The 121896-nt window shown below is 29.3% G+C and overlaps 4 protein-coding genes, 7 long non-coding RNA genes and 1 pseudogene across 24 annotated transcripts; 6 read left to right on the top strand and 6 right to left on the bottom strand.

Annotated features, from left to right (window-relative positions):
* Nucleotides 1-2034: 2034 nt before the first annotated feature.
* Nucleotides 2035-6222, bottom strand: LOC124432437. Of its 3 annotated transcripts, none has more exons than XR_006944255.1 (6): nt 5981-6221; nt 5648-5851; nt 4504-5396; nt 4305-4386; nt 3660-4088; nt 2035-2270 (listed from the first exon to the last, which is right to left on the bottom strand). It is a non-coding gene; the product is annotated as an uncharacterized LOC124432437 (long non-coding RNA). The 3 variants fall into 3 exon arrangements; XR_006944256.1 differs by lacking the exon at nt 2035-2270 and having other exon boundaries at nt 3665-4088; nt 4504-4651; nt 5312-5396; nt 5981-6218; XR_006944254.1 differs by lacking the exon at nt 2035-2270 and having other exon boundaries at nt 3665-4088; nt 5981-6222.
* Nucleotides 6223-6651: 429 nt separating this feature from the next.
* On the bottom strand, nt 6652-11763 carry LOC124432428 (fatty acyl-CoA reductase wat-like). The gene is made up of 9 exons (XM_046981396.1): nt 11636-11763; nt 9852-10183; nt 9372-9620; nt 9134-9279; nt 8914-9023; nt 8648-8843; nt 8307-8546; nt 7956-8213; nt 6652-7869 (listed from the first exon to the last, which is right to left on the bottom strand). Exons 1-9 carry the CDS (start codon nt 11652-11654, stop codon nt 7764-7766), a joined length of 1656 nt encoding a protein of 551 aa, XP_046837352.1. The 5' UTR covers nt 11655-11763; the 3' UTR covers nt 6652-7763.
* Nucleotides 11764-18507: 6744 nt separating this feature from the next.
* Nucleotides 18508-22074, bottom strand: LOC124432503. Of its 3 annotated transcripts, XR_006944280.1 has the most exons (3): nt 21720-22074; nt 20529-21478; nt 18508-19060 (listed from the first exon to the last, which is right to left on the bottom strand). It is a non-coding gene; the product is annotated as an uncharacterized LOC124432503 (long non-coding RNA). The 3 variants fall into 3 exon arrangements; XR_006944279.1 differs by having other exon boundaries at nt 18971-21478; nt 21604-22074; XR_006944278.1 differs by having other exon boundaries at nt 18971-21478.
* A 486-nt stretch (nt 22075-22560) lies between these two features.
* Nucleotides 22561-24461, top strand: LOC124432386. Of its 4 annotated transcripts, none has more exons than XR_006944237.1 (4): nt 22561-22720; nt 23107-23243; nt 23693-24027; nt 24094-24461. It is a non-coding gene; the product is annotated as an uncharacterized LOC124432386 (long non-coding RNA). The 4 variants fall into 4 exon arrangements; XR_006944238.1 differs by having other exon boundaries at nt 23101-23243; XR_006944239.1 differs by lacking the exon at nt 22561-22720 and adding an exon at nt 22786-22944.
* Nucleotides 24462-28919: 4458 nt separating this feature from the next.
* Nucleotides 28920-60294, top strand: LOC124432449 (fatty acyl-CoA reductase wat-like). Its single transcript, XM_046981431.1, has 11 exons — nt 28920-29027; nt 30490-30635; nt 55527-55660; nt 56851-57182; nt 57414-57662; nt 57756-57901; nt 58012-58121; nt 58192-58387; nt 58489-58728; nt 58822-59079; nt 59166-60294. The coding sequence occupies exons 3-11, from the start codon at nt 55642-55644 to the stop codon at nt 59269-59271; spliced, it is 1656 nt and encodes a 551-aa protein (XP_046837387.1). The 5' UTR covers nt 28920-29027; nt 30490-30635; nt 55527-55641; the 3' UTR covers nt 59272-60294.
* LOC124432450 lies at nt 42009-43909 on the bottom strand. Of its 4 annotated transcripts, none has more exons than XR_006944264.1 (4): nt 43750-43909; nt 43227-43369; nt 42443-42777; nt 42009-42376 (listed from the first exon to the last, which is right to left on the bottom strand). It is a non-coding gene; the product is annotated as an uncharacterized LOC124432450 (long non-coding RNA). The 4 variants fall into 4 exon arrangements; XR_006944263.1 differs by having other exon boundaries at nt 43227-43363; XR_006944265.1 differs by lacking the exon at nt 43750-43909 and adding an exon at nt 43526-43684 and having other exon boundaries at nt 43227-43363.
* On the top strand, nt 44396-47962 carry LOC124432451. Of its 2 annotated transcripts, XR_006944268.1 has the most exons (3): nt 44396-44750; nt 44992-45941; nt 47410-47962. It is a non-coding gene; the product is annotated as an uncharacterized LOC124432451 (long non-coding RNA). The 2 variants fall into 2 exon arrangements; XR_006944267.1 differs by having other exon boundaries at nt 44992-47499.
* Nucleotides 60295-64580: 4286 nt separating the features above from the next.
* On the top strand, nt 64581-65609 carry LOC124432357 (histone-lysine N-methyltransferase SETMAR-like). The gene has a single exon (XM_046981270.1). It carries the CDS (start codon nt 64581-64583, stop codon nt 65607-65609), a length of 1029 nt encoding a protein of 342 aa, XP_046837226.1.
* Nucleotides 65610-66010: 401 nt separating this feature from the next.
* Nucleotides 66011-70694, top strand: LOC124432460. 3 transcript variants are annotated; one of them, XR_006944271.1, is made up of 7 exons: nt 66011-66181; nt 66570-66676; nt 66739-66784; nt 66855-67618; nt 67697-67819; nt 68160-68425; nt 68564-70694. It is a non-coding gene; the product is annotated as an uncharacterized LOC124432460 (long non-coding RNA). The 3 variants fall into 3 exon arrangements; XR_006944270.1 differs by having other exon boundaries at nt 66564-66676; XR_006944272.1 differs by lacking the exon at nt 66011-66181 and adding an exon at nt 66212-66405.
* A 3351-nt stretch (nt 70695-74045) lies between these two features.
* LOC124432522 lies at nt 74046-89180 on the top strand. The gene is made up of 8 exons (XR_006944284.1): nt 74046-74153; nt 74659-74811; nt 75512-75593; nt 76195-76522; nt 76719-76836; nt 76931-77081; nt 77209-77353; nt 88868-89180. It is a non-coding gene; the product is annotated as an uncharacterized LOC124432522 (long non-coding RNA).
* Nucleotides 89181-94719: 5539 nt separating this feature from the next.
* On the bottom strand, nt 94720-98106 carry LOC124432356 (histone-lysine N-methyltransferase SETMAR-like). The gene is given in 3 exon segments (XM_046981269.1): nt 94720-94780; nt 96533-96640; nt 97434-98106. Coding segments are annotated over 3 exon segments (630 nt in total). The 5' UTR covers nt 97895-98106.
* A 156-nt stretch (nt 98107-98262) lies between these two features.
* Nucleotides 98263-99978, bottom strand: LOC124432355 (annotated as a pseudogene).
* Between the last annotated feature and the right edge of the window lie 21918 nt (nt 99979-121896).

Genomic DNA, 121896 nt, shown 5'->3' with positions numbered 1-121896 from the left:
TTCTATAATATTTACTTACTTTTTACAGAATTATTTTTCATATTGCAGAAATAAATAGACGTGTTTACAGTAAAGTTATGAACATTCGGAGTAGAGATTTTTTTCTATTCCTTAGGACAGTAGTAGGTATTGATTGAACAAAGCTCACTTTTGCATTGAAATATAAAAACAACCAAAAGCATTTAACCTTATTCTCCCACAACGTTTTATTGATCAATTCTTGATTGTCTTCGAAACTCTTGCTTTTTGTCCTTATATTCGAATATAAATCATATCCTGAATAATTCCATTTGATCATCGACAAAACGATGTAAAAAAAATTCCTCCATTATCTGCTTGCATTTCTTTTCAGCTAAGTAATTATGATCGTTCAAACTGACATATGGTAATCATAAAACAAGATAGAATGCAAATATAATGATGTAATGATAAATAAAAACATAATATAAGCGATATAGATCCGTATTTGTTTTGCATATTAAATTATGATAATTTTTTTTTGTATTCTCGCATTAAAAGTCCATTTATTCATCGTGTACATATCGTGGACAAAGTATTAGATCATATGAAATTTTTCAAGTTTAAAATTTTTAAATCTTCAATTGGTTTTTCTGTCTACCTTTTTGTTAATGTTAACATTAAAATTAATATTAAGACGGCATATGTTCTCTATTTAGTTATCTAATAATTTGCCTTGATGGAAGTGTTGTAAAAAATTACAGTGAAATACACTTTCGAATTTATGAAGAATGATCAAAAGAATGGTTTAGAAAAAGTGTTCCAAATTGCTGGAACACTGCTTCTCGTATATTAAAACATTTATGACCAAATGTGTAAAGCGAGACGAATAGTTGTCTAATTTCCAAAAGTCTATACTTGAATACCTCAATGTTCTGTTATTACAATATGTATGAATATAGGAAATATTGTTTCTTGATATTATTTTTACAAACATTATTTGTTTAAAATTTAAACAAGAAATATCAAATATAATTGAACAAAGTAAAACTGAAAATATTAAATTTAGAAAGAATTACTTAAAATGATTAAATATATTTCTTGAAAACGAATATAACGAATTTACGGTATTAACTCACGATTTTAACCGCTTTTATTTTCCATGCTGATAAAGAAGCAACCAGAATTCTGAAAATTTATGCCTATTTCTAAAGTAGTAGACAATTTTGTAGATGTAATACTTATCGAGAGCAGCTGAAATTATAGATTTTAGATTGATACTAAAAAAAAAATTTCAAACGGATTCTTTATCTGTAAGAGATACTAGTCACTATTAAAATCACTAAATAATGGAATTACTGTCACTATTAAAATCACTAAAATAAAAAATCGGCGAAACGTAAATCGAAAAAAATCAATAGAACGCTCCATAGAAAATTCAATATCGATTTTAATAGAATTTTTCTACAGTTTGCTGATGTTTGAATTAAGAATTTACAAGAAGAAAGAAAACTGAGTCTAATCATTTCAAAAGGAGTAAATAATAGATTTTAAATAAAGTAGAATATTTTCTTGAATCGAACGGTGATACAACTTTTTTTTTCTTTCCTTTTTATATTTCCTTATCTTGATCTAAATATATTATTGCAGGTTGTTATTTTTATAAATGTGATCTTATAATAGATGTATTTTTATTATTCCGGGTTATTCAATATTATTTCTTATGAATTTATATTTTTTTGTGAATGAATTGTAATATTATGAAACGATTAGATTGAAGTTTATGTTAATTATATTTGAAAACACAAATAATATATTTTTTCAGACGATCAATTGTTAAGCTTTTTTAATATGTAAAACTGAAATGTTACAAATGCGTATGTGATAATTTTGCAAACGGTTTAGTATTAATGTTAAAAGATTATTGCCATTCGAATACATTAATAATTCTTTAGTAACTACTAAGAGTGTTATTTACAATTAATAGAATGTTCAGCAATTTCCTGACTTTTATGAAGATTCCATTCGTCAAGTTCAATATAATCAGGTAGGTTTGAAAATAATAAGTACGAAGAGTTTCAAAGTTTAACCCTTTTATATATTTAATATGTGTATATAAAAATTTTTTCACTTTATCGATACAAAATCTTCATTGTTGCTTCGTATCCAAAATATTCATTGTTTTTTAAATATAAGTTATGATTCCTATATTGTAATAATATTAATACAAATAATATTGCGATTTTTTTCTACATAAAGCCAGTACAAATATTACACATTGCCCCTGAAAGTAGGCTTCTCCCAGTACAGTTCTGAAATTAGGATTTTAAACTCTATTATAATAAGTTGAAGGTATATAATAAGAGATGAAACGATAAATTATTAAATTTAAAAGATTTGAAGGTGTTCTTTTTTGTTAGGGGAATCAGTATAGTAACTGATAATCCAGAATAAGATGAATTTAACAAAATTTTAATTTATGTATGCTATTATTGATATTTAATTAATATTTAATTAATTAATTTAATTAATTAATTAATTAATATTTAATTAAATTTTTCTTTATAAAATTAATTCAAGGCAAAATATATAATATTGTTAAGATTTTAGAGAAATTACATTTATATCAATTAATTGGATTAGAAAGTTTCATTTTTATATGAAATCAAATTTGACGGTAAAATTAAATAAATTAATTGAATTAAATAAAAATTAAAATATGTGCAAATTATCTGTCAATTCTAATAAAATATTCTATCTAAGAAATTTTAAATAATTACTATTGCAGGTAGGTATCACAAAATGTTTTCTATTCAACATCGAGCTAACAATCATTAAATTAATTTTTTAAATTAAATAAACAGTTTTTATCTAATGCATTTAAGAATCCATTAATAAATAAAAAAAAGCACGAAAAGGAGAAAGAAATAATTGCAAAAGAAGTTTCCTCGCTAAAAGCACTGTTTCAGCTAGACACGAAGATTCATCCAAACAAGATGGATAGAAATTCGCGTCTCGAACACATCGAAAATTTTGCTTTGACCAATACACTCTCGCCCAATCTCGAAAAGATCAGCCAAAAAGTTTCCTATCCTACAATCGAGAAATATGGCGAAGAAAGACTTATAACAGCTACTAAGTTACGGCACTTTCTGCCGAAGGGTCCAGGGACTTTATTCAGAGCAAGTTGAGAGTTACTGACGAACACTACTAGTGGCTCACGAGAAAATTTGAATACTGTTTTCCATCGAAGTATATTACATAGGAATAGCAGACGATCTGAGTACTTGTGAGAAATGTAACAGTGACTCTCAATTTCTACCTAACTTTGCATTTTATTCGAACAATCATATAATATAAATTTTATTCTAATACAGAATGATTTATAATTTTAATATATTTCATTACTTATGACTGACTTTATAATTTATATATATTTTGTAAAATTTTACATAACTATTTACAAACGACAAAACCTCTATTTTTTCTATATTGAGATACAAAATTAGAAATATATCAAAGAACTTAATCAACAAGTTTACCAGAAAATAAAGTAATATATTAAAAATCATTGAGATACTTTTGAAATGACTTATATCGAAATATATATGCACAGAAAAAGTACAATTCGAATGTAATTAGTACGAAATACTATAAAATAAAAGAAATTACTTGTGAATTTGAAATAAAAAATTATTTACCCTTGTTTTCTGACAATCCAAACATTCTCATAGTTTATTTCTCTTCCTACATATTTGTAAGAAATAGTGTAGATCAATCGTTAGCAATTAATATAGTCTAAGGAGTAAAAATAGATTAAATATGACACAAATATGTACATATTAATAGATTTACAGGGTTATGAATCGATTGGAATGATTCATTTCAGACATTCTCTAATTAAGAGTGTTGACAATTGAATTAAAACTGACTGCCTTTTCCTTCTTCTTCATCTTCAGCGATAAAACACTATTCCTTTAAAAGAAGCAATTGCACAGTGGAAACACAGAGGGAAAGTGTGAGATATATCAAGATGCGACAATATCACATCAGCACCATGAATTTATCGTAATTTGGATGAGCGTGTCAGCAGAAGTGCATGTGCATATAACTGAAGATGTTTACTAAGCCTACAACGGAAATATTATCATATAAAATTGTATTTAATAGTTTTAAGTATATTAATATTTTAAAGTCTTTTAATGAGTCTGATATTAGTGCTTTTAATACCGACAGTGCTATTCCATTAAATTTGAAAGTAATGATATATGCATTTATATATAAAACGCATAATTAGATAATTTCAAAGTCGCTATTTTCTTCCTTATAGACATTTCACTACTCACGTTTCTCTTCTTGTTTATTTTCTTCCTTTGTTGCATAATTCTAGGTTCCTTCCATTACTACTAATTTCAATTCTCCCACAAACTACAATTATAAATTTATTAAATGTATAAGGAAATATAAATGTTGGTAATATAAAAATAAAAAGAACCATATATATGGATGACATACTTTGTAGTAGAACTAATTACGATACTTTACCTGCAGCTTATATGTCTTTTCTTGTTGCAGTTTTGTTTTACAATAGAATTTCGTAATTTCTTCCTTACACGTTTATTTCTTTGTCACAGAAGTTATCTCCTTTGTCAATTCTTCCAAAAGTAGATGATTCTATAATCGTGGACGTTTCCTGTATTAAAAGAGACTTTACATTAAAAAGTATTTCATTTAATTTTCCCATTTATATAGTAACCATTATATCAGTGGCTCATTTGAATATTGTATCTCTCTGAACATAATAAATGTGTATATATAGAATAGAGATTCTAATTAATATTAACTGGGATGATAACAAATTAAGTGCCTTAATTATTTCTATAGCTATAGTTTTTCTTAATCATTTCATTAGTCAAGTAAAAGGCAAAATATTACTCTTTTTATATAGTTCCTCGTTATCTGAGTAAACAATATGACTTTTAACTTATTTCGAGATCTATGCGATGAGAATTTAATTTTTGACAATTTTATTCAGTAGTTTTATGAATTTTATGAATGAATATCTATTTGTAATCGCTCGATTATAATCTAAGTTAAAATCTTGAAAGTATCAATTAGATTAGCATAACCATAATTCTCCAATGTTGCATATCTATCGAATTATATAGTTTGGTCTATATTATGAAAATTCAATATGTCTTCGTATGTCAAACAAATGTGCATCTGTCGTTTCATCCTTATCTTCTAAATATATACAGTATTTTCATCATTTAATTTCATGTCCATTCTTTCTTCTTTGTCTTGGCTAACTAAAGTATTGATTTCAACATCACGTTTTCATTATCGTCATTACCATCTTCGTTTTCTTTTTCACTGTTTTTAGAGATAAGCTTATTTTCATTTGTAGATAATTCCGAGTTTTCCTGGATGATTTGTTGCTGAAATTGAATATTTCTTTTTAATTGGTATAAATAAAATTATGCAGTGATACGAGTATTAGTTATATATGAGTATACACTAGATTTTGATTTACGAATTCATTTTATTATTGAAATAAGGTTATAATGTCTGCTTTAGAAAGAAATAAAATCTATATAATCTATCAAATCTTCAGACATAAACTTTTTAAAGCGAGTAAATTAATTTTACTTTCTTGCAATTTCTTCTAAAAAGAAATTGTAATACTTACTCTCATTTAATTTTTAACTATATATATTTTAGGAACGTTCGATGATATAGTGTTCCTTATAGAACGATTATTTAAGAATAATAATTTTTCTCATTTATATTGTAGAACTACAATAGTCATATGTTAATTTCAGGAGATTCCATTTTTGTATCGTTTCATGAAAATACATTTCCACTTCCTCGTCTTTTTCTTCCCTCCTGCAAGCTACTCAAAGAAAATACTTGTGTCATGTACTTTTTCAAAAGAACGATTTAAATTATAACAGTAGGGAATATTATTAAATAACATGTAATTTTGTCAAAAATTATTGTATTATTACTAATATAATAAAACCTGAAATGTATCTTTCCATTTATGACGTGTTGATCTGTTCTTCGTTTTAATATAATATTTCAAAACTGCAATTAATGATTCTAATTTTAATAATATTTTACGTCATCAACTTTACAAATTAATTGATAATAAAGATTTTCTTTACAGTCAGAATTTATATTAAGCTGAACGTAGATCATTGTTAAAGAATTTTTATTTTGGTTAGTAAAAGAGTGGAAGAATCAAAACAATAACTTAGGCGACACCTTGCGGTAGTAATGTGTAAGCTTATTATGGTGTCGTTTGAGTATTTTGTTTTTGCTGGACTCTCAAATCATAAGTTTTCTCGTAAAATAGCATCCTTATTTATCGACACTATGGTATCAGCCATATTTAAAAATAGAATCGATGAACGATATACTAGGCTCGATAATGATGCCGGGAGCGTGCCTGGAGAAAGATTACCAGAAATACAGTAGATTTTGTGAAAAATAAAACAGTTTTTGGAAAATGATTTTGTATGAAATACTTGTTAAATATAAGGTATAGTGCTACAATTAACTATCTTTTCAAATTCTCTATAGCATCTTATTATTTATGTTTATAAACTTTAAAACGTCTTATTTCTGTTCGTGTTTTACTGAATTCTTTATAAACTCAAATATTACATAGTTCATTCTTATTATATATTTGCATTTACATATTCGTATCAAAATGCAATGCAACAATATCGCATTAATTAATTTCATATTATTCTAACAATTTTTTAATCCATTTCTGTTGATGCACATATACCTTTCGTTGATACTATTTAACCCGCATTTTCTAGAATAATTTTTGTTTCTATTTGGTCTCTATTTTTCTATTAATCTTGTTCATACAACTTTCTATAATAATGTAACTACTAAATCAACATGAACTCCAGGATAAAGAAGATTGTTCCCTATTTCATAAAGAAATATTATAGATTTTCTCCAAATCAATTCAAACCACCATTTATCCTTACATCTGTTAGAAATCCATTCCGACTTTTTTCAATTTATTTTTATTAATAAATACTCTTATTTATTTGGTATAAGAACGTTTTATTTTGATCGTATCAGCCCTTTTTTAGTCGACAAATAATTGTAAATATGATATCAGGAGATAATATTTTTATTATATTGATATACATTTATATATTTCTATCTTTCAATATTTACCTATAGATTTTTTTAAATTATATGAGGTATTCAGCTAAACATCACGATCGAAAAACACTTTTCATAAATGTGTTAATATGTGAGAAATATGGGATAGGACTATAATCCATATATATTTTACTTATTGCAGAAATATTTCCCATTTTGCATAATTAAAATTGACACACTTTCATCACAAAAAAGTCCGAAGTAATGAATTTACCAGCAAAAACGGAATCAATAAATATTTCGGCAACAAAACTCAACAGTTATGATTCCGAAATACGTATTTGTCGAATGAACTTTGAATTATTGTCTTATTCATTTTACTTTCATTTTTACTAGGAAAGAGAAAATGCAAAAAAAGTGATATATGGTTTCAATGAAGTTTAGGAATGAAACTTGTAGCTAAGTGTTCGGCCATAATAAAAATTAAATATAAAAAAATAAGCATATATTATGTGCAATAAATGGCGTAGTATATAAGGAAAAAGTTCTAGCCCACAAATCTGTCCGAGATTTCAAGAATAAAAACCGTTAAATTTTGATTTATTTTCATTCAAGAAATTATTGATAGGCGATAGCCTAAATTATGATTACTTTTGACCTTCATTCATTTGCTTTTACGGAGATCCAAATGTTACAAGTAGCCTGGACATCATAGTCCATGTGATGATAAATAGGACACAGGCGATAAGAAGTTTCAATCCTTGATGCATCAGATAAAACCTTGAAAATTTGAAAAATCAATATTATTTGAAAGTGATTGTTAATAATAGAGGGACAACGAAGTAAAAATGCAATAAAAAAGATACCTTCGCCTTTTTATACGAGCTTGTGGGAGTGTTTCAATAGGATCCTTTAAGATATATTTTCTTACACCTGTGAAGTATGTTTCAAAATAAGTATTCCAAACGAGATCCTTCATATCACAATAGAATAATTCACGATCTTCGAGCGTTAACTTCTTCAACAATTCGTTCCATCTTTCATTCGTAAATTTTTTTTCGTTAATACAAAAATAACTAACTATATCTGTCATTTCGTGAATTTTATTATACATTCTGAGTAACCTTGAAAGAAAAGGATTATCGTCAGATGAAATTTTTCGCTTTTTTTATCGTTCTAATATGATCTCTCCAGAAAATAAGATAAGAGAAATTTACCTTGGGTTTTTACCCGTGCACAAAGAGAGTGTATCGATTATAAGAGCTGGTAGTAAATGTAAAAAATATACGTAGAAAAGATACATCGATCGATATTTTGTTATGTCAAAGATGGGACACCAAATTGCCTTTTCAGACGGTACCAATTCTCCATATGTAAGTATCTTTTCCAAAAAGCTTCCGAAAGTGAATGAATTGTCCTTTGATACGTAATTGTAAATGGGAATATCTTCGTTGGATCTAAAAAGATTATTTATTCATACGGACGAATTAATTCAATATTTTCTAATATCATTATTTAATTTGATCCTAAAAATATTGTTTCGTGTATTTGTCGTTACTTTCGATTATTTGCAATATCCCATGCGCTAGCGATTATTCCATTAGCGGTCAAATCTCCAGGTACTATCTCCATATTTATCGATCCATCGCAATGGTGAATTCGCATTAATCCCATAAAAACATTTGTTGTGATTCCTGTTGGTCCGTACACGTTGTCGATCCACCCTTGAATAGGTTCTCGATAAGTGGATATCACTAGGAATATTAAAATGATTAACATACACCATTTATTGTTTTATTCTATAAGGATTAAACTACTACCAACCCATTCCTGGCCGAAATATTCCAATCGGTATAGTGTCAGCATGCTTTCTTATAAGATTCTCTGCGACTGTTTTCGTATAAACATAAGTATTTGGCCATATTCCGAGTAATCTACAATTAAAGAATTGTGTGAGTGTAATTAAGTGCACTATCTATTCATTTTATATTTTTTATAAATAAATATGAAACTAAGCAATCGATATTCCGAGATATAAACGTACTGTGGGGTAATATTGTCGAGCAATTTTTCATTTATACAGTTCACCAAATTTATCAACTCGTCAGGATCTATCGGTGGGTCATAAAATTTCTCCTCAAGTGGAATATGAAAACAATTGGAATAAGCCGTTGATACGTGCACAACACTCTGAAATTTTAAGCATAACAAAGATTTGTTAAAGTCAGATTTTGAAAGACCATGATTGTTATTAATACGTATACAGAGGACAAAGGTGGCACCTTCAGTTTTGACATTTCTTTGGACAAATTTATTATATCTTTTACACTTCGAACGTTGATTTCTGTCGCCAATTTTATTTTCTCTTTGAACTTAACGGTTGCGGCGACATGAAAAATAATTGAGACCTCGCGTATTAATGTAGCTCTATCGACCATTGATATATCGAGATTCGGTAAGGTACAATCGCCCTTGATTGGGACAATACGATTCTGGAATGTTGGTTGTTTCTCTCTCAAAGTGGAAAATAACTGGAAAGTTAACAGAGTTGTAAATATTTTCTCTCTCACGTTGGTTATCATAAATGACAGGAAAACGACTTTTTGCGACCTTTTCTACGTTATGATAGACCAATACTTTGTTTCTCAAATTTCTTTATTTTATATTCCAATTATATTATTTAATAGAAAGAGATAATTTCAAAGTTGAATCAATGGTGAAATAATAATTTACTAATCCATGTAACAGATATAATAACTCACAGAATTTTCGATTAGTTCTTTCATGCGTTGATGCACACTTTTTCCTTTTTTTGCACGTATCAATAGGTAAATGCAAGTGATACCGGGACATTCTCTTAACAATTTCTCGATCAATAACTTCCCTATGAATCCTGTTCCACCAGTTATAAAAATACTTTGATCATTGTAAAATTTTTGAATGGGTGTAAGTTCGTAATCATCCTCAATGGGTTGAATATATGCAGGAACATATTTAGTTTCCGTAGCATCTCTCAAAGAACTTTCCGATAGGGCTATTTCTTGTTCACCTCTTTCTGGCAGTACGTCTATCATATTTGTTTTTCTAAATCGATCTGTAAACATAAACATAAACGTAAATGTAGAAGTCTTCTCTGTTTCTCTATCGTATTTATTTATTTTAATCGTCTAAACGATAATGCAAGTAAATTCAAGTGTCCGTTGAAAATATTATTATCGAACGTTTGATTATCATTAACACAATCTTTATTCCGATGGGTTTGCTATTTCTATCTTAATGTCGATTATTAAAAGGAATTCATTGCATCTATATATATCTATAATTTAAAATAGACAATTTCGTTATCATAGAAAATGATTGATAATTGATGTCTTCAATCCGAAAGGGAAAAATATCATGTAACATGTAAGAAGGAAACATATACGTATATTAATATTAATTGCTTCATGATATTGGTTTTTATCTACTATAAGAATGAGAATGACCTCGTATGAACAAGTATGAAATACTTTCAATTCGTTCAACCTGCCTCATAATAATATGTAATAAGTGAACATCATAAAACAAGTTATACAAGAAAAATTAATTGAGTCTTCGACTGCGATCATTTCTCTCTACTAATCTACCTATAATTTTTCGAGTACTACGTAAACAGAGCAATGTGTGATATTCCTCGTTAATAAAATGATACGATATTCTTTCAACTAGACAAATTTTTTATCTTCCTTCGTTTCAGAAAGGAAAAAATATTTATTACGATTCTTGGAGAAATCTTTTCAATATTTGATAAAATATAAGTGCAAAAAAGTTAAAAGTTGGTCTATGTAAAACTAAAGGGGACCATATAAAAACCGACAAAAAAGAATGTCAGGAAATTTACTGTAGATAATTACATTACATATTCCGTCTCAACAATGTTTATATCAGATAAAAATATTTTTGATTGGTCCACTAACAAAAGAATAATCAAAGCTGATTTTTTAATCTTCCTTCGTTTCAGAAAGGAAAAAATATTTATTACGATTCTTGGAGAAATCTTTTCAATATTTGATAAAATATAAGTGCAAAAAAGTTAAAAGTTGGTCTATGTAAAACTAAAGGGGACCATATAAAAACCGACAAAAAAGAATGTCAGGAAATTTGCTGTAGATAATTACATTACATATTCCGTCTCAACAATGTTTATGTCAGATAAAAATATTTTTGATCGGTCCACTAACAAAAGAATAATCAAAGCTGATCACATTCCGTGTTTACACTTCTGAATATTTCGAAAATTAAAAAAAAATTTTGGCGTTCTATTTATCGTATTAATTATGGTGGTTGCAGCTATTTTTTCTAGATTTTGTTGAATTATAATATTAATCGAATACTTTAATTTCTTATATTTCCGTAATTTCGTGTAACTCACAAACCATTTTATGCTTTTAAATATTTTCATGTAAATATTTACTTGAATTATCGTAAAAGAATATTACTAAATTTTTATAACACACCTTATGATTCCGATTCTTTTTAAGTGTATACTTCTATAAAATTTACTTACTTTCAGAATTATTTTCCATATTGCAGAATTAAAATAAATGGGCTTGCAGTTAGGTTATAAACATCCGGAGTAGAGATTTCTTTCTATTCCTTAGGACAGTAGTAGATATTGATTGAACGAAGCTGACTTTTGCACTGAAATATAAAAACAACCAAAAGTATTTAACCTTTTTCTCCTGCCACGTTTTATTGATCAATTCTTGATCTTCTGCAACAATCTTGCTTTTTTTTCTTATATTCAAACATAATTCGTATCCTGGAAAGCACGTGTGGTTTAAAAAAAGCTATTAACACATACATGTTATAGTTTGTTTTAATGCTTCATGTGTCCAATAAAGCCTTAAAAATTCGGAAAGAGGGCATTATTTTAAATTTTAATGAGAAATGAATAATGAAATGAAAAGGCCAGAAAAAAGTGTCTTTGATATTTTATATATGTTGTAGGAGCGTTTCAATGGCATATTTAAGACATGTATATTCTTATCGTTAGGAGGTATGATTAATAGTATGTACTTAAACATTACGAACGAGACTTAAACGAAAATTAATATTATCAGTCTTAGTTTAGAAATGGATGAAACATTCATGCGAAGGAGAAAAGAATGGACAATTTAATGTGTATTTAATGTGTAAGATAGAATAACAGAAAGAATTTCTACATTCTAATTTACATATCGCTTTCTAGATAAGTTTGGAAATGATACAAGAAATAATGTAAATGTTGGTAAAAACAGTCAGATAGATTTTCATAATCTAAAGAGACAACAAGTTGTCTCTTTTTTGTGGGATTTTTTTTATTTTTTACACGTGATCTCAAAATGTCAAATGTGACTCTATAGATGGTATTTGTATTGTATTTAATGTTAGTTGCACTATTAAATAATATAATAAAATATGAAATATGGGAAGAATACAATATAACGAAAATAAAGAGTCATTCCTATCGTACTTGCCATTATTCGTTTATCCCTCCTAATTTATAGAAACAGAGTACGAGTAACAACGTATACGACTTTTCAAACGTCTCTTCAAGCTAATACGATATGTTATCGAAATAATTTTCTTTTCAAACGTTGGATTCTAACAAATTGCAAAATCAAAATATTTTCCACTGAGTACTTTAACGGAATCGAAATATTTTCGGAAATTATTAAATTACAACTGAAATAATAAGAGAAAGAAAAGATAGTGAATCGAACTATAATATAATTAATCAGAATAAAGAAAATTCAGGATGCAAGCGGTTTACAGTTCCGACATTTTCGATATGTATACGCAAAAACTATACAAACATTATTTCCAACATATTTATCACGCATGGATTTAAATGTGTTTGTGACAATTAATTCTTAAAGATATTACTAAATTATAGTATTAATCGAAGTCTGTACTTAAATTATTTTAGCCCAACTCCATGTAATTTATAAAATTTAACTTTTCATAAAATAATGTTACTAAATTTTCATAATGCAACGAACGTATAATTACGAATGGAGAAAGAAGAATACAACAAAGTTATATTTATTATTTTATATAAGATTGTAGAAGCGTTTCAATGCGATCGTTTAAGATACATATGCTCAGGAGATACGATAAATAGAGATTACAAACGAGATCATACATATCACATAAAAACAATTCCCGATCATTGCTCGTTAACTTTCTGAAATGATTGATATTCATTGCTATGACCTTCCAACATAATTATTTATCATGCTATACTTTCTTTTTTATTCATTACGAAGTGAGAAAAATGCTTTTCAATTACCGATTAACCGGATTTTAAATTATTTGTAAAATAAATCGACACGAACCCCCGTAGTGAGACGAGTGAAGGAGATTTGTGTACTTGAATCGTTTCGTTTGTCAAAATCTATTTGTAATAGATACAGATACATTTCATTTTATACTTATTTATAAAGGAACAAAATTGATATGTAATAATTTATTTAATTTAAATACATTTATACACAAAACAATTAAAAGATGAGTAAGTATATTTAACTCTAGTGCAAGCTGATACCCTAATCACACGTTTTGTATTACTTTGTTTATTTATCGACGTTCAGCATAAAAATCTCTGGTAACAGTTATTTATAAACAACACTGTATTAGAGAATAATTGTCCTTGTCAAAAATGTGGACAGTTTAGTCGAGAAAAATAGATATGTGAATTTTCCGGTTTTACGCACGCCTGGAATTACCTATTGTTAATTTCTTCCATATTTATATATAAATTGTCGTGTACGTATCATAAAAAATCTTGAATCCTATTAAATTCGTCAAGGTTTTAGCTTTGATCGAATGTAGAATATTGTCTCCGGATTTAATAATATACTCTCTTCCGCATTTGCTTGCTTTTATTTTCTTCTTTGATCTTTATATTAAAAATATAAATATTCTGTATTAAATTATTGCATTAATATTTAAAAAATTTTTTTGTTACCAAATTATCATTGTAATAATTGCGATTTATAAATTTAATTGTTTAAATTGTAATATATTAATTTAAATTCTTCATATATATTTAAATTTTGATTATACAAAAATATTTAATACTTCAAAAATTATGAAAAATTTGTTAGTATTTTAATTACCACAGGCCATTTCAATTATCGGTTTAGCATTATCTCATCACAATTAGAGTGCGATATTTTGCAGCTAGTTTTTTTTTATTTTGTTAAATTATGATAATATCTAAATAAATGAAAAAATATTTCGCATAACTGCGTGTAACTCAAAAAGATATTTTATACTTTTTTCAATGTAAACTTGGAATTTGTTGAATAATCATAGCGTATTATGACTAAATCTTTATAACATATTTTATGATTATGAATTTTTAATGCAAATTTACATAAACTTAACTTAGTTTTAGAAGTACATTCCGTTTTGAACAATTAAAATTGACGCACATTCATCGAAGTTATAAACGTTTTTCTCTTGTGCTCATGCAATTTTTAGATGCTACACGAAAGAAGAGCATTCTTGCACTGAATTATAAAGTCTAGTAGAAGTTGGTATCCCATTCCCTCTACCTTTCAAAACTTTAATTATCATTGTACACAAAAAATAACGAACGAAAAGTCTACATTTGAAAATTAAATTTTGACGTATTGGTTAAAAGTTTGGAATTTGTCTAAAATCGATAAGAATGTTAAAAATCAAAGTACTCGAAGAAAAATAAAGTGAAGTTAAGAAAATTTCCTATTTCATCATTTCGCTATAAATTCATATTTTATCGTTTCTGTCCACCATTACTCTATTAAATAAACATGTTACGTTAAGGAAATCAAATTTTACAAATTCTCATTTATGTGAACCTGACGCATTTATTACATCTACGTTAATCTTGAGCATGTTATGACTTAATGATATGTCGCTAATGAATATTTGCTCAAAAAAAGGAACGACGTTATGCATTATTTAGTCTTTGCTGTATCTTGCATGTTTTTTTTTTCTTCTATTTTTTATTTATCGTCGTTAAATTCAATCACAAGGCATAGTATAGTATGAATAATAATCAGGTTCGATAAATTTCAAATCGACTCAAGTAGATATTACCAATAAATATTTAGAAAAGAACAATGACGGATGATCTGCAGAAACTAAAGCTTATGTAATATATCTAATTTAGAATGACAGCCTAACGGTATAGGTAATTTGTAATGAAAAACTGTAATTTATTTCTGTCTCCTTATCATATCGTTTCATCAAGATCTATCAAATACGATAAATAAATGATTTGTACATAGAGGAAAGCGTCAATAATTATTTAATTATTTTATTTCCCTTTGCTTTCTTTCACAAATATACTTCTGTTACGATGATCCGAACATTACAAGTAGTTTAGAAACAATAGTCCATCAGATGAGAGAAGGACACGAACGATAGTATGTCTCATTGCTTGATGCATAAAAGGAAATCTTGAAAATTTAAAAACTGTCAACAATATACGGTCAATGAAGTAAAAATCCAAGATAAAAAGTACCTGCGCCATTTTATAAGTGCTTACCGTTGATCTCAATGGAATAGTAGAAAATATATTTTCTTACAGCTAGAAAATGTGTTGGAAAATTAGTATCCCAAATCTTTCATAGAAATAAAGATCCTTCATAACAGAAAAGAATAATTCACGAACTTTAGATATTTATTTGTAGCGACATTAAAAAGAATAGAGATTTTGTGTATAATTGTAGCTTTATGAAATTATCGAGATTCAGCAAGCTACAATCGTACTTGATTACGATTAGGCGATTTTTGAATGCTGATTGTTTCTTTCTCAAAAAAAAGAAAAGAAAAAAAAGAGGAAAATAACTAAAAAGTTGACAGAGTTGTAAATATTTTCCCTCTCACGTTCGTTATCATAAATAACAGGAAAACGATTCTTTGCGACTTTTTACACATTAAATATATGTTAGACCAATACTAATTATGTACTAAAAACTATTTCTAAGTGTAACAATTAATTCAGAACAACACCAAAAAACTATGAAATCACGGTCACTTATTTCTTATTAGTAAATTAGATTTGTTGATTTCTATTTTTGACATTTATGAAAATATTTCAATGTGTCTTATCTTCAATATAACTTGATTTCTAAATAAAAAATTATTCGTCTTCTACTGGTTATTTGTAAAAATAATAATAGAAGTAAAAAATCTATATGCTTTTTTAACTCTTTCTTAAAGGTAATAATAAAGAGTGATATGTTTCTTAAAGAATTCTCTTTCCTCGAACCGAATTTCTAGGCGTTACAAAATTCCAACGCCTTTCACCGAATATTTTGATACGATCAAACTATTTCCTTTAATTTTAATATTATAGACAATGACAACAATAAGAAGAATCGGAAATTCGTGGTCTGATGAATCGATGGCAAGAACAATCGAAACATTGAAAAAAATGAAAATTATATGAAAGAAAGATGCTAATACATTTAAATTCGTTAATTTGTGTTAATCTAATAAAAAATACCGAGGAAAATAAATATATATGTGATGTTTACAAACAAAACTAATGAAGTTTGGAAATTTAACTTTATTATATTCAATTTTCTAACTATTTTTATGTTTCAAAATATACCTCTGCTTAAATAAATCATTCTACTACATAACCAAAAAACAAGAAAAAAAACATAAATGAATTAGTCAGTCTTAATATGTAAGAATTAGAATCTCCGCATATTGACAACTTTTTCTAAGATATCTTTCTTGATGTTTCCTCCTAAATTCAAAATTGCTTTCCATCGTAATTTTTTACACGAATTTTCTTCTGCTGGTTTTTAGATAAATTATTAGAGAATCCTTTGTAGTTAACAACTTAATATTAACATTAACATCGAGAAAATTATTAAAAAGAAACTCGTTAATAATATCCCAAATTCTTTCAACTAGAATATTCTTTTAATTTTCTTTCGGTTCAGATGGGAAAAAACTATTTATTAGAATAACTCCAGAATAAACCGGATGCCTTAATTAATTGGATTTTGTCTCGTACCTTCGTATAATTCATTAAACTTTTTAACTATTTAAAATTTTCACATAATTCTTTGTTTAAATTTTCGTAAAAGAATTTTATTAAATTTTTATAACGTATCTTATAATAATTTTTTTTAAATGTATACCAATATAAATTTTACATATCTTCAGAATTATTTTCCGTATTGCGAGAATTAAAACAGACCGATATAGCTGTCATTAAAATGATGAACGTTTGAAGTAAAATTCTTTCCTTATTTATATATTAGTTACAAAAATTGATCGAACGAAGCTCACTTTCGTACTGAAACATAAAATCAATCAAAAGCAATTAATCTTTTTCCTCGGCACATTTCAATATTCAATTCTTTCATTTCTTCGACAACTTTACATTTTTGCGCATATTGACAGGTGATAAGAGGTTTCAATGCTTAATGCATCCTATAAAACCTTGAAAATTCGAAAAATAAGTATCATTTAAAAGTGTCTGTCAATGATAAATGAACAAAGAAGGAAGAAGATTGGGAAAAAAAGATATGTTTGTCATTTTTATACATGTTTGTAGAAACGTTTCAATGGCATCCTTTATGACATGTATTATATTCTTATCATTATAAGATACGTTTGATAGGAAGTACTTAAGTATTACGAATGAAATTGTTTATAGCGCGTATGAATATCTTATGACTTACAATCGTTAACTTCCTTGTCAGCTTGTTTTTCATTTTTTATTCGTTTTATTTACTATTTTTTACCTATTATTTATATAATTTCATTCAACTACAGAAAAGTTACCGCATAGGTCCGACATTTTGTGAATTTTTTTGTGAATTGTCAATAAGCACGAAAGAAAAGGAACAAAAGAGATCGAATGTCAATAATGGCGAATAAAAATTGATTCTCATTTAATTTGTTAAATAAAATATAGAGAAAACATGAAGGATTATGACATGCGTACAGTGTACCGTTTTGCATCGGTTTCTCTACCGTTCAATTCATTTGGTCCTCAAACTTTTTGATATTTTTACGATAGTGCTTATCACATAGGTGAAATCAAATAGATTATAAGTTAGTAGGATCGAATCTAACTGGATAGTTTCGATTGTTCCACAAACATTTCAATAATAAAAAATAATATTTTTAAATCGAACTACCAGAAACCGTGAGAACTTATCGATTATAATAAATGTTAATAAAAATAGAAAGTAAGCGCAGAAAAAAGTTTAATTGGCCGACATTTCGTCGTCCTAATGCTACAATATCAAATAGGTTTTTTCTTTCTCGGCATTAATATTTTTCAATTTGTCTTATGATGAAATGTAATTGCAAATGGAAATATTTTCATTGGATCTAAAGGATAAACTAATTCGAGTAAGCACGTAATGATTTAAATTTTTCTATAAATCTTTATTTGAGAGCAAAATTTGACGCTATCTTCGATTATTAATGCATCATGAATGCATTGTTAGGCATATCTGGAAGAATTATGTTCACTTATCGATTCATTATCGGTTCATTGCAATGACAAGTTCGTATTATTTCGTAACAAGGAGCATATATTATTTTATTCTACGAAGATTACGTTATATTAAAACAAGCACCAAAATTAATATTCCAGTTCGTATGAAGGTCCGCTGCCTCCTATTTTTACGACATTTTCATTAACTGATTTTGTATTCGATAATATTATCGCAAGTATTCTAAAATGTATTTTTAATTAAAAACTATTTTTTGTTTTAATAAATTTTTAATCAATATATTTGTAAAGTTGGTATAAACGTGCAAACGATAAACGTGTTGCGGTATAATCTCGAATAATTCGTCGAGCTATTTCTCGTTCATATAATTCATCAAATCTATCAACTTGTCAGCATCCATTGGTGCATCCATCATGAAAATTCTCATCGATCGGATTGTTGAGATTGATTGATGGCTGAGATTGAAGCTGTGAATAGATAAACAAAATTCTGAAATATTAAGAACATTTGGTAGGTTCAAATATTTTATTGAAAAACTATGATTGTCATTGATACATGCAAAGTATCCAAATGAATCTGTTAGAAAGTAATAATCTCTTTTACTTTTAATGATAAAAGAAAATGTCGAATAAATGAATCGTTTGATTCGAAGGGCATACATTGCGGTTTGAGTATGTATTTTCCTCAAGATCGTTCTTTCAAAAATTTTATAATGTTCGAAGTTTTTTTTTGCATATGTAGCACATATTACCGCCACCGCAACATAATAGCTAAGGTAGATCGAACGAGTTATGATACTATGACCTATGGATGAATTTGAGTGAAAACAAAGTTACATAATTTGAACAATTTATCCGAGTAATGAAATTACAATGATACAAATATTAATGTTAAGAATTTATAACGAAAGTAAAAAATTATTTATCGATTAGTTTTCGTTCGATATGTTACGAAAATAGATTGATAACATCTAGGATCATTCGATGAAGGAATCTTCGTTGATATTCCTGTAGAACAGTTAGAGCAGTTCCGTTAATAAAATCGTAAATAAAATATTTATTGGCATATTAATGATTTAAAAACTTACACGGTATATTGATATAGCATGATACATTATGATTACTGATTTTAACAGAATTAATTTCTATTAATCTCTAATTAATTATATTAACTTCTTCAACGATCTCAAGTAATAAACATAACATTTGTAAAGAGATTAGATAATTACCGTCAATCTATTAATATGATATAAATTATATAAAACGAAAATTAGTTCTTTGTTGTTTCCTGTTATTGTTTTATGTTTATAAAGAAGCACTTTGGAGACTATATTTACGTGACATTTTTCTTTTATTTGAATTCGTAGAATAAACTGATAGCGTCATGTGGAAAAAAGTGAGGACAATATATACAAGAACATATTGTTTTTGTTTATTTCTGTTCGTTTCGTTCTCTGAAATTAAATGAACCGATCACTTTCTAATAACGAAATCTTCTATTATACAGTATTCATACAGTAATTGATAATCGTAATAACCATCATAAATATCTTTCTATAATTGCAATTAATCGTTACTATGTGGTCATATGAATATAAAAATAAAAAAGCAAAGAAATCTGACTGGAAAGTACATAAAAGATAATCCGATTTTCGATATTGATCCTTTTAAAAGTAAATGGAAATTTAACGCGTTAGTGGACGAATAAAAATCGTAGGAAAGTACAGATAAAGAAAGGATCAAAATCAATGCGTATAATGAAAACGTTTTTAGAATTGCTCGAAATTCCCTGGACAATTCGACAATTGTCTCTTTCACATAATCAAATAGCAATTGATTTAAAGACTCCTAGTAATCAATCATCATAATTTTTCTGGATTTCTTATCTAGCATTTGTCTGAACAGCAATATGGACATAAGTTTTCGATTCAAATACCTTTATATGTCAGATTCTGGGTTTCTCTTTTGCCCAGGCATCGTGCGATGTCATTTTCTCAGGATCATCGTATTACATTTCGTTAAGCGAGTAAACTGCAATGTATACCGGTTCCGGATATAATATCCTGGGCAGATTTTATTGTTCCGTTTGTGGCCACTAATCACTATCATTCCGTTTTGTAAAATTTAGACAAAATTTTCTTCGAAACTAACTAAGAAACCTTTCGATTACCAATTGAAAATACCAATTGAATATAAGATTTTGTTTAATTTCGTACTAAGAGTTATATTATTTACTCGTACATTGTCCCATATTTATTATTAATGAACTTTTTAATTCTAATTATCGAAAAACAGCAAATTTGTGTGATAGCACGAATTCTTATCAAAAGATAATTCGTCTTAATTCAAAAAATCATTTAAGGCTGTGCAAAAATTTAGCAAGACCCAATATTATCGGTAACTCAAGCATCTACATTATCTGTCTGTTGTATCTAGGATATAATTTTGCCGACACTTTTTGTACGTTCCTTCGTTAATTGATACCGTCAGTGATAACGAAAACGTTAATCGATTCATCATCTATCAGTACATACTCATTTTTTCTTATTATTTCCCAAAATTGTTTGATTATTCGCACATAAAGAATTTATTTTTACCTGTTCGTACAATAACTTTCTTCTTTGCCTTCCATTTTCAATTTTTTTTTTCTTCCGTCATTTCACTTGTCGTTGTCGCTGACAAGGTACTTGCCTCTTTCATTTCTTACACCCTCTGATTCTTTTATAAATTTATCTTGGAATTTTTTGATCATTTGATCACCTACTAGAATGCTATCACCTGTTATTTGTATCGTTGGCAAATTGTTTTCAAAATCATAACAAGTTCTGCAAGTTCAATAACTTTCTTCCTCAGATCTCTCTCGTTCGATGCGACCTCTCTTTCACCCTTGACACGTGAAACATAACAGAATGAAACTTCTTCATTAGCGTTAACTTATTTGAGTTTATTTTCATTTCATAAATAAAATAATTATTTTTTTATTTTTCCGTAATTCACATACATTTAAGTACCTAATCAAATATTCCAGTATGTGCGTTAGTCGAATGAAGACAAAATAAGACACACGATATGCACGTTATTTTTTATCCATTCTCTTCTCGTTTGATTTTCCGGATCGTCAGCTTACCTTTGAATTTCAACCATCAGATCTTCAATTCCATATACAGAAATAGTTTTTTGTTGAAATTTCCAAAATGGAAAATCATTCCTGTTAAATTGATCCCGTTCTTCGCGAGATATCATCTTTGACTATTTTGTAAATGATTCCAGCACGTGTCGTTTCTTTCTGCCGATTTAACTCGCGATATTAATGAGTATTCTGTTATTTATGTGACAAAAATATTGATCCAATAATCTGTTACGAATATTGAAGAAGGAAATAATAACTTTATATACATCGGTTAAAAAAATAAATCATATAATTAAACGGATAAGAAAACAATATTTATAAGGACACAGAAATACGTGGTTGAATATACTCGTATGATTACTCACGCCTAATACCATTTACATTCACAGATGTCACTCGCATACGGCACGTTAATAAAGAGATATTCAAATAATAGCCAAGTTTTTAATGTACTCGTTCCAGGTTTGTTAGCACAAATTTTTGTTTTATCGATAACTAGTGGTCACGATAATTGGTTTCAATGACCACTAATGGCTTAATGTGTGATTTCTAATTACTGAAAGGCTTACAAGAGGCCCAATTAGAATTCCGAAATCATATAGTCACAATCAAGGGTGGTTGTATCTCATCGATTTTCGGTATCTTAATAATATAATTTAAACTAGAAAAAGAAATTGACGAAAGCTATCAATTGTTCGAGGTTTGTAGAATGCAATAAACTTGTCAAAGTGAACGCGTAAATTGAAGGTGCCATCTTTATCCTTTATATGAATCGAACATCCCGCGAAAACTAGAATAATACAAGAGCGCCACTATAGTAAGAGTACGAATTACTACCGCAATGTCGCTTAAGTCAGTTGTTTTATTTTTTCTGCTAATCAAAGTAGAAAGGCTTAAATAGAATGAAGAAAATAATCTAAAAGGCATCAATGTATTATCACATTATTATAAATGTTTTAAAGACTCAAACAAATATTAATAATCATAAATTTATCCAGGTTTATATTTTTTTAACCTCTTAAGTTTCATATCTATTGATCATTATAAAATCTATGCATAAACTATAATATACATTAATTAATAAGTAAAGTAGACTGTGTTACAAAATATAAATTGAATTTAGAATCACTAAATACAATTTTTAAATAGTTTTTCAAAATGAAGATCAAGTCAACACGTCATAAAGACAGAGATACATTTCAAATATTATTCAAAAATAAATGTGATTTTTCATAATATTATGTTATTTAATATTGTTTTCTATTTTTTAATTATATTTTTAATTATAATATTTTTTAATTTTATATTTTATATTATAATTCAAATGATTTTCTAAAAGAGTCAACAGAATAGATATTAACGTCTTTTATTGTATAAGTTACAGAAGTCAGGACAATGATGAAATCAAAACCTATTTTCATGAAATGAAAAATGGCTTCAAGAATGAAATCTCCTGAATCTAAGAGAAAATTATTGGAATTTAAAAAGACATGTAAAAGAATTTGTTATATCATTTGCTTGGTAAGAAATGTTATGTCATTGATTCATTTTTAGAATATTTAGCCAAGCGAGATGTTCTATTTCTACAGCTAATATTGGATTAAGTATTTTAAATGACATACTTAATATATTTATTATAATTATATTTCCATAACAATTTTATGTTTTTGATAAATAGCGACAAATCTATGAAACGATTTTTTAAAGTTATTTTTATCAATTCTTACAAGCTATAATGGGTATTATGATTAAAACATATAAAAGAAATAAAATACGCATTCATGATTTGCCAACTAATTCAAATATCTGTGGCGACATTAATTCTAAAATGTAAAATCTCTTTTAGATTTGCTTTCATCACTTTTACTCGATCCAATTATTTTATATTAATAGTATTGGTACAGAAAGTTTTGTCTTCATTGTCAAAATTAATTAAGAGTTACTGCGACACTTTCTACGTCTATTGACAGGGTCACCATAAATGCGGTAAAGTGGTACGACAATAAGGCCGTTCATTTGATGAGCAACGTTTTGCGAAGTTGAACCAATAGACATAGTGAAAAGGTGGGACAAAAGGATAAACAGAATTATTGATATACAATGACCAAATATAGTGAAAACATACAACTAACACATGGGTGGACTAGATTTGGTTGATTCGTTGATAGCGTTGTATCGAATTTAAGAATATATAAGAATAAAAATTCGATCAAAGAAGTGGTACCACCGCATTATGTTTCACCTCTTAGATTTGACGATGGTCAATGCTTGGCTCTTATATAAGCGAGATTCCTCATCGCATTCTGTAAGTACCGGCCGTCAGTATAGTTTATTGAAATTTAAAACTGACATTGCATCTTGTTTATGTCAGGAACACAAAGGAACCTAATAGAAAAGGTGGCGTCCTACTTCAAATGATGTATATAAACAATTGCAAAATAAAAGAAAAAGAGACCAAATACAACGCTACCTGTAGAAGACGTGCGAAAAGATGAAGTGGCACATTGGCCAATTTTTTCAGATAACAGGGGACATAATGTAGGATGTAAGCCCGGATGTAAAGAGTTCCGAAAATTAAATGTTCCAAATGTAATATTCATTTATGTTTAACGCCAAGTACAAACTGTTTTGTTGAATTCCACGCTTAAATTTTCAAACACAAAAGTGCGAATATTATAGACGGTTGTGACCTGAAAGTCACATAGTGAATATACTGCAATAAAATTGTTTAAACAGAAACTTTTTTTTCCATTTGCATATATAGGTTTATAATTGCTGATTTTTCCCTCCCCCAATTTTTTTTGGATTTAAAACCAAAATTCGTCCCATAGAGGGTTAATTCACTGAAATTTTTTTACTTTATATCGAGTTAATAGAATTGACTTTTTTTTTAATATATATTGTTCTGATTTGTTTTTCGACTCGCAATTATTTTTATAACCGATTGCTTATAATAAATTCCTTATCTTAATGTAATTATATCGTTTCAATTCGTCATTTTTATAAATATTTGACAATTGTATATACGTTTTTATATTATAGTATTTTAGATAATCTTTTTTTCTATGTCATTTGATCATATAGATATTTTACATTATTAGTATTTTAGACTTATAATAAATTGTTCGATATATTAATTTTTATATTCAAGTCAAAGTATTGGAATCGAATAAATGATTAATGATAAACGATAAATAATAATGGAAATTGTGTATCTTCGTAGATATGTGCCAGATAATTTCATTTGAATTAGTTTATTGCTAATCATAAATAAACATCTTTTCTTTATTCTTTATTTTTCACGTAAAATTGCCATTATTCTCTCAATTTAATTTTAAGTAAAATATATGGTTTTTACAGCTTGGTTTGTAGCTATAATAAATATGATTAAAGTATTGGTAGAAAATGAAATAGTTTACAACGATCAAACCAGAATGTACTAATTATATAAGAACGACGTTAGTAAATTACTTTTATTTTACGATAATTTATTTTTCAAGTTAATAGATTCTTACGGTTTTTGATTTAATATTTTATAAGATTAGTTAATTACTATAATCATTTTTTTTATATAAAATTATTCATAGTTAAGAATTATAATATTTACATGATTAGTTTGAAAAAGTAATAACAAATCGAAATTATTTAATTTTCTTTAAAATTTTCAGTTACTTAATATTCTTAATAAGGAAACTATATATTATGTTTTATATATTAATTTATAGCAAATAATGTGTTTTACGTAGCAAGTGTTCTTCGTACATTATTACACGTAATTATTTGTCGTAATAGATTAATAATATTCTTTTTAGTTTTACTATTATAGGATTAAAGTTTTTATTAATATTCTTAAGTAATTTTAAAACAAATCTGATCTCAGGAAAAGACTGTGTCAAGTTTGTATCAGCATTGTACAATATGAAAGTTGATTAATCCCTGATATACTTACATATGAGACTTGACACGACATCAACGCGTGTCCAAGCAACATCATAGTGTTTTATGGCAAACTATTGTAAAGGCTCGATGTTAAACTCAGAATTTTAATTTAAAAGTAAATAAAAATAAACTTTTTAATTCCTCTTAATAATATTTCGACACTTTTATGTATTCGTATCAAATGTTAGAACATTTAATACTTGAAATAGCAATTATTATATCTATTTTTTAATATTTCTAATATATATGTATAATTTTAATACATAAATAATTAATATCGACTGTTTAACATGATTGTGCGTTATTTAAAAGTATATGTATATATATATATATATATATATATATATATATATATATATATATATATATATATATATATACTTTATACATATATGTTAATAATTATTATTTTATACAATATATAATATTCTGCTTATTCAATATTATTCATTATTATCTGATATCCTTCTTTTGAAAAGTTCTAATACTGCAAAACAATTAGATTGAAAATTATGTTAATTATCATTGAAGACGTAAATAATATATTGTCTTAGTACATCAATGGTCACCCTGTTTTAGTAAGTAAAATTGAAATGTTATACTAACTCATGCGATAATTTTGTCAGATTCTTAATATAAATGTTAAATGACTATCCTCAGATTTTAACGAACGTTCAATTTGTTAAGTTCAATATAATAACATAGGTTCGAAACGAATAAGTACAAAGAATTCTGAAAATTATCTCTTCACAATATCACGTAATTTTTAAATTTCATTTTTATATATCTACTTTTTAACAAATTTGATTTTAGCTTTATATCCAAAATTGTTATTGTGTCTTAAATATACATTATGATTGGTATTATGTAATTATATTAACATAAATAAGATTAAGATTTTTTTTATTTAATTTTTATATAAGTGCGCCTGAAAGAAGGCTTCACTTTGTACTTTTGTAATACTTGTACTTTCGAGAGGGATCGTCCAGTAAAAAATGTTGTTTTATAAGGCAGTAACCATATTATAGCAACATAAGAATGTTTCTTATTCAACTTCGAGCTAATAATTACATTAATTTAAAAAATTAATTTCAAAATTTTTATGATGCATTGTAGAATTTATTTATAAGATATAAAAAGGCAAAAAAGAATGCAACAAATAATGCCAAAAGAAAAAGAAAGATTAAACTTTCAATCTTACTGATAGTTCTATTGAGTTAGATAATATCACTCTAAACAAGATTGATAATTCGTCTCGAACATATTATCTAGCTTTACTTTGACTAATACACATTCGCTCAATCTCGGAAGATCAACTAAAACTTCCCCATCTTGGATTGAGAAAAATGGGGGACAGAAAGTTTTATTTTTATGACTAAAGTAACGTCACTCTTTTGCCAAAAGTCCAGGTATTTTTCTCAGAGCAAGTTCAGGATTACTGACTAACTTTCACAAATGATCGAATAATCTCTCTATTTTATGAACGTTTTATATAGGTTTATAAATATAACAAAAATATATATCTATTTGAATTTATTATTATTATTTATTATCTGTATTTCTTATTTTACGCATAAAAGTTTTGAAAAGTTTTGAAAAAACTTAATTTTATATATCTTTTACTAAATTAACGAGTCTTTTTGCATTTAGTTACAATTCTATTTATTTCCTATTAATTACTTCTTATACATTTAGAGATCGATATGATGGTAGTACCGATAAAAGTCGACGAAGTAATAAGAAATGGCTGCTGCAAAAATCGTCTCGAGTATTAGTACATCAATCGAATAAGTACTAATTGATACGCAATACCGACTTCTTTCAATTTATTTATATCCGTAAATACTTTTTTTTAATTCACATAAGAACTTTTTATTTTGATCATGTCAGCCCTTCTTTAAACGCCAAATAATTATAAGTATGATATTAGCAATATAATCAATAATTTTTGTTATATTCGTGCACCATAAAATAGATGGATCTTTCAGTACTTAGTTATAGACTTCGGAAAATTATATTAAAATTATACAGCTAAGTATCTCACGGACAAGCACCACTTATAAATGTGTTAGTATGTGACAAGTATGGGATGCTACTTTGAAAGAATTCTTTTAATTTTTAACAATAAGTAAGGTGGCGCACATTCGGTCGGTATGCAAAAGTTCAAATTATTTTTCGCAACAGCTATTTCTTTCATACGCATTTATCAAAACTCCCATCATTTCTGCTCTTCCAAATCGATCTGCAAACGTATAGATGAACATAAACCTGAAGATATTCAAAACTTCTTATCTCATTAATTTGAATGATTCATTTTGATTGTTCATTTTTCTATTTTTTAGAATGGATTTTTCCATTCACCTCACATTAGTGTGATTGATGATTGATTAATGATTCTATTAGAAAAAACAATTTAAAAAAAAAATATTATAATCGAATATTATTTACGCATGTTACAATGTTATGACGTTATTTTTCTTCGTATAATCGAGCGACCACAAGATCGTTATTAACTCCGATTGGATAAAAAGTAATCAGTTCTTACATTTATGCTTCTATAATATTGTAAAATTATAAATAATGAGAAAATCGTTTGGTCTGTGAGCGTTTGTAATGTAATGTGTGATCGTAACTAAAAGGTCGTATATTTCGGATTAAAAGAATTTACCTAAAAGTATAAAGTCACTTCCTTAGATTAAATTTGCATACGTAAATAATACATAGCAACAGTTTCCTTAAGAACTATAGCCTTAATAATGTTTACTAATGTTTATTTCATGATTTCGTCAACTAGGAAAAATGCTTATCTTAGCATATATTACCATTTTTTAAAGTTCGTTCCTTTTTTATTAAATAACTCGGTATACATATATATATATATATATATATATATATATATATATATATATATGTATGTACGTATGGTCGTTATATAAATATGAATGTTTTAAAAATAATAGGTAATGGAAAATACATTATGTTAAATATGACTTGTGAAATGACTTGTAAATGACTTCCGTTGCTCTGAACCCTATTTTAAAAAGAAATATGACTTTCAAAACTACATTTATGAAAGTTAAAATTATTTATAAAATAAATTGTAAGTAAAAGAATAAAAAGCACAATTGTTGAAATCTTATGAACGGAGCTTAACCCATTGAAATCAAATTATAAATTTAAATCTATACGTTATTGTGTCAAGTTTAGATAGATTAAATAGTGGATATAAAAGGTATCTATTTTCTGCAATAAAATTCAGTGAAACGGTAAGCTTCATTCGAGTAACGTTAATAGATGACTGATCTTGATAACTTCGTAAATAACATAATAAATTCTTATTCTGCGTAATGGAAAATACTTCTGAAAGTAAGTAAAATTTATATGTTCATTAAAAATATCATAATTTTTATTTTACATCAATAGAAAATTTTACAATGTAGAAGTGAAACAATACGATTGTCACATGAAAATCAAATTGTCTCTCGTCAAATATTTCTTACTATAATTACAAGCCTTCTTCTTATTAATAAATATAATAAATATGAAATCATACTATATAATAATAAGGCTTAAAATAATTACAAATTAAATGGTACTGGTACCATTTGATACAATATAAATCCAAATTATGGAATAGAATTTGAAATAGCATCAATTATGAATAAAATGAAATGTAAATGAAATATAAATCACTTTTCCATTATTTCTACATTGCACGAAATTAGTAAGTCTGTACTTGAGACGAATATCCAAGATTGAAAATTATTAAAATGTTTGCTAACAAGTATATTGTCGGTGACTGTGTATATAGATATAAACCCCATTAGTATATGTAGTTGTTGAACAAATCTCTTTTATATTTTATTGTTTGTAAAATTCAAATACGAATAATAAAACCGCTTGCTTGACAAAGAATTTACAAATGTTATATACTCATATATATGGGCATGTAAATAGGCAATGGAAAAAAATGCTTCGCGTTCAGATGTATAGCTTTTGAACGTTTCATACGAAATTAATAGATCGATAAGTATTATTTATAAGTATACGCTAATTTAGACAAAAGGTAATTTTTTCAAAAAAAAAGAAAAAAATGCTAAGAAAAATAATTTATTACAGTTATAAAATTGTGAGCACAAATTCATGTCGAGTGTATATTTCTAAAGTAATAGTCGTCGTCGCAGCTTGATAACTGAGATCAAGGGGTGACCAACAATTTATAATACTGTGACCCTGTCGAGTCGTTGGCAAAAAAATTATTATAAAATTTGGACAGTTAGAAGACACTTGCACGCCTGGATAGTATCAAATGTAAATTAACATGACGGACATGGTCGGACGCATTATTTCAATCAATAAATGTTAAGAGAAATTTGTTTTTAATGGATAGCATTTCTAGTATTTGTTCAAGCAAATCATTCCTGATTAATATTTCCATCATACTTATTTCATTATTTACATCAATTGATTCACTTCTATCATTTTCTTTTTACTCAAAATCGTGTCAAGGTCCCAATATTATAATTCCTTCGATTCATCCTGACCTTATCTGTCACATTTCGAATACATATGAAAGTATGTATCCCTACTTAACAGATTTTCTGTGACATCAAAAACTTGAAAAAATGATTCTGACAAACAATTGATTAATGTATGTTCCTTTCAACCAAAGAATTACATTCTCCGTTATTTCTTCAAATCAGTAAAATTAGCAATGATATCGTTTCGTAACATGGTTATTGAGACACCCTACACATTTTATTAATCATATGGATCTTTAATTGAATGATCTGACTCTAATGAATGTTTGTTATCTTTTATGTTATAGAGTTTCGTCCATGTATCAACGGCTTATGCCAATTGTCTTGAAAATCTGATCGAGGAGAAATTTTATGATCCACCGTTGAATGACGACGAATTCATCGATTTGATGGAATCTATGGATGAGAAATTGCTCGATGATATTACACCGCAGTAAGTCTATCACCGAATTTTGATTTCACGATTGTTTTCTCCTATTATATTTCCATACAATCGTGATAGGCATTTGTCAAGCGAAATGATTAGCTGTACACGTATACAATCTTGAAAAATCTGAGTTATTTTAGGTCCTTTAGCAGATTTCTTGAATCTAACTTTCTTTTTTTTTATCGATCCTATAGTCATTGTTCTCTATTCATGTTTCTCAGATTATTTATAATTTAAAAATAATAGAAAATAGTTTGACAGCATAAAAAAATTTGGTAAGCGATGCCCCAATTTTTAATGCGTTAAGATAGGACCCTCATTCTCTCGAGAGAGAATCAATGTCAAAACATGTCGATGTTTACAATTATCTTTAAGACACTTATACGAACTCATCTTTACGATGAATCGCTAAATGTAATCTTAGTACCCGGAGATCCGACGACTAATTGCCTGTGACGTAGCGAATAATCGAAGGTAGCGTCAATTAATCACGTTTAATCGAAACATTTTCGATCAAACCAAATGACGTTTAGAAATAAATTAAATTGCCACGTATTGTAGTCTTTCAGATCTATCGAAGAAATTCCAATTTATAATTATATATTTACGGATAATCCAATCACTTTTACAGAATCATCCAATCTTTATTAAGGAATTCAGAAAAATGTCGACGAAGAACATACTATTATTATACCGACTAATGAAGCAATTTGATACAGCAGCTTTTGAAAATATAACAAAATATCGACCAATTTATTTTATCTACACGTATTTTCTACAAATAGTACCAGTTTTTATAATCGATACGATCTGTTTAATTACGAGTAAGCTGCCAAGATATATTTGTCTTATCATTTTTTATAGAAAAAATGATTTATCAGACTAAAATAAAAAAAATGGCCTGCCTTATACTTTCTTGTTCAAGGCTGATTAATTTCAATATTAGGCTAATAGTTTCTAATAGTTCTTATCATTGCAGTTTGATTCTACAAAATTATAGATAAATATATACAAATTATAAACAAATATACATAAATATTCTAAATATATATAGACATATATACATAAGTATAGACAAATAATAGATAAATATTCTTTCTCTGAATATGATTTTAGTAATGCTCAGATTACCAAGAAGCTTAATAGAGTCAACTTTACAAAAATGCTTTTACAGATTTAAAAATTCTATGTTCGGATATAGAATTAGCATTGTTTCACATTTTTCGACATTTCTTCGAAAACAAAACTGATCTTACCCTAATTCAGTCTTTTTATTAGACAGTTTTACTATTTTATTATTTTTTATTAGACAGTTTTAACGCTTCGAGTCCGCTAACGTAGTCTTATTTCTTCATTATGAGCAAAAAGTGAAAACGCAGTGTTACAACATTTATTTCCATATTTTGACAAAAAATCATAGATGTAATCTTCAATATTTTATCGAATTGCATTTTATCGAAAGAATATTATTATTAAAATATTAAATTTTTATTGGTAAATTTTTTGTTCAATTTCGTTTAATTTGATTTAATTTCGTTATAAAACGTGCACAATTTCTAGTTATTATTTGATACAACGTAAAGCTATTAGCTGAAACAAATCTATTAATACGTTATTTAGTTTTACCTTAGAAAATTCAGTATATTCGTTTGCTAAATATAAATTTCACCAATATAAGTAACTCTTTCTAAGTTTAATATTTCCTGTAATATTTTATCCAAGATTTAACTTCCCGTTTAAATTTTAAGTAAAAATTAATTGAAAATATGATATCAAGAAGCTACATTTCCTATTTGGATAAATGTTTAAATAACAATTCATTGCGGTATTCAGCATGGATATTTGCAAATTAAACTTGGTATCCAGCTGTTCATATCGCTTTATATGCTTGATCGTGAATGTATTAGTGTATGAGAAATAGTGTGTTCAACTTTGAAAACCTTTTTCTAAACCATTATTTTTAATTGTTTTTCATATATTTGGAAAGGCATTTCATTGTAATTTTTTACATGACTTCCATCAAAGTCATTGTGGAACTAAGTAGAGAATATTTTCCGTCTAAATATTAATTTTAACTTTAACATTAGAAAAGATACAGAAAACAAACAATTGAGGAGGCTGCTTTCTATTATGCTTTATTGCTACCACTTTCTAATATGGGTAATTAGAAAGAAGGAGACTTTTGAAAATTCTTTATCAATTTTCGTCTTCTTTAAAGTATCTATTAAATGTATTAAATATAAAAACTATTCAGTGAAGACACAGAATCGTAGAGTTGAATGAAAATCTAATCACAAGATAAAAATAATAATCGATTGTAAATGAAAGACTCACAGAATTTTCGACAATTTCTTCCATACGTTTAGAGACACTTTTATCTTTCTTCCTACGTATTGAAACGTAAATGTAGGTGATGCCAGGACATCCTCGTAATAATTTTTCAATTAACATTTTTCCCATAAAACCTGTACCACCGGTTATAAAAAGACATTGATTTACGTAGAAGGATTGAATCGTCGTTAATTTGTCGATGTTTTCAACTGAAGATAGAGTTTCATTTGGCGAATATTCGTTCGATTTTCCAAGCTTCAAATTCTTTTTCGCTACAGCTATCTCCTGGTCGTCCGCTTTTATTTGCACTTCCATCATTTCTATTCCTTCAAATCGATCTGTAAACAAAAATATTAACATATATTCTTCGATCGTTCTTTTTCTAATTTTTAGCACGAGTTCTTCCACTTATCTCTTATTAGTAGGCTAAAAATTCTATTAAAAAAAAATATTATAATCGTACCTTCGAATATTATTCAAGCATTCCCATGTGATTAACTGATTTTTGTTCACATAATCAAGCTATCACACTATCTTAATTAATACTGATTGAATGAAAACAGATCATGACTATTCTTACATGTATGCTTCTATAATATTCTAAGCCACTAATTCATTTATAATATTTTAAACTTATAAAGATGTAATTGGAAAATCGTTTGAACTGTGATCAGTTGAAAATAACTCAGTATCTCGATATGTGTGTCTACTTATATACATGCATATTTATATATGATCGTTCCGTTATTCAAGCGCGCCAGAATGTAAAATAATTTGCAAACTAGAAAGTACTAAATAAAATCTTGCAATATATCTTTGAGGTGTTCACCTTAATCGATTGTCTTAATATGTTTTCTTTTCTAACAATGAATAAATAAAAGATGTGATTTCCTGTGGTCAGAATTCACCTTGAATTTATTTCATAGATAAATCGACACTTATGGTTTCACCAGGTCAAGCAAAAAATAGATGAGAAATTTGATTTGTATCGCCACTAGAAATTCATTCATAATTAATACATATTTCATTTTGCGTTTACGTATAACAACAAAACGAATATGCAAGAATTATATATTTAAATACATTTATACATAAGAAGATTAAAGCAGGAATACAGTTAACACTCAATGTGGTCTAAGATGATCGCTTTGTCATTTTATGTTAATTACACATACTAATGAGGTTTATATCTATATACACAGTCACCGACAATATACTTGTTAGAGAACATTTTAATAATTTTCAATCTTGGATATTCGTCTCAAGTACAGACTTACTAATTTCGTGCAATGTAGAAATAATGGAAAAGTGATTTATATTTCATTTACATTTCATTTTATTCATAATTGATGCTATTTCAAATTCTATTCCATAATTTGGATTTATATTGTATCAAATGGTACCAGTACCATTTAATTTGTAATTATTTTAAGCCTTATTATTATATAGTATGATTTCATATTTATTATATTTATTAATAAGAAGAAGGCTTATAATTATAGTAAGAAATATTTGACGAGAGACAATTTGATTTTCATGTGACAATCGTATTGTTTCACTTCTACATTGTAAAATTTTCTATTGATGTAAAATAAAAATTATGATATTTTTAATGAACATATAAATTTTACTTACTTTCAGAAGTATTTTCCATTACGCAGAATAAGAATTTATTATGTTATTTACGAAGTTATCAGAATCAGTCATCTATTAACGTTACTCGAATGAAGCTTACCGTTTCACTGAATTTTATTGCAGAAAATAGATACCTTTTATATCCACTATTTAACCTATCTAATCTTGACACAATAACGTATAGATTTAAATTTATAACTTGATTTCAATGGGTTAAGTTACATTCATAAGATTTCAACAATTGTGCTTGCCGTATATCTTAAAAAGTGCAAAGTTATTCGATTAAACTGATAAATAATTTAAAACTTCTTTGATCTGCCTTTTACCTAATACCTTTACCTTTTACCTTGATACCTATTCTTCTACTTAGAATTTATTTTATGAATAATTTTAACTTTTATAAATGTAATTTTGAAAGTCATATTTCTTTTTAAAATATGGGTCAGAGCAACGGAAGTCACTTAAAAGTCATTTTACTTGTCATATTTAACATAATGTATTTTCCATTACCTATTATTTTTAAAACCTTCATATATATATATATATAACTTATTTTTATAGTAACTCGTTTTAATTAGGGTGAAGTGATAAACGAAAATATGTTTCTCTGTGAACAAAGAAACGACAATTTACGATTATTATTCACAATGTTAAATTTTATTTAATATATATTATAAAATTTCTTATAGCTCTCGTGTTACTTTTCTCTTCTACGTTATATTTCATACTGTCCGTTTCTCTTCCAAATCTTTACGGCTCGGTTTGTGGGTCACAAAAGAAATTTTAAATAATAAAGAACAATGGAAGGGCGAGCTTTGAGATGCGCGGCAAATCTATCTGAAGAAAGTATACTTTCTTTACATCTCCCCCCCCCCTCCCGGGATAAAATGTCTACAATTTTTAGTCCTCTTTTCCATCTTCTGATATCGGAAGTAGTTTTGTTAAGTGGAAGAATCTGGTTTCTTGTTTTTGTTTCCCTGTTTTTATTTCGTATATAAATTATGAAATTTTTTTTATTATTTGCAAAGGGCCAATTCTCAATTCGTCTAATTTCTTTCTATTCAATCTATTCAATCTATTGCCATCTTTTATATATACCAGATCTCCTGTGTTAAACTGGTGATTCTTTCTATTTTTGTTAAATATCTTTTTGTTATATTCATGTGATTTTTTTGTTCTTTCTAGGGCTAGTTCTTTATCTCTTACCCTGCATCTTATTTTGTTTGCTAGAGTCTGATTCAGATCCAATCTAAATTCGTCTTCATATGTTTGTTAAAATTTACTTTAACTTCTTTTATTTCTTCATTTCTATCCAATGTATTTATATGTTTTTTGTTTGTGTTTCTCTCTTTTGGGATATCTGTAAGTTTTCATCCTGAGTTAGTTTGAATTTCTTTATCATTTCCAACCCAATAATGAAATTTTCAAAATATACATCTTTTGTTAATTCTTCAATTATTCGTTCTTCAATTCATTCAATCCGATATTTTCTTCTTTCATATTAAGTAAAAGTGTTTTCATTAATTTTAATTCCTTCGAACAATCTGCTTTAAATTTTCTATTTTCATACAATAAATATTGTTTCTCTGATTCTAATTTATCACATAACACACAATACTGATGTAATTTGTTTGATATCTCATCATAATTTGATTGCTTTTCTATCAAATATTCCATTTCCTTAAACATATTCTTATTTTCTTGCGTAAGATATTTCACTTCATTTTGCATAGATTTTATTTTCTCATCTCATATTGTTCCTTAATAACGTTTAAATTATCAGTTTCGTTAAACAAATTTTGAGTGTCATTTGTAAAATCTTTAGTAGTCTTATTATATCCAAAATGTTTAGATAAAACTGCACAAAATTCTGATAATAGTAAAAATATGTCTATAGTACTGTCTTGTATTGCCAATGTCTGATTTAATTTTTCCTCAACTTCTATCCTCGAATTGCTTTTGTTTATTCTGGTTTCTTTTGTGTTTTCTTTTTTAAACCAACAGGCGTCCTCTGAATGATATCTAATTCCTTTGTTTAGTTTTTCACAGTTCTTACATGATCTTTTTTCTTCAAATTTCTTGTTATTGTCTTGTCTTTCCTCTTTCTTTTTTTTTTAATTGTTCTTACTTAGTAGATTTTCATATTTCTTTATCTCCTATAATAGTTCTGTTGAGTCTTGACACTTTTCTCTGTCTATTTTACCTCTTATAAATTCTGGTAATCCTGCTGCTATAAGCATTATCAGAGTCTTCATAACTATATTGTTGTCCATATCGAGTAGTAGTTTTTCCTTCTTCATAGCGTACTCCATCAGTGAACCTTCCTTATATCTGTAGGATGTAGCGTATATACCTGTATTCCATCCCTTGTCTGCAAATGATTTCAAGAACCTTTGTTTCCATTCGTTCCAACTAGCCTCTATTGTTAACAATGTTAATGTTGCTGAGTGCCAGTCTAAACATGCTTTGTCAAGGAATAATCTTAGGATTTCAATTTTTATGTTATTTTTTTTAATTTCGAATCTTTGACATTCTCTTTCGAATGTCTGCAACCATTGTTCTGCATTTGAGTGTCTACATCCAAATTTTTCGATCATGAATTTTTCCGATATATCCTTTAAATCTATTTGGTGTTCTTTATTCTGTGTGGGTTCTACTATGTCTGTTTCTACTATTTCGTCTAGGAATAGATCATTAAACATTAAATTGCCATTCTCATCGAAATACGTACTGTTCATCTCCCGTGTGCATTTAATCCATATTTCTTTTTTTTGGCCTCTTTGATTGAGGCTTTTTTTTATTCTCTTATAGCTTTTTGTTTTTATTAGTTCGCTGTGATTACTTACAAATTTTTCATTTTCCGGCAATATATATCTTTCTTTGTCCTCAGTTGTGATAGAGGTTATAGCAATCACGTTTGTTTTTCTGTCGCTTGGTGATGCCATGCATTTAAATGCGAACTGTAGTTTTCTTTCCATTATAAACAAAATTGTCGTTTTATAATAACTTATTTTTCATAGTAACTCGTTTTAATCAGGATGAAGTGATAAACGAAAATATGTTTCTCTGTGAACAAAGAAACGACAATTTACGATTATTATTCACAATGTTAAATTTTATTTAATATATATTATAAATTTTCTTATAGCTCTCGTGATACTCTTCTCATCTATATTATATTTCATATTGTCCGTTTCTCTTCCAAATCTTAACGGCTCGGTTTGTAGGTCACAAAAGAAATTGTAAATAATAAAGGACAATGGAAGGGCGGGATATGAGACGCGTGGTGAATCTATCTGAAGAAAGTATACTTTCTTTACATATATATATAAAGATATATATATATACATATATACCGAGTTATTTAATAAAAATGGAACGAACTTTAAAAAATTGTAATATATGCTAAGATAAGCATTTTTCCTAGTTGACGAAATCATGAAATAAACATTAGTAAACATTATTAAGGCTATAGTTCTTAAGGAAACTGTTGCTATGTATTATTTACGTATGCAAATTTAATCTAAGGAAGTGACTTTATACTTTTAGGTAAATTCTTTTAATCCGAAATATACGACCTTTTAGTTACGATCACACATTACATTACAAACGCTCACAGACCAAACGATTTTCTCATTATTTATAATTTTACAATATTATAGAAGCATAAATGTAAGAACTGATTACTTTTTATCCAATCGGAGTTAATAACGATCTTGTGGTCGCTCGATTATACGAAGAAAAATAACGTCATAACATTGTAACATGCGTAAATAATATTCGATTATAATATTTTTTTTTTAAATTGTTTTTTCTAATAGAATCATTAATCAATCATCAATCACACTAATGTGAGGTGAATGGAAAAATCCATTCTAAAAAATAGAAAAATGAACAATCAAAATGAATCATTCAAATTAATGAGATAAGAAGTTTTGAATATCTTCAGGTTTATGTTCATCTATACGTTTGCAGATCGATTTGGAAGAGCAGAAATGATGGGAGTTTTGATAAATGCGTATGAAAGAAATAGCTGTTGCGAAAAATAATTTGAACTTTTGCATACCGACCGAATGTGCGCCACCTTACTTATTGTTAAAAATTAAAAGAATTCTTTCAAAGTAGCATCCCATACTTGTCACATACTAACACATTTATAAGTGGTGCTTGTCCGTGAGATACTTAGCTGTATAATTTTAATATAATTTTCCGAAGTCTATAACTAAGTACTGAAAGATCCATCTATTTTATGGTGCACGAATATAACAAAAATTATTGATTATATTGCTAATATCATACTTATAATTATTTGGCGTTTAAAGAAGGGCTGACATGATCAAAATAAAAAGTTCTTATGTGAATTAAAAAAAAGTATTTACGGATATAAATAAATTGAAAGAAGTCGGTATTGCGTATCAATTAGTACTTATTCGATTGATGTACTAATACTCGAGACGATTTTTGCAGCAGCCATTTCTTATTACTTCGTCGACTTTTATCGGTACTACCATCATATCGATCTCTAAATGTATAAGAAGTAATTAATAGGAAATAAATAGAATTGTAACTAAATGCAAAAAGACTCGTTAATTTAGTAAAAGATATATAAAATTAAGTTTTTTCAAAACTTTTCAAAACTTTTATGCGTAAAATAAGAAATACAGATAATAAATAATAATAATAAATTCAAATAGATATATATTTTTGTTATATTTATAAACCTATATAAAACGTTCATAAAATAGAGAGATTATTCGATCATTTGTGAAAGTTAGTCAGTAATCCTGAACTTGCTCTGAGAAAAATACCTGGACTTTTGGCAAAAGAGTGACGTTACTTTAGTCATAAAAATAAAACTTTCTGTCCCCCATTTTTCTCAATCCAAGATGGGGAAGTTTTAGTTGATCTTCCGAGATTGAGCGAATGTGTATTAGTCAAAGTAAAGCTAGATAATATGTTCGAGACGAATTATCAATCTTGTTTAGAGTGATATTATCTAACTCAATAGAACTATCAGTAAGATTGAAAGTTTAATCTTTCTTTTTCTTTTGGCATTATTTGTTGCATTCTTTTTTGCCTTTTTATATCTTATAAATAAATTCTACAATGCATCATAAAAATTTTGAAATTAATTTTTTAAATTAATGTAATTATTAGCTCGAAGTTGAATAAGAAACATTCTTATGTTGCTATAATATGGTTACTGCCTTATAAAACAACATTTTTTACTGGACGATCCCTCTCGAAAGTACAAGTATTACAAAAGTACAAAGTGAAGCCTTCTTTCAGGCGCACTTATATAAAAATTAAATAAAAAAAATCTTAATCTTATTTATGTTAATATAATTACATAATACCAATCATAATGTATATTTAAGACACAATAACAATTTTGGATATAAAGCTAAAATCAAATTTGTTAAAAAGTAGATATATAAAAATGAAATTTAAAAATTACGTGATATTGTGAAGAGATAATTTTCAGAATTCTTTGTACTTATTCGTTTCGAACCTATGTTATTATATTGAACTTAACAAATTGAACGTTCGTTAAAATCTGAGGATAGTCATTTAACATTTATATTAAGAATCTGACAAAATTATCGCATGAGTTAGTATAACATTTCAATTTTACTTACTAAAACAGGGTGACCATTGATGTACTAAGACAATATATTATTTACGTCTTCAATGATAATTAACATAATTTTCAATCTAATTGTTTTGCAGTATTAGAACTTTTCAAAAGAAGGATATCAGATAATAATGAATAATATTGAATAAGCAGAATATTATATATTGTATAAAATAATAATTATTAACATATATGTATAAAGTATATATATATATATATATATATATATATATATATATATATATATATATATATATATACATATACTTTTAAATAACGCACAATCATGTTAAACAGTCGATATTAATTATTTATGTATTAAAATTATACATATATATTAGAAATATTAAAAAATAGATATAATAATTGCTATTTCAAGTATTAAATGTTCTAACATTTGATACGAATACATAAAAGTGTCGAAATATTATTAAGAGGAATTAAAAAGTTTATTTTTATTTACTTTTAAATTAAAATTCTGAGTTTAACATCGAGCCTTTACAATAGTTTGCCATAAAACACTATGATGTTGCTTGGACACGCGTTGATGTCGTGTCAAGTCTCATATGTAAGTATATCAGGGATTAATCAACTTTCATATTGTACAATGCTGATACAAACTTGACACAGTCTTTTCCTGAGATCAGATTTGTTTTAAAATTACTTAAGAATATTAATAAAAACTTTAATCCTATAATAGTAAAACTAAAAAGAATATTATTAATCTATTACGACAAATAATTACGTGTAATAATGTACGAAGAACACTTGCTACGTAAAACACATTATTTGCTATAAATTAATATATAAAACATAATATATAGTTTCCTTATTAAGAATATTAAGTAACTGAAAATTTTAAAGAAAATTAAATAATTTCGATTTGTTATTACTTTTTCAAACTAATCATGTAAATATTATAATTCTTAACTATGAATAATTTTATATAAAAAAAATGATTATAGTAATTAACTAATCTTATAAAATATTAAATCAAAAACCGTAAGAATCTATTAACTTGAAAAATAAATTATCGTAAAATAAAAGTAATTTACTAACGTCGTTCTTATATAATTAGTACATTCTGGTTTGATCGTTGTAAACTATTTCATTTTCTACCAATACTTTAATCATATTTATTATAGCTACAAACCAAGCTGTAAAAACCATATATTTTACTTAAAATTAAATTGAGAGAATAATGGCAATTTTACGTGAAAAATAAAGAATAAAGAAAAGATGTTTATTTATGATTAGCAATAAACTAATTCAAATGAAATTATCTGGCACATATCTACGAAGATACACAATTTCCATTATTATTTATCGTTTATCATTAATCATTTATTCGATTCCAATACTTTGACTTGAATATAAAAATTAATATATCGAACAATTTATTATAAGTCTAAAATACTAATAATGTAAAATATCTATATGATCAAATGACATAGAAAAAAAGATTATCTAAAATACTATAATATAAAAACGTATATACAATTGTCAAATATTTATAAAAATGACGAATTGAAACGATATAATTACATTAAGATAAGGAATTTATTATAAGCAATCGGTTATAAAAATAATTGCGAGTCGAAAAACAAATCAGAACAATATATATTAAAAAAAAAGTCAATTCTATTAACTCGATATAAAGTAAAAAAATTTCAGTGAATTAACCCTCTATGGGACGAATTTTGGTTTTAAATCCAAAAAAAATTGGGGGAGGGAAAAATCAGCAATTATAAACCTATATATGCAAATGGAAAAAAAAGTTTCTGTTTAAACAATTTTATTGCAGTATATTCACTATGTGACTTTCAGGTCACAACCGTCTATAATATTCGCACTTTTGTGTTTGAAAATTTAAGCGTGGAATTCAACAAAACAGTTTGTACTTGGCGTTAAACATAAATGAATATTACATTTGGAACATTTAATTTTCGGAACTCTTTACATCCGGGCTTACATCCTACATTATGTCCCCTGTTATCTGAAAAAATTGGCCAATGTGCCACTTCATCTTTTCGCACGTCTTCTACAGGTAGCGTTGTATTTGGTCTCTTTTTCTTTTATTTTGCAATTGTTTATATACATCATTTGAAGTAGGACGCCACCTTTTCTATTAGGTTCCTTTGTGTTCCTGACATAAACAAGATGCAATGTCAGTTTTAAATTTCAATAAACTATACTGACGGCCGGTACTTACAGAATGCGATGAGGAATCTCGCTTATATAAGAGCCAAGCATTGACCATCGTCAAATCTAAGAGGTGAAACATAATGCGGTGGTACCACTTCTTTGATCGAATTTTTATTCTTATATATTCTTAAATTCGATACAACGCTATCAACGAATCAACCAAATCTAGTCCACCCATGTGTTAGTTGTATGTTTTCACTATATTTGGTCATTGTATATCAATAATTCTGTTTATCCTTTTGTCCCACCTTTTCACTATGTCTATTGGTTCAACTTCGCAAAACGTTGCTCATCAAATGAACGGCCTTATTGTCGTACCACTTTACCGCATTTATGGTGACCCTGTCAATAGACGTAGAAAGTGTCGCAGTAACTCTTAATTAATTTTGACAATGAAGACAAAACTTTCTGTACCAATACTATTAATATAAAATAATTGGATCGAGTAAAAGTGATGAAAGCAAATCTAAAAGAGATTTTACATTTTAGAATTAATGTCGCCACAGATATTTGAATTAGTTGGCAAATCATGAATGCGTATTTTATTTCTTTTATATGTTTTAATCATAATACCCATTATAGCTTGTAAGAATTGATAAAAATAACTTTAAAAAATCGTTTCATAGATTTGTCGCTATTTATCAAAAACATAAAATTGTTATGGAAATATAATTATAATAAATATATTAAGTATGTCATTTAAAATACTTAATCCAATATTAGCTGTAGAAATAGAACATCTCGCTTGGCTAAATATTCTAAAAATGAATCAATGACATAACATTTCTTACCAAGCAAATGATATAACAAATTCTTTTACATGTCTTTTTAAATTCCAATAATTTTCTCTTAGATTCAGGAGATTTCATTCTTGAAGCCATTTTTCATTTCATGAAAATAGGTTTTGATTTCATCATTGTCCTGACTTCTGTAACTTATACAATAAAAGACGTTAATATCTATTCTGTTGACTCTTTTAGAAAATCATTTGAATTATAATATAAAATATAAAATTAAAAAATATTATAATTAAAAATATAATTAAAAAATAGAAAACAATATTAAATAACATAATATTATGAAAAATCACATTTATTTTTGAATAATATTTGAAATGTATCTCTGTCTTTATGACGTGTTGACTTGATCTTCATTTTGAAAAACTATTTAAAAATTGTATTTAGTGATTCTAAATTCAATTTATATTTTGTAACACAGTCTACTTTACTTATTAATTAATGTATATTATAGTTTATGCATAGATTTTATAATGATCAATAGATATGAAACTTAAGAGGTTAAAAAAATATAAACCTGGATAAATTTATGATTATTAATATTTGTTTGAGTCTTTAAAACATTTATAATAATGTGATAATACATTGATGCCTTTTAGATTATTTTCTTCATTCTATTTAAGCCTTTCTACTTTGATTAGCAGAAAAAATAAAACAACTGACTTAAGCGACATTGCGGTAGTAATTCGTACTCTTACTATAGTGGCGCTCTTGTATTATTCTAGTTTTCGCGGGATGTTCGATTCATATAAAGGATAAAGATGGCACCTTCAATTTACGCGTTCACTTTGACAAGTTTATTGCATTCTACAAACCTCGAACAATTGATAGCTTTCGTCAATTTCTTTTTCTAGTTTAAATTATATTATTAAGATACCGAAAATCGATGAGATACAACCACCCTTGATTGTGACTATATGATTTCGGAATTCTAATTGGGCCTCTTGTAAGCCTTTCAGTAATTAGAAATCACACATTAAGCCATTAGTGGTCATTGAAACCAATTATCGTGACCACTAGTTATCGATAAAACAAAAATTTGTGCTAACAAACCTGGAACGAGTACATTAAAAACTTGGCTATTATTTGAATATCTCTTTATTAACGTGCCGTATGCGAGTGACATCTGTGAATGTAAATGGTATTAGGCGTGAGTAATCATACGAGTATATTCAACCACGTATTTCTGTGTCCTTATAAATATTGTTTTCTTATCCGTTTAATTATATGATTTATTTTTTTAACCGATGTATATAAAGTTATTATTTCCTTCTTCAATATTCGTAACAGATTATTGGATCAATATTTTTGTCACATAAATAACAGAATACTCATTAATATCGCGAGTTAAATCGGCAGAAAGAAACGACACGTGCTGGAATCATTTACAAAATAGTCAAAGATGATATCTCGCGAAGAACGGGATCAATTTAACAGGAATGATTTTCCATTTTGGAAATTTCAACAAAAAACTATTTCTGTATATGGAATTGAAGATCTGATGGTTGAAATTCAAAGGTAAGCTGACGATCCGGAAAATCAAACGAGAAGAGAATGGATAAAAAATAACGTGCATATCGTGTGTCTTATTTTGTCTTCATTCGACTAACGCACATACTGGAATATTTGATTAGGTACTTAAATGTATGTGAATTACGGAAAAATAAAAAAATAATTATTTTATTTATGAAATGAAAATAAACTCAAATAAGTTAACGCTAATGAAGAAGTTTCATTCTGTTATGTTTCACGTGTCAAGGGTGAAAGAGAGGTCGCATCGAACGAGAGAGATCTGAGGAAGAAAGTTATTGAACTTGCAGAACTTGTTATGATTTTGAAAACAATTTGCCAACGATACAAATAACAGGTGATAGCATTCTAGTAGGTGATCAAATGATCAAAAAATTCCAAGATAAATTTATAAAAGAATCAGAGGGTGTAAGAAATGAAAGAGGCAAGTACCTTGTCAGCGACAACGACAAGTGAAATGACGGAAGAAAAAAAAAATTGAAAATGGAAGGCAAAGAAGAAAGTTATTGTACGAACAGGTAAAAATAAATTCTTTATGTGCGAATAATCAAACAATTTTGGGAAATAATAAGAAAAAATGAGTATGTACTGATAGATGATGAATCGATTAACGTTTTCGTTATCACTGACGGTATCAATTAACGAAGGAACGTACAAAAAGTGTCGGCAAAATTATATCCTAGATACAACAGACAGATAATGTAGATGCTTGAGTTACCGATAATATTGGGTCTTGCTAAATTTTTGCACAGCCTTAAATGATTTTTTGAATTAAGACGAATTATCTTTTGATAAGAATTCGTGCTATCACACAAATTTGCTGTTTTTCGATAATTAGAATTAAAAAGTTCATTAATAATAAATATGGGACAATGTACGAGTAAATAATATAACTCTTAGTACGAAATTAAACAAAATCTTATATTCAATTGGTATTTTCAATTGGTAATCGAAAGGTTTCTTAGTTAGTTTCGAAGAAAATTTTGTCTAAATTTTACAAAACGGAATGATAGTGATTAGTGGCCACAAACGGAACAATAAAATCTGCCCAGGATATTATATCCGGAACCGGTATACATTGCAGTTTACTCGCTTAACGAAATGTAATACGATGATCCTGAGAAAATGACATCGCACGATGCCTGGGCAAAAGAGAAACCCAGAATCTGACATATAAAGGTATTTGAATCGAAAACTTATGTCCATATTGCTGTTCAGACAAATGCTAGATAAGAAATCCAGAAAAATTATGATGATTGATTACTAGGAGTCTTTAAATCAATTGCTATTTGATTATGTGAAAGAGACAATTGTCGAATTGTCCAGGGAATTTCGAGCAATTCTAAAAACGTTTTCATTATACGCATTGATTTTGATCCTTTCTTTATCTGTACTTTCCTACGATTTTTATTCGTCCACTAACGCGTTAAATTTCCATTTACTTTTAAAAGGATCAATATCGAAAATCGGATTATCTTTTATGTACTTTCCAGTCAGATTTCTTTGCTTTTTTATTTTTATATTCATATGACCACATAGTAACGATTAATTGCAATTATAGAAAGATATTTATGATGGTTATTACGATTATCAATTACTGTATGAATACTGTATAATAGAAGATTTCGTTATTAGAAAGTGATCGGTTCATTTAATTTCAGAGAACGAAACGAACAGAAATAAACAAAAACAATATGTTCTTGTATATATTGTCCTCACTTTTTTCCACATGACGCTATCAGTTTATTCTACGAATTCAAATAAAAGAAAAATGTCACGTAAATATAGTCTCCAAAGTGCTTCTTTATAAACATAAAACAATAACAGGAAACAACAAAGAACTAATTTTCGTTTTATATAATTTATATCATATTAATAGATTGACGGTAATTATCTAATCTCTTTACAAATGTTATGTTTATTACTTGAGATCGTTGAAGAAGTTAATATAATTAATTAGAGATTAATAGAAATTAATTCTGTTAAAATCAGTAATCATAATGTATCATGCTATATCAATATACCGTGTAAGTTTTTAAATCATTAATATGCCAATAAATATTTTATTTACGATTTTATTAACGGAACTGCTCTAACTGTTCTACAGGAATATCAACGAAGATTCCTTCATCGAATGATCCTAGATGTTATCAATCTATTTTCGTAACATATCGAACGAAAACTAATCGATAAATAATTTTTTACTTTCGTTATAAATTCTTAACATTAATATTTGTATCATTGTAATTTCATTACTCGGATAAATTGTTCAAATTATGTAACTTTGTTTTCACTCAAATTCATCCATAGGTCATAGTATCATAACTCGTTCGATCTACCTTAGCTATTATGTTGCGGTGGCGGTAATATGTGCTACATATGCAAAAAAAAACTTCGAACATTATAAAATTTTTGAAAGAACGATCTTGAGGAAAATACATACTCAAACCGCAATGTATGCCCTTCGAATCAAACGATTCATTTATTCGACATTTTCTTTTATCATTAAAAGTAAAAGAGATTATTACTTTCTAACAGATTCATTTGGATACTTTGCATGTATCAATGACAATCATAGTTTTTCAATAAAATATTTGAACCTACCAAATGTTCTTAATATTTCAGAATTTTGTTTATCTATTCACAGCTTCAATCTCAGCCATCAATCAATCTCAACAATCCGATCGATGAGAATTTTCATGATGGATGCACCAATGGATGCTGACAAGTTGATAGATTTGATGAATTATATGAACGAGAAATAGCTCGACGAATTATTCGAGATTATACCGCAACACGTTTATCGTTTGCACGTTTATACCAACTTTACAAATATATTGATTAAAAATTTATTAAAACAAAAAATAGTTTTTAATTAAAAATACATTTTAGAATACTTGCGATAATATTATCGAATACAAAATCAGTTAATGAAAATGTCGTAAAAATAGGAGGCAGCGGACCTTCATACGAACTGGAATATTAATTTTGGTGCTTGTTTTAATATAACGTAATCTTCGTAGAATAAAATAATATATGCTCCTTGTTACGAAATAATACGAACTTGTCATTGCAATGAACCGATAATGAATCGATAAGTGAACATAATTCTTCCAGATATGCCTAACAATGCATTCATGATGCATTAATAATCGAAGATAGCGTCAAATTTTGCTCTCAAATAAAGATTTATAGAAAAATTTAAATCATTACGTGCTTACTCGAATTAGTTTATCCTTTAGATCCAATGAAAATATTTCCATTTGCAATTACATTTCATCATAAGACAAATTGAAAAATATTAATGCCGAGAAAGAAAAAACCTATTTGATATTGTAGCATTAGGACGACGAAATGTCGGCCAATTAAACTTTTTTCTGCGCTTACTTTCTATTTTTATTAACATTTATTATAATCGATAAGTTCTCACGGTTTCTGGTAGTTCGATTTAAAAATATTATTTTTTATTATTGAAATGTTTGTGGAACAATCGAAACTATCCAGTTAGATTCGATCCTACTAACTTATAATCTATTTGATTTCACCTATGTGATAAGCACTATCGTAAAAATATCAAAAAGTTTGAGGACCAAATGAATTGAACGGTAGAGAAACCGATGCAAAACGGTACACTGTACGCATGTCATAATCCTTCATGTTTTCTCTATATTTTATTTAACAAATTAAATGAGAATCAATTTTTATTCGCCATTATTGACATTCGATCTCTTTTGTTCCTTTTCTTTCGTGCTTATTGACAATTCACAAAAAAATTCACAAAATGTCGGACCTATGCGGTAACTTTTCTGTAGTTGAATGAAATTATATAAATAATAGGTAAAAAATAGTAAATAAAACGAATAAAAAATGAAAAACAAGCTGACAAGGAAGTTAACGATTGTAAGTCATAAGATATTCATACGCGCTATAAACAATTTCATTCGTAATACTTAAGTACTTCCTATCAAACGTATCTTATAATGATAAGAATATAATACATGTCATAAAGGATGCCATTGAAACGTTTCTACAAACATGTATAAAAATGACAAACATATCTTTTTTTCCCAATCTTCTTCCTTCTTTGTTCATTTATCATTGACAGACACTTTTAAATGATACTTATTTTTCGAATTTTCAAGGTTTTATAGGATGCATTAAGCATTGAAACCTCTTATCACCTGTCAATATGCGCAAAAATGTAAAGTTGTCGAAGAAATGAAAGAATTGAATATTGAAATGTGCCGAGGAAAAAGATTAATTGCTTTTGATTGATTTTATGTTTCAGTACGAAAGTGAGCTTCGTTCGATCAATTTTTGTAACTAATATATAAATAAGGAAAGAATTTTACTTCAAACGTTCATCATTTTAATGACAGCTATATCGGTCTGTTTTAATTCTCGCAATACGGAAAATAATTCTGAAGATATGTAAAATTTATATTGGTATACATTTAAAAAAAATTATTATAAGATACGTTATAAAAATTTAATAAAATTCTTTTACGAAAATTTAAACAAAGAATTATGTGAAAATTTTAAATAGTTAAAAAGTTTAATGAATTATACGAAGGTACGAGACAAAATCCAATTAATTAAGGCATCCGGTTTATTCTGGAGTTATTCTAATAAATAGTTTTTTCCCATCTGAACCGAAAGAAAATTAAAAGAATATTCTAGTTGAAAGAATTTGGGATATTATTAACGAGTTTCTTTTTAATAATTTTCTCGATGTTAATGTTAATATTAAGTTGTTAACTACAAAGGATTCTCTAATAATTTATCTAAAAACCAGCAGAAGAAAATTCGTGTAAAAAATTACGATGGAAAGCAATTTTGAATTTAGGAGGAAACATCAAGAAAGATATCTTAGAAAAAGTTGTCAATATGCGGAGATTCTAATTCTTACATATTAAGACTGACTAATTCATTTATGTTTTTTTTCTTGTTTTTTGGTTATGTAGTAGAATGATTTATTTAAGCAGAGGTATATTTTGAAACATAAAAATAGTTAGAAAATTGAATATAATAAAGTTAAATTTCCAAACTTCATTAGTTTTGTTTGTAAACATCACATATATATTTATTTTCCTCGGTATTTTTTATTAGATTAACACAAATTAACGAATTTAAATGTATTAGCATCTTTCTTTCATGTAATTTTCATTTTTTTCAATGTTTCGATTGTTCTTGCCATCGATTCATCAGACCACGAATTTCCGATTCTTCTTATTGTTGTCATTGTCTATAATATTAAAATTAAAGGAAATAGTTTGATCGTATCAAAATATTCGGTGAAAGGCGTTGGAATTTTGTAACGCCTAGAAATTCGGTTCGAGGAAAGAGAATTCTTTAAGAAACATATCACTCTTTATTATTACCTTTAAGAAAGAGTTAAAAAAGCATATAGATTTTTTACTTCTATTATTATTTTTACAAATAACCAGTAGAAGACGAATAATTTTTTATTTAGAAATCAAGTTATATTGAAGATAAGACACATTGAAATATTTTCATAAATGTCAAAAATAGAAATCAACAAATCTAATTTACTAATATGAAATAAGTGACCGTGATTTCATAGTTTTTTGGTGTTGTTCTGAATTAATTGTTACACTTAGAAATAGTTTTTAGTACATAATTAGTATTGGTCTATCATATATTTAATGTGTAAAAAGTCGCAAAGAATCGTTTTCCTGTTATTTATGATAACGAACGTGAGAGGGAAAATATTTACAACTCTGTCAACTTTTTAGTTATTTTCCTCTTTTTTTCTTTTCTTTTTTTTTGAGAAAAAAACAATCAGCATTCAAAAATCGCCTAATCGCAATCAAGTACGATTGTAGCTTGCTGAATCTCGATAATTTCATAAAGCTACATTTATACACGAAATCTCTATTCTTTTTAATGTCGCTACAAATAAATATCTAAAGTTCGTGAATTATTCTTTTCTGTTATGAAGGATCTTTATTTCTATGAAAGATTTGGGATATTAATTTTCCAACACATTTTCTAGCTGTAAGAAAATATATTTTCTACTATTCTATTGAGATCAACGGTAAGCACTTATAAAATTCCGCAGGTACTTTTTATCTTGGATTTTTACTTCATTGATCGTATATTGTTGACAGTTTTTAAATGTTCAAGATTTTCTTTGAGGCATCAAGCAATGAGACATACTATCGTTCGTGTCCTTCTGTCATCTGATGGACTATTGTTTCTAAACTACTCGTAATGTTCGGATCATCGTAACAGAAGTATAATTGTGAAAAAAAGCAAAGGGAAATAAAATAATTAAATAATAATTGACGCTTTCCTCTATGTACGAATCAATTATTTATCGTATTTTATAGATCTTGATGAGACGATATGATAAGGAGGCAGAAATAAATTACAGTTTTTCATTACAAATTACCTATACCGTTAAGTTGAACATTACTAAATGACATTTATGACTGTTGAATAATAAGTAATAAGCGATGTATATAAATATACCTTTATAATTTTACTATATATGTATATAATTTTACTACTTTGTTTTCTGTGTAGAGTCAATCTATTTGGAAAATAAGTCATTCTAAATTAGATATATTACATAAGCTTTAGTTTCTGCAGATCATCCGTCATTGTTCTTTTCTAAATATTTATTGGTAATATCTACTTGAGTCGATTTGAAATTTATCGAACTTGATTATTATTCATACTATACTATGCCTTGTGATTGAATTTAACGACGATAAATAAAAAATAGAAGAAAAAAAAACATGCAAGATACAGCAAAGACTAAATAATGCATAACGTCGTTCCTTTTTTTGAGCAAATATTCATTAGCGACATATCATTAAGTCATAACATGCTCAAGATTAACGTAGATGTAATAAATGCGTCAGGTTCACATAAATGAGAATTTGTAAAATTTGATTTCCTTAACGTAACATGTTTATTTAATAGAGTAATGGTGGACAGAAACGATAAAATATGAATTTATAGCGAAATGATGAAATAGGAAATTTTCTTAACTTCACTTTATTTTTCTTCGAGTACTTTGATTTTTAACATTCTTATCGATTTTAGACAAATTCCAAACTTTTAATCAATACGTCAAAATTTAATTTTCAAATGTAGACTTTTCGTTCGTTATTTTTTGTGTACAATGATAATTAAAGTTTTGAAAGGTAGAGGGAAAGGGATACCAACTTCTACTAGACTTTATAATTCAGTGCAAGAATGCTCTTCTTTCGTATAGCATCTAAAAATTGCATGAGCACAAGAGAAAAACGTTTATAACTTCGATGAATGTGCGTCAATTTTAATTGTTCAAAACGGAACGTACTTCTAAAACTAAGTTAAGTTTATGTAAATTTGCATTAAAAATTCATAATCATAAAATATGTTATAAAGATTTAGTTATAATACGCTATAATAATTCAACAAATTCCAAGTTTACATTGAAAAAAGTATAAAATATCTTTTTGAGTTACACGCAGTTATGCGAAATATTTTTTCAGTTATTTAGATATTATCATAATTTAACAAAATAAAAAAAAACTAGCTGCAAAATATCGCACTCTAATTGTGATGAGATAATGCTAAACCGATAATTTAAATGGCCTGTGGTAATTAAAATACTAACAAATTTTTCATAATTTTTGAAGTATTAAATATTTTTGTATAATCAAAATTTAAATAAATATGAAGAATTTAAATTAATATATTACAATTTAAACAATTAAATTTGTAAATCGCAATTATTACAATTATAATTTGGTAACAAAAAAATTTTTTAAATATTAATGCAATAATTTAATACAGAATATTTATATTTTTAATATAAAGATCAAAGAAGAAATTAAAAGCAAGCAAATGCGGAAGAGAGAATATTATTAAATTCGGAGACAATATTCTACATTCGATCAAAGCTAAAACCTTGACGAATTTAATAAGATTCAAGATTTTTTATGACACATATACGACAATTAATATAAAAATATGGAAGAAATTAACTATAGGTAATTCCAGGCGAGCGTAAAACCGGAAAAATTCGCATATCTATTTTTCTCTACTAAACTGTCCACATTTTTGACTAGGACAATTATTCTCTAATACAGTGTTGTTTATAAATAACTGTTACCAGAGATTTTTATGCTGAACGTCGATAAATAAACAAAGTAATACAAAACGTGTGATTAGGGTATCAGCTTGCACTAGAGTTAAATATATTTACTCATCTTTTAATTGTTTTGTGTATAAATGTATTTAAATTAAATAAATTATTACATATCAATTTTGTTCCTTTATAAATAAGTATAAAATGAAATGTATCTGTATCTATTACAAATAGATTTTGACAAACGAAACGATTCAAGTACACAAATCTCTTTCACTCGTCTCACTAAGGGGGTTCGTGTCGATTTATTTTACAAATAATTTAAAATCCGGTTAAACGGTAATTGAAAAGCATTTTTCTCACTTCGTAATGAATAAAAAAGAAAGTATAGCATGATAAATAATTATGTTGGAAGGTCATAGCAATGAATATCAATCATTTTAGAAAGTTAACGAGCAATGATCGGGAATTGTTTTTATGTGATATGTATGATCTCGTTTGTAATCTCTATTTATCGTATCTCCTGAGCATAAGAGTATGTATCTTAAACGATCGCATTGAAACGCTTCTACAATCTTATATAAAATAATAAATATAACTTTGTTGTATTCTTCTTTCTCCATTCGTAATTATACGTTCGTTGCATTATGAAAATTTAGTAACATTATTTTATGAAAAGTTAAATTTTATAAATTACATGGAGTTGGGCTAAAATAAGTTAAGTACAGACTTCGATTAATACTATAATTTAGTAATATCTTTAAGAATTAATTGTCACAAACACATTTAAATCCATGCGTGATAAATATGTTGGAAATAATGTTTGTATAGTTTTTGCGTATACATATCGAAAATGTCGGAACTGTAAACAGCTTGCATCTTGAATTTTCTTTATTCTGATTGATTATATTATAGTTCGATTCACTATCTTTTCTTTCTCTTATTGTTTCAGTTGTAATTTAATAATTTCCAAAAATATTTCGATTCCGTTAAAGTACTCAGTGGAAAATATTTTGATTTTGCAATATATTAGGATCCAACGTTTGAAAGGAAAATTATTTCGATAACATATCATTGTATATTATTAGCTTGAAGAGACACTTGAAAAGACGTATACGTTGTTACTCGTACTCTGTTTCTATAAATTAGGAGGGATAAACGAATAATGGCAAGTACGATAGGAATGACTCTTTATTTTCGTTATATTGTATTCTTCCCATAGTTCATATTTTATTATATTATTTAATAGTGCAACTAACATTAAATACAATACAAATACCATCTATAGAGTCACATTTGACATTTTGAGATCACGTGTAAAAAATAAAAAAAATCGCTTTTCCGAAAATATACTTATATTGCTCAAAGCTAGGATGCAGCGTGTAACTAATATTCAAGGTTGACAATTATTCAGTTATTCACTGCAAGCGCATTGTTAGTGTCTATGGATATAGATATAAACGACATTAACAAAATTTTTGACTCAACTAAATATATAATGTAGTATTTTCTTAGTTTCCATAATGTCTTACAATTTTCTACCATTAAAAATTCTTTGTTTTTTGTCCTTTCATAATGATTTATACAAAAGTATAAAAAATGTATTATCAAGATATTACGAAGTGTCATTTTCTTAACAAAAAATATTTATGTATTGGTAGAAATATTACAAAATAAAAAGAAAGGTGACAGGAAAGTTCCACTCATTTTTCACTTCGTATTACATATTATTATTGCACATTTGCATTTCGGAAAAAACACTGACATATTCGTATGTGATGATATAAGGTTATTCGCAATGATAATAGATTTTCTAGTTACAGAAATTTTATTTAACAGCGTTCTAAACATTTAATTAGATAATGATCTTTCGAACTTTTCAGTATAAAAATAAACACGTAAATAAATATTTGTAAACAGGGGAATAAAGTCAACGAGATAATTATTATTCAAAGAATTGTTAAGAGGATATCACTTTAAATGATACATTTATCTTTTGAAAGGTCCCACAAAAAAGAAACAACTTGTTGTCTCTTTAGATTATGAAAATCTATCTGACTGTTTTTACCAACATTTACATTATTTCTTGTATCATTTCCAAACTTATCTAGAAAGCGATATGTAAATTAGAATGTAGAAATTTTTTCTGTTATTCTATCTTACACATTAAATACACATTAAATTGCCCATTCTTTTCTCCTTCGCATGAATGTTTCATCCATTTCTAAACTAAGACTGATAATATTAATTTTCGTTTAAGTCTCGTTCGTAATGTTTAAGTACATACTATTAATCATACCTCCTAACGATAAGAATATACATGTCTTAAATATGCCATTGAAACGCTCCTACAACATATATAAAATATCAAAGACACTTTTTTCTGGCCTTTTCATTTCATTATTCATTTCTCATTAAAATTTAAAATAATGCCCTCTTTCCGAATTTTTAAGGCTTTATTGGACACATGAAGCATTAAAACAAACTATAACATGTGTGTGTTAATAGCTTTTTTTAGACCACACGTGCTTTCCAGGATACGAATTATGTTCGAAAATAAGGAAAAAAAGCAAGAGTGTCGCAGAAGATCAAGAATTGATCAATAAAACGTGGTAGGAGAAAAAGGTTAAATACTTTTGGTTGTTTTTATATTTCAGTGCAAAAGTGAGCTTCGTTCAATCAACATCTACTACTGTCCTAAGGAATAGAAAGAAATCTCTACTCCGGATGTTTATAACTTTACTGCAAGCCCGTTTATTTTAATTCTGCAATATGGAAAATAATTCTGAAAGTAAGTAAATTTTGTAGAAGTATACACCTAAAAAGAATCAGAATAAAACGGTGTGTTATAAAAATTTACTAACATTCTTTTATGAAAATTCAAGTAAATAATTACGTGAAAATTTTAAAAAGCATAAAAAGATTTGTGAGTTACACGAAATTACGGAAAAAAAAGAAATTAAGATATTCGGTTAATATTACAATTCAACAAAATCTAGAAGAATTAGTTGCAACTATCATAATTAAAATGATAAATAGAACGCGAAAAATTTTTTTTTAATTTTCGAAATATTCAGAAGTGTAAACACGGAATGTGATCAGCTTTGATTATTCTTTTGTTAGTGGACCGATCAAAAATATTTTTATCTGACATAAACATTGTTGAGGCGGAATATGTAATGTAATTATCCACAGTAAATTTTCAGACACTCTTTTTTGTCGGTTTTTATATGGTCCCCTTTAGTTTTATATAAACTAACTTTTAACTTTTTTGCACTTATCTTTTATCAAATATTGAAAAGATTTCTCCAAGAATCGTAATAAATATTTTTTTCTGTCTGAAACGAAGGAAGATTAAAAAATTTGTCTAGTTGAAAGAATATCGTATCATTTTATTAACGAGGAATATCACACATTGCTCTGTTTACGTAGTACCCGAAAAATTATAGGTAGATTAGTAGAGAGAAATGATCGCAGTCGAAGATTCAATTCATTTTTCTTGTATAACTTGTTTTATGATGTTCACTTATTTCATATTATTATGAGGCAGGTTGAACGAATTGAAAGTATTTCATACTTGTTCATACGAGGTCATTCTCATTCTTATAGTAGATAAAAACCAATATCATGAAGCAATTAATATTAATATACGTATATGTTTCCTTCTTACATGTTACATGATATTTTTCCCTTTCGGATTGAAGACATCAATTATCAATCATTTTCTATGATAACGAAATTGTCTATTTTAAATTATAGATATATATAGATGCAATGAATGCCTTTTAATAATCGACATTAAGATAGAAATAGCAAACCCATCGGAATAAAGATTGTGTTAATGATAATCAAACGTTCGATAATAATATTTTCAACGGACACTTGAATTTACTTGCATTATCGTTTAGACGATTAAAATAAATAAATACGATAGAGAAACAGAGAAGACTTCTACATTTACGTTTATGTTTATGTTTACAGATCGATTTAGAAAAACAAATATGATAGACGTACTGCCAGAAAGAGGTGAACAAGAAATAGCCCTATCGGAAAGTTCTTTGAGAGATGCTACGGAAACTAAATATGTTCCTGCATATATTCAACCCATTGAGGATGATTACGAACTTACACCCATTCAAAAATTTTACAATGGTCAAAGTATTTTTATAACTGGTGGAACAGGATTCATAGGGAAGTTATTGATCGAGAAATTGTTAAGAGAATGTCCCGGTATCACTTGCATTTACCTATTGATACGTGCAAAAAAAGGAAAAAGTGTGCATCAACGCATGAAAGAACTAATCGAAAATTCTGTGAGTTATTATATCTGTTACATGGATTAGTAAATTATTATTTCACCATTGATTCAACTTTGAAATTATCTCTTTCTATTAAATAATATAATTGGAATATAAAATAAAGAAATTTGAGAAACAAAGTATTGGTCTATCATAACGTAGAAAAGGTCGCAAAAAGTCGTTTTCCTGTCATTTATGATAACCAACGTGAGAGAGAAAATATTTACAACTCTGTTAACTTTCCAGTTATTTTCCACTTTGAGAGAGAAACAACCAACATTCCAGAATCGTATTGTCCCAATCAAGGGCGATTGTACCTTACCGAATCTCGATATATCAATGGTCGATAGAGCTACATTAATACGCGAGGTCTCAATTATTTTTCATGTCGCCGCAACCGTTAAGTTCAACGAGAAAATAAAATTGGCGACAGAAATTAACGTTCGAAGTGTAAAGGATATAATAAATTTGTCCAAAGAAATGTCAAAACTGAAGGTGCCACCTTTGTCCTCTGTACACGTATTAATAACAATCATGGTCTTTCAAAATCTGACTTTAACAAATCTTTGTTATCCTTAAAATTTTCAGAGTGTTGTGCATCTATCAACGGCATATTCGAATTGTTTTCATATTCCACTTGAGGAGAAATTTTATGATCCACCGATAGATCCCGATAAGTTGATAAATTTAGTGAACTGTATAAATGAAAAATTACTCGACGATATTACCCCACAGTACGCTTATATCTTGGTGTATCGATTGCTTAGTTTCATATTTATTTATAAAAAATATAAAATGAATAGATAGTGCACTGAATTACACTCACACAATTGTTTGATTGTAGATTACTCGGAATATGGCCAAATACTTATGTTTATACGAAAACAGTCGCAGAGAATTTTATAAAAAAGCATGCTGATTCTATACCGATTGGAATATTTCGGCCGGGAATGGGTTGGTAATAATGTAATCCTTAGAGAATATAACAATAAATGGTGTATGTTAATCAATTTAATATTCCTAGTGATATCCACTTATCGAGAACCTATTCAAGGGTGGATCGACAACGTGTACGGACCAACAGGTATCACAACAAATGTTTTTATGGGATTAATGCGAATTCACTACTGCGATAGATCGATAAATGTGGACATTGTTCCTGGAGATTTGACCGCCAATGGAATAATCGCTTGCGCATGGGAGATTGCAAATAATCGAAAGTAACGACAAATACACGAAACAATATTTTTAGGATCAAATTAAATAATGATATTAGAAAATATTGAATTAATTCGTCCGTATGAATAAATAATCTTTTTAGATCCAACGAAGATATTCCCATTTACAATTACGTATCAAAGGACAATTCATTCACTTTCGGAAGCTTTTTGGAAAAGATACTTACGTATGGAGAATTGGTACCGTCTGAAAAGGCAATTTGGTGTCCCATCTTTGACATAACAAAATATCGATCGATGTATCTTTTCTACGTATATTTTTTACATTTACTACCAGCTCTTATAATCGATACACTCTCTTTGTGCACGGGTAAAAACCCAAGGTAAATTTCTCTTATCTTATTTTCTGGAGAGATCATATTAGAACGATAAAAAAAACGAAAAATTTCATCTGACGATAATCCTTTTCTTTCAAGGTTACTCAGAATGTATAATAAAATTCACGAAATGACAGATATAGTTAGTTATTTTTGTATTAACGAACAAAAATTTACGAATGAAAGATGGAACGAATTGTTGAGGAAGTTGACGCCCGAAGATCGTGAATTATTCTATTGTGATATGAAGGATCTCGTTTGGAATACTTATTTTGAAACATACTTCACAGGTGTAAGAAAATATATATTAAAGGATCCTATTGAAACACTCCCACAAGCTCGTATAAAAAGGCGAAGGTATCTTTTTTATTGCATTTTTACTTCGTTGTCCCTCTATTATTAACAATCACTTTCAAATAATATTGATTTTTCAAATTTTCAAGGTTTTATCTGATGCATCAAGGATTGAAACTTCTTATCGCCTGTGTCCTATTTATGATCACATGGGCTATGATGTCCAGGCTACTTGTAACATTTGGATCTCCGTAAAAGAAGCAAAGATAAGCAAATGAATGAAGGATAAAAATAATCATAATTTAGACTATCGCCTATGTATGAATCAATAATTTCTTGGATAAATTAAATCAAAGTTACGGGTTTTTATTCGTGAAATCTCGGACAGATATTGGGGTTAGAACTTTCTCCTTATATACTATGTTATTCATTGCATATAATATATACTTATTTTTTTATATTTAATTTTTATTATGGCCGAATACTTAGCTACAAGTTTCATTCCTAAACTTCATTGAAACCATATATCACTTTTTTTGCATTTTCTCTTTTCTAGTAAAAATGAAAGTAAAATGAATAAGACAATAATTCAAAGTTCCTTCGATAAATACGTATTTCGGAATCATAACTGTTGAGTCTTGTTGCCGAAATATTTATTAATTCCGTTTTTGCTGGTAAATTCATTACTTTGGACTTTTTTGTGAAATGTATTCGCCATACTGATCTTAAATCCCAAAAATTTAACCAAAACGTCGAAAATTAATTTCTAAATGTAAAGTTTTTGATCGTTATGAGTTGCGTACACTGACAATTTAAGCCTTCCGTGATTGATTGGAAAAGGCTACCTACTTCTACTAAACTTTATAGTTCGGTGCTACAGTGAGAACATTCGATAAGAACATCTGTATGTGACATGAGCATAAGTCAAGAATGTTTGCTTCAAACGTTTATAATTGCGATGAAAGTGCGTCAATTTTAATTATGCAAAATGGGAAATACTTCTGCAATAAGTAAAATATATGTAGATTTACATACAATAATATCATAATTGTATAACAAATATGTTATACAAATTTAGTCATATTCCTCTATGATAATAGAAGTTACAAATTGTATATGCATTGTAAAAAGTATAAAAAAACTGCGATTAACTTCTCTTCAGAGTTTTTACATAAGCTTTACTTCAACGCTTATATTACATGAGCTTTCTTTTATCTTATGATCTATCATAGTATTTTTCAAAATGACAATTCGAAATGTCCGATTGCTCACTTAAGACGATTTGTAATTTATCGATCATGATTATAATTTGCATAATCTTATGTTTCGTAATATTATTAAACAACAATAAATCAAGATGAGGAGGAAAGATTGTAAGTCATTTATTTCCCTTTCGAATTATAATTCATATCTTTTGCCCTAAAACACATTCTGCATTGTTAACTAACTGACCTCTTTCTTGAGTAAAATTCTCATATGCCCGTTTTTATAATCGGATGACAGAGGAAAATATTCATTCCGAAGCAAATATTTAAATTCTTATAACTATATCTATATCTATATCTATATCGCACAGATATTAGATTGGTTCGTTTCTCTAATTGCACGAAACTCGTCAATAAATCCAACCTGAAATATGTTAAATCTACGTATTTACAGTTTCCCAATAAATATTTATATTCTCCAATATAAATGTCAAAAAAGGAAATAAAAGCAAAACAATGCGAAAGAGCGAATATTATTAAATTTAAAAGCAATATTATTGAAAAACTTATTGAATTTAATATGATTTTAATTTTTCTACGACACGTGCATGATATTTAAAATTCAAAATAAATTTACTATATACATTTCCAGGCTACAATTGGAAGAATTCGCGGATTTTTTCTTCTCAACTGCACTTTCCACGTTCTTGACAAAGACTATTATTCTCTAATATAGTTTCTATTATAAATAACCATTTTATTTATATTGTCATTAGAAATTTTTATGTTAAACGTCGAAAAATAAACAAAGTAATAAAAAACAAATGATAGGTTAGATTATCATCATGCATTATATAGCGAATTGAATGTACTTATTTTCTTTTAATCGTTTTGTGTATAAATCTATTTACATACAATAAATTATTTCATATTCATCCTGTTCCTTTACAAATGGGTGTAAAATATGTCTATATCTATTGTAAATAGATTTAAAAGAACAAAACTAATCAAGTAGACCATCGACTTCCACTCGTCTCATTAAGACAAATCATGGCAATTAATTTTACTATTAATTAAACGGTGAACGCTTGCCATTGAAAATTATTGTTCATATCCCGTAACAGATAAAAAAAAAATATAATTATTCAATGCAAATTTTTTCATTAATCTTCTAAATAATCCAAACTTCTCTTTGTTGCCCTCATCCATCACTAGGCTTTATCACTAAACATATCTGAATGAATTAATTAAGTCGATTTGATATTTACCGATTCTAATTATTATTCAAATAATCCCACAGTTCGTGATTTTCTTACACGAAGATAAGATAAAGGATAAGGTAAAAAGAAATTGTAAGCTATGGCAAAAATAATAATAAAAAAATAATAAATGCACATGATATTTTTTATTGCTTTTTTTTCATAATCATTCATTCCGGAGGGCGACTTGATTATAACATTAATGCATAATATTAATGTCGACTTATTATTATATATGCGTCAGACTATATGGTTTATTAACAAGAAGTTATAAAATGTGATTTTCTTAACAACACATAATTACGTATTCTAGAATGGATATGGCTTTAAAGTAAAGGAAAGGGCCTGAACTAGAAGCTAAAAAGTTACATTCATTTTTACACTCGCACGAAACTGATCGACAAATGTAATTTGAAATATGCATTTATGCATATACGTACAGCTTTCGAATGAATAATTATATTTTTACAATATGAAAAACAAAGGGAAAAATAAAAGCAACGGAAATGTGGAAGAGTAAATGTTTAGGTAAATGAATGACTGTTATCTAAACGACCTAACTAGACTAAATTCGTCCACTTATGCTGAACTAGTTATATTACATAAGCTTTCCTTCCTTTGTTGTTCTTTTCTGAATAACCATTGAAAATATTCGACGGCTTATTTAAATCGAAATGAAATTTATCGTATCTGATTATATGTAAATCACGTTATCTCATATTTCGTGATTGAATTAAATAATCTTAGTAATGTATGCGTCATTTTTTTTTTTTTTGATAATCATCAATACTTAAAGACTAATTTATTATCATATATACAAGATTACAATAAATCAGGTTATACAATATATTAGAAAGAACTTATAGAACATCATTTTCTTAATGAAACATATTTATTTAATTGGATGTTGGGAGAAGTGAGATAGTAAAGACGAAATAAGAATTTATAGTGCCTAAGTTTTGTTCGAGTCCCCTAATTTGAAATGTAAAAATGGGCTATGCATTGCAAGATAAATGGGTTCTTACCTAAATGATATTTCTATGTCTTGCGGTAGTTTCTCAACGATAAATATTACGAATGAACATGAATATTTTGCAATTTCAAGAGTAAAGAGAAAAATAAAAACAAAGAGATGTGGAAGAGCAAATGTTACAATACAAAATTGGGGAGCAATATTCGATAGAGATCAAAACTGAAAATTTATCAAATTTAATAGGATTTAATTTCTTCTTCCACACATTTAAAAGAAAAAAAATTATAGGTAATTTTAGTTACGATTTTCAAAATCATAATCTGCTATGAGAAAGCGATTATTATGTACGAATGAGAGAGATATAGCCAACACAAATTTAAGAGGAAAAGAAGATAAATTAATTTTTTTGGATCTGAGGTTACAACGAATTTATGTTTAATTCATCACTCGCCGTCTCATTTCTTTTCGATCTGTCGTATTCATGATCTACGTCACTATCGTCACGTGATCTAATTAGCATTTTATCGAACAGTAGCTTATTAATCAGTTTTTCGTCCCCAACGCTTAGCAAAATGAATAATATAGTAAGAAAAAGTTTGGTTTAACATTCCTATAGACATAAGAAAAAGTATAATTATAACCGAAGTCTGTTTTGATTTTGACAGAGAAGTATTTACGATCGAAATGAACGTATGTGGGACATTCAACCGCTAACAGTCGATAAAGTACGTGTAACTGCTTTGCAAAATAGAATTGAGAGGCAGCATTTTCTTCTATTTTAATCAATTAAACTCGGTTTCCTTCCTCGAAAGTACTTTACAATTCTGCACGTACTGACTCTATCGAATTTTTTAAATAGTCGAAAAATAAACAAATATAGTGAACTCTACCGTAACATTTCATTTCTAAATTTTATATGAAAATATTTCAAATTGACGGAGTATAAAAGATAATTATAACAAATAACAAACTGTAGGTATTATTATCCATCTTTGTATATTAACTTACGGTGTATTTACAAACGAATAATTTTTCTTTCACATTTTAAGATCATATATGACTTTTAAGCATTAAAAAGCAATATGTTTTTACTACATTTTTTTTCTTTGACAAATCTGTATAATTATACAAACATAACTAAATTTAGTTATATTTTGCTGGAGGGAAGCTGGAACTTTGAGGAGTATACAAAATGACTGAGTTAACATTTATCAATTCCAAACAATTTATTTATCAATTTAAAACGAATATTTTGAACAAATGATAGAATCGAAGTTTGAAACATTGATAAAATCAGTGGAAGCCTAGTAAATTTTATTCTGGTTAAATAAATTTTTTGAGTTGCATACTGCCGATGGAATGTTATAAATTTTTAATAAAAAAAAGTAATTAACCTTTTAACTATAAGATTACTATTAGAATTATATTTTAAACCGAAATTGATTATTTTAATAGTTACAGTAGCCGACGCTTTGTGTGTTAACTGTAACAACATGTAACAAGTTTTCTAAATATTACGTTATGAGGACACAGCTGATGAGCAGCAACAGTAAGATTACTTCGAGAGAACACGAGCCAGCATTCGTTTATACACCGCTATTTGGCCACGCCTATTATCTCCCTCTCTTCTACATCCTACCAATCCTATATTTTAACATAGTCGAAGTTTTTAATTTTCTTTACATTAATTATTTCTGTTATTTCCAATGTTATCACAAAATGTTTCATTTAAATGATGTATGGTATTAACTATAATACATTTTATGTATTCTCTACATGTTTTCTCAACATTAGAACATTTAGTCCCGATCTTTCCTATCTATAGAGACAGTTCAAAAATTACAATGCATTGATCTAAAAAAAAAAGAAAGAGAGAAAGAAAAAATTGCAACCATATTTAAAAATAACTACTGCTTTATAGAATGTACATATTTATAAATTTATTGGGTTTTTCAGAAAGTAATTTCATTTTTTCCCGACTGAAGATTTAATTGTATTTTTTTGCACCCAACTTCACACTTAAGCAGCGTAATCATTATATGTTTTGGGAGCTGATATAACAAGGCTTGTGTGTAAAAAAGTCCAATTGATTCTACCCAGTAGTTTTTGGTTAGTGTCCTTCTAAATATGGAGAGCAATAAGCAGCATTTTCGTCATATTTTACTTTTTTACTATAGAAAAGAGAAAAATGCTGTTCAAGCCAGAAAGAAATTATTCAATGTGTATGGAGAAGATGTGTTGACAGTACAACGGTGCCACAGCTGGTTTGTAAAATTTCGATTCCGCAATTTTGATGTCGAACATGAACCACGTTCTGGAAGGCCGGTTAAAGTTGATAAAGACACGATAAAAGCATTAGTTGATGCAAACCGTGAGACACATGTAACAACATGTGAGATTGGTGAGAGATTAAATTTATCAAATTCAAATGTTTATGACCACTTGAAAGGCCTGAGTTTAACCTCGAAGCTCAATATATGGGTTCCCCATGTTCTCAGGGAGAGAAATTTGTGTCGTCGCGTTGACGTCTGTGATTCGCTTCTTAAACGTCACGAAAATGATACATTTTTGATGCGCATCATTACTGGGGACGAAAAATGGGTTGTATATAACAATGTCAAACACAAGAGATCATGGAGCAAAAAAGATGAACCGGATCAAAGTATTTCCAAAGCCAATATCCATCAAAAAAAGGTGATGCTGTCTGTTTGGTGGGATTTTAAAGGAATCGTTTTTTTTTTTGAGATTTTACCGGATTACACAACAATTATTTCGGAAATTTATTGTCATCAGCTGGACAAACTGAATGATGCACTTCAACAGAAAAGGTCAGAATTAATCAACAAAAAATGTGTAGTGTTCCTCCAAGATAATGCAAGACCTCATACAAGTTTGGTCACTCGCCAAAAGCTTTTACAGTTAGAATTGGTTACAATGCTACACCCACCATATTCTCCAGATCTGGCACCTTCGGATTATTATTTGTTCCGATCACTGCAAAATTTTTTGACGGTAAAACCTTCACTTCAAATAAAGAAATCAAAAACTACCTCGATCAGTTTTTTGCCAGCAAAGACCAAAAATTTTATGAGCGTGGAATCATGCTACTACCAGAAATATGGCAAAAGGTATTGGAGCAGAATTGCCAATATATAATTTAATAAAATATTTGTTCATTATACGAAAATTGTCTTTCATTTTCACAAAAAAAAAAAAAAACAAAATTACTTTCCGAACAACCCATCATTTCAAACAGATTTAGAATTATAAAACCTCAAATATTCGAAAAATAATTGTAAACTACTACTTTACTTTTATTTGCTAAACTTTACATACAGGCAAAGGATTTTTTCTTTATTTTTTAATATTCTCCCTCTATATTGTACGTAAGTACGACAGAAATTATCGATCGGGCACATAAATGTGATTAATACATAAGTGTCAATAAATGAGGAAGTTCTACTTCTAAAAATTGTAAAAAATTATGAAAAGCAAATATGAATCGAACATCCCGCAAAAACTAGAAGAATACAAGAGCGCCACCATGGTAAGAGTACGAGTTAATAACGCAATGTCGCTTAAGTCAGTTGTTTTATTTTTTCTGCTAATCAAAGTAGAAAGGCTTAAATAGAATGAAGAAAATAATCTAAAAGGCATCAATGTATTATCACATTATTATAAATGTTTTAAAGACTCAAACAAATATTAATAATCATAAATTTATCCAGGTTTATATTTTTCTAACCTCTTAAGTTTTATATGTATTGATCATTATAGAATCTATGTATGAACTATAATATATATTAATTAATAAGTAAAGTAGACCGTGTTACAAAATATAAATTGAATTTAGAATCACTAAATACAATTTTTAAATAGTTTTTCAAAATGAAGAACAAGTCAACACGTCATAAAGACAGAGATACATTTCAGATATTATTCAAAAATAAATGTGATTTTTCATAATATTATATGTTATTTAATATTGTTTTCTATTTTTTAATTATATTTTTAATTATAATATTTTTTAATTTTATATTTTATATTATAATTCAAATGATTTTCTAAAAGAGTCAACAGAATAGATATTAACGTCTTTTATCGTATAAGTTACAGAAGTCAGGACAATGATGAAATCAAAACCTATTTTTATGAAATGAAAAATGGCTTCAAAAATGAAATCTCCTGAATCTAAGAGAGAGTTATTGGAATTTAAAAAACAAGTAAGAGAATTTGTTATATTAATTGCTTAGTAAAAAATGTTATGTAATTGATTCATTTTTAGAATATTTAGACAAGCGAGATGTTCTATTTCTACAGCTAATATTGGAGTAAGTATTTTAAATGGCATACTTAATATATTTATTTTAATTATATTTCCATAACAATTTTATGTTTTAGATAAATAGCGACAAATCTATGAAACGATTTTTTAAAGATATTTTTATCAATTTTTACAAGCTATAATGGGTATTATGATTAAAACATATAAAAGAAATAAAATACGCATTCATGATTTGCCAACTAATTTAAATATCTGTGGCGATATTAATTCTAAAATGTAAAAACTTTTAGATTTGCTTTCATCACTTTTACTCGATCCAATCATTTTATATTAATAGTATTGGTACAGAAAGTTGTCTTCATTGTCAAAATTAATTAAGAGTTACTGCGATTTCTGTTGAAGATATTGTAAGATTAATTAATATGAAATTACTGACTTTAGAAGGTTTATGTTTGAAGATCTAATACAGTAATATATCAATTTAATTCTTTTGGAAATCAGATCTTGTAACATTATTCTAATATTTTAAAAGATGAATTTATAAATCAAGATCTAGTATATACTTACGTGCAACTAATATTGTTATATCGCTGGAAAATATTATTTATAATAATTAAAAAGAAATAGTTAATTTCGAAGACAATCTATAAAGAAATAATCAGAATGATCTATAACCGAAAATAAGTTAAAAAAAAAATAAAGTTTAAATAAATTAAAAAGATTACTATGTCAATTACAAGGAATCATCAAGTTCCAGGATCAGAGAAAAGTTCTTTATAAATATAGAAAAATAAAATCTAATGAGAACTCCTATTGCATTAGCATTTGTTAGATTATTAAAAAATCTTCCAGAAGATATTTTAAATTTACATCTATTAAGGTAAATATATATATTTTTCTAAAGTAAATGAAAATTAATTATTTGTACATTATATTCTTATTAAATTTTTCTTTCTAGGAAACAGTTCACCTTTATTGGTACATACCCATAGAGAAATTCGCAACAAATTAATTTTATACTTTCCGTTTTTGATATTGACAAAGTTGTGATACTTGTATACAACTTGATAAATATCCAACGGTAAAAAATTATCAATTCTAATCTCATTGATGCTTTACAGAGTTCGATTTTAGTCCTGATCACGCAATTATAACTATATATTATCTTTATATAACTAGCAAACACAATCTGTTAAAAACTTGATGTTCTTTGTATAGACTTTGTTACAAGTTAGAAAATCATAATAATATTAACTCACAATGTAGATAAAGAGAATAATATTTTACTGTTGAAATGATTAAAAAAATTATAAATATAGAAATAATTCCAACAATTAATTTGATGTCATTGATAAATATCATTATATTTAGTACAAATATTATCAATCTCTATGCTCAATATAGAAATTTATTATTTTCAGAGAAACACAGTATCCAAATGGGTCATCAATATAGTGACTATTACACAAATTGAAAAACTAAATACAACACTTTTTAATGTCATGACTCGGTTAGCATGAGAAATGTTCATGACTGAAGAACCATCTACCATTTCGTATCATTTAACAAAAAAAATTCTATGACAACGAAATGAATATATAATAAAGAATATATGAGATTTCTTAATGAAATACAACAAAATCTTCATAGAAAAAAAATGAAATATCAAAAAATACATAAACAGCAGGTAATTATTATATTTTACCTAGAAGAAATTAATTCTAGAGTAAACTATAAATAAACCATCTATATAATCTTCTTTTTATTTCTAATAAATTATTATCATCAATATTTACTCATATACTTAATGAATTTATAATTGCAGTTTAAGCAGAGAAACCTAAAATTTATGGCAAAATCTAAAATCATGAAGACAGCGAAAGAAGAAACCAAATAATAAGAAAAGTTAGAAACGTAGAAGTTAGAGATGTAAAAAAAATTACAAGGAAGAAAGAATCAACTTTTTTCTACAAAATTTATAAATATGATTTCTTTTAAATTCAGTGGCATAACGCTCTTAATAGTTAAAGCAAAAACATCTAACTCGTTAAAAGTAGTTTTAAAAATTGAAATGCTTAACACGCAATTAAACATAACTTTGTGAAAATATTTTCTTTTTAAATAATTTTAAATTTAAATACTTTATTTTTAAATAATTTTAATATATAAACGAAGAGATACATATATTAAGAGAATATTTGTAAACATTTACAAAATATATATAAATTAAAAAGTCAATCATAATAAAAAAAATTCAAATATAAATCATTGAGAATACATTCTACGGTTATCCAGATCAAATCTAACATTGTTAAATATTGAAAATCATTGTTCATACATAATAAACTTTCAAGGGTAGTAGTAATGAAATTTCCTTGGGTCACATTGGAGTCATATTATTTTTAATTAAGATTATTGAAGCCACATTATTAGTCAGTGGAGAATAAAATTAAATCCAACCAAAACAGAAATAATAATACTGACAAAGAAAAAGGAAAAAAACAATACAATAATATAAAATTGTATACAAAACAAAACTATTAAAATAGTAAAATACTTAGGAGTGTATCTTCTGTCTAAACTAATCTTCAAAAATCTTATAAAAAATTTAATCAAGAAAGTTCAAGCAATATTAAGCAAATTATATTCGCTAATGATATATGATTTGCCAATATATCCCAATACAACAAAAAACTCATATATAAAATGATAATAAAACAAATAGTAATATATTCAGCACTTGTCTGTGTAAGGGTGTGCCAATCAATATATTCTATATTATTATAAATAATACAGAATAAACGCCCAAGTTTGATACTGTTAATCGATATATGCTTGTAAGAAATCTGCATGAATTTACAAAAATAAAATATATAAGTGAATATATAACAAACTTGACAGATAATTCTTACAAAAGTCAATTGAATAACATTTTGTTAATAGAAGAATTACAAAACATAAGATATCACAATTCTTTATAAAATATTAGGTGGACCAGAAAGTAATGTCGTTTCTGCGCATGTCGATATTTAATTGTCATTTGTCTAAGTTCAGAACCAGTTATTTTGACCTCTCTGACTCCTATCCATCAGGAAGACCAATAACATTAGACGACATGCTAAGGACAGAAATAGAAGCAAATCCATGTCAGACAATCGAGGAACTCTCAAACACCCTTAACCATTGGATGGTCGACCATCCAAGAACATTTGCAGCAGATTGGAAAAATAAGCAGAACAGGTGTTTGGGTCCCCCATAATCTGTCCGAAGAGAACAAAGCCAACCGATTCATCATATGTAACGTATTGCTTCAATGGCACCATACAGAACCGTTTTTTGATCGCTTGATCACTGGAGACGAAAAATGGGTCCTATATGATAATCCAAAATGCAAAAGGCAGTGGTTCTCTCCAAATGAATCACCACGAAATACTGCGAAGCCGGGTGGGTTTACATCCCAGAAAGACGCTTCTGTGTGTTTGGTGGAGTATACGCGGAATTGTTCATTTTGAAGTGCTGAAACCTGGACAAACTGTTAATGCAGATCTTTATTGTGAACAATTAGATCGAGTGAACCGATCTTTAATCGAAAAATATCCGGCGATTGTCAACAGAAAAGGCGTTATTCTGCAACACGACAATGCAAGATCGCACTGTGCAAGACGAACCTTGGAAAAAATTAATGAATTGGGGTGGGAGGTACTGTCTCATCCACCATACTCACTCGATATTGCACCATCGCATTTCCATTTATTCCGATCGCTACAACATTTTCTTAGTGGCAAAAAATTTGAAAATTTGGATGATGTCCAAAATGCCATCTCGAGGTATTTTACTCAAAAACCAATTGATTTTTATCGGTGCGGCATTGAAAATTTGCATACTAAATGGCAAAAAATTGTTGATAACGAAGGTGATTACATTATTGATTAAAAATAAAAACTTGTTAAAAATTTATCCGTTTGAATTTAGTTTAAGAAAGCGACATTACTTTCCGGTCCCCCTAATATAAATACGAACTACTATATCAAAATCTTTTTTATGAGTCATTGTTATGAATCACTGACATTTTCTATTTGAATATGATATAGTTTTTATATAAAGCGAGTAATTTAAGATAAATAACTAAATGCAAAAAGACTCGTTAATTTAGTAAGAGATATATAAAATTAAATTTTTTCAAAACTTTTCAAAACTTTTATGCGTAAAATAAGAAATACAAATAATAAATAATAATAATAAATTCAATATATATATATATATATATATTTGTTATATTTATAAATGTATATAAAAAGTTCATAAAATAAAGAGATTATCCGATCACTTGTTAAAGTTAGTCAGTAATCCTGAACTTGCTCTGAGAAAAATACCTGGACTTTTGGCAAAAGAGTGACGTTACTTTAGTCATAAAAATAAAACTTTCTGTCCCCCATCTTTCTCAATCTAAGATGGGGAAGTTTTAGTTGATCTTCCGAGATTGAGCGAATGTGTATTAGTCAAAGTAAAGCTAGATAATATGTTCGAGACGAATTATCAATCTTGTTTAGAGTGATATTATCTAACTCAATAGAACTTTCAGTAAGATTGAAAGTTTAATCTTCCTTTTTCTTTTGGCATTATTCGTTGCATTCTTTTTTGCCTTTTTATATTTTATAAATAAATTCTACAATGCATTAAATATCATAAAAATTTTGAAATTAATTTTTTAAATTAATGTAATTATTAGCTCGAAGTTGAATAAGAAACATTCTTATGCTGTTATAATATGCTTACTACCTTATAAAACAATTAACATTTTTTACTGATCGATTCCTCTTGAAAGTATTAGGTGGGCCGGAAAATAATGTCGTTTCTGCGCATATCGATATTTGATTGTAATTAAAAATAAAAGCTTGTTAAAAATTTATTTGTTTGAATCTAATTTAAGAAAGCGACATTACTTTCCGGTCCACATAATACAAGTATTACAAAAGTACAAAGTGAAGTCTTCTTTCAGGCGCAATATTTACTATTTATATAAAAATTATATAAAAAAAATCTTAATCTTATTTATGTTAATATAATTACATAATACCAATTATAATGTATATTTAAAACACAATAAAAATTTTGGATATAAAGCTAAAATCAAATTTGTTGAAAAGTAGATATATAAAAATGAAATTTAAAAATTACGTGATATTGTGAAGAGTTAATTTTCAGAATTCTTTGTACTCATTCGTTTCGAATAAGCGAACCTATGTGATTATATTGAACTTAACAAATTGAACGTTCGTTAAAGACTGAGGATAGTTATTTAACATATATATTAAAAATTTGACAAAATTGTCGCATTAGCTAATACTAATTATTTATCAGTTATAATTTATAAGGTAACTACCCAATGACATTTTTAATTATAATAAGAATACATATAAAAATTTATTTATATATTATAATATATGATATATATTAAATTATTTATTTATTATGATAATAATTATTTCTACTTTATTTAAATTCTTAAATAATATTCGATTATGTAATATAATATGTGACATATTTTAAATTATTTATTTATTAGGAGAATAATTACTTGGTTTAAATATTTATATTCTATTGTATCATTATATTTAAATTAAATATCTATGTATATATATACTATAAATTTCATGAAATATCAAAAAATCAATAAATTTTTCCTTTTAGTAATTTTTTTATTAAAAATAAGATAAAAATATATATTTTCTTCGTCAAAAATTAATAAATTTTTCTTTTAATATTTTTTTTATTAAATAAAAATTAAATATTTATCATCTTATTAAAAATTCTTAATAATTATTCTAATTTTTATATATTATATTAATAATAAATATATATATATATATATATATAATAAAATTTATTAACATAAACAAATAATAATTTATTAATAAATATATTTTATAATTTAAATATAAACATTATTATTATAACATTTATATAAATATACGTAATATATATATATTATATATTATATAACATATATAATATATAATAATATATATTACGTATATTTATAATATACATAATATTAGTATAACATTTCAATTTTACTTACTAAAAAAGGGTGACCATTGATGTTCTAAAACAATATATTATTTACGTCTTCAATCATAATTAACATAATTTTCGATCTAATTGTTTTGCAATATTAGAATTTTTCAAAAGAAGGATATCAGATAATAATGAATAATATTGAATAAGCGACACTGTAATAGTAACTATTAATTTCACCATGCTATAACGCTATTGAAGTCGTCATAATCTTTCTCTTGGTGTAAGATTTTTAAGTTGTTTATTGAAATGGGATGACTTTTTTTGAGAATTACTATTTGTGTTGGGTCTAATAAAAAATAATCTGATAAAAAATTTTTTAATTGTAATATTACGAAATAAAAATTACAAATTCAATTTACCGTACTTTCCAAAACTTCCAACAATGGCTATAACTCATTATAATAGATTGATACTGACAAAAGAAGATTCTCAAATTTATAAAATTATACTTTGAAAATGCTAAAGTATATAGAAATATGTATTACGTCATTTTTTTGCTGTCAAGTACAGTCAAAGAAGTAAAATTAATCTCTGAATATATATGTGTTTGTTTGTTGTGTATGTGTTTAATGTGAGACGAGAGGGGTAGAGAGAGAGAAAGAGAGAGAGAGAGAGAGAGAGAAAGAGAGAGAGAGAGAGAGAGAGAGAGAGAGAGAGAGAGAGAAGTAATCTTCCTATATTGATCTATAATTAATTTTTCTATATTTTTCATCATTCGTATGTATGATTGCTACTGTGTTGTCTAGCATAAATAATTTTTCAAAATATCTTGCAAACTAATCATTTTTCGAAATTGTAGTTTAATACTTTTTTATTCAGAATGGCAAGAGAATTTAATTTATATAAACTAATCGTAGATTTAATAAAATATTTATGATCTTGAAAGTTCTTAAAAAAATTAAACCTTTAGAAAAAATTTTTTCCATCATAATAGGTGTCCTTCGAAAGGTGACTTTGTTCTGAACATTTTTTCCATACATTCATAAATAGTGGAAATATTTACTTGTTTTCATTTAAAAGTTATTCTCTGTATAAACATATGTGTATGTAAATATGTAAGGTAACGAGGAATAAGGTAAAAAGGAAATATTTAAGCACAAGTTAGAACAATAGACTTGAGTAAATAAATAAAAACATTTTGTAAGGTTATTAGTTCTTTGTTCTGCTATACGTACAATACAAAGAGAGATTTTAAAGTAGATGGGAATAAACAGAGAAAAGGAAATAATGTCAGAACTTATTTACTATATATATTTTTGGAAGAATGTTCTAAGACCTGTTGACGAATATAAAGTATCAAGAAGAGAGCTAATTTTATATATACGATGAATACTGTAAGTTAAATTTTGTTATTTGAAAATTATATTCTCCTTTCTTTGTTCTTATCTATAAGTTTCTACTTTAAGCATTTACTTAAATATTAATTTAGGAAAACAATTACTTTCCCTTTCTCCTTCTTCCCACTCCCTCTCTTTTCCACACAGTAAGACAATTAATGATCGAGACAAATATATATATATATTTATAATGAAGGTTTGTTTTAAAATCTTCACTGTCAATTAATTTTTTATACCATTATTTATTCAAAATTATTTCTTCGCCGCAAATTTCTTCTTTCTAAACAGTGATCGAACATTTCCAATGATTCCTGATTTCTAACGATTCGTGATATTTCATTTTAATTATAAATTCTATATTATTAGAGATTTATAGATAACAATGAATAGATAGTGATAAATATTGTTTCTTTAAAATATTTATGGAACGGATTCAAATTTATTGCACAGATTTATTTATTATTTGATTCATTGTATTTTCGTATTTATTTATTATCGTAAGATTGAGAACAAGGTTGAGAACATCTTTTCCGCTGTTGCCATATGAGTTCCACTAAAAGTACAAGTCTCTACCGGTTTCCCTAACATTGCTTTCATTTTGGATTCGCGTGCGCCAACAGCTTTTCACGGGGCATCATCGTCCTTCTATTTACAGGTAATTAACTTTTTTTTCTAAGTTACAATTTCGTTCAATATATTAATTGGTAGCAAAACATGCACTTTTTATAATGTAATGTTCGCAAATGTGGAAAATGTTGCGTTTAAAAGATATTCGCGAAAATGAAATTGTCATCTAGATCGTGAAATTATTACATCATACTTTCTGTTGAATTTTTTTATATCTTTTTTGACGATGATATATAAAAAAGGTCTCATAATAATCTATGCTAGAGAAAAATATAATATATAAGTGTATATTTTTACTAATTATTACATTAACAAAAAAATCGACGAATGTATATATATACTTTATATACATTTGTCATCTAGAAAAATTGTACTGCTGCCTTTGTCCTATATAGAATAGGTTATCCCGAAATTCCCATCAAGTAGGAGAAATAAATATAAGAGATTGGATAGTAATATCTTATTAAATTATCAAATAAGCAAAAGTAATTAAAGTTATTAATTATTTTTATCGGTAAAATCAAAAAAGATACCAACGGAATCATTAGTTTCAAAACTATGATTCCTGAATTACGAATTTAGACGCTTACTAATATGCTACACATTACTTATAAAATCTCTTCATTTCTAATTTATAAAATAAAAAACGAACTACAATTTTTTCTTAAATTTAACAATATCTATGAAAATCAGTAATGGGGATATGAGCTTTTTCTTTTTTGCTACAGATTTCGAGGGTGACCACTGTACAAAACTTTCTCTTTGTGAAAAATATGGAAAACAGCATTTATACCAATAATGAGAACAAGAGTAATTTTTAATCGATTTTTATGAACGCGGTTTTATTTTAAGGAGGAAGATTTTATCTAAGACCCCGATTTTTTGAATATTTGAAAAAGCTAATAATACATAGTTTTATTAAATTCTAGAAGCATTTGCTACGAATAATTTTTAATACATAATATAATACGAATAGAAACTTTCACACTTACAGTGTCTTTTTTTACTAGTTTTCGTATGTTACTGAAGATATGTTACGTGTATCTATTAAAAATTTGCAAATAAATTCTGGTATAAGAATATAAATTAAGATATATTAATTCTCTTATAAGAATATATATTATTCTATTTTAGTCAGTATACTTTAGGAAATTTGTCTTCATGCATGAATTTATGAAAGATTGTGCCGTGGGATAGGATTAAATAATTTTTATTGCAAAGTAATAGGATACCTACTTTGGAAAATACTTAGCTTTTTGTTACATAAATAAATAATAATATTAATTATAAATAATATTATTAATAATAAATTAATTATTAATTTATTAATAATTGTGATTTATTATAAGCTATGTACTTTTATTATAAAATTATTAGCACTATAAACGTTATTAATATTTTGTTGGTTAAGGATAGGCAATTGGCAGTTTGAGATATGGCTTTTTTTGCGCTTATTTGTTCCGTTAAGATGGAAGAAGATGTCCTCCATTATTAGATTTCAGTAATGGGAATATGAACTTTTTCTTTTTTGCGGGTGATACTGTATGATACTTTTTCTTCTCGAAAAATATGGAAAACAGTGTTTAGACCAATAATGAAAACAGGCGTAATTCTTAAGTATAATTTTGATGAACGCTGAGCATGGAATTATGATCAGAAAATTTATATAGTGGAGGAATGAATTGATTGACACGGTTGTTCATCATGCAGCTAATGGAAGAGAAGTTGTTCTGTTTTAGGTAATAATTAATATTAATAAGTTAATAAATTGTAGGTGATAGTTAATGTTTATTAAATTTTTTTTTTGTAATATTTTTGTTTATTTCATTGTTACTTTATATTAGTAAAAACTCAAGTAACCTCTTATTTTCTGTCTATATTTGTTAATGATTTTTTTTTTATCGATACTAATGATTTTTTTGTATTTTATTTCAGATTATTAATGCACCATTAATGGAGTGATGGATGAATCAATCTTTGTTTCGATAAAATAAAAGAAGTGAAATCGATTTAGAGTTTTATTGTTAATTTGCATTCGTTTGTATTTTTAAGCGTGTGTATTTGAATACATTGTACACAAAGCAGTCATTAAGTCAGTGTTTGTTCGTATAAAGTTTTATTAATGTTTCTTTTTTGTTTTTTTACAGTTCCATAGACTATACTTTATATGTGAAACATCCAATTGAATTAAATTCATTATCTGTCTCTTAATCAATAAGTAATTATCGCGTATTAGAATCAATGCACCATGGAAGACGATCAAGAATCTAAGTATATTTCTTCTATAGAACAATAATAGTAAGTAAATGTTGAAATTTTATAGTCATATAATTTTACAATTCATTTTATTATAAAAAATTTAATATCAATTTTTTTTTCAATCTGTTTTCATATCATCATTGTATTCTCAAATCAATTTACCAAGTCAATCTACTGCAACTTCAACCTACTTCATTTTCAATTTACTTTGATGTAAATCTATCTTATTTTTGACTTATTACGAGTCAATCTACTCTAATTTCAACCTATAATAAGGATGAATGTTTTGGACCGTGGAATTTCTTAAATAAGTAAGTGAACAAAATTGTATTTCTTCAATATTTATTATGTTGAGGACAAAAGATCCAAATCGGTACGAGTTACTGGTTGTAATTTTTTCAATCAATTATTAACGAACATGACCATTAACAATTCCTTTTTTGGATTTACTCATAAGTAGTACATTTTTAAATGTTTTCATTTTTTTCTTAATATGTTTATCTATTTTATTACCTTAAAATAGAATTTTGTATTATCGATTAGAGCAATACAATTTAATTCTATTATTAATTAATGATGCATTTAATTAACTCTTCTTTTGTTTATGTATGCTCACGATATTAGTTGTGAAATCGAGCATTTATTTACCTGATATCATTCGATATTACGATATTTCGATATCGAAGTACTAAAAAGTGAACGAAAAGAAGACCGTGATGCATAGATTCGGGAATTCTAATGGCAGGTCATGACATTGTTTTTTTATTAGAACAATCATGTGTATGGAGTTATAAATATATATCATTTATAAAAATATTAAGCGTGAGCAGTGAAAAAAATAAATGTACGTAAGACGTAACAGTGTTAAGTCAACGGAACTATTAGCTCTTTGTATCGTATGGCTATTTCCGGTAATAATATTACCGAGTGAACACCGTAAATTATTGTATTTCTTCTACTATCTTCTTGGTTCTTCGTATGATCAGCCTAGGGTAAAAAGCCATTCATCTAGAGTTCGCGAAAGTGTGGTCTTAAGATATTTACGTCGATGACACTTTAAGCAAAGCTGACATCATCGAAGAGTCTCTTGGTCGTTAGCTGATAGCTGCAGCATCTTTTTATGAAAAATGGATCAGTAACTTTGTCCTTGCTACACGACATTATTGCCAACTTGCCGATTCTTATCGTCTATTGCATACCAGGAATATCTCCACATGTAACAACAACGCAGCACTCAGTTGCCATCTCGTGATATTCATAAAAGAAGATAACCACTCTCCTCTTAAATGGGCTCGGATGCATCATCCAGAGAACGTTAGTGTCACTTGTATTGAGTAGCATGTGATGTAGACACATCTGTTGGAAATATCCAGTTATTGCTTCGCAAACTATACTCGTTGTTATTTCAATAGCTATCATTAATCATCTGATTTTAATGAAATTTCATGACATGTTAAGTTGCTTTTACCACTTTTCTCTATGTCGTTTTGAATACCAACGTGTGACTAGTTCTTGTAAGTTGGCTTACTAACGACTAAATAAGTTATTCATCCTATTACTACGACTCACAGCTTAGGATTGGGTAATTTTATGTAGTTTATTTTTTTAGTCTGGACATTTAAGCGGATATCTTCCTTTCCTGCTGATTCTAATACTTTTATTTCACGTCTCGTAAAAACCATTGAAGAAACAGAGTTATAAAATTAAAAGGCCGGTGGCGTTCATCGGTCAGATAACAGATACACATAAATGACTGAATTTGTCATTTGCCATACTTGATTAATTTCTTAATCAAGTTTTCTAAGGACCCATCCGCTATTTTTGAGCGGGCACTACTGCAAGCTTTCTTTTAATTCCTAAACTGATTAAGGTGAAGCCCGTGTCTTGTTTTTGAACTTAAGACTTTTGCAGTAACAGGATATCTAATTGTATCCGATGTACAAACTGGATGAATCTCTTCTGTAATTACTGCTCTAAAACAATCCATGTGCAGCTGTAGAATTCAAACTCCTGCGAATGCGAAGATTTCTTCGAAGAAAAAACTCTCTTCAGAGTTCGTTTTCCTAACGAGGAGTGATAATCCGTGGATGCGCGGATGGAAATTTTACGCGAATAAAATTATTCTAAGTGCGAATCTGTTCGCGATCAAGGTCGTAAGAATTCTTGCAGGAACTTTCGTAAGTATAGATATTGCTGCTGCAGTTTCTAACGATCCAGAATATATCATGACAGATATGACTCTAATGCCTTTTGACACGGCCATTAAAGATGACTCACATATCAGTAAATCATTGATATGCTGAAAAATGTCTTCGAATGAATTTTTTATTATTTTTAATTATTTCAACTATGTGAGTCTCCTGTTTTAGATGGCACGATATTGTTAATTCATAGTAGGTATAAAAATTATCAATGTATAATGTTCATCCCTGGTTGATAAACTTTCCTGTAAGTTGCAAACATACATTATATGCCAATCCAGTTTCTCTGATATCATTATGTTAATACCATGGGACTTGAGAAATATAGAAAATTTAGGGATGTACTATTGTATTGTCGCAAAATGTAGTTGGCTTTTCACTATAGATCCTTATTATATCCGTATATATTCTTTAGGAGAGCATAATTTAAATTATTTTATTTCCTATTTATGGGCTTTAGTTGGAATATATTACTTAAATATCAATCTTTTATACCATGAAATTAATGTTTCCTCAATGATGATATTTTCTCCTAGTTTAAATATTTTTTGATACTTTTTTAGTTTTTTTTTTTCATCCCACAGTCGAAATACATTCCCAAGTCCATTACTATAAACAATAGTAATGTTATCAGCAAACTGAAAGTTGCTGAGAAGTATGATAATCCGAATCTGTTCTGTGACCTGATGGTACGCGGTAAATCAAAATTATACAATGTACTTTTTAGCAATAATTGTTTATAGAGTTGATTCTTACATCACAAAATTGATCCCAAGAATTTTCTTATTTCATCCAAATTAGTTTATATTTATTGATGCATTCGTGCAAATTGAGTTAATGTGATTTTATTTAATTTTTATTCTGTTTATTTGTTCTATGAGCAAATTTATCTATTTGTTATCAACAAATAAAAAAAATACATCATATGAAGTATAATATAAGTAGTTGTTGATGTCGGTTGCTAGAGTAATAGTAAACAACTTCTGACGTTTACAAAATTAAGTCCACCTAGCGCACTTAATTGCAGTTTCCTCGGCATTATCATCTTCAATATCCTTCTTAATAATTAATTCTTGTAAGATCTGTTGAATAGCATCTTACTATATATTTATATAGTATCAAGTTAATTATCACAACTATTCAATCATCAATATCCAAATCAAAATCCGATGCATAGAATTTTATTTGTTTTTCTTTTTGGAAAAATTTAAATTCTCTCCTATCATTACTATGCAAATTTTTGTAAAATCTATAGGTTTTTTCTTTACTAGTTCTTACTACTAGATGATTTATAAAATAATATTATGCTCATTTTTTTCGCCATTGCAAATAATTAGGACAAAGTTTAACTTTTTTTTTATTAACTGTAGACTTTCAATTGAAGGAATATATTATTTTTTAGATGGTTACTTTTCGATTACAGACTTTCAATAGAAATCTGTTGAAAAAATATACCTACACATACACATACATATTTGCATACAATACAACTACACACATTCGCCTTCATGGTAACTCTTGCGAGTATTGTGGTATTTTTTTAGTATATTACTGGCAAAAATATTCTACTATTATTATAAAATTCCATTTTGAATGTCTATAATCAATAAATATTGTTATATACTGTTACGAGCAGGTTTAGAATTGATAAGTCATTACTATACATCAAAACTGTTTTGACTATAAATATTGGATATGTTTTTGTCTTAGACTCAGGTCACTTGGACTGAGAGAATGTGACTCGTAAGTATTCCAGATTATTTAAATTTTAGTGGTGTCAGGGAAGTTTTCAGGAAAACTGTTCCTTAGTGGTAACGAATATTGCAGATGATTGCATCTTAAAGTGCGACTTTTGTAAAAGATAGATTTGATGGAGCTATTGTGGTGAGTTGTATTACAAAGTTCTGGTTCAGTAGTGAGGGTTTCATGAGAATTGATTAATAGTTTGAATAACGTGCTTCAGGAAAATTCTAGGAATTTATCGATGGAACAAGAAAAGGATTTCCCAAAATTCTTTCAAGAATTTTCAAACGAATTCGCAAGAAATTGCGGAACTCTTGAACATATCATAGACCTAACCGATTCTCTATAAAATGAGTTCCTTGGAGGATTTTTCATTTGAAAGGAAAAAAGAGAAAGTTGACGATACGCGTTTGGGAGTTGTTAGGAATCCAAAAAATTAGGTCGACGGTGTTATATCTGCAACAAGACGGACTTGATTGATCATCTGGCAAAATTCGTTAGGTCCAGAAAGATTAGGATCAGTGGATTTTATTGTGTTATTTAATTTATAGATCCGCAAGGCATAAGATTTCAGCAAAAATGTTAACTAGAAATGACTTAAAAATGCTATTAGATTTTCTTTGTTGTCCATCCGTATAGAAAACGGAGATACACATTAAATCTTATGTCCCGAAGCTTAATACGAAGCTAGACGAAATCCATAGAACCATAAAGAAGCGGATAGAGATGAAGTTTTGCAGCATGAATGCTTAGTATAATCTTAGAGTAAGGAAGAAAAGCTTATTAAAGGGTCAGAAGATATGTTGAACTCTCAATACAGAAGAGGCAGAACGAAGAAGATCAAGAGCAATTGGGAAAGCCCACATAAAATTATGAGGAAAATCAACGATTTGGTGTACACTTCGAAGAAAAACCTTCAAGAAAGAAATAAGAAAATCTTTAAGAAAGAAAAAGAAAATTGATCATGTAGATAGTCTAACGTTAATAAAGGAACTAGATAAAACGGTAGAAAAACGTAGGGACAAATCTACGAGTGATTAACACTTTTGCATGAATGAAGCGTCACATGTTCTGACTTAAATGTCTTCTCTATCAGGGATGGAATCTGCCCTTAGTAGTTCCGATCGTTCCGGTAGATGAGAGATAGGTAAGTGAGTTATATGGGTGAACTGATGTCGATTAATTTTTAATAGGCAAGATAAAATATTTCGTGAAGACAAACATTCATCTTGGATAATGAATCAAATTTTATAGCAGAACAAAGTGGAGGAATAGATTTTTTCTTCTTTAGAAAAAAATTCTCTTGGTGCGAAATTATCCGTTGCGAAAAGCTTTCTGAGGCAAAGAAATTTTGAAGTCTTGACCGAGTTGGGTAATTTATTCGAAGAAGAAATTTGTCTCAGGATCAAACATTCGAAGAAAGAAGGAAAAGGAAAGAGCACTCAATTGGATACTGCAAATTCCTTGGGATTTTTTAGGCCATAATTTTCTTTTCGAGCGAAGCGGATTCATGCTACGGATGAATGCTAAATTGCTCATCAGTTGGGAAATGATCACGGCAGTCTACCATCTCCCCATACCAATGGTATTCCAAATGATGGAAAAAATAAGAGGGAAAGAGCCTAAAAAAGGACCTCTGCCTGAGATAAAGCTAAGAGACGAATTTTGCCGAGATAAAGTTAAGGGACGAATTTTACCGAAGTCCTTGATGACTTGGTTATTAGGACAAAGAAATTTGAAGTACGAATGATTTAGCAAATAAGCAGGTGTTGACAATGAGGAATCTTAGAGCCGAAGGTTTGTGATATGGAGAAGTTAGCACAAAACCTCTTAGTGAAAACTCTTATTGCAATTTTTGGTGTGAAAAGGAACATAATAATTGACTCCAACATTCGAGAAGGATTTAGTCTTATTCACAAGAATCTTGACCCTGAATGTAAATAGGAGGAGATTTATTTTCTTTATTTGTTTTGATGTTACCTGTTGGTGTAGCATCGGTTTCAGAGAGGATACCATATTATGAGTTGTGTGTCGGTATATCCTGTAGCCACATTTCGAATAGATGTGTGTGAATTTGACATATTTGTAATTGTATTAGATTTTCTATATTTTGCTAATAAATAGTGACTCAGTTCAGTAGATTGAATCGTTAGTGGACATGTATACATCCTTTACTTCATCATTTGATGTGTTCCGTGTGGAGTAAGTGTCTCCCAATATTGAGACTTTTAGTTTTATTAGTGGCATATTTGAGCCAGCGACCATAAGATGTACGCTTACTGTATCACCGCACCGAGATTATACAAGAGGTCGTTAATGTACGTTACAAGAACTATAAACAAAAACAAGTCACGAGTAATAGGAAATACGTCTATCCTGTACAAATTTAGCGAATAGAATGAAACAATAAGTACATACGTATAGATCAACTCGATCAATGTCCCTCCCCCCCACGTAAGTTGTGCTGCTGGCAACTGCATTATGCTTTTTAGACTTTTTTATCTCTTCCTTGAATTCGTTTTGAATCCATCATTCCAGCATCATTCCAATTACTTAAAAATTACACAGTTCTCTTGTCCTTCCAGGCTAAAAATGTGATTTTTCCTTTTTTATAGAAACAGGTTTTCTTATCTAAAAGCTTGGATTTTTTTCGTAAATGTTGGAATAGCTTTCTTCTTAGTTTTTATAGTACTAATCAAATGTCATTTCATTTTCATTGGTTCTTCTGCCGAAGATATATTGGCATAATATCTATCAGTAAACATATGGTAATTCTGTTCCTTGGAAATTTTATTTAACAACTTTTGATATAAATGCAGCAGAATTCTAGTGCTAACTGATAGGTTTGGACGAATAAGATTTTGTCATGTAATATTTTCATAATGAGGTAGGATAGTACATATATATCCTGTTTCAGAATTCGTCATCGCATAGATTCTTATACTCCATTTTGTTGACTTAATCGGGTTATATATAATGAAAAAATTTTTCCTTCAAATGTTATTATGGATTCATCTACACAAATATTTTGACCGGGAATGAACTGTTTAGAAAATGTTGAATTTAGATATTCTAAAAAAATACGGGCACGTTGTATTTTGATATTTTTGCTATCTGACTTATGAATTTTTAAATGAAGCATTCAAAATATTGATTGACTCGAGTTCTTGTAAATATATCCGTAATAAGAATTCTACTGTTTAGTTGACCAATATTAGAAATAGGCATTGTACATATATTTAGAAGGAATCAATGAAAATCCAAAATTCATCTTTATTTACATCATGCCATGCTGGTCATACGGAGTCTTTAGTCAAATTTTAAGAACAATAACGAGATTTTGCATAATTGTTTATTTTCTTTATTATTTCATCAATTAGCTGATTCGTGAAAAACAGTTTGAAAAACTGAATCGGTTCAAAAATATTAAAGGATCTGTTACTTTTGATCCTATTGAAATATTTATTCTAAGTGGCATGTACCCATTCTCTGTAATACTGACCCAATCATCTTCCGTTGATGCTTGCATTATTATCAGTGTTAGATTCAATAGTCTCGTACCTTTCGTTTTCGATAAATTATATCGCTGTCGTCATTACTGCTCTCAGTATCACGTTTCCTTACACGAAATTAACGTGTATTGTTCACCTGAAAATCATTTGAATCCTTAAGCTTTGTGAAAAATATTATAGATTTTATGGCATTTCAATGGTTATGCGTGTAAATGGAATTTATTCTTATATTTGTTCGTTATAATGAGCATTTTATCTTCGTTAATTTCCACCATGTGGAGGAGCTTCGTATTATCGTCATTTCTATCACACTGCACTGTACTCGAGTGTTCTCAATGGTTAGTGCTGCTGTTCGTAATGATGACGATGATGATGACGTTGTTACTCTTGCTCTTATTTTTGTTGTTGAACATTTTCTGTGATTGAAAATATCGGAATGGAAAGAGAATTTTTTCCCGAACTAGAATAGAATTTTACCTAACAATAATCTCCATGGATTCTTCTGTAATCTTGAACAATGAGTGACAAAATGGAATAAACTTGTCATTGTGTTGGAAAACGTTTCGTTCAATAGATAAAAGCCTGATGATTCCTACTCATCATTCAAATTTAATCTTCTCAAAGTTCATAGAGTTACCTTTGTTTCTACAATGCTTACATCCTGCGTTTTTTGCTTGTGCTGATGTGATCTTCTTTTCGCAATCTCGATAACGTACAAGTTTTATTCCCAGTATTCTCCTTCAAAAATAGATTATCAGGAAGATTTGTTTCCAATGAACGATCCTTCCTTTCTTTACTATCTATTTTTTCCCATATGTAGTAATTCGCCGAAGGAGACGGAATTGACGATAAAAATCCTCGGGGAAAAGGGAACTTAAAAAGTTAAATTTCTTTTGAAATAAATTGATTGAGAAGATTCCTTCGGATCCGTCGTTCTTAATATTCAAAGTTATAAATTAATGACCATTTTGTTCGACCCTCAAATGACCTGATTCTTCAAGGAAGTCGGAGGAAATTCTACAGAATTTCTTGCAACTTGGGTGTTCATATTTACGAGATCAATTACTAGGACATCTCGTAAATGTGAGCGTCAAGATGTATTGAGAAATCTTCGTGAATGAATGTACTGTTTCCGTTATTGCTCTCCCGCGAAGACTTGATTCTCCATCTGAAATAAAAGAATCGATTTGATCAGTTTTCCAACTTAATTTTATCGAAAGTACGAATTGATTTTCCCTGGAATAATTCGATTAAGATGCATGATTCTTAATGCATAACTCGAAGGTAAAGCGGAAAAAGATAATTATGTATCGATTCAATATGCGTATTCATTTCATTTCACAAGCGTAAAAGGTTTGCTTTCAAATATAATTAATGATTTAGCGAGTTTCATTGTCCTTCGGATTGCCTATTATTGTGTTCTCGTTAAACGATTAGTTTTTCTTCTGTTTGCTATTTCGATTAGAAGTACTAATGAAGTGTTCATCGAATATGGATATTGAGGAGTCTGACGTTCCCATGATGATCTGTATGATCGTTAAATGGATTAATCACGATGCATCTACAATTTTGACGATTCGATTTGAATTCCGTTTATTAGCATGTCTTCCTGTCAATATCTGTCGAAGTAAAATTTGTTTATGAAAATGCATTTTGAGTTGCATTAAACAAAAGGAGAAAGAAAAAAAAAGCAGAATTCTTTTATGGTTTATTATTATTAAATCATCTGCCCCTAGATCCGATTCTTATTAGTCGTGGCCGTTCGTATCCTCTACTTGATACAGGTGCCAATGCGTCTTTATCAATTCGCATACGGCTTCAATTTTGATGTCATCTTCCGCTTCTTTATCGTTATCATCTTTGTTCCCTTCATTTATTTTTGCATGGGTTGGAATAGTATTAAAAAGATTTAGCGGTAATTCATTGCCATTGACAATTGAAATGTCTGTTTTCACATCTCTATTTAGTAGTGCTTTCGAGAAAACCTAGTTCTCCTGATTATCTTCATCATCGATACTATTAATTTGTTTTCTTGCAGAATGTCTTCGGCGGTTTTAGTGGAACATTATTGTGGTCTTGGATTAGACCATTTTTGTCACAATAAATGTATAGTTAAGGTGGAATGTAGCCTGAATTTAATTTACTCAGAATTGAGTCTTCTGCTTATGAAATAATGTCTGTAATTAAGCTATCGTTTATACGATCAATGTTGCTACTTTATTTTCTGGTTGTTTTGAGAGAAAAACAGACAATTCTATTGATGTTGGCATTGTTGTAAATGGTCTCATTTTTTATTCTCTTTTTATAATCTGATTCAGCGGTTCCGTGCGTTCTTAAGCATGATCTCAAGCAAGATGTTTCAAATCTTCTTATTTTTTTAATTATAGTTGGACCTGTATTCCATAATATAGGAGCTGCATAAGTTAAAATAGATCTCACCAGTAGTCCATTCTGGCTTTAGTAGCAAGATTTTTTTTGTAAAGAATTCTCGAATTCAACTTGAAAGCTTTATCTAATTGAATCGAGTAGTGTTTATTCAGTCTTAACAGATGATCTAGATGAACTCCCAAATATTTCACGATGCGTTTCTTCGGTATCTCAGTTAATTCGTTGGTGTTGGTATCAATAGTTGTTAATTTTAAACTATCTATTTTTTTAACTACAGAGTATTAGATTTGTTTAACTGGTCTTCTGAAAAAAATTAATTCGCTTTTATTTGGGTTGCTTTTTAAATTCCAGTTTTTGTAATAACAATTAATTTCGTTGATAACTGCCTATAATGTATATCTGATTTTATCTATGTCCTTGACTGCTTTATAAATTATTAAGTCGTCTGCATAAGAGATTGAGTGTAATTTATCAGAGTTGTTCATGCCAAACTTGTTGATTGGTTCACTGTTGAATAGGATTGGTGATGTGACGGTTCCTTGCTGTAACCACTCTATTATTCTGAAGAACTTCGATGAGAAATTGATGCTGTCCCACGTGCGAAATGTCTTCCGCTCAATCATGTTAGCAATCAGTAGAATTAAACCCACAGGAAATTTTTAGTCTTCTACCTTATGTATAAGTCCGTTTTTCCATATAGAATCGAACGCTTTTTCTAAATATAACAGTACAACACCAATGGAGTATTTATTATGTAAATAGTTATTCAGATTGGAAGTTAGTTTGTATAGCGTAGTACTCAATATAGAGTAGTAGATAAATTAGATTTAAATCCAAATTGATTATTCGGAATGATGTTATGAGTATTAATATGATCCATAATGTTTTATTGGTAATTTTTTCGAATGTTTTACTTATGTTCATAGTAAGACTAATAGGTCTGTAACTTTGTGATTCTTGTGGATTCTTCCCTTTTTTTAAAATCGGTAGAACTTTTGCTTGTTTCCATCTATTTGGATAGTATGCGTGATTTATGGCGTTGTTGAAAATAATTGTGTACTCGGTACTTATTGATAGTGGTAAATTTTTGATGACTATTCATGGGATTTTGTCAAGATCATAAGAAATTTTCTTTTTTAAATTCCTGATAATTGTACCGACTTCAGTGAACGAGATGAAATATTTTATTTCATTCTTGTTTTGTAGCGGATCATGTGCTGGAAATTGATTAGAAAAATTCATGAAGGTGGATTTGGTATTTCTCATTCTTCGTAAAATATCATGGTACTTGTGTGCGGTATCATCTGTTTTATTTTTAGTGATGGTATTTTCATTAGTGTATCTTGGCGAATTGATTTTCTCTAGGTACGTGCCCATGACTTCTAATTTTATCATTGGATCAGTGATATGTATTTCATTTTCATAAACTAATTGCGGCATTTTTCTACCAATCTCTTGATTGAATTAGTTTTTGTTTAAATCAAGTCGAAAATTTTCAATACTGGTGTTTTTTTGTGGTCTTAAATATTTGTTGATGATCGGAAAAAATTCGTTTGCTTCTTTGTAGTTTATGTTTTTGGCTATTGATGACCAATATAATGTAACAGATTTTGATATTTCTATTTGTAGTCGTTTATTAATTGCTTTAATTGATCTTTTAATACGATATGTTTCCTGTATGCTGTGGTTATATGGGCTTCGGTATCTAATGAAGTGTAGTCTCGTTATTAGGAAGGACTTTGTTGAATGTAACTTCTTGATATTGTTGCTAATGTATATCTGGCAATAGTCATTTTTATTTACTTTATTTTTAGGTATGATTTCCCTAATGGATTTGGTAATTACTTGTTCGAGATTCATAATGCTTTCATCTATTTCTTGTATTGAGAGATTTCTATTTGTGGGGAGCTGGTTATTATTCTGTAATTTCGAGTCAATATGTTTAGCAAACTTACGCCAATTCACTCTTTTGAAATTGTAGGTGGATGATCGGGGTGGTTCCAGTGGTATGCCTTGGCAAAGCGTATCTGTATCTATTTTATCACGTTGACTGCTGTGGGGGTAACCGATGACCGGCACTCGACTTGGCTACAGCGCCGTGGAGGTCATTGGTGACCAGCGACGCGACGAATAGTGAAAATATATAATTAGGGTAAACATCGATCCAATAAATTTTTTAAATAATACCATTGATTCCATAGTGATTTAAAGAAATTAATGCCTTACAGAACATGTAATTATAATTTTATCAATACAAGGAAAATATACATATTATTTGTGCATATAACGATGAATCACATTGATACACGGTAGGCAAAGAAAAGATGAAGTAGGACTGTCGGCACATTATGTTGCCACTTTTTTAGTGCAAATCTTTGCTCTCATTTTTCCTAGCTGTTTTGAATTTTTTTCGTAGAATTTTTTGCAAAATCGCCTTACATTTTGCATAATTTCCGGTTCCCTTTTAAGTTCATGATGACGTTTTTCTGTACGCAATTTCTTAATGAAATGGAATCTTCATCATCAAAACATTTCACTCAATACATCGCTAACTTCATCCTAAAATCGATGACATTTATATAACACCATTGAATTTACAACACTAGTATTCAGCAAAAGCCCTATTGTCAATTTTCTGTGCCACTTTATAGTTTTTCGCAATGGTAAACTATAAGCAGTCATTTGATCAGACAAATCAACTGAAGATTTCCCTAAATTATAATCTACTATCATTTTTGGCTTCTCATACGAGCAAAATGGTCTACAGGGCCTTGGGGGCCACCGGTGACCCCCACCACCTTCATTGGAATTTATTGCTCTATCCGATCTGATTATGTCATAATTGTTAAATTTTAGTTTATATTTATTATTTAGTTTAGTTTCTGATATCGTTACAGTAACATATCTATACTCATCTAAGTATTTTTGTAAATCTAATCTTTTTTTTTAACGAGCAAAGTGAGTTCACATTTATAGTGGACATTTTCAGTATGTTATTTATTTTAGTATTTATCCTTATTCTGCCTGCCATTGTGACATGTAGTCGATTCTCATTCTGTTTTGAATTATTTTGTTATTCAACTTCAATTCAATAAGTTGCTCTTTTATTTCCTTCAAACTATTTTTAATCCTTTGCACTTCGAACCATTCTGGACGTTGGCTATCAGCTACATAGCGCTACTTTGTGGCAGAAACGTGCATTTACAGGCCCTCATATTATTTAGTATGGTTTTGGAACTAACTAACATATTGTAATGATATTGGACTTATATGAATTGGTTGAAATCGAGAAATGTTTATTTGCAGAAAAATCAATATTTTATTTGTTATAATTTTGTACAGTGTGATAAACTTTAAAACACTCCCCAAAATGCATTGCAGGCTGATTAGTGCACGTTTGACAATAATAAGTTGTTTGATGCCTGCCACTAGGTGTTTTCCTGTCAGAACAAACAATGCAATCCCGTTTTCTTTGTCCCACGTCAGGAATATGTAGTTTATTCTCTAATCTATTGTCCGCAGAAGATGTGGATGGATACGTTCTCGATTCACAAAAATCACCCCTCAACTGGTCAATGAGTGCCTTGACAAACTTGTACCGCGTCATTGGCTTTTCATTATTTGTTTGTTTTGAGATACGATAAATAATGTATGAATTAATGACACACATTTCCAACCCCCAAAAAAACCGTCATGTTGCGGTGTGTTTTCTTCCCTACCACTTTCATCACTATCGCTATGTATGCAGTCTCTTCGACACCTTGTTGCTTGGACGATATCACTATCACTGCTATCGTTTTCTTCTACAGTTAGTCTTTCTAACATATCTGTATAAACGTCTATCTGGAGCTCATCTTCGCTACTACTTGTGTCATGAGATTCATTCGTGTTTGAACGTTTTGCTATTGTTCTAATAAAAAGTATGAATAAATACATAGGTTGAAAATTTCTAATTGTTATTACTAACTTACAAGATGATATTTACCAAAATAACTTTTACCAAACAATTTATTTACCAAGAGAAGAATCACTTTTCCGATTTTCTCACTCGGTAGGTCTATCTATACCGAGCGACGCTTCAAATCAAATTGAGTTCAGCTATAAAAATCTTTTCTTCCAAATTTAGACTTGATTATTTATGATTATAAATCTCACTATACAGTGCGTGTTATGTTTGCATACCGACCTTTCTTCTACAAACATGCCTTATCGCTCTTTTCAAGTGGCGCCTTTGAACTGCTCGGACCGTCGTGAGCACGCTTATCAAGTTCTCGTATGACACAAAACTCGCTGACATTTCTTTTATATATCTTAGTAATTATACTATATTTTGATTTGATTTCTTGTGCCATTTCAAGAGAAAACTTCAGGGAAACATGCATGTCTATTACCCGTAATCATTAATAATCAACTTTAATGTCCCATGAGAGGGGACAGCGGAGTGCAAAGGATTAAACATAGCCAGTACTTGGTTTGTGCTATTGTAATAATTTTCGTTATTAACATGAGCTTCTTGAGGCTGAATTGTATTGTATTGACTATTATGATGCGTTGACTGAGGTGTGTTATTGACCGCAATTTGAGCATTTCAGCTTCTCTTTCTCTACAGAATTAACTAAGTTGCACTTTCTCAGTTCATGGGGTTGGTTACACATTTTACAAATCTGTATCCCATATTACAATTAGCGCTGGCATGACCTACTCTTTGGCAATTTTTGCACTGAAAAATTTTTGGTCATTTTAATTTCTTCTTCCTTACTCTTTCGTTGAGCACTATATTGTATTTTATAAGTTGATGAAATGATATCTATCTATGTTTTGGCTATCGAAAATTAATTTACTGATTTTCGTTATATTAATATTCCTTATGTTTAGCACGTTTAATGCTGTTGTAACATCGGGAACGCCGAAACTACCTCTTATACCTTTTAATACGAAGGTATTGCATTTTGTATGCTTTGGTGTGAATGTGTGTAATTTTTGGCTTTTAGTATAGCTATGCACTTGCCGTGTGTATCCATGGTTATTAGTCTTATCATATCTATATCTAGTTGTTTTAACAAGAAAGCTTCCTTGTTAATATTGGTATTAGTTAGTAGTATAATGATATCCTTTAGGTTAGATTTTAAAATGTATATGGGGGCATTCGGATTTTGGAGGTTTTCAGCCTTTTGTTTCTTATTGTGGCGCTGTTGGCCTTTTCAGCTATGCACTCTTCCGTGAAACTCATATCATCGGATAGCGGCTCATATCTATTGTCTTATTCATAATTTGGGCTTTGAGTACCGACTGAAAGTTTCGGCGATGCTGTTTTTTTTGGTCTACGAAATCTCTCGTTCCCTTCATTTTCTTTTTTATACTACACAATCTCCGCAGGATCTTGTATTATATATCCTTTTAACAAAAGAGCACCGATTAGAACTTCCGTCTTATTCGAATACTCAATTCTGAGTGAGGTTCTTATTAGTCAAGGTCGTGCGCATCCTCTACTTGATACAGGTGCCGCTGCCTCTTTATCAATTCGCATACGGCTTCTTCTTTGATGTCGTCTTCCGCTTCTTTATCGATGTCATCTTTGTTCCCTTCATTTATTTCCACATGGGTTGTAATACCATGAGAAAAATTTCGTGGTGATTCATTGCCATCATTTATATCCAATTTAATTGAAATGTCTGTTTTCACATCACGACTTATAATTGTACTGTTTGTGTTAGTATCCAAAAGACGATGTATTCTAGAATTATTGTCGATACCAATAGATCTGTATTCCTTAGCCTTGTCTTTCATTTTTCTTCGCAATTCTTTATATACATATATGTAGACTTTGAATCCAAAGATGTGCATGTCTGTAAGATCTGGTTTCGTTCCATCCATCTTTAAAAATATTCAGATACTTAACAGATTATAACTATTTAATAATACATAAACTAAATTATAACAAGTTTTTAATATTTTGTTGGTTATCCCTTTTGTCTAATTACTTCACTTAAACGCGTGGGCATATTAGAAAATATTTCTTCTAACTAGTTTTACAGTATACGTCCTCACTCTTGTTTTACGGAGTAATGTATAAAAGTCTATGGTGAAAAGGGAAATTAAATAGTTCAATTTCATAATAAGTGTTATAAATCCTTCTCTGTAATCTAAACCAAGTGTTTTTGCTTGTATATGTTACGATCATTATGTTTAACATGAGTTTTATTAAATGACCTCTCTATAAAATGCCAGTTCTTGAAGACATCAAAGCGCTACAAAGCGGTCTTGATAAGTTTTGGTCTATTTATAACATATCCGGTCGTCATACAGAATGCCTAAAAGGTTGTGATCAATGTATTGAATCGTTCTGGCAAGGAAATTAAAAAATGTGTTTTTTATAGACACAAAAAATCCCTTAATCAAAATCAACATATAGTCATTATAATCATAGTTAACGTGTCTCTTCTGCAATTTTTCTCTTCTTCCCTTCCATATCCACTATCTATCATTTGATCAAATTCTATTTATTTTTGATCAGACCAAATGATATTCGCTCATAATTCTTTGGTATAATATTTATATTTTTTTGCAATCTTCAATCTTATAGCTATGTGCCTTTTTGTAAGCAGCAGTTGTCGAATTATTATAAAGGAATATGAGTAAATTTTTGTAACATATTTTATAATTATGATTTTATTGTATGCAAATCTATTTTTTTTTACTTATTTGCAGAAGTATTTTCCATTTTGCATAATTAAAATAAACCCTGACGCATTATCATTGAAATAATAAATGTTTGAAGCATGCGTTCTTTCAGGCAAAGTAGTTACTATAAAGCTTTTAGAACTATAAAGCTTAAAAGAAGTAGGTATCCTCTTCCCCTCGGCCATAGAAAGCTTAAACAATTAGTGTACGTAACTCATGATTAAACTACATTTAAAAATTGAATCTTAACGTGTTGGTTAAAGATTTACAATTAGGGTTCATGATTAAACTACATTTAAAAATTGGATTTTAACGTGTTGCTTAAACTTTTGGAATTTGGGATCATGATGGCGGATACAGTCCACAAAAAAGCAAAAATAATGAATTTACAATTAAAAATGAAATGGAATTTATAAATTCTTTGCCAATAAAATTCAGCAATTATGATTAGATGTATGTATATGTTGATCCGACTTTAAATTATTGCATCATTCATTTCTAACTGCTTCGCAATAAATATCGTAGGGAAAATCTTGTAATGGTGATGAATTTTCCCCTAAAAATATAGATTTTGTAGTATTTAAATTTGTGACGAAGTATTCGTTCACGATAAAAATTAAAACTAAAAAGATAAACATATTTTTTGTAAGTAGCATAGTGTATGAAAAAAGATCTAACCCTAATATCTCCTTACCAATTAATCAAAATCCATCAAGTACGAAAAATAATGGAAATCCTTTAAAATGTATGTTCTTATCCTTAGGATATAAATTTGAAAATAACTATCCCAAACGAGATATTTTATATAAAGAATAATTCACGATATTCAAATCTTAATTTCCTCCTTATTTCGTTTCATCTATTACTCGTAAAATGGCATTCGATCATAGAAAAATGCATAAATAAATTCGAATTCATTTTGTGAATTTTATCATATATTTGGAGTAATCTCGAAGAAAAGGGAATATTGCTTGCATGAAATTTTTATCTCTTTTTTCGTTCTTATACTTTCCCTCCAAAAAATAAGATCAAAGACATTTACCTTGGCTTTTTATACAGACACGACGTAATCGTATCGATTATAAGTAAATGTAGAAATTATGCGTAGAAAAGATGAACTAGTCGATACTTCGTTATTTTAAAGCTGTAGTATCAAATTGCCATTTCAGACGTTATCAATTCTCCATACTCAAGTATCATTTCTACAAATTCTCTGTAAATGATTGAATTATAATTAGATATGTAATTCTATATAGAAAAGTCTTCCTTGGATTTGAAGGATTATGTATTCTATTAAAAACGGACTAATTTAATTTATTCTAATATTTGCGTTTGATTTTATCGTGAAAATATTTTTTCTAGTTAACCAGATCATTTGACATTACTTTTGATTTTTTGAAATATCCCATATGTTAGCAATTATCCCATTAGTATAAAAGTTAGATCTTTAGGTATAAAGTCCACTTTTATCTATCTATTGTAATGGTGAATTTGTATTAGTCCCATTAGAACACTTGCTGTGATTTCTACTGGTCCATACATGCTATCGATCCATCCTCGAATAGATTTCCGATACATGGATATTACTAGAAAGATTACATTAATTAATATACATTATTTATTGTCTTGTTTGACAAGGATTGCGTTGATAATAACCAATTCCTAGACAAAATATTTCAATTGGTATCCAGTCAGTGTGGAAAATTCTCTGTGACTGTTTTCACATTGTGTAAACATAAATATTTGACTATATTCCCCATAATTTATAATCAAACAACTGTGTGAATTTAATTAAGCACATTATCTATTCATTTCATATTTTTTATAAATAAATATCAAACTAAGTAATCGATACTCCCAGATATAAACGTACTGTGGGGTAATATCGTTGAGCAATTTCTCATTCATACGGTTCTTCAAATTTATCAACTTATCAGCATCTATTAATGATTCATAAAATTCCTTCTCGAGTAAATTATGAAAATAATTGGAATAAGCGTTTTGATACATGCACAAAACTTTGAAATATTCAGGATAACAAAGATTTGTTAAAGTCAGATTTTTCATGAAATGAATCTGATTGTTATTACACATATGAATTTGATTGTTATTATACGCATATAGAGGAAAAAGGTGACACCTTCAGTTTTGGTATTTCTTTGAATAAATTTATTATATCTTCTAGACTTCGAATGTTATTTCTCTGTTACGTTCTTTATTATGAATATGTAGATAAAAACAATCTTTTTGCTAGTTAATCATATGTTAGCCTAGCAATTCATTGTCCAATTTTCTTTGTCTTATATCCTGATTATATTGTTTAGTAGAAGCAAATAATTTCAGAGTTGACTCAAGAGTGAAATAATAATTTACTAATTTCTGTAATAGATATAATTACTAAATGCGACAATACGATAGGATATCCCTGGATTTTCCATGTTTCTCAAGTCCAGTAATATTTGCACATATTCAATGTATCTATCTATAAAATATTCCTCCTCCTTTATGAAATATCAGTAATTGACTATTTTTTACGTTATCTTTCAAAATATGCTCCCCAAAAATTATGGAAAATTTTTCATCGGTTTCTTTTTTGTCTTAGGTTTCTTCTTCTTAGTTATAACACAGAACCATCAATATTTATGATTATTAGCAATGGTGCTGTTTTTCTAGCATCAACATGACCATTATTATTACATAAACAAATCTTTAATCTTTTTTCTAAATTTTGTCAAATTTTTTCATAAAGATTTGATATAGTATGCAAATGACGAAATGCATTTTCAGTTTTTAATTTTAACAATTGTACTGTTCTAATCTTCTGTCGTGACTAGTGTATTATATGCTATATTGTTCTCCAAAGAAAAAAATCGTGAGTTATAAGAAAACGAGACAGTCAGAAATGGGGGACAGGTCTACGTCCTATCCAACGAGTTTCGAATATTTCTGTTAACAATTCTCTTACTGATCTAATAAAATGCGGTGATACACCATCGTGCATAAAAAAATTTGGCAGCGGCTATAATATGGTATAATTTCCCTTAACACGTTCATCGCTACGTCACCCATATTTGGGTGACGCTCTTCTTGTTCAAGTTAATGGGGTTTTCAGTTGGATTTTTAAAAGAAATTCAATGAAATAAGCAGTGAAATATAAATATTGAATATACAACATAAAAATACTACAAATATACAGACTATATTATACTTTTTATTAATTTATATTTAGGGTAACATATTACATTAATAAGTTTTCTCCTTTTCTTTGATGCGAAGTCAATAGACGATATTTGTTGTTTAAGATTGATTTACTGTGTTATATATAAACCGTTCTACTCTATTACTTTTTTCTATCGCTCAGGAAACCTCATTATGCCCTCTTTTCAAAATTGTTGAGATTTACTTGCAAAATATTCATCGAGGTGCATTTTTATTTCGCTTTCAGATTTTTTCGTGACATTTATCACGGAAAGAATTTTATAACGAGAGAAAAAGTAATAATTGGATGGGGCAAGCTCTGGGGAGTATGGAGGATGAGGTAGTACGTCCCAATGAAACTCTAAGATTTTCTGTCTTATATCTCGCAACAGGCGATCTTGCGTTGCCGTGGTGAAAAACGACACCTCGTCGGTTCACCAATTCTTGCCGTTTTTCGGCTATGGCGGCTTTCAATTCATCGAATTGATTGCAATATGTTGCAGAATTGATCATTTTATCTTCTGGAAGGAGCTCGTAGTATACTTTCCAGTCCCATCAAATGCACAAAAGAACTTTTTGGATGAAATTTTGATCTTGTAACTGTTGAAGGTCGATTTTCCTTAGACCAAGTACGTTTTCGATGCATATTTTGATATAAAATTCATGTATCGTTTCCAGTAACTAGTTTCTTTAAAAAAGAATTTTTTTCATGTTGCTGAAAAAGCAAATCGCACGTAGAGACGCGGTTCATAAGGTCGGTCTCCGTCTATTGGCATAGGACTCAAACTTCATACCGATTCACATATCCCATTTTGATTACTTGATTATGCACCATTGTCCTGGGAATGTTAATGGTATTCACTATCTCGCGCACACTATATCGTGGATTTTCAGAGAGCATAATCTTGATGAGATCCGTATCCGTTGTTGCTGGGCGGCCGCTGCGGTCTTCATCTTTCAAATAAAAATTGCCAGCTGTAAATTTCGTAAACCAATTGTGGACGTTTCTAATAGTCGTAGTACCTCTCCCATAAATGGTGCAAATCTCATCTGCAGTGTTCTTTGCATTACTACCTTTTTCAAAGCAATGAAGCATAACATGCCGCAAATGATTCTTTTGGCTATCCATATTGAACGGCGTAGAAAATGATTGTAAAAGAGACTTTGTCACCAACGAAACGTACTTTGATAGGGTTATAATAATGGTTATGGATTGAAATTGATCCCATAAACGGACAATAGTTAAATCTACATGTTTACTAACATAGTCGGCTCGAGGTCATACATAGCGTGGCGCGGAAAGAACTTATGAGATATCCTAATACTATGTCGCATGATGTTCGTGAAAACACTCTAAACATATTTGAGGTGATTTTGGACAATTCGGACAATAGGTCGTAGTTTTTTTTACATTTTTCCTCGCTTCGTTCACCACTTTGCCTATTATTCTGATAACATTGGTTGTACATCCTTCTTATAGAGTTCCTTTGCTGATTCTTACGAATTTCTAAATGGTGGACACGTTCCTCCTTGTTTTATTTCTATTTTCGGGCATAGCATTTTTCAAGGACAACCATTCAGTAAGGAGAAGTTCCCGAAATTTTCTAATTTCTATTTTTTTTATTGGTGGCTCTCTGCTACATGGTGTGAGCATTTACTATACTTGTTCCTAAGAGCAAATGTAGTGTTAATTTCCGATACCACTTGATACTTTTCCGTATCGTTATTGCATATGACACCATCTGGTCACTTTTATCAATTTTTCCACTATTATATGTTAGTATCGCCAAAGGTTTTTGTTTCGGAGGACGATCACGGTGAGTAGAATCCGAGCTTGAAATCATATTAAGTGCATCCTTTGTTGATAATATTCTAACATTGCGAACATCCCTCCATTTTACCACCACAATATCATTGTTATCTTCTCGTGCCATCATTTCACATCTCTTCAATGTGTACAACATTACAAAACGTGGCATAAATTTTTTGTTGTATTGTACAGTTTCATCGACTTGCGTTTTGAATTTTAACAATTTGACTACTAATTTATAGCTCGTGTAAAAGTTGTCGGCAAACAAAGTTCGTCCTTCATTTAGTAATTTATCTGCAAGTTCAATGCAGACGTTTTCGGATATGCCAACTTGTTTTCTTTCATTGGTATCTTATCCTGAATATATTTTTGCAGACTATGTATATCCTTTGGTGGAGCACAGTTTGAAAAGTTTTATACCATACTTATGCGATTTAGTTGGTATGTACCATCTGAATATTAGTCGTCCCCTCCAAGGAACCATTGTTTTGTCATCTGCAATATCTTCGCCTGGAGAAAAGAATTTTTGATTGAATTTAATACGGCCCTACTCGAATTACATTTTTGCTATTCCTGCTTATTACTAAACATACGCGCCTATCATATATATCTACTTTTGGATCTGTACTTTAGGATTTTCAAAAGAATACTAAATTTAGATGTCAATTAGAATAGAATATTCTTATTGGAGAACAAAAGCACAAAAAATATGCATTTTGTTCCTTGAATACAAAAGGACCGATAAGATTTTGAGACTATACTTGATATCGGCTCTGCCAGATATCAAGCCTCAGCTTACGATAAAAAAAATCTATATTTTAAATGCTAAGATGTACATAACTATCTATAGTTGTCATACTTAAGTCTACAGATAAGAGCCTGATCAAAAAATTTAGAAAATGATAAAAGATTTGTACAATGCCAGTCAAATGACCAGCTATGGTAAGAAACGTAGGCGATGAATGTTTCTCCGAAGAAAACAAAGAAAAAAAAATCAAAAGTGAGAAACTGATTAATTAGAGAATTTAAAAATTCAGGGATAGTTAATGATGACTGGAAAAAATAATATCAGTGAAAAATTCATGATTAAGTTTGAACAAAGGTCAAATAATTGGGCTCGGTACGTTTAGTGTTATCGCTGATTTACGTTCTGGTGGCCGGCAGTCGGATTTTTGGGTCCGGAGAGAAACTCAGCAGGGCAAGACGAACGTGTTAATTATCATATGAGATACGACCGAAGGAAATTAAAATAATGTGCTCCAGTTAAAGAATTGTGCGAATAAAAAGGACCGATAATATTATCGACAATGATTCTTACCCATACGTTGATCGAGAAACGGCCTTGATAAAATATTTTAACCATTCTGTGAGAATTTTTATTATATTTACATTATAGTATTCTGTGAATTCTGAAAATTCATGTTGGAAAAATTATTTTCATCTGTGAAGGACACTTTTTCCTCAAAAATTGTGTATTTCGTTTTAATTTCTTCAACATATAACATAATCAAAAATTACGTCATAGAGAACGATTATCATTGTGAAATGCTTGTACTTATCGAGGGTGATATGGATGTAAACCTTCTTCACGAATTATGCGTTGTTTGGTGATATGCGAAATGCCTACCCAACGTCAAATGCTACGTAAACTCATATGTAATCACTTGTTTTCATTGCAAATGCAATCACCTTTTCCTTCAATGAATCCGAGGTCAAAACACTCAATCTCTTCTGCTCCATAATCGAGTCTGTTTTATATTATTATAGACTCGTCGCCAGTTATAATTCGCTTTAGAAATTTTCTTGATGCTTGAGAAGCAAATCACAGATTAATGCAACGGAGTAAATCTTTTTCTTTAAGAATATGTAAATTCCATGTATCGAGTTTTGAAACGAAATCAAGTCGTTTCATGATCATAAATGATCGAATTTGATAAATTTAATCTCATATCGATTTATCGTGTAGTTATTTGATGGTTTGGTTCAATCAATACCTTTATTTTGTCTTTATCAGCCTTAATTGCCCATCCAAAACGTGGTAGTTTAATATCACATCTGCCGGAATGAAATTGTAAACCAGTTTCGCCAATTCTGGTGTTCTGTTAAGACATCTTCTCCGAACGAGACACTTTTCCTTATAAATAACTCTTTCCTTGCTTGAACAGCATCTTTACCTTTTCAGTAACAAAGAAGCAAAATATCCCGAAAATTATACTTTTGATTCTCTGCATTTGATGGAATAACAAAAAAACAAAATCAAACAAAATTGTTCACATATATGCCTTCAAATGTTAGCTGTCAAAATATATATAATAATACGGTTTAGAATGAAGTTAGCTGCTTAAATTAATGCCTCTGTTACGAAAAAAACGAAATTACTTCCGGAACAATCAAATAGCATAGATTTCAACAAAAAATTTGACCTTCAAATTTATGATGAAGATCAATTTTGTGGATAATTTTTTTAAACTATCTTCGCCAATCATAAATTGTACGGTCACCTGTAGAATTCGTGACATAAAGTTTGTTTACACTTTGTACATATATATCATATAATTAGTTCTCTTGTGTAATGCGAATAGGGTAAGCTCTGATCTTATTGCTATAAAGAAGCTGTCATGACAATAATTAGAATAAAATCCCCGCAATAACGTATCTGCGATAATGTATTCTACCTGAGATCTCAAATGTCGCCAGTCTCGGATGACTTTTGTAGATTGTATCTTTATTACGCGATTTGTCACAATCTGTACCAGAATGTGAGGAGAGGTATTGAGGCATTATAATACAATGATCAAATCTGACCAAAAAACAAATTTATCAAATTTCGTATGAATCGCATTGGATGCGGAAATAAACAACAAAACTAATAGTTGTCTTCCGCAAAGTTCGAGACTTGATTATATACATATCGTAAAAGTAAAAACATGCGACTTGGTGTATACGAGGAACATCTTCGTGTTATCCCCATTATCGATATTCCAAAAGTATATGCACACTGATGTATTCTTTTACTAACGTCACAAAACCCATGCATTTGTATTATATCTTGAAAATTTGATAATATTTTCTTTACTTATTTATTAGTATTATTATTATTATTAACATTAATATAATAAAATCGGTAACTAGACGCCTCTCTTCAAAGGAAATGATATCAAACTTCGGCATAATGACCGCATAGTTATGTTCAAATTTACTCATAGGACTGCTAGAGATGAACATGAAAGTATTAAAAATTGATGACGGATCTTTTTTTAATCAGAAAAGTAAATGTCCAAATTTATGCTTGTTCAAAATTGATCAAGAGTTACGCAAATTCTTATTGTTAGTGTATATACACTTTTCCATATTTATAATGAGAATAAAGTCATGTTCAGTGGTGCCTTCGAAATTTGCGACAAAAAAGAAAAAGATCTACTGATTTTTATATATACGCTTGAATGACGTATATTCTGTTTTCGTGAAATAGACGAGTGCCTGCTTGTTCTTGAATACATGAAGTGATGATACATCAGATTTTTTGAATCGTTTCAAACAAAAACAACGCCACATATATATATATATATATATATATATATATATATATATATATATATATATATAATATTTATTATACTTTCTGCATTTTTCGTGAAGTAATTGCATATCGACGTCGTATCAAGTACGAATTTTTTCATTTTATGGAATCTTGAAAAAATCCCCAAGGTTTTGGTTTGTCAGGATAAGTATGGTAGTATTCACTGGTTTCATGTTTCTCACTTTTCTTCTGCCTATTGGAGTAAACAACATAATTTATTTTTTTACCTTTGCACATTTCAAGAAGTTTACCATTTAATTTAATCTCAGCAAATGAAGTAGAAACTGTAGATCTTTTTTGTTGAAAATTATTAGTCAGTTGGTCGATTAGTATTTTAACATATTTCAAATGTCTTAATTTATTATTGTTTTGATTTTTTTCACGATCTTATTATATATGAAATATGAATTGATTATAGACATTTCCATGTCCCAAAAAAAACATTTTTCTTCACTACTTAGGAGACTTCCTCAAAAAACAATAAGTAGATACTATATATCAGCACGATCAATGCCCTCACGTAAGTTGTGCTGCTGGCAACTGCATTATGCTTTCTAATTCTAGACTTTTTTTATCTCTTCATAGAATTCTTTTTGAATCCATCATTCCAGCATCATTTCAATTACTTAAAAGCTTGGATTTTTTTCGTAAATGTTGGAATAGCTTTCTTCTTAGTTTTTATAGTACTAGTCAAATGACATTTCATTTTGGCATAATATCTATCAGTAAACATATGGTAATTCTGTTCCTTGGAAATTTTATTTAACAACTTTTGATATAAATCAGCACAATTCTAGTGCTAACTGGTAGGTTTGGACGAATAAGATTTTCTCATGTAATATTTTCATAATGAGGTAGGATAGTACAGATATATCCTGTTTCAGAATTCGTCATCGCATAGATTCTTATACTCCATTTTGTTGGCTTAATCGGGTTATATATAATGAAAAAATTTTTCCTTCAAATTTTACTATGGATTCATCTACACAAATATTTTGACCGGGAATGAACTGTTTAGAAAATGTTGGATTTAGATATTCTAAAAAATACGGGCTCGTTGTATTTTGATATTTTTGCTATCTGACTTATGAATTTTTAAATGAAGCATTCAAAATATTGATTGACTCGAGTTCTTGTAAATATATCCGTAATAAGAATTCTACTGTTTAGTTGACCAATATTAGAAATAGGCATTGTACATATATTTAGAAGGAATCAATGAAAATCCAAAATTCATCTTTACTTACATCATGCCATGCTGGTCATACGGAGTCTTTAGTCAAATTTTAAGAACAATAACGAGATTTTGCATAATTGTTTATTTTCTTTATTATTTCATCAACTAGCTGATTCGTGAAAAACAGTTTGAAAAACTGAATCGGTTCAAAAATATTAAAGGATCTGTTACTTTTGATCCTATTGAAAAATTTATTCTAAGTGGCATGTACCCATTCTCTGTAATACTGATCAATCATCTTCCGTTGATGCTTGCATTATTATCAGTGTTAGATTCAATAGTCTCGTACCTTTCGTTTTCGATAAATTATATCGCTGTCGTCATTACTGTTCTCAGTATCACGTTTCCTTAAACGAAATTAACGTGTATTGTTCACCTGAAAATCACTTGAATCCTTAAGCTTTGTGAAAAATATTATAGATTTTATGGCATTTCAATGGTTATGCGTGTAAATGGAATTTATTCTTATATTTGTTCGTTATAATGAGCATTTTATCTTCGTTAATTTCCACCATGTGGAGGAGCTTCGTCTTATCGTCATTTCTATCACACTGCACTGTACTCGAGTGTTCTCAATGGTTAGTGCTCCTGTTCGTAATGATGACGATGATGATGACGTTGTTGCTCTTGCTCTTATTTTTGTTGTTGAACATTCTCTGTGATTGAAAATATCGGAATGGAAAGAGAATTTTTTCCCGAACTAGAATAGAATTTTACCTAACAATAATCTCCACGGATTCTTCTGTAATCTTGAACAATGAGTGACAAAATGGAATGAACTTGTCATTGAGTTGGAAAACGTTTCGTTCAATAGATAAAAGCCTGATGATTCCTACTCATCATTCAAATTTAATCTTCTCAAAGTTCATAGAGTTACCTTTGTTTCTACAATGCTTGCATCCTGCGTTTTTTGCTTGTGCTGATGTGATCCTCTTTTCGCAATCTCGATAACGTACAAGTTTTATTCCCATTATTCTCCTTCAAAAATAGATTATCAGAAAGATTTGTTTCCAATGAACGATCCTTCCTTTCTTTACTATCTATTTTTCCTATATGTAGTAATTCGCCGAAGGAGACGGAATTGACGATAAAAATCCTCGGCGAAAAGGGAACTTAAAAAGTTAAATTTCTTTTGAAATAAATTGATTGAGAAGATTCCTTCGGATCCGTCGTTCTTAATATTCAAAGTTATAAATTAATGACCATTTTGTTCGATACTCAAATGAGCTGACTCTTCAAGGAAGTCGGAGGACATTCTACAGAATTTCTTGCAACTTGGGTGTTCATATTTACGAGATGAATTACTAGGACATCTCGTAAATGTGAGCGTCAAGATGTATTAAGAAATCTTTGTGAATGAATGTACTGCTTCCGTTATTGTTCTCCCGCGAAGACTTGATTCTCCATCTGAAATAAAATAATCGATTCGATCAGTTTACCAACTTAATTTTATCGAAAGTACGCACCTCTAACGAAAGTATGACATTGAGGTTTTAAGATTGAATAGTAAGGAGTGGAAGAATTCCACGTGAGAGAATTTGTCGACTGCGCGGTAAAGAATTCGCTTAATTAATCGATTCGTAGAGATAAGAAACATTACAGGTTTGAATTAAGACGATTAAAAGGACCTCGAATAAACTTCGATAAGCGCAACCGGGGTTATTCAAGTAAATATACACACCGAGTACGAACAAAACTGAATATATCGATGTATAACGTTACAAAATTATAAAGTACAATGATTTGAAAAGTCGCGGACAAAGTAAACTGCTCGACGCATACTGCTCGACAGCTGTCGTGAAAGAAAAATTAATGTGCGTCTTTTCGTTAGACGTAAGAGTGACGTCTGACGTAACACTTTTCCCTCTATAAGAAAATGTACGTACATATACGTGCATTTTAGCATTTATTTAAATACGCATTTAATTCAGTGAACGTGCTCAACTGGTTGGTCATGCTATTCATTGGTTTTTCCTTTTGTTTATGAACCGTGACGTTTACAGGTGTCATCGTTGCTCGTTGTTCTTTGGGTTCTGGATGTTTAGTAGCCAGATGTAGAAGGAGAATGAGCCCAATAAGCCTCCTATGAGATGTAGGTTCCAGCCGTATATATTATGGAATGCGTATCCGTGGAGGAGCGTGTCGGCAATGTATTTTATTAATTGAAGGGCAATGAAAATGACTAAGATCCCGGCAATTGCTGATCCGAAGGTTATGAATGCTCCCCATAGACGTCCTGTGCTTGACGTAATCTTGTCTAGCAATAGTTTATTTAAATCTTTGGTGGAGTAGCTCGTTCCGAGATGTTCGGGATTGATGTATCACCATTTTGCTTTCGTTTAGGGTTTAATCACCGGAAGAGGTATTGACTCCATTAATTTAGTTGTGACTCTATACCAGATGCCATGTAAATTATACATATTTGGTAGTAGTTCATTGCAATCCTTCGGCGATGCTTCCTTTAAGATGATGCGCTCGAAAGTATGAATTATTGCGATAGGAAATGGGTAATTTCCTATAGCATTTTTCGGTCTGCCTGATTTTTACTCGTACTAGATAGCATTTAATTATATAGATATTACTTCGGCAGCTATTACTGCCATGTATCCTTGTTGCTTTATAAGAGTGTATGCCATTTCATCTGGTGCTATTGTAGCTAGAGAGAGTAGATCCTTGAGTACTTGTTGTTCGAGGATGAATTTCTGTCTAGTTTTATCTATATATTGTGATGTACACTGTGTTTTTAGATGTCTCTCTACGTACATAAACTTTGGTTTCATGTATGCAAAAATATCTAGATTTTCTACGGAAGTCTTAGCTTTTCCTTTGAATGTTTGTCCAGGAGATGTTTCCGTGATAAATAACTTCAGATGTTGAGTTGGATTATGGAATAACCGCTTAAGACGAATTCATTGGCTTTCGTCATAGCGAAGGTAACATCTTTAGTGGCTACTGTGTAAAGAATGGGACCCTGTGATGATTCCGGAGGTGTTAGTTTTGTTGCAGGTCTTTCATATGGTACATCGTATTCGTGGAAACCGCAGCTGTCGGTTGGAAGGGTCGGCCAATAGCTTTCGCTTCCGTTCTAGTCGAGGCAAGGTTCCTCGTTCAATGCGCAGACGGTTCCCATTCCAAGGTGTATTATATGGTCTTTACTTTGACTGAAGCGTAATAGTCGCGTAGCTTTATCCTTAGAGAGGCTTGAACTACCACGTCATCCCAAATTTCATAGGGGTCACTATACTGAGATGCTTTGCATGTTCCATCGGTTGTAAGTGTGCCACTAATAGTTAAACTTATTGCATCTGCATTGTTATTGAATAATTCTCTTATGTAAGCATTTAGACCCAAAGAGAGACTTCCTGTTGAGTGTACTTGTTGGCATAGATGGTGATTTAAGGTGAATAAATACTCCCGACGTCCATTATAGACGATGGATGTGTGGGAGTGCATTCCACAAAGAAATATTGTTCTGCCGATTTCTACTCTGCACTGCAGTACTTTAACCGAATTGTAGTTCCCTGCTTGTAATAGCTGTACGTAGGCGGAGTTGTTGGTAGTTTGTAGATTTGATATCTCGCAATCCGCTATGTCCAGAAGAGCAAATGTGTAGATATTTAATGAAATCGTTGTATAATCATATCCTACTAAGACCACTGGTATTCTTACTAAAGTTAATATTATAAAAAGAATATTCATGGTTTCGATTGAAGATTATATATTTGATTTGTCTCGTAGGAGAGAACAACTGATACTGACACACCTGTTTGCGCTGCTTATACGCTAGTTCTTATCGACTATCGAAATTGTGGGGATCCGCCTTATCGATCGCCATCATGGAAAGGAGAGAGACTGTTGCGTCATGCTGCGCTCACTGAAACCGCGAGTCGGTGATGCAGATTTCCATAATGTCGACTTATCGAGCTTGGAAATAGCTTATTGAGTTTTCATTTGGTGGCATGTACTACACGATTGCCTTTGTGGGTACATATTTTTATATTATTTTTCTCCTTGATCTCTATGATGTCAAATGATCCTATATATTTATCATCGAATTTCCCTTTTTGCGTTCCTTTTAAAAGATACAGTTTATCGCCTACTTTAAAATTAACGACTCTTTGCCTTTTGTCATAGTACGTTGTTGTTTTATATTTTGAACAGGTTAAATTATGTCTTGCTGCCTCTTGAAGTTTGTTGAGCTGTTCGTTTAATACGCCCAAATAATCTGCGTATGTTCCATTCTGTAAGTCATTGTAAGTGGACTCGTTGGGTGTCCTAGCTAGTTGATTAAATATAATTGTTCATTGTTCCTACGTGTACGCCCATATTATAGGAGAACATTACTATGTCGACCCAATTATCCCAATCGTTATTTTCGGTGATAAAGTGCTTGGGGAACTCGATGAGTACATTTTGAGAACGTTCGATGAAGCCATTTGTGTGCGAGTGATACACGTTAGTGTGATGGTGATTTATTTGAAACTTCTTCGCTACTGCTTTCATTAGTTCTAATAAAATCACTACCCTGGTCAGTCAAGATTCCTTTTGATGATCCAAAACGGCATATTACATTTTTGATGAATGCGTCTGCGACTTCCTCTGAAGAAGCTTGCTAGAGAGTAATCGTGAGAAAATATTTGCTAAACAGATCTTGAATAGTTAATATATAAATATTTTTTGCCCTCGTTGTAGACATCGGACCCACGATGCTTAAAAAGATTTTGTCTAACGCCTTCCCGGGCGTGTCTGTAATAATCATGGGCTGTCGCGTTTTTAATCGAACAAGTTTTTTCATTTGACTGTTTCAACATTCGTATTTCACCTTGGCTTATGATTTGTTCGATAGCGTAATTTGAAGCGTCAGTTGTAACGATTGAAGTTTTCGTAAAATCTGGATGTTGTAATAGAGGTTCCTGACATAATAATTTTACCAATGTTTTAAATGCTTTGTCCTGATTATCTCATACGTAAGCTACGTCCTTTTTTAATAAATTTGTTAGTGGTTTACTCATTGCAGAGAAATTTGGTATGAACCGTCTGCAGTAGCCTGCTAATCCTAAAAATTGTTTTATGTTCTTTGGTGTTCTGGGTACAGGAAAATCTTGTACCGCTCTTATTTTTTCCTGGATCCTGCTTCACTCCGGTGGAGATAATGATATGTCTTTGGTAAGTTACCTCTTTTCTTAAGAAGTTGCATTTTTTCGGTCGTAATTTCAGTCCTACTTGTCTTAAACGATCGCATACTTGCGGTACTTTACAATGTGTTCGGTGAAAACGCTGGAATATATGACAATATCATGATATACAAAAAGTTCGATATCGTAGACGACCTCATATGCCCTAAGGCTGATAAGAGATTCACGTCTCGAATTCTTCGAGTTTGATCGTTGGTATTGTAATTTTAACGTCTGTCTCATTCGTGTTGGAAATCTTCATAAGAGCTTTGCCGTTGTCATTTGTAACTAAAGCTTCATCCTGCAAATATTCCTTTTCCTAAATCGATTGCGAGCACATAGTCCGTTTTATTTTTATTATTTTTGATATTAACTTTAGGATGTTACTAGTGCGAGTCACAATGACTATCTCTCTCGGTTTAACAAATTGCATAGTCATTCTGTGCCATTCTACTTGTTCTTTTATGAAATTTATCTTTACTGTATTTTTAAAGAAATTCGAGTCTATTATGCCGCCATGAGGGATATGAAACGGAGTTTGAGACGGGGTGAAATTCCACGGAATAACTATAAAAATCGATAATTTTATTTTGTTTGACTCGTCGCATAAGAAATCGTCATCGGCCATATCTATTTTTAAGATGTTTGGTTCAGATCCCGTATCTACTAAAAATTCTGTTTTCGTTTTCAAGTCCTTGGAAGCTACGGCGACAGAAGAATTACTCGGATCATTTTTTAACTTGATTGTGCGGACATGGAGGGTTCATACACTTTTACTGTTCTAACTGGACGCATCTGTGCGGTCGCCTCCGAGGTCGCGTCCTTCAACGGAGGGAGGCTGCCATTTTTCGCTTGTTGTTCGTACCATTTATTCTTTCGGTATTCCTCTATCACATGTCCGAAGTTTTTTATAATATTGGCATTCTTTGAGGTAGTTCGTGTTTGGAGTGGTGGGGAACGGTAAGGGAATGATCGGGTGGTGGAAAGCTGACGAGAGTGAGGAAGTCGAGGAGAGAGACTATTCCTGAAAGGTCTTTCTATGTCTGTGTCCTTTGTTCTTTCTTAAATTTGAAGCATTCCTCCCGAGTGTGTTCTATCCTTTTACAATATGTACATTCCTTAGGAGGAGAGGACGTGTGCACGACACGTGTGGATTTATTTCTATTGTTTCGAAAACGTGGTTCGTTATATCATTCCTGAGCGCATCTCTCCCTATTACTCTGACGGTTATTGTTCCTATATTTCGCATTTCGAGGAGGCGAGAGATCTCTCCTACGTTCTTTCGCATATTCCATCTTAGCGCATAATTCTAATGCCTGGTCGTATGCGTCTGAGAGGTTTCTACAAAGACGCGGTATTATCAAACGATGTTATTAAAGCGGAAGGCCATCGCAGAAACTTTGTAAGGTGAGATCGTCGATTTCGCATTGTTTGTCTTCGGTTCATCCCTGTCTACTGCGTAACTCATCTATCAAGGCTTGGTACAAGTCTTCAACTCGCCCTTTGTAGTCTATCATTGATTCGTTATTATGCATGAGAATATTTCGTAATTCTGACCTATAATGTTCATGCGTAGGATAGATTTCGAAGATCTTACGTAATCTATTAGAAATATATAGAAAGTCTATTACACAGTCCTCGATAGTTGTGTAAGCTACGACTTTTAAGTTATTGATCATAAGTTTACCATTGGTGGTTGTGATATTAGAAGTCGAGGGCATCATTTCTCGTGCTCTCCTACAAGCACATATGAAGGTGTTTACAGGCATATTCTTTCCGTCGAATCGCAGCACGATATTCATAGTTTCGCGTATAGAGTAATTATCGGTTAATTCGCGAGATTTATTCGTATGCTTCCGCATGAAGTGAATCTCTTGTAAGATTATCGTTAACGCGTCCATTTCAGGTTTTGGTACGTTTTCTTATGCTCTACTGAATGCTTCTTCGCGTTCATGTAAAAGTCTTTCGCGTTACGCTAGCTGGACTTCTTTATTGCGAATTTGTCGTACTACATCTTCGTAATCGGCTTCGGGCGGCTGTCTAGTTTTGCTTCGCGTCTCCATTCTATCGTTAGGCACGTCTGTTTGTTCGAGATGACTTGCCTTGTCGTTGAACATTTTGTATCTTATTCATGTATCCCACCGCTGTCACCAGAAATGTTGTTACGACCCGCTCAGTACGGGCCTCAATAAAATATATTACAATTTTTCCAAGGAATTCCTACTTATCGCTAGATTAGTACCTTTTTGGCCCTTACCTGTTATGAGCAGTTCTTGGTTCGGGATTCGTACAAGCACACATAAATTGATTCGAGACATGGCACTTCAGAGATTTTTTAATGGATGTCCTTACCTTGTTCGGTGATCCTCGTGAATTATGCTTCGATCTTCAAATACCTAGGTGTTCTCGGGTCAGGTTGTGGTAAATGAGGAACTGGAATAGCCTTCCTGTCGAATGTGATCGGTATGAGGCGGTAAGGTACCTCGTTCTTCTTGTTGGCTTCTTCGTTACGATAAATCCCAATGACGTCGGTGAAGTACGTGTGGGTACCATGTAACGTCGCGAGAAGTCGACGCAAGTGATACTTTCTACTGGCATGACGTATTCTCGGCATTTGTGAGAATTTTTAGGAGAAAAGTTGATAAGGACTCACTCGTGCGAACCGTATGCATCACTAGCGAAGGATTTGATAAGAAGTTATCATTCGCACGTGCAAGTCGTACGCACCTCTAACGAAAGTATGACATTGAAGTTTTAAGATTGAATAGTAAGGAGTGGAAGAATACCACGTGAGAGAATTTGTCGACTGCGCGGTAAAGAATTCGCTTAATTAATCGATTCCCGAATCGTAGAGATAAGAAACCTTACAGGTTTGAATTAAGACGATTAGAAGGATCTCGAATGAATTTCGATACGCGCAACCGAGGTTATTCAAGTATATATACACAGCGAGTACAAACAAAACTGAATTTCTTGAAGTACAACGAGTACAAAATTATAAAGTACAATGATTTGGAAAGTCGCGGACAGGGTTAACTGCTCGATGGGTATTGCTTGATAGCTGCTGTGAAAAAGGAAATTTATTTGCGTCTTGTCATTAGATGTAAGAATGGCATCAGACGTAACAGTATCCAACGTTTTATCTCGAGCGATGCTTTATTGGAAGCTTTCGAGAAAATGACACTCCGAGACTGAGTATGCCTCAGGATGAGTAGTGCCCGAGGATAAATAGTGCCTTTACTGTAAAGGAAAAAAGATATTCGGTCAAGGACAACAGTGGTAAACTCCATAAAATGACAAAAATATTTTGTAGAGATGTAAGGGATAGTGTTAGGGAGGAAACTGATAGTAATGATAGTAATTTTATTCATGGCTCTATTAATAGAGTGGTTCTATTAATGGAGTAGAACTACTTGTTCCAAGAGCCACAATAGCTGTTGTCATTGGTAAAGGGAGAGACATGGTAAAAAATATCCAAGTCGGAACTTGAGCAGGAGTATGATACCAGCGAGAAAGAGAGGATGATTCTGATGATAGAAAATGTTTATTATCTGGGAAACACCAAGATGTGGAGCAGACTCGTCAACATATTTAAGAACTTATTGATAATGTAGTAAACAGAAATATTGTTAGAAATAGTATAGGTGCCAGATGTAGGCCCAGAAGAAATGAATAATGAATTTAGTACTAGTAGAAATCCAAGTGAATATGGTACTTGAGAAAGGTGCCAGGACGATTCCATGTAAAGAACACATTACGAATCAGTCAGGCGAACTGATGAAATGGACATCAAAGTATGAACGAAGAGGGCGATGAAGTTAACGGTAATATTCAGGAATTACAAAAGGAATCATCTACAACTGGGAAAACACAAAAGGATCTACATCTTCATTTATTTTCGAGCAGAAAAATATAAAAGCCAAAGAAGAGAAAGTTGTTACAATTCAAAAATTACAAAAAGGAAACAAAAAGTGCAGTGGAATTTGTTAAGTGTGTAAATGCGTTATATATAAGTTAGGCATAAATGGTAATTATTATTGTAACCTCGATTATGAATATGTGTGAACGAATGGATTAAAGAAAGTGATAGCGATGACAGAGCGCATGGCGTGATACGAGTGATGAAAAATATGATAGCATCTGAGGACAGATGCCTATGCAGAATGTGGGAAAGAAGGCTCCCGAGTTAGCTAGTCGTATGTTTGTCTATGAGATATGTCGATCGACAGGTATACAATAAGATGAAAGGTTCCAGAACTGGCTAGTCGTATGTGTGTGCGTATATATATATATGTGTGTGTGAAATATGCCGGTCGATGAACAAAAAGAAACGAAAGGTTCTATACTTTGTTCAACGAATCGAGTCAGTAGAAATAAACCAATGTGTGATTGGGATAGAAGCGTATTTACAACTTCCAAATCCTTTCAATCCACTTTTGGATGGAATTCTCGTAATGAAATAATTGACGCAAAAGTTTCACGTTAATTTTATCTGCTTAATTGTAAATTAATGTTTTTTACTCAGAAGTTGATTCTGTGTTTTCTTTTAAACTAATATCGCTATTATTTATATTTCTAATAAAAGATTTAATAGTTTTTTCAATTATATAATCCAATTTCCAAAATTTGTTCTCAACCTTAGTGTTAACGTGTTCAACACAATTTTTCCAATTTTCTTTAGTAACAGCGTTTACTGCTTTATAAAATAAAATTTTCATTTTTGCAAATTTTTTTAAATTTGCATTTCTTTTTATGATATAATTTTTTATTTGAACCCATACCATTTCTAATGGATTTAATTTACAATGATAAAATGGAAGTCTCAGAACAATATTGTTTCGTAACTTTGCAATTTCATCTATTGCATAAAAATTATTTGTTGGTTTATTTTGTTTTGCAATATGCAACAATTCATCATATCCTTAGAGAAGTTAATGGCTTTCACCATACCCTGAGAGAAATTAATATTTTTATTAGTCAATCATTGTTGAATGTCATCCTTTTTCCAAACACCAGGCATTCTTTCCGTTTTCGGGAATGACACAAAGCATTATCCATAACAATAATTGAATTCTCCTTAAATTTTATAGACTATTCTCGTAAACCATTTTTCAAATGTAACAATATTCATTTCTTCATGGTAGTTATTAATTTTGTTTAGATTTTTGGATTCAAAAATCCACAATGCCATCATCAACGAACCTATTACTATCGCTACCAATACGAGATATAATGAGGCGTTTTCCTTTACCGGAGGGATTTTTCAAACCTGTTGAAAGTCTATCTAAAAATGCTCTTCGTGATGAAGTGACATTTGAATCTTTCTATGTTTTATTTGTAGTATGACTTGCATTTATCCACATCTTGTCTAAATAATATATTGATTTTTTAGCTTCTCTATATTCTTTTATTTTTCGTAAATAGTTTAGCTGCCATACAACTATTTCTTTTTTATCGCTTAAAAAACTGTTGCGTCCTGTTTTCTCATATTTAAAATTCATAGCTGTTACAACTTTTTAAAACGTACTCCTTTTAAAATTCGGCCAAGAAATATCATCACTTATCAATATCAAAACTTTATCAATTGTGGGCTTTTTATTTCGATAGAAAAATTGATTGGCTATTCATCTTATTGCATTTTTATCAAAATCATTTACTTTATTGAAAATTTTCTGACGTGACTTTGATCTCTTTGGAGACGATATTCTTCCCATTTTGTTTTCCCTATATATTCTATAAACTGATCTAAAACGTTATAAAATACATATAATATCATGTAAATTTGATAAATTTTTCCAAATAAAGATTTCCAATCTATTTATCTAACAGATCTTCTATTTTATCCTATTATGTCTCTTGTCCTATCGTTCATCACTGAATTCACATTTTTTTAAATCAATCCTTGGTAAAAAGCTGATGATCTTGACCTAACGGTCTAACCAAAACTGACTATTTTGAACTACGCCACAGGACATAACTCTACATTGGTATTAAATACAAACTCATCAATGCGATGGACTGATGAAAGTAAACTAAGTACTTGGAGGTATGATGTGAATGCACTAAGCGCTGTTGAACATTGCAAATAATCAAAAATACAATCAAAAAATTTTGTTTACTCGATCTCTTATATTTTCACGATCAAATTAAACAAAGATTTTAAAAGAAATTAAGTTATATAATTTTTATAATATAATTCGTATACATAATCTTTCAGATCCAATGTTGTTACTCCTATTTATGAGTTCATCGAAGATGTTACTTATTTACTATTATGTATCTAACGATACATTACTACAATTACACTATAAGGATCTATTACAACCAACAGAAAAACATGATGACTATTAACATTGACATAAATAGCAAATTTGTGTTTATTAATGCAGAGTATTTATCAGTTCATCTCTTCTGTGTATATTTTTTACATTCACTAACAAATCATATAATTGATATGGTCGCGTTATGTGTAAGAACAGAAATATAGTAAATCTTTCTTATGTTATATTCTGAGGGAAGTGTATTAAGATGAAAAAAGAGAAAAATTATGTACTTAAATATTTTCGACGACTACATCAGAAGTTCAATTAGAAGGCAGATTCCGACTGTTTTATACAGGAAAAAACAAAAAAACATTTGTTTCTATTGCGACGGAGGATTAAAAAATTGTAAACCTGAAGATTTCTCTTATTATCAACCCGTCAAATTTTTTTCTAAATGCCCATAAGTATTTTTTATTATGAATTTTGTAATATCATCACGAATCGGAATACATTTTTTTTTTAATTATACAGATATTCAAATGAATCATTATGTTCAAAGCTAATTTCATTCATGAGACATTCGGAGTATATTCTTATCGTAATTATAATATGTATATATAATATCTCGGATTAATTATGTGAGATGATAAACGAAAATATGTTTCTCTGTGAACAAAGAAACGACAATTTACGTTTATTATTCACACTGGTTGAATTTTATACTAGACTCTCGTGCTACTTCTCTCGTTCACGTTCTATTTCTTTCTGCCCGTTTCTCTCCCAATTCTTAACGGCTCGATTTGAAGGTAACAAAAGAATTTGTAGATAACAAAAGACAAAGGAAGGGCGGGCCATAAGACGCGCGGCAAATCTACCTGAAGAAAGTATACTTTCTTTACATATATATATATATTATACTTACATCTATTCCAAAAACATAATTTGCATACCTCTGAATTTAATTAATAATGTGTAGAACCGTCTTTATTTTCTATCACTTCAATTATACGTTTAGGTAATAATTTAAACAGCTGATTAAACAAATTTTATTTTGAGACAAATTATCTATAAATTATTTAAAAGATTTTCTTAGCTCATGGATATTATTAATTTGTTCAATATTTTTATATACTTTCTTTGCAAGCTCTGCCCAAATATTTTCAATAATATTCATATCTAAAGAGCATGCAAGCTATAGCAGAAAAGATATATTTTCACGTGTAAAATATGTTTCAATAATTTTTGCACATTGAAATACAGCATTATCTTGTTGAGAGATAAAACGTTTATTGTTATTTGTTCACTATGCTTGTTAATTTCCTCTTGAATTAATTTCAAGTATTTTTGACTATTCATTTTCCCTTAAATAAACTGGAAATCAGTTTTACCAGTTATATTCAATTCCAACCCAAACCATCAGACTACCTCCACCCATTTGTCGGTTAGTTTTTCAAACTTTTTCCTTTTTTAGATCGTGGTAATAGTATGCAAATCCATCTGGGCTGTCTACATTAAATTTTTTTTCATCAATGAATAAAACTTCCCTATTTTTTCTTTCACTGCACTCGATCTCTTGCAAATTGTAAACGTTAGTCCTTATGTTATTTTGTTAATGGAGGTTTCTGCTTCATTTTCAACCGTTTGAGATGTTTATATGTCTGAAGAACACAACGAACACTTCAAGTATTTGCAGTAACACTTGCTTCACGAACAATTTCTCTTGCTGTAAAAGTTGAATTTGAAGCGACACGAAGAATTTGAATCGCTTTTCACGATTCGACATGGTTGATAACCTACCACTACTTTTTTTTCCATAATTATCCGGATCTTTTAATAAATTGTAAATGATCTTACGACTTCTTTGTACTATTCTCGCAATTTTTGAAATTATTAAATTTTGGCTTCTTAAAGTAATAATTTTTGCAATTTCTTTTTCACTGAATTTATTATCACGGCCCATTTTTCAAAATGCTTAGAATACACGACACTGTCACTTGCTTGTCTAAAGATTGACTAATAAATATTTTCTAAATAAAGCTCAGGTATGCTATTTTTTCGTCTTTGGTTTTTAACTGTTTACACTCCGTGCGAAGAAGGTCAATAAGTTTCATCCTTACTTTTATATATATTTTTCAAAATTAAAAAATTATAAGCTATCTTTGAGAAATTAAAAGTACCACAGATATTCTATCATTTTGTCCAAGAACGTAGTACAAATATTTAGGTAAACCATTTCGACACTTTAAAAGCTAAATTTTACTCATTCTAATATTATGTTGATAATAACTATTCGATTTGTTTAAAATAAATTGTTATAAATAATTAATAAGATAGAAATGTTCGAAAAAAATTTCTTACAATTATCGTACTACATGATCTGTACATCTTTGACCAATAAGTAATATCAGAAAATTCTTTATTACATTTAAATAAATAATATAATTTGATATACTATTTATTATATTTTTTAAGGAATAAATATTATTTAGATGTAAAATATTAAAAATTATTCCATAAAATATTGGCCAATCAAATGTACAATACATTTGAACTTGTTCAAACAATTTGATTTTTTCAAAAATATCGAAAACAGTATTTACGCCACAATGAGAAAAGACGTAATTCTTGACTAATTTTGATGAACGAGGTTTCATATTAAAGACGAAGAATCTAAGATCCTGATTTTTTGGAAAATATTTGTGATTAAACTGTTTTCGAAAAAATAATATTAGTTAACACAATTTTTTTTAAGGAAATAAAGCTCTTTCAAAAATTCGAAAAATGGAGTTCTTAATTAAACTTTCTTCTTTAAAATGATACCTGGTTTATCAAAATCATTCAAGAATTACGTCTGTTCTTATTGTTGGCGTAAACCATTATAAAATCAGGAATGATGAATAGTTTTAAGTAACAATCTTATTAATTGACAGTACCAAATTGATGAACATAATTGGTTTTCCCAAATAAGATTTGTTTCATTATTCAGTTTTATTGGTAACATGATATAAGAAACAGGAATTCATCATATTTTTCATTTTATGAATATTTTGATTTGTTGGTATTATGATAGCTACTTCTATATATTCTTCTTATTTACAAATTAAATTTAACATTTTTTGACCCTTAAAAATTGATTTATTAGTCAATTTGTTAGCTAATTTGTTGACATACTTAATGATTCAACGTTACCTGAATAATAGCACAACTGCTCGTCAACTTGCACAGCTTTCTTTAACACTTGCTTTTCTAACTCGTATTTTTGCTTAATAACGTCACTGTACAATGGGATCATTTAATTTCTCATATGTTTCTCAAGATAAACAAATTTTGAATTCACATAGGTGAACAGATCAAGGCCTCGGCCGAAAGTTTTGTTTTAATAGCAAATGTTCGGCCCTTGCGTGTTTTTAAAATGAATAATTTGGATGTTCGCTTTTTAAATAAGGTGTATCTGCACAAGTGATATTCCACTCTTCTTTCCAAAGCGAAGGTGACATCGTGAGTCGTGAGCATATAAATGGGAATGTTTCTATCTGATTTGAAGCTGTTAATTTGGTTGCTAATCCCTCGTATAGCACGTTGTAAATTGTAAGTTGTGTCGGAATGTGTTATCCAGTAAGCATTACCTTTCTCATCTGTAATATAAGTGCCATTTGTAAAACCACATTATAGTGTGGTTCCCTTAAGAAGAATCACAGTGTTGTCATTTATCTTTATCGTGGCAGAATATTCTTCAAGGTTGACCTTTACCGACGCTTGCATTACTACATTATCCCATGTGCTATGTGGGTCGGTGTATTGCGTTCGGGTGCAACGTCTATCCGTTGATACTGATCCAGCTACTGTAATGCTTCGATATTCGGTTGTATTGGATTTAAACCCGACATCTGAAGCGTAGGAGTTATCGCTAAAATTTCTGTGTTGAACATGGCCTTGTAGGCTTCCGAGATCGTGTCTAACAGTCTATATTCTTTTTCCATTTTGAACGACGGACTCGTGTGATGTCATTCTATAATAACATATTGGTCGGTAATAGCTTGTTGGAATGTTTAACAAGGCACATTCCATGGTCCTAAGCTCTACTTTTAGTTGTACAATAGCCTCCTTGGCTGAGGGAGGATCACCTACTTCGATTTGGAGCCTCTCCCTTAGGGTTTGAATTATTTCTAGCATTTTATTATAGGAACGTTTCATTTTTCTTGAAATATCCCCCTTAATGTTGCTGGATCTCTTCCTAGCGTTTTCGGCATCTAAGGTAAGCTCCCTGGCGTTTTCCAGCAGCCTGCTAGTCTCCACAAGAGATAAGGGGGATCTTTGCCGGTCCATCCTTATTCAGTACGGCCCAGTCCACCCTTGACTCCTCGTCCTCCGACGAATATATCAAGGTCCTCGCACTTTGTGCGTTCTCACCTGGATAGGTGACGTCAAGCCGGAGCGCCGCATGCTCTCAACGGCCCTGGTAGCTCTTTGACACTCCTCCAAGTGGCTTTCTTCACTTTTTACACTTCCTGGCGCTTTAGAAACACCGCGGGCCAGGTCGCCTAACTGTGGTGCCCTTCCTGATGCATTATCCAGAGCTGGGGCCAGGTTGTCCATGCCGAGCTTCTGGCAGTTGCTGGTTGACGACGGCGGGTGGCCTGCCCTACCACCAACTGACACCGCCGTGGCGTAGGTGTTCCTCTCACGCCCGCTTATGCCTCTAGCTGTACTATCCATGCTAAACAAGTTAATATTATTGGTAGGCAAGCTCCTCAATGGAAGGGAAAGGAACGGAGGGAAACTAGAGAGAGAGAAAGAATAGAAAAAGATATGACAGAAGAACAAAGAAAGGAATAGCCGTACAAGAACATTCACACAGTCCTTTTTAGTAGCCTTTTACGACAAGCAGGGAGTACTGTGGGAGTATTCTACTACCCCCTACCCACAGGGGGGATCCTACTAATGCTAGCGTTACTCTTACTAATGTAAGTATAAGAATAGAAGTTTTCATTGAGTGCATCGTGCGACGACCTTCGAGTTATTCTACAACGTATAGCGTCGAAAAGGCTACTGATGCCGTTGGTACATTTACAGTTTCTTATATTCTAGCTTTTATTCTATGGTGGAGGACCACCTTTACCAACCTTCACCAATTTACGTTGGCCCAGGGTATATCTCCCACTGGTCCTTTAGTGACCGCAATGGTCTTTAATTGTAACTCGATGGCCGCGTCAAGAAGAGAGTGAAGGACTTCGTCTAAGGTTTCTAATTGAATCGAAAGCGATATTCTTTCCTTGACAGGTAATGCTATAAGATACCTTCCACCCATTTTTGTAATCTTCACTTTACCGAGAGTTGCATCGGTAATGGTGGGTAGCTCGTGATTGTCAGTGAGTTCTTTCGCACCTATATCTACCGGTATTCCATTCGTCGTTGTGAAGAAGGCGATGTTGCCATTGTGCATAATTATTCTGTCTTTTATTTCTATAGCTTTACCGAGTTCTATAGTTTTTTGCGAGTATGTATTGTCGATCGAAATTTCGTCGTTCGTATCGTCTGTTTCGTCGTATACGTCAAATGAGACTTGAGTGGTTTCATATGTCGTATCGTTCGCTTTCCTTTCTTGGGGGTACGTTTGTTTATTTTTAGACGTATATATTTCTTCTTCGCTTGAGTTTGTCCTTACTATGGGGAGTACTTGTTTATGTGGTTCGACGGGGTTTCTAGATAACGCGTCCGCGTTCACGTTTCTCTATCCTGCCTTATATACTATATTATACTCATATTCAGCTAATTTCAATCTCCAGCGTATTAATCTCGATGTTGGATCTTTGACCGAATTTAACCATACTAATGGCCTATGGTCAGTTACAAGCGGAAAGTTAGTATCGTAAAGGTAAGGCCTAAAATAATTTACTGAGTATATGATAGCTAAAAGTTCCTTTTCTACCTTAGAATAATTTTGTTCTGCCGGATTAAGAAGTCTAGACGTATATGCGATAGGTGTCTTTGCCTATTTCGCCTTGGCTCAATATACCACCTATAACGTATTTAGATGCGTCGGTTTTTTTCTTTTTTTTTTTTTTAAAGTTAGTTTATTTGTCACAGCTCTTTATATGTACATAAGTATAATCTAACTTAAAAGACTTTTAACAGTGTTATCTTATAACTAAAGCTATAAGTTATCTATGCGATAAATCTCCATAGCACTCGGTATCTTAGAATATTAATTAATCTATAACTGTGTTTAAATGTTCAATGACAGTACTATATGTATGTTGGTATAGTAAAAAATTAGTGATTATAAAAACATTTTACCATCTCTAGCACTTATGATAACTAAACTATGGAGAGAGGGAATATTTATAATGGGGGCATATAAACAATATGTACACATAAATTGTACACATAAATTGTAATTATGTTTCCTGTCCAACTAGCGAGTTTTTATTTATTTTTACCTTCTGATTTCTGAAAACTGTTGATCAGTCTTGAGCAGTTATTGCTCCTTAAACCTCGTTCTTCGGCGCAGATCATCTATGAATATTGCGTCTTTTTGTAGCCATTAGTATTTTTTATTTAGTCTGTCGGTGTTCTTAACATCACTATTAGGTAATGCTATCGAGAATATAAGGTTTTCCTGCATATCTTCAGTATGATTGCTGTAAATTTGTTTACTCGCTGAGTGTCTGCAACAGTGATATATTAGTGGAAGGTTATTATGGTCTTGGATTAGACCCTTTTTGTCACATTATATAAACAGTTCCGGTGGGATATAGCCTGTCTTCAGTTTCCTCCGAATTGCATCCTCGTCGTGTGTGATAAGATTTGTGATTAAACTATTGTTTGTACTCTCTAAGTTGCTGAAATATCTTCTAGTTAATTTGAATGCAAAGCAGTCAATTCTGTTTATGTTAGCGTTATTGTATATAATCTCATTTTTAATTCTTTTCTTGTACTCTGATTCGATGCGTCCTTAGGCACGATCTCAAGCAAGATCTCTCAAATCTACTGATTTTTTCGATTATTGTTGGTCCAGTGTTCCATAGTATAGGTGCTGCGTACATTAATATAGGTTTCACCAATAG

The sequence above is a fragment of the Vespa crabro genome, chromosome 25 (genome assembly GCF_910589235.1).
Source record: "Vespa crabro chromosome 25, iyVesCrab1.2, whole genome shotgun sequence".
Classification (NCBI taxonomy): domain Eukaryota; kingdom Metazoa; phylum Arthropoda; class Insecta; order Hymenoptera; family Vespidae; genus Vespa; species Vespa crabro.
Note: the sequence above shows the minus strand (reverse complement) of the source record. Positions and strands in the feature narration are given on the sequence as shown.

Excerpts from the sequence above, each read along its gene's own strand:
- LOC124432428 (XM_046981396.1), bottom strand. Across the intron at positions 9,024-9,133 it reads CTCGACAATATTACCCCACA|ATTACTCGGAATATGGCCAA; the intron begins GTACGTTTATAT and ends CTTTAATTGTAG. Across the intron at positions 8,844-8,913 it reads AATATTTCGGCCAGGAATGG|TGATATCCACTTATCGAGAA; the intron begins GTTGGTAGTAGT and ends TAATATTCCTAG.
- LOC124432449 (XM_046981431.1), top strand. Across the intron at positions 58,122-58,191 it reads AATATTTCGGCCGGGAATGG|TGATATCCACTTATCGAGAA; the intron begins GTTGGTAATAAT and ends TAATATTCCTAG. Across the intron at positions 58,729-58,821 it reads TGCACGGGTAAAAACCCAAG|GTTACTCAGAATGTATAATA; the intron begins GTAAATTTCTCT and ends TTTTCTTTCAAG.
- LOC124432357 (XM_046981270.1), top strand. The coding sequence starts at position 64,581 with ATGGAGAGCAATAAGCAGCATTTTCGTCATATTTTACTTTTTTACTAT.